At 39.1% G+C, this 144,179-nt stretch overlaps 3 protein-coding genes and 2 long non-coding RNA genes across 18 annotated transcripts; 4 read left to right on the forward strand and 1 right to left on the reverse strand.

Moving 5' to 3' along the window:
- Positions 1-732: 732 nt before the first annotated feature.
- On the forward strand, positions 733-7,592 carry LOC116325584 (akt interacting protein). Of its 7 annotated transcripts, none has more exons than XM_031746527.2 (10): positions 733-870; positions 1,557-1,681; positions 3,208-3,419; positions 3,609-3,673; positions 3,782-3,882; positions 4,082-4,170; positions 5,415-5,513; positions 5,773-5,880; positions 6,014-6,074; positions 6,188-7,592. In XM_031746527.2, exons 2-10 carry the CDS (start codon positions 1,634-1,636, stop codon positions 6,293-6,295), a joined length of 891 nt encoding a protein of 296 aa, XP_031602387.1. In that variant the 5' UTR covers positions 733-870; positions 1,557-1,633; the 3' UTR covers positions 6,296-7,592. The 7 variants fall into 7 exon arrangements, with proteins under 7 accessions (XP_031602387.1, XP_031602389.1, XP_039468616.1 ...); XM_031746529.2 differs by having other exon boundaries at positions 1,560-1,681; XM_039612682.1 differs by having other exon boundaries at positions 1,560-1,681; positions 3,211-3,419.
- Positions 7,593-8,151: 559 nt separating this feature from the next.
- Positions 8,152-79,669, forward strand: chd9 (chromodomain helicase DNA binding protein 9). Of its 5 annotated transcripts, none has more exons than XM_031746439.2 (39): positions 8,152-8,257; positions 11,390-13,037; positions 35,941-36,353; positions 47,304-47,409; positions 49,326-49,472; positions 50,610-50,678; positions 50,889-50,944; positions 51,523-51,640; positions 52,009-52,095; positions 52,335-52,472; positions 54,358-54,479; positions 56,697-56,940; positions 58,603-58,779; positions 58,891-59,034; positions 60,443-60,698; positions 60,975-61,185; positions 62,190-62,385; positions 62,710-62,892; positions 63,826-64,011; positions 64,217-64,327; positions 64,471-64,670; positions 64,983-65,182; positions 65,290-65,449; positions 68,037-68,126; positions 69,004-69,107; positions 69,424-69,541; positions 69,678-69,735; positions 69,965-70,013; positions 70,164-70,413; positions 70,842-71,047; positions 71,478-72,350; positions 72,481-72,650; positions 72,789-73,019; positions 73,953-74,127; positions 74,720-74,868; positions 75,086-75,316; positions 75,541-75,690; positions 75,834-75,938; positions 76,294-79,669. In XM_031746439.2, exons 2-39 carry the CDS (start codon positions 11,499-11,501, stop codon positions 77,293-77,295), a joined length of 9,024 nt encoding a protein of 3,007 aa, XP_031602299.2. In that variant the 5' UTR covers positions 8,152-8,257; positions 11,390-11,498; the 3' UTR covers positions 77,296-79,669. The 5 variants fall into 5 exon arrangements, with proteins under 5 accessions (XP_031602299.2, XP_031602300.2, XP_039468633.1 ...); XM_031746440.2 differs by having other exon boundaries at positions 72,789-72,968; XM_039612699.1 differs by lacking the exons at positions 8,152-8,257; positions 11,390-13,037 and adding an exon at positions 19,363-19,459.
- Positions 79,627-80,822, reverse strand: LOC120440369. The gene is made up of 2 exons (XR_005613195.1): positions 80,739-80,822; positions 79,627-80,257 (listed from the first exon to the last, which is right to left on the reverse strand). It is a non-coding gene; the product is annotated as an uncharacterized LOC120440369 (long non-coding RNA).
- LOC116325518 (retinoblastoma-like protein 2) lies at positions 80,772-90,859 on the forward strand. 4 transcript variants are annotated; one of them, XM_031746434.2, is made up of 15 exons: positions 80,772-81,053; positions 81,639-81,831; positions 84,296-84,423; positions 84,880-84,986; positions 85,157-85,260; positions 85,447-85,584; positions 85,679-85,843; positions 85,983-86,040; positions 86,141-86,250; positions 86,330-86,506; positions 87,622-87,693; positions 87,993-88,044; positions 88,518-88,678; positions 88,790-88,954; positions 89,145-90,859. In XM_031746434.2, the coding sequence occupies exons 3-15, from the start codon at positions 84,350-84,352 to the stop codon at positions 89,343-89,345; spliced, it is 1,584 nt and encodes a 527-aa protein (XP_031602294.1). In that variant the 5' UTR covers positions 80,772-81,053; positions 81,639-81,831; positions 84,296-84,349; the 3' UTR covers positions 89,346-90,859. The 4 variants fall into 4 exon arrangements, with proteins under 4 accessions (XP_031602294.1, XP_031602298.1, XP_039468655.1 ...); XM_039612709.1 differs by lacking the exon at positions 80,772-81,053 and adding an exon at positions 83,475-83,614 and having other exon boundaries at positions 81,693-81,831; XM_031746438.2 differs by lacking the exon at positions 84,296-84,423.
- Positions 90,860-92,506: 1,647 nt separating this feature from the next.
- LOC120439837 lies at positions 92,507-93,305 on the forward strand. Its single transcript, XR_005612815.1, has 2 exons — positions 92,507-92,838; positions 93,119-93,305. It is a non-coding gene; the product is annotated as an uncharacterized LOC120439837 (long non-coding RNA).
- Positions 93,306-144,179: the final 50,874 nt, after the last annotated feature.

Consider the following 144,179-nt stretch of genomic DNA (forward strand, 5'->3'; position numbering starts at 1 on the left):
TATACAACGCTTACCAAAAATGATGAGAAGACGGGTTGGAAAACAAATGTTTTCATCCACTGAGTTATTCACAAAATAAATTACAATGTCTCTATTATAAAAAAAGATGCCTGCTTTACATGCCTTTTCTAAATGAAACGTTTTGCAATCCTGAATATATATATATATATATATATATATATATATATATATATATATATATATATATATATATATATATATATATATATATATATATATATATATATATATATATATATATATATATATATATATATTTTTTTTTTTTTTTTTTTTTTTTTACTTAGAGTACAGAAATTAAATTAATCATCCACATTATAGACAGTGGTTTTTAAGATGTATTCGCAAATGTTTAAATTAAACTTATTTCATTTTCTTCACATTGCAGTATTTGTCTGAAATTCATCATGTCTTTTTCCAGTTCAAGTCAACATAAATAGAAGACTGTAATATTTGTGCTGGTGGAATTGCTCTCTTTTGGGGTTTTCCGGATCTCATTATTTTCTATATTTTTTTTTTAGATTTATTAAATAGATTTATTTGTCGATTTATTTTTTATTATTATTATTTCAAACACCCAAGCCCCCTTGAATTCGAGGGCTTTGTGTTAAAGGGCACGTTGTCTATCACGTGACGAAGTCACCAGCAAATCACCTGCTGAGATGTGTTTCCTTATGAACCAATAAGGACGCGTTGTACAGCAGCAAAAACGCCCTTCATTTGTTAGATTGATCTCCGGTTTCTGTATGTTTGTCAAATTATTTAGCTAACCTACCTACGTTAGCCAGCTAGCTGGAATGGTAACCAAAGGAATGGTGAGCAGCTGTGCACTTTCCTTCGAAAATTAAGGTGGGCCATGCCTTAACATTTATTAATATTTAAAGGGACGTTTATACAGTTCAAGCAAATACGGTGAGTTTAATTAATAAGGTCTCTTAAGTGCAAGATCCACAGTTAAAAAGACTGGTTTTGTTAGCAGCGTCAAATGTAACCTTAAACCTAAAGCTGATGTTAGGTAAGTCAAGTAAAACAAATGAGACGGTGTAAGTCTGGTAAAATCGTAACTCACCGTATGCTTTGAAAGCTTATATTGCCAAAATTCCAGCTGTCAACTAGAAATATGTTACGTTCAGCTGCCTCACCCTGGTCCATAACATTTGCTAACGTAGCACTGTAATCTCAGATTGTGGTGAATGACACGATAGCTCATGCTTGTACCAGAAATGACGAGACTTTAACAATACATTTGATTAAAATCAGAACATTAGTTTCAAATTTGTTACGGCTCTGACAAACAACGTTAGACACACACGCTTTAAAACGTCTTCAATGAAACAGCTAGGTTAGCACGAAGCTAAGCTAGCCGAACCAACCCGTCCTAGTGTTAACTTTGTGGTTGCAAGTAGCTATGCTAGCTAAATTTGCATGGGATGCTTGATGATTATTATTGTTGTGTTGTTTTTTTGTTTTGTTTTTTTGAGATACGTGTTTAGGTTGTGTGTGTTTTGGTTTGACCTCAACTGTTTCCACCACAGCAGCGAATGGCCCGGAGACTACTTGTCGTGGGACCTTCATAAAAAGAGGGACATCAGTCTGAACCTCTGAATGAGTGATGAACTTAAACCCCTTCTGGAGCATGTCTGCCAATACAAGTCGTAAGGTAAACGTTGTGGATTTGTTTGTTTGTTTGTTTGTTTGTTTTTAAAGCTGCAATCATTGCCATTCCCATTCGGTATTTTTTTGTGGAAAAAATGGCAAACTTGATATTGATACAACACTTTAGTGTCCAGAAGCTCGCCTTAGGTGCCTTTCAGATATGTACAAGCCTGTGGAAATGAAAGTCATAAGCTTTGCAAAGCAGAGCGATTTTTGATGTCTTAACAGTGCAGTAAGTTTTTTTTTTTCTTTTCTTTTTTTTACCTTCATATGACACGGCAACGTTAATCACCTTTATTCTTAAAATCTTAACATATAAAATGTTTTGACTGCCTATTAAACCTGGAGCATTGTAGAGCTTACTATGGGTTACAAAGGTTGTATTTCTGCTGATCCTACAAGAATATGAGATTGCACTTCCTAAGATTTAAAATATTTGAGATAACTTTTGTCAATTTGCATGAGACTGAGTACTGAGTTAAAGGTTTAGGTTTTCTCCAAAGAAACAAAATATTTAGTTTAACAAAAACAAAAAAACAAAATCTGTACTTGTCTGCCAAATCTTGATTTCGATAGTCCTAAAAATTTAACATTGAGGGGACAAAAATCAAACTGAGAAAATGTATAGCTTTGTCTTTTCTCAGCCTTGATTCCCGCACCTGTTCCCACTTGGATTCATATTTTTAATCTTGTTAACAAATCTTGTTAAACTGGAAAACTTTCATACTCGACCTAAGGGTGTGGTTTTTCCACTTATTTTGGGGGAAATATGCTTATATTGTGTGAAGTTTAACTATAACCATATGATTTAAAGCTACATTATAACAAAGTCTCCACTCTTTCTGTGTTGTGGTGTTTGGTGAAGTTTGCTACTGCTTGACTAAATTTCCACTAGCACCCACCTAAATCCCGTTCCACCACTGGTGGGGAGGGGATTTAGGATGGACGAAAACAGTGTGAGTGACCTTGTTTGTCTCATTGAAGGTACATTTTAACACATTCTACAGGCAAGGTTTTTTTTGCTTGTTTTTTAGTGATTACGCAGCCTAAATCTGGTGTATTAGCAATATTTATTGCAAGCATTCCTGCCATATTTGTGCTGATTAACATCACTGTTTGTTATGGCTTCCTGATGTATCCTGCCATTCAAAACAGCATTCTTCTGTTTTGTGTTCAGAGTGCACTGTGACACTTTACCGCAACTCCTCGTATCATCCTTGCGTCATCAGTAAGATGGAGTTACAGCTAGGCATGAAAACACTTGCTCTTGTCTAGACATGGCTCCCCGACGAGCTGCAAACCAGATGGGCAGTGTAACCTGAGAGGTCACTCACAGCACATGGTCACTACCTTGTGCCACTGGATTACTCCTTAGGTCTACCGCTTGAGCATTTATATACACTATCTAAATTCGACTCAGGGGTTTCCTTCTGATTTTTTTTTTTTTTTTTTTTTTACCCCCCTCCCACATAGCATGGGCTTTAATGTTTCATGTGTTGAGATCCCTGTCATGTTTTCAATCCTGAACAGCAGAGATCTGACAACGAGGAACAAAGCGGGCATGGGGAGCAGAGGGCCAGTCCAGCCCGGATGCCCTTTGGCAGAAAGCAGCTTCCACCGATTCCTAAGAATGCAGCCCCTATTACCAAGCCTTCACCACTGGGTACTCCAATCCAGTCTGCCAATGGCACGCACGCCTCTTACGGCCCTTTTTACTTGGAGTACTCTCTGCTGGCTGAGTTGTACGTATTGGTCCAGTGTCAGAATTTAAATTTCAGTTTGTTGTTAATTTCTTGGCATGCTCCAATATGCTGGTAGTCCTTGTTTTTAAAATACCCACTGTATACATTTTGTATTAAACTAGTTTCACAGTATCACTTAAATTGTTTTTATTTGGTTTTCCTTCTTCTGATTTTTCTTGTGACCTGCAGCACATTAGTGATAAAGCAGAAGCTCCCTGGAATTTATGTCCAGCCATCCCACAAGTCTGCACTAAGTAAGGATTCCACTTTTAAAAGTTCATGCAATTAGTCACTTTTTATATATCAGGGGAAAGGAAAAAAAAGTGATAAGTGATTCTAAAATGGCATCTCTCACTGTCTAGTGTGGTTTGGTGTCATATTCATCAGACATGGCTTGTACCAGGATGGTGTCTTCAAGTTCACTGTGTATATTCCAGACAATTATCCAGATGGGGAGTGTCCCGTAAGTATTAAAAAAATGTTCTTGTTTGATATTTTGCCCCCTTACCAAAAAGTGAGATTGTATGATTTAGCTAAAAAGAGTAAACATTGGAAAATGCAAGATGTATGTCATTATAAATAAGAAGTAGCAGCATAAATGATGTATACATAAACTGTCATAAAATATGGTTCAAAAAAATGGTGCAAACAATTTGTTTCAGAAATTAGTATTTGACATACCAGTCTTCCATCCACTTGTTGACCCTGTGTCTGGAGAGCTTGATGTCAGAAGAGCTTTTACCAAATGGAGGTAGGTTTACCATTTTTCTGCTTATGTACTTTGCTTTCTTAGTTTTCTCAAATTATATTTTGCAGTAGAAGAAATTGGGGGCGGGGGTTGGAAAAACTTGAGCAACTAAATGAATCACCAAGCTCAGTGTGGGCTGCTGCTGTAGCCCATAGGCTTCAAGGTTCAACAGAGGTGCTCTTTTGCATACCTTGGTTGTAATAAGTGCTTATTTGGGTAACTGTTACTTTTCTATCATCTGGAAGGAAACTGGCCGCCTCTGGCTTCTGGTGCCTACAAGGCATTTTCAGCCAGAGAACTGCCACTTGATGATATTTTCTATTTTCAGACCGTGTTTTAAACCCAGTAGATCAGCATTTTCTTAAATACTCAGACTAGTTTGTCTGGTGCCCACACCCATGCTACCACCCAGTCATTCAAAGTCATTTAAATCACTTTTCCTTCCCATTCTTATGTTTGGTTTGAAATTCAGCACGTCACCAGGTTTACATACCTGACTGATTTACTGTCATGTGATTGTCTGAGATATTTGCAGTAACATACAGTTGAACAGGTGTAAAATATGAGAGAGAGAGAGAGAGAGAGAGAGAGAGAGAGAGAGAGAGAGAGAGAGAGAGAGAGAGAGAGAGAGAGAGAGAGAGAGAGAGAGAGAGAGAGAGAGAGAGAGAGAGAGAGAGAGAGAGATGCACCAGGAAACATGATTCTGAAAAGTAACACAAATCCAAAAACTGTATGCCATGACTAGCTGTGCTTCTGGACGTGATCAAAAACTGAACTACGCACAAGGCAGTAAAAACAAGTTTATTATGCTATTCAGCAAGGACTGACAATGGCATGGACTGTAGTACAAATTTTGCATTTAAAGACATCTTGGCACTCTTCCATGATGCAGGTGTATCTAACAGCTCTGTTTGTTAACTCTTGGATGAGGAAAACTCATCTGTTCCTGAAGCAGAGTTAACTTACAAATTACCTGCTTGCTAGCAAGTTTTCTTCAACAAACTTAGTATTTCTCTCTGCTGCACCGGAATCATCTTGGTGACACCAACTAATTCATAAAGTAATATTATATGGGCTTTACGCTGCAATATGAAGCACCTTGGGGCGACAGTAATTTTTTATTTTTTCGCTCTCTATAAACGATATGTAACTGAATTTAAAATAAATCAAACATTTACTGACTTCATCCACGTGTGTGTGTGTGTGTGTGTGTGTGTGTGTGTGTGTGTGTGTGTGTGTGTGTGTAGACGGAATCACAACCACATCTGGCAAGTCCTGATGTATGCACGTACAGTTTTTTACAAGATTAACACCACAGATCCACTCAACCCAGAGGCTGCTGTACTGTGAGTTTAACATTCTTGGTTTTTGCCTTTTTTTTTTTTTTTTTTTTTTTTTTTTTTCCTTAATGGAACTTGTTGTGTGTGTATATTTTATTTTTCTTCTGAAAATGTTAAAAAAAATCTTGTTAGTCATTTATAGAAAAACATAGTTAAAATCTCGACTAAGAAACTGGTCTTTTAGCGCTCGGTGCAAAGTGATGTTTCTGGCTAAATAAGTTTGACATTGGCTTTTTTTTTTTTTTTTTTTTTTTTTTTTTTCCAGCTATGAGAAAGATGTGCAGTTGTTCAAAAGCAAAGTGGTAGATAGTGTGAAACTATGCAACAGTCATCTTTTTGATCAGCCGAAGATCGATGATCCCTACGCAATAAGGTTCGTCAACTGTCCATTTCACATTCTAGTGCTGACCACAGTAAGGAAAAAAGTGTGTGTGTTTGTTGAAACTCTAAAGGGGGGAAAAAAATTATCTTGTGTTCAATTCTCCACTTTGATCCATTGGTTTCAGTTTTTCCCCATGGAACCCAGCTGTACATGAAGAAGCAAAAGAGAGGATGTTCACATACAAGGTAAGTTTTGCTAAATTAAAACTTTGCACTTTCAAAGCAGGAGAGAGTTTAATCTGTATGTTTTCTCAGGTGATTCTTGTTATGCAGCTTTTAATTTGTTATTGTTGCCCTAGAGACGACCTGAGGATCACCACAAGGTATCTCAGGCATCGGGGTTGTCTTGGGTAAAGCCTGGCTCGACACAGCCCTTCAGCAAAGAAGACAATCCTCCCCAGAGCTGAACCTGCAATGTCAAGATAGTGGCCACTAGAGGGAGTCAGAAGCATCAGATTCCATGCCACAGGCTTGCATCAGCCATCTGTGTGAAAGTGGAACCTTGGTAGTTGGCAACTTTATATCAGCTCTTCACATTTATTGCTTGGCTTTAAAAGCTTTTGTAGGCCTCTCCTCAAAGAGTTTTAGAAAAAGGAAACCAAGTTTGTATCATATTTAAATCAACAATGACAAATGGATGTGTCAACATCCTTTAGGGTAAGATGCAATCAAAGTGCATTCTCATTTTGGTTTTCTTATCCATTCACATATTTAGTTACGTTATGACATACAGCTGCAAAAGGCTGTGGAAGATGTGAGCAAAATTATTTTCATTCTTATTGTAAGTACAGTGGATTGCATGATCAATACCACTTGTTCAATTTGGCTCAGGACTGTTTATTTGTAAGACTCGGAATGTTTAATCACAGCTGTGTCGGTGAAAAAACCCTGTCACATCCTCCTCTATTACCAAGTTAGGTTGACATTTGCTTTATATTTGTCTTATTGGACAATGAGTTATTTTTTATTTCCACTGTGTAAACGGTTGTCTTACTTTGCTCCTAATATTTATGTAAAGCAGAGTTGGCAAATATGGTTTTAAATAAGATTCTAAGTAAGTAAGCTTATGTATTTTGCCAGATTTGAAATCATTTTGAATGTTTTATATATATATATATATATATATATATATATATCTCATTGGTTATTAAAGGTTTGATGTGTAAATAATGGATTCTATGCTGAGGTTTAAGAGACATCTGCATTGGTGCTCTGTAAGAGAATGTCTTTTTTTTTTTTTTTTTTGTAGATAATTGTAAATTACTCCCAAATAAATGACGTTACTCTAGAATTACAGAAGTCTGGAAGACAAACACCTTTTATTTTGATAAGGTTTAGTTATTTAGGACACTCTGAACAGCAAAATATGATGGTAATAAACTGGGTTGCTTCATATTCTCTAGATTCAGGCCAGTGTCAGTTCAAACTTGAAGTCTTCAAGCAGAGGGATTTGGCTTGATTGCTGTATTTGCAAATACTGTTGGAAAATAGATTTAAAATCAGTAGAAATTCCATAAAGAAATGAGCACAGCAGGTATGGTGGCCAAACTTGTTTGAGCTGCTGTAAGAGGGAAAGTTGTAACAAACTGTAATTGATGCCATTTGGCTCTTCAGAAGTTCAGATGTGTTGATGTGTGGAACCATTTCTTCTTGACTGCTTAGACTGGTTTTCTTTGAAATCAATAAAAGGATTTTTAAAAGCTATGTTTTGTTTATGTATTTATTCAAATGTGTGTTTGTTCTGAACTAATGAAAACCTAATTACAAGAAACGTATTTCAAACGTAATTACTCAATACAGTTGCTGATACAAAGTAGCAATTTCTGTTACACTAGAAATGATTATATCAAAGAAAACTACGTTCAAATTTGAAGTTACTTTTTTTTTAGCGAAGTATTTCCCTCTGGCAACAGATGGCGTTATGTACCCACAGCTGAAACCATCTCCGGCTCTTGTCACGTTCGCACTGAGGACAGACTAGGGTACATGTGCGAATATAAAACCTCTCCGGATTGGCTCCGGTTTAGACGCGGCCATCTTATGCACTCTGTCAACACAGCAACTTTACAAACGATTACATGATTTAATCAGCAACGCCCTGGCGCCACCGTCCTCAAAGTAGTCACAGTTGGTGAACCGGTTTTTAATTTAACATGGAAATGAGTGATTTTGGCAAATTGTCAGCGGTCCAATCACAGAGGGAGTTACTAATATGCAAATGCGGCGTTATCACAGTCACGTCAGCAGCAGCAGCAGAGCCGCTGTGCCGTGGTCGCCAGCAGGAGTACAACTAACAACACAGTAACAACTTCGCTAATACCACTCTGTCTTCATTGGCGTCTGGAGCTGCGCTTTGTGGTTCTTTTCAGGTAAGAAACTGCGCTAATTTCGTTGACTTTTCTGAGACGCGTTTGGACTTGTGGGCTTCTGTTTCATACAGTCAAGTAGCTGTCAAATTTCGGACAGTGAGTCAATGAGGGTCGCCTCAGCTGTCTGATGACACACCGCCTAGCTGACTGTGTATCTTCCCTCTAGAAGCAAGGGTGTTCAGGAGCGAAAAACTTGTTTGTTTTCTTTGAATTCGCATCGAAAGCAGCAAATATCATCGTACTTTTTCAGAGTTTGACGCCTACATGTAAATGCGCGTGTCTCCAAAGTAGTCCTAGGTGGGTTCTTCTTGGTCATGGTGGTCCTGAACTGACAGCGACCAGCCGGGCTCAAAGCAGCATGGCACTTGAATGTGGACGCCGATGTAGTTAACAGTGCCAATACTTCGACAGGTTATTTGAAATGAAAACGAAAGTCAGGTCAGGCGAGGATAAACTAGTTGGTTGTTATCACGGTCACAATCATTGACGACCTCTGCATCCATCTCCGGCCCCCTCCCCCCTCCTCCTCCCTATCTTCTTCTGTGAGCAGCGTCACGACACCTTTTGAATCCTTAGGTTATACGGTTCGAGTGCATGTGCGCACCTCGACAAACAGTTTTATATCTAAAACTCAAATGTTCCACGTGCGTTCATTTTCTTTCCGTTCGGCGAGCAGTTGCGCTTAAAGTAGCGCAACACATTGCCGCCTCGTCGGCTTATCAAACACCGCGCTCGCAGAGGCTGAAGCCATTTCTGAGGGAAGATGAAGAGGATGATATTAACTCAAAAGGTGAGCTCGGTGTCTTACTTAAACATGGTCGCTTAAGGGCTTTGAAAACACCACAGATGTATCGCCGTGTCGCCAACTGAGATACGGGACCACTTTACCAATAAAAACCTTGGAAGTTTCCTAAAAGTGGACTGAAATGCGTTCGTATACGCGCTTAGCGTTTGCTTCAACTTTCAGTTAAATTAATAGTTCCAATTTTGTTAGTTTTACACGGACATCTGTCCCAGAATTCAGGAGCAGTTTATAAACACAGTTCATGTTGATATTAGGCATGAGTTGCACGTGCCTGGATGGTGCTCACAACGTCACAATTATGAAGGAAACAGCTGGAAAGCATCAGAGGGGACTGGTCTATGCCTCGGGGCCAGATGGGTGGCGTTTGAAGGTTAGCAGTTGCTTGGCTTAGCTATAGGGAACCTACATATAGATAGGGATCTACAGAAACTTAAAACTGACATGTAATTACATGGCAGTCACATGATTTCCCAATAAACATAATGATCACTAGAGAAAACACTGGAGAGGATCTTAAGCTTGAAGAACAGCCTAATGTGAAAACAGGAATTGCTTCATGCCTGTGTGAATTGACTTTTGCAGGGACCTGGTGGTTAGTGGGGAGAGTGGTAATGTGCATGACAATGAGTCTTAAAAGGAAATGTAGTGATAGTACAGTAAAGTAGATTTCCTTTCTCTGTATGTTTAATTTAAGATTTAAATATTGCTTTCGAAATGTAAAGCAATGGTATGAGGTGGTGAGAATGTTATGAATTGTTTGTTAATATATGAGATTACACATTACTCAGGTTTGATGTTAGTAACATTATAAAGTCACTATGAAACTCGTAATGTAGCTAGTGGAATTGTTTAGCTTGTCCTCTGTCTTCAGTAGATTTCTAGTAGGAACAGCAATTGTATTCATCATAACAATTAAAATTTTCTCTCTATCTTTGTGTGAATTTTCCCCAGGTACATTGTTTGCTGTCACAGCCTGAACATGTTGGTTAGGTCAAGTGGCATCTCTAGAACCGGATGTGAACATAGTTATTTGTTTAGTTATGTGTCAACCCAAGGGTTGACAAGCAGCTTACCCATGTACCCCACATGTTGCCCTTGTCAGTTGGGATAGCTTTAAACCCTTAGAACAGTTAAGAGGGTTTATATGAATAATGGAAACTTAAACCAGGGAACCAATGGTAATTCTGAGAGTTCATGTAGACATTTCTGTTGCTATGGGCCAAGCAGGCCACCTATGCTGGTTCACTTGCATACAGAGAAGTTGGCTGTTAGAATCACTTAGTCAAAATGATTTTTTAGGTGGGCTTTTCTTATAGCCATCACAAAACTGCAGCAGCAGCTGGGTAACTGCCAGTTAAACAAGAAAAATCAAACTTAAGACTTTCTATCTTTTAGTTTATCAGCTTGTGCATATTGCTCTGTTGTTGTTGTTTTTTTGTATAACATTATCCATATTAGACTGGTGTCTCTGATAACAAATCACACATTCAGTAGTTGAGAGCACCATAGTTTTTTTTTATGCTGGTAAAATGTTATGTTAAACCATTTACTAGCATGGCTATTATTTTAAATATATGCCATGATAATCAAAGAAGAAGATGCCAGACAAAAATATGGGACAAATGTCTGTGTTCATTTGTGTGCCTGTGTGCATGTTAAGTCAGCATAATGACTGACCTCGGTAGGCTGCTGTCATCTTCCGCTGGTCTGTGGTTGCAGAACACGCACATGCGCGTGCTTAAAGGGCCTCCTCTGCCTCTGTCCTTAGCTGTTGAAATTCTATCAGCTGTCTGCACCTCCCACACATTCTGCAGTAGCAGGGCAGGCAGCTTCATTGGTTGTGGAGGTAGGGGGTTGAGGCGCATTTGTGCGTATGAGTGTATTTGAAAAGGGTGGGGGTACAGGAAGAGGCACCTGCTGGTGGCTGGCGGTTGGTTTGCACCAGCTGCTTTGCTGCACACATGAAAGGCAATGCTGACAGATAACTGACAGTACCAAGTTTCTCCACAACCATGACATAGCCTTCACTTGGATAAGAGCTTTTATATGTCAGATTGATAGAGTCATGCAGTTTTACTGCTCTCAAAGAATACATCATTGATGAGGAAATGGATGACAAAGTTCAATATGGTGGACAAAAATATACTTGATAAGCTGTTGTGTCATCTTTTAACTGGAAATTATTTGTGCGTGTGTTTAAAGGTTGATTATGCTAATAAGTAACTTTTTTTTTACCAAATGAAACCTGATGTAGGCCATAGATTACCAGCTGAAACTTTATCATCTGATATAAGTATTATAATTCATATTTTTTCTCTCCATTTTAGGGCAGAAAAACTATATAGTCGGCATGCTGTAGCTCTACAGAGAGGCATTTGGGGACCAGTTTGGATCCATTGGTGTTCCAGAGGTTCCAGTCATCCTCCAGCCTCCACCATGGACTTCTTTAATGACCCCAGCCTCTTTGGTGGAGGTTTGGAAGGGCTGGATGACGATGGCTTCGCTTCAGCACCATCACTCGTGGATGAGCTAAATCTTACTGCTGACTTTGAACCGCTCCAAGTGGAGCCTCTTGGCCCTGGGAAGCATCAAGACATGATGCCACCAGCTTCTACCCAACAAGCTATGCCTAGTTACAGCCAGTCAATGGGTCATTACATTGACATTAAGGCCAATGTGGCTCAGGCATTTTCTGGTTCTCAGGGCATAAGTGAGGGCATGATTACAGAGCAACATGGCTCATACCATAATGCTCCCATGAGTCAAGTTCCTCAATCCAATGGGCTCTTCTGTAACAGTGGCAGTCCGATGTGGGGTAACCAAGACCAGAATGGGAACATGTACCAGGCCTTACCTCAACAGCAGCTTTGTCATCAACAGCAACAACTACAAAGCCAGCAACTTCATGGCAGACATCAAACACAGCACCATCCCTGTTATCAGCAAGAGGAGCAGCAGCACAGAATGCGACAGCAGCAGCTGCAACAACAGCAAAGTCATCAGCAACAGCTGTTAAACCAGCACCAACAAATTAACACACAGACTGTGTCCCTGCAGCAGCAGCATCACAATTTCCCGTTTCACCAGGGAGGCCAGTCCAGCAGCCAACAGCAAATTCACCACACTCAGCAGCAGGTTCAGCGCCAACTAACTGTGAGAGAGCAGCAGTTCCACTCAAGAGCTCTTCCAAATAAGCATTATTTGGAAAGTCCGAATGCTTCTATGACTGCAACTTGCTTGCAAACACAGCCACAGCAAGGTAACTACCAGTTGGTCAGGGAATGTCAAGCTTTCCCTGGAACAGGACTGGAAGAATCTAACCTGTCCTTTCCCATGCATTCATCATCTATGGTTCATTCCCTGCCCACATGCTCTGTCAGTTCTGCCAGAGCTTATCAACCGACTCAGTACCCTACTTATCCTGGGGAGCCAGAATTACCCAGTCTCAATGAGCAATCTTTGTCCTCAGCCTCGGTGTCTAGGCCCAGCAACACCACTGCACCACTCACTTCTACAATACCTGAACTTACAGGGACACCATGCCAGTTTTCATCCACTGCACATTTGAGTCAGCAGCACACTAGGACCCCAATTAGCCAGGCAGAGGAATGTCCTTTCCGTGCTATACGTTGCTCCGGAGAAACCCAGGGAAACTGCAAGTCATCTGAGATGTTTGGTGAATCTATGCGATCCTACCCCAACATTACCACCCACCTGCCTTCTGAGCAGCCTCAGAGTTGCAGGGTTATCAACACTAATGGATACCAAGCCTTGGGAGACAGCCTTTTACCATCAGCAGCTCATGATGAAGACTTGGATGGCCTGGAGCCTCCCGACCTCCTGCCTGACCTACTGCCCCAGCTTGAGCATGCTTTTAAGCAAGAGGACAAATCTAACTGTGGCTGGACTGATACTACTCAGGAGATGGGAATTGAGTACAGGAAACCATCACCCATTGAGTACAGTGAAGATAAGGTAACACATTTCATCCTTTTTGTTCCTAAAGCATTTGTTTAAAGGCACTGCACTGATCTTTATATATAACCACACACCTCATACTTAACATCCATTTCTAAGTTGCAGTCAATGACAAGAATGAAAATGAATAAGCTGAATGAAATGAAACAGTGATGTGTTGCTATTTTAAATATTTTTTTTCTTTAATAATGGAGAAATATTTTCTTCTTTGCATATTATGGCACAAAATTCGGCCACTCATATAATGCTTAGCTATCTCAGGTAGAACATGTGCTTGCCTAGTAGAAAACCTGCAATCAACAGTGGAAAGGGGAAGGTGTATCTTGGGCAGTCTGAAAGCTATCTGAAAATGATAATGGTCAGCCCAACCTGGCCTGTCTGTCTGGCCAGTGCACTGACAGCAGCTCAGGCCTGATTAGGCTAAGAGTGGCAGGAGAGTCTTCAGGACTTAGCTGTAAGCATACTTAGGGCTATATCAAGATGTGGGTCAGGGCAAGCCAGAAGCACTTGCATACTGCCTCGCTGGAGTGTGGGGGAGGTTGCACGCTGTTGTGGTAGCTGCCACAGTTTCTGTGTGTGTCTGTGCGTGAGTGCGTGTGCACGTGTGAGAGAGTGAGCGGTAGGAAAAGAGCACGGTGAAGGAGAGTGGTTAGCACTTCAGAGCGGGGGAGGGGGTTTGAGAGATGGAGAGGGCAGCAGCTCATGGAAAAAGGAGAGCTTAGGAAAGAAAGGGAGGGAAAGAGACAGAGAGGAAGAGCATGACAGAGAAAAGAGAAGCGGAGGGGGAGGTTGGGTGAATGCATTAGCTGGCTGTAACAGGCTTCAGGCGGTTCCTGGACCTCAGATGGCTTGTAACTTAGCAGCATCCATGCACTACCATCACCCATGAGTGACACATGACCACCAGCTGAAGCCACAGACCTTTCATCATGCTCTGCATACTTTATGTGCATATGTAGATAGAAACACATTTTTGTGTTCTCTTTTGAGAACATTTGTGTTAGATTTCAGAATTTTTGTTACTAAAACAATGAAAATTATTTTTTTGAAGGCACACTTTATATGTAGGCATAAAAGCACTTGTGTTTCCCATGGCCCTCTACTGACAAAACATCTCATAACCACTAACCGTACAGAAGTGTTGTTTGGCAGTATTGTACCAACCTCACCTTTGTCTGTATCTGCACTTACCCTAGTGTAGTAAACACTTATATTACTACAATTTTACAGTATGTGTTTGAGTGACTCATTTAAATCTCTGTAAACAGGGACCTTTTACTAGCAGCAGGTCCATTATGTCTCCCCACTTTTAAAAGCAAATATATGCCCCAGAGCCAAAACACAACTTGTGTTTTCAGTAGCTCATCTATACCCCAGCATTCAGCAGGTGATAACAAAACTGGTGCTGCGCCTAAACCAGAGCTCATCCACACAGGCCATTTGCTCATCTGCAAAGGTCCTTGATTGAAATGGGGCCATGAACCACAGCCATATGAACAAGCCTCTCCCTGTCTGTGTCAACATCCAGCCCTGTGTTGATGCTTACAGGCTGACTGTGCTATTCATGTGCACTGATGTGTGAAGAGCCTGCTGATAGTGTGTTTGCTGAACAGGCAAGGCATCAGGGGATAGCGGCCCACTCTTCACTCCCCCATAGTGAATGTGGCTAATTAGGATTTCCAATGTTTGTAATGGTCAGCTACAGATGTAATGACTCGCCAGGGTTAAGATTTAAGACTTATCACAGGTTTCAATATTCTGAACTTTTACATAATTAAATATTTAGAAAATTTCAATGTTCTGTTGAAATAAATTTTAAATCAAACAAGAGACCTTGCAGTGGAACCAAATCAAATATCATGTCTGTCAGCATACTAATATTAAATCAGTGAGATAGTTTTTGTTATCCTCTTTCGCTTAGTGGAAGGGCAGCCCATCCCAGCTGTCATAGGGTGAGAGGCTGGGTACACCCTACCTAGTTGCAATTTCTGCATTATTAAATAAGCAAAGGTTGAACCACACCCATTTTGGTTTTTGCTACATACCTGTTAAGTTTCTGAACTTGGTTTTGCACGACTGTGGCACTGTAGTGTTGACAAAATTCAGTCCTCAAACATAAACGGTTGCCAGATGTACTCAAGACAACATTGGAATAGTTCCTGCTATTCCAAAAGCAATAGTACCACATTTTGTCACAGTGATAGACTCACAATGTAAAAGTTATACCACAGCAGTATTTCAGCTGCTACTAGATATGTGTAGAACTCTTGCTTTATTTCCATGAATCAATTTGGCAACATGTATTCAGTGCTAGTGGGCTGATTCTGATGATTCTCATTTCTTTGGTCATTTGGTAATTATTTAACTTAAAAGTACCTTTCTTCTGGTCATTTCATCTCTACACTAAGTTGTAAATTTGAGTAAATAATCAATTAGATCATACTACATTATTATTTACTTTTTTAGGCGTGGGAAAATTCTGAGGGTTCATTTCTAATTCTCAGCGTCTTGATCCAGTAGTAAAAACAATAATGAAACTAGAGCTAGTGATGACTGGGGATTTTACAGTACTAGAAATGTAGTAGTTGGTACCAATACCAATAGAACTAAATGATTCACAATGCCAAATTCAGTTGTACTTAAACACAAAGTTCTTTGTTTGCTTGGGGGTGGCTGGAGCCTATCTCAGCTATCATAGGGCGAGAGGCAGAGTACACCCTGGTTAGGTTGTACACAGAAAAACAGAGAACCATTTACAGTCATAGTCAGACCTATGGGCAATTTAGATTTACCAATTAACTTAACCCAACTAATTGCATGTCTTTGGACTGTGGGAGGAACCCTGAGAAAACCCACACAAGCACAGGGGAGAACATGCAAACTGTGTGGTCCTTTATGCTGTGAGGCAGCAGTGCTAACCACCACCTTACTGTGCTGTTCTGGCCTACTAATGTTAGTTATATTATGTTAGCATAGGCATTTAATTTTAGCCATTGAGAAATATTTTAGTATATGGAGTAAAGCTGATTTCAGAATATCAGTCTCAGCTGTCTTAAACAAAATAGTAACAAGCATTTCAGGATAACATTAGAAAGGTAATACTGTGGATGTCGTTACTGTGAATTGAAACTTTGAGGAAATCTGGAGGCTTGTCTTCACTAAATTGGAAGTATTTCGTCCCTTTGTTCAAAAACTGCAATAGCATCATTTGGATATTGGCTTTTGTGAATCAATTAAATCAATGCCTTGGTCTACCAACTCAACCCACCCTACTCTAAACACAAAGTGCTTCTATAGCTGAATCTTCCGTTCTCATCAGTGAGTCAGAACAGAGCTATTGTGACCGCTACACTAGTCACTATTTTTCATATGTTGTGCCATTTCTAGTTTTGCCTTTGCTTCCTTCTTCTTCAACAGGTAAGGCTAGACTAGAATACTTGTAGCCATGTGCCTCCCCCTGCAGTTCTAGAAGAGTAGCCACCTCAGTCAGTACACTGCTTACAATGCCAAAGAAAAACAAGTACCATCACGTTTTCAGAATTTTGATATTAAATTGTGTTGTAAGCAACGGTCTTCTGACATCCCTAGTGCTGTCAGGAAATTGTATTAAGTAATACAAAGAGAAGACTGCAATGAATACTCATTTTATATTCATCCACCATAGAGTCACACTGGCCACTGAAATTTGAATTGATTTGATAAAGGCATGTTTGAAATAATGACATTTATCCAGTGTCATAGGCTGTTGAATGTTTGGTGTCTATGTTGGCAGTGTACCCAGTAAAGCAAAATAAAAGTCTGCTAAATACACACACATATCACTTTGTTTATTTTTTGCAAGTCATACTATTGACTTAGGCTTTTTCGCAGGAAAGACTTAAGGGTTTGGCAATCCTTTAGAGCTACAAACTGAAAATTAATTGTTGGTTATATAGGTGGTGCAATGGTGCATGTCATCTCACAGCAAGAAGGTCCTGGGTTTGAATTCACTGTGGCCTTTTCAACCCCGAGGACATGCTCTTGTTTTTGTTTTGTTTTTTTCTTCTAACTTTATTCATCACTGCACAAAGAAACAGGGCAGCTGTGTCCTCAGAATTTTGAGATTCTAGTTGTCAAGGACAGATGATTTTAAAATCTCAACATTGATATCTCCTTAGATATTTAAGTTATATGATTATCTTTTTTTCCCTTTCTTCTTTTTTTAAGAATATCAATATGTTGTCTAGCCCTGTTTTTAAACCAGCTATCGACTAAACTAGCTAGCAAGCTCAGCTAGAGCTTGTTAGCTAGATAGCCACCTTTACTTGAAAATGCTTCATTGTGTGTGTTGGTCAGCCAAGGCTTATACTACAAAACAAGTTCAGCCTACCCAGGATATCTTTCCATTATCTGGCTTCATTTCACTTAACATCAGCGGTTAGGCTATGTGGTCATACGAAGGTGGTTATCAACTTGAAAAATCAACCTAAGGTTTCCAAATACAACTACAAACACGTTCACATGAAAGGTGTAGAGTTGGCAGCATATGACCAGTCACAAACAAGGACAGCTCTACATTATAGGTTTATATTAGCAGAGCGGCCAATTTTATAAAGGAAGATATGATGATTCTGTGATATTAGAAAAATATTAAGAGGGTAAATATATATAATACAGGCTGCAAGCAGCATATTTGATGCAGACATAGGAGTAAATGTGTGTAATAGGTAATGTTAGTATTAAAAGCACTATGTGAATATGTGAACTTCGTGTGCTTTAGATAGTAAAACTGAAAAATACCTAGTAATTTTAAAAAAAATCTAGCGTATTTAAAATCAGAAAGAAAACTAGAGAAAACATTTAGACTTGGGCATCCACTTCTGGGAAGATTGGCAAATTCCTTAAATATGAATTTTTTATGTTTCTGTAGTGGTTAATCCACCAGTATGTGTGCAAGCTCTTTTATCAAAATGCTATTTATCAAAATGAAATTTTTTAATACATATTGTTGCTATCCCTGAATTTTAAAATTGACTGTTTTATATAAAAGCAGGAAAAAGTAAAGCACAGTATTTTTTTTATTAAGATGCCAAATTACTGTTATTCACTTGCATTCCCAAAAAGAAAAAATAGTTTTAGTGGTTGAATGTTTTACTTGCCTACCTTCTGACGTCTCAGAGCAGTGCTGGCTTAAATTTGGGTAGAAAAACGAAAATTCATACATTCAATACTGAATCTATTGCCTTTTGGTGTTAAGGACCCATTTCCATTCAAAACCAAAATATTTCTGGGCACTCAGCTCACTGACAGTCCATAAGGCCGATATGACATTACATTGCATAGTTTGGTCTTACACATTTGATTGGGACTGGCAATTTGATGCTGCAAGTTTATAAAAAAAAGAAATAAGAAAAAAATACTTTTGCCATTAAGCCTCTCTTTCTTATGGAGTCATGTTTTTACCCTGTGATGTTATTTCAGCTTCAGTTCATTTTATTCCGTTGTGGCAAATATAAGGCCCTATTTGTCATTGTTTTGGCACCTGGATGTGTGGAGTGCTAGCTTTGTTGTGTTAATGAATGGCTTTGTCATTTTTTTTTGGCATGCTACTACACTCTACTGTTTGTAATTTTCATAACACTAGAGGCCACGGCTTTCATGCTGAATAGAAAAGAGAAGTGAGACTGATGGACACTGATGGCCTGGGTGGCTGTAGTCATTTGGGGGCCCCCCAGCAGCGATACTGAGCAGGTGCCTCCCCGCTGGCTTTCTATATCGTTGGTGTATTGCTGCTTTCCCCTCTCTGCCCAGCCTTTTCCTCTGAGTTGTATTTCCAGTCATCAACTTTGAATATGCGTGCATGCTTGTAAAAAGGATTGCTGTTTCTGTGACAGGCTAGCTTGAGTACTTCCTGACCTCTCTGGGGTTTATGTAACTTCTAGCCATCCAGACTGGGCAAGCAATGCCATAATCAGTACTGAAACATGACACCATGCGTCACCCCATTTGTCACCCCACAACCCACATGTGCCACACACACACGCTTGTACTTGGAGAAACCCCTTGCCCACATGGTGATAGCTTGTCTTATTCACACACTTTCCACTTTCTCTAATAACCTCCTCCAGTGTGACACGCAGAGCTTTGTATGTGTGCATTTCTTCTTCTGTCTTTCATTTTCTGTCTTGCTTGCTCACTCTACGAAGCATTCTGTCTGGTTCATCCGCTCTGATTGTCCTGTCTGTTTGGAGGCCTGCCAGATAAGGGCGGGGGATAACTGAGGGTCAGAGGTAGACAGGAAGTCAGGCGGCCTTTGCTGTGAGCGGAAGGGGAGGGTTCAGTGGGGGAGGAGCTGAGAACTGAGAGGGAGGAGGGAGTTGTACTTGGATTGAGTGTGTCAGGAGCATGTGGGAACGCTGCCAGCCTCAACTGCACAGTAGGTCTGAATTTAAAGTATGCCCTTTTATGCTGCTTTTCTTTCCTTTCTACTCTCTTTTGCCTCCTTCTCCAGGGATTAAATGGCTTTGAATATTTTGGGGGGTGATGGGTGGGTGAGTGTTTGCCCAGCGGTCAAAATGTGGAGGGTTTTTTTTGTGTGTGTATGTGACTGGAATGTCTTTTTGGTTGTGACGCAACCTTCTTGAACTCACGCTAACCTTTGACTGGCAGAAAGGGCGGTTGGACTACCACAGTGTCTCTGAGTATGAAAAGATTCAGTTCAAGGGGGACAGCTTGAAAATCACTTGTAAATTACTTCAGTGTAGGGTGCAACAGATGAAATAAGAAAAGACGCAGAGGTGTAATGACCCCTTTGTCCTTGTGTTTACACCTAATACAATGAGTGAGAAAATTGAGAGGATAAAAGCAAACCCTTAATATGACTAAAAACTTAAAGAAAGTTATCTAAAGTGAATAAGACTGGAATAAGTGCACAAGTCTGTCATTGTGTTCCAGTCTGTGGTTTTTGCACCACAGCTTGACTTTGACAAACTAAATGTCAATTGTATTGTCCCGAGAGACGGCAGTTGGCTTAGTGCTTAGTGATTTGTAACTTCAGCAAACAGGTTTGTGTCAGTAGGAAGTCATTAAATAGTTGCCATGGATGCAGACGTTGTAAGTGGAGACTTTTATTGTGTGTTATGCTTGTGTGTGTTTTTTTTGTTTTTCATTTTTTTAACAACATTTGACTTACTCAGTTGACTGTTTACCTTTGCAGAAGAGGGTTGACTGTTGAAACCGGTATGTCATTAATCAATCATTGCTCTCCGTTTAGTGAGTCAGGCTACAGTGTTGTCAGACAGGATTTGCAAAGGTTAAAAAAAAAATGACAAGAGTATTTCAGTCACCTCAATTTTGGGCCTTTAATGTGAAAATCTGACTTTTATTTGTGTCTTTTTGGGTATAAATTTTTGTTTTATTGACCATGCTGTAGCAAACCTACAAAATGTAACCCACATGGAGCCAGGGCTTTTCTTGCATATGACAAAAAATGTTGGTCACCATCAAAGAGGTGCTGGCCTTCCAAAGGAAAATGAGCAGTACTGTGATAAACATATCTGAAACCCATTAAAAAAACAGAAAACAAAACAAAAAACGGCCATTAAAATTTCATTTCATCAAGCTTCAATTTAATTTTTGTTTTTTAAATGGCCAGAAACAACAGGAAAATGTTAAGTAAGTTACCCCACACTTAACCATATTAGCCATGTGCCAGTCAAGTATTTGAACCAAATATTGATCTGATACTGATTAAAAAACTGGATCGTCTATTGGTGACAATGATACAATCCATCAGTTCAGTCCAATCCAACAGCTGCTATTTGTATGTTTGCAGATGTTTCTTTTGTTTTTGTTTTTTTGTTTGTTTTTTTTTAACTTAAACTGTAGTCAAAGCAAACGTTTTAGGTTTTAGTAATTGACATCCTGTAGCACTGTTTTCTGCCCATTTCCTAGCCCTGGACCTGTACAGGTCCTGAATGGAGGTAACATCAGTACCAATGATCCTCTCTGCAGACATGATTGTCCTTTCCAGTTTAGTCCTGTCCTGCTTTGTGGCTGAGCTGAACCAGACAGTGATTGACATGCATAGGACAGATTGAATGATGATAGTGTAGAAGATGACCAGCAGCTTCAGTGGCAAGTTGAACTTCCTGAGTTGCTGCAGGAAGTACAACTTCTGCTGGGCCGTCTTCCAGACAGAGTCTATATGTGAGGACCACTTCAGATTGCGTGGATCCACTTCCTGTCTGTATGCGGACACATCATATTTCTGGATCAGACCAATGGCAGTGGTGTCCTTGACGAACTATAGGAGTTTCACACATGGTTCTCCTGAGGTGCACTCATTTGTTTAGAGAGAAAAGAGCAGCGGGGAGAGAACACATCCCTGGATGAGGCTGGTGCTAATGGTCTGGTGATCCACTGACAGGTGGTGGTGGGCACAGTAAGCTAGGTGAACTTCCAGTCCAATGTCCTTCTGGTGCCTTAACACAAGTCTTTCAATGGACTTCACGGCCACAGACGTTAGCAGGACAGGCCTGTAGTCATTTAATCCTCTGGTGGACTTTTTTGGCACCAGAATTTTTCTTGGGCCTGTTTTAACAAATGCAAACAGTTATGTGGACAATGCTATATCGCTATATAAAGTGCGGCTCATACTTAGCTGCAACACCCCAAGGCCCATTTTAAGTTACCACAAGGTCCAGTGATTCTTTGTTGTACTGTGAAAGCCACTGAAAATAATGGGTTTGAGAGAGCAGCACCTGCTGTTTGTGTGATGCATAACTATGTAGAGTTGGGACCAAGCAGAGTTGTAGTCTTGCATGCTCTCTGCAGTTTCTCTCCTCCTGTTAGCCCCCCAAAACCCCATTCCCTTAGAGACAAAGAAAACAGAAAACCCCAACAATTGTATGACCCCCTTAAAGCAATCACTTTGGAGAGAATGGGAAGGGAAAAACTCCCTTTTAACAGCAAGAAACCTCCGGCAGAACTAGATTTAGGCAGGGACGACCATCTGCTGTGGCTGGTTGGGATGAGGGGAGGAAGACAAGACGAAGACACGCTGTGAAAGAGAGCCAGAGATTAATAATAATCAATGATTAAATACAGAGGGTGTATAAATACATAGTGAGTGAAAAAGGTGATTGAAAAAGAAACAGTGAATCATGTGTAGTCCCCAGTAGCCTAGACCTACTGCAGCGTAACTAAGGGAGGATTCAGAGTAATCTGATCCAACTGTATCAAAAAGGAACGTTTTAAGCCTAATCTTAAAAGTAGAGTAGTTGTCTCTCTCTCCTGAATCCAAACTGGGGGCTGGTTTCACAGAAGAGGGGTCTGGAAGCTGAAGCTGTACCTCCCACTTTACTTTCAAGTACATTAGGAAAGTAAGTCTGCAGTCTTAGAGCGAGGTAAGGGGGTTATGCTGTACTGTAGTGTCTATAGCCCAGTTTGATTTCAACCAGGTCACACCAGTAAGATTAATACATATATTGTATGTTAAAAAATACATTAGGAAAACATTAAACTCAACCATAATAAAGCTGAAATCAGAAGTATAATTGAAGACTTGCTTAAACTTGCTCCCTTTTAAAAACTGCTAAATTATTTTTTGTTATTTAAATGTGGAACAGTTGTAGAAGAAATGCAAATAGCATAAAATAACTTACGAGTTTTTCACACACCATAAATCTGCATTACAATTTCAAGATCATAGTGGAAAAGAATAAAAACTTAAAATATAGTACAAATACTGTTGATATGATTCATACAACTTGTTTCGTTGCCATTGAATAAGAGCATGGATGCTACCAGTATATTTAGTCAAGTAATTTACCTAACTATAGTTTTAATATATTTATACTTAATTTTAGTTTTTTTTATTTATTTTTAGTTTGTGATTTAAAAAAAAAAATCTAAATAGTCTTAAAATTACAAATTTTATCAAAAATAACTATTGTTTCTTGTACTTTGTTCAGTAATGCATCAGGAAAAAAACCTGAAGAGCCTCAGTTCAGATTTTGTGGCCAAACATTTCATAATGTTGTTCTCTACTGATGAAAATTTGACAGTCTGTTTGAAATTGAATAACTGTCTATGAAATGAAGTGTGTGTTAAACCCTGCATTCCTGTGTTTATTTTGGGGTTCAGCTGTAACATCATCAGCAGGGAAGCTCCTTCTTCTCTGGCCATAACTCGTCCCTGCCACTAGACAGTTAGACATTTATGGTTAACATCTGTCTGTCTTTGACTTAAGGTGATTTCATACTAGTACAAAAGATGGACAAATTTCTCAATTTAAGTAAAGCCAGGAATATAGTCCCCACAAGGGACTAGTGATATGTGTGACTAGTTGACTAGCTGATGAAAGGTTCTATTGCTATGTGGCACCAGAAATGCTAGTTGGTTAAACTAATCATATATTGTTAATTTCACTTCAGTTAGTTTTAAGTTTTATAAGAAAAGATCATTAGGGTGGATTGAACACGATTCATGATTGAATTAAGCTGTTTGGCAACTAGAGTTCAATGGTCCATCGCAGCTGTACAGATTCCTAGTGATGACTTAGGCAAGACCCCCTGGAGTCTAGATGCTGGTGGTGGTGATGAAGACGGAGGCTTGGATAAAGCTATTAGTAATGTGAGAGAGGCGGAGATGAGGGGGAGGTGGTTTACACGAAGGAAACCTGTAAATTTTTATATCTTACTGTATATCTTACTGTAAATCTACTGTCATTTAATGGTCGGGCATTGCACAGCTATAAGCATTTCACCTAAAGTACACAAAGTGGTGGCCGATTGGCTTGAAGATGGTGGGCCGAAAGATGATTGGTCTAGACCAGTGATGTCAGCAATGAGCTTGACAGCTTGGGAAAGTGGAAGTAATGAAAAGCACTGTCTAGCTTCCAAACACCTGGGTAGCACACAGATGCATCTTCCTTATTGAACTTACACATAAGATTCATTTCTAAGATGTAACACACCCACCTACCACTAATGGGCTAGTAAGGGGTAAAGTAAGGCAGATGACTGCTGTAGTTTGACCAAAAAAAATGATTGAGTAAATTGGCACGTAGCAACTCGACAGGAGCAGTGTGTAACCACATTTGTTTGGATACAGTTTCCCCTCCTTTTTCATTGTTCTCAATTTGAGTGTATTTTTTCTTTCATGTTTAATTGACTAGTAAATTAGTCAACAGGGAACCCCTGATGAGGTGTGAATTGCGTTATGCTTCAGTTGGCTTGTGGGTGACGACCCGATCTTCTTGTTAGACCTCACCATGCTCTTTTACCTTCTTTACCTTTAGCTCAGATTGCATATTAGTTTGAAAAAAACAACAACAACTCAGTTTTATGTTGCAGCTTATGAGACATGTCATAAAAATGATCTATAATTTGGATTTGACTGTTAAAATGTCATTATCTTAATATAAAGTTAAGATGCAACTAAGGTAATTCTTTTCCTTTTTTTTCATTTTTGCGGGGAAAACGCTTTCGCTCTGCACTCTCGGTCTCTTCGTTTCATAGATATCTACCATGCACACAGGAGAAGGTAGAAATCAAAGCTGGGGGAAAAAAAGTCCTCACTTCATCAAATCCTGAAGGCTGTAGGTTAACTACACACCCGCACTGTGCTTCTTGTGCATGAATGTACGTGGTTGCCTCTCTGTGTGTTCCTCCTTACGCAGGCACTGGCCCTGCTCTGCCTTTGCACTGCTTCAATAATGAAGGAGCTGTAAAGGTCTGGCAGTAAGCCCTTTGCTGAGTTCTCTTCCACCTCATCCCTCCCATCCTCCCTCCCTCTCCTTCTGTCTCTGTCTGGCTCCCTCTCTCTCTCCCACTCTCTCTCTCTCTCTCTTGCATCCTAAGGGACCTCCTCTCGGCTCCACTCTTCAGTTTGCACCGATGTTCCCATTAATGAATGGCATCATCCGGCTTGCTTGTTTTGCACAGTTCAGTTCCACTTCACTGCCTGGTGTCTGACCTGCTGTGCCATCTCTGATTCAGAGAGCACCACATCATTACTCAGAACAACCACAGCACACACTAACACAAAAAACCTCTAGAAGGGCACTTTCGAAGCACATCCTCCACCGAGGCAAATGTCCTGTTTCACAATTTTTAAGAAAGCAATTCAGATTGGTAGCCATATTAAATGGTGTCTGCCTTAGTGGAGTCTTCAAGCATGAAGTCCTATGAAATTTGACTTAAGAATGAGCACATAGCCCTGAGAATGGACCATGGACTACATATAAAGGACAGACAGACTGATTCCTTTAACATGCATTCTTTCTCATGACCAGGTAACTCATCTGGATGTCCATTTGTAGAAGTAGAAGTTTAGAAATGAGAATGGAAACCACCCTACTGCTCAGTTGATCTATGATTGTTATGATGTTTATTACTTTATCATTTCAGTTGATAGCGAAAAAGTACAGTAAAGCAGGGTATCCTTTAGAGTGGGCCTACATTGTGATTGACAAGTCTCCACTGTATGAATATGGTAGGGTTGGGCAATCTTTTGAATCGGTCTTATTGCCCTCCTGTGAGATTGCCAGTAAGTGAAACCACTTGTGCTGGGACAAGTCAGGCAAAGGTAGCACTGTCCAGTCTCCATGTTTGTGTACTGTGTGGCTCAAACACACAGCAAAGCTATCCAACTAGCTCGACTGTTAGTGAAATAAAGAGACACAATTGGATTTATTTTCTAATTCCAGCCTGACATGTAAGGCTATACCAGCAGGAGAGATTTGTGCATATACGGTGTTGAATGAACATGACGAGCCTACCGTAATTAGCGGGCATACATTTGTGGATATCACCTACAAAGTTAAAACTGTTAAGTCACTGAATTTGCTGCTGCTTCTTTTTTTTTCTTTATGCTTAAAGTTCTAACTTGTTCTGTTCATTCTGTTGCTATGAGTATTAAATAGCTTGTCTGTCTCTCCTCCCCTCTTCAAAAGGCACCACACTTTGGAGTCTTTCATTTGCAAACACGCCCAGTGAGATAGGGGGGAAATAAGTTGAGGAAAGAGCATCTCTGCAAACAGACTATACATTAAGCTTTAATTTAAATCAAGATAACAGATAGAGAGGTCCTCCTGCATTCTCTGGTTTTGTTCTGATGATGAATCAATGTCATGGCTACAGACGTTTTTAAAGAGTGCAGAGCTCAGGATTCATCAGAGTTGAAAGGAAAAACAGTGTTGATTGGCCAGCTGTGGTGATCAGTGATGGGGTTACCACCAATAAGAGTTATGAGTTTACCTTGAAAAATGCAAACTCAGTCATCCCTAATGATTTTTCCCCTTGTTAGTAGGTTTTTTTTCCACATTAAAATGAAATAAAGAGGCTGATGTGGATCGGAAAATACAGCAGGGAGGCAATGTTGGGCAGCATAAGCCTTTACTCACATTTGAGACTAACACTAGACCCTCTACAGAAATATATTTAGGAGCATGTGAATCAAAAATATTACAATACAAGTAGCTCAAATAGCTCTTTTGTTTCAACATAAAAACTGATTTTGTAGGGAATAGATGAGTTTCCAAACTCTCCCTACACTTAAACTGTGATGTATAAATAGGGGGTGGCAAGACTGAGAAAGTTCATATAAATTATGATCCACCGTCCCTCTGTTTCTTAGTCAGTTCCACTTCTTGCTTGAAAAGTCCAGTTTCAAAGCAAAAAGGTGGCAATAGTCAAAACTGACCCTTCATGACAGGACTTCACTACCTGGTGTTGTCACAATTACTTTGTGTTTTATATTCTGTCTATGATAGGGTCCTTTCCTCTGTTTGAAAGTGATATACAACTAGATAGCACTTCCACAAAGATAAGACCGAGTGTGTGGGGGTGTTTATGTGTGAGAAGACATTATACACAGATTTGTTTTGAATGTCAAGAATAAAGTATACTAAATATATTAACCACTACTCAGAAGTGAGGCTCCTCAGTTGCACTGCTGGTATTTAAAGTGTGTTTGTCAGCTACTAATTGTGAGAGTTGTCCCTCTCTGGATGGATGGTCTCTTGCTTTCATTTTGACTCCTACTCATTCGTGCATGCAAGCAGTGCTAGTCCTTGAAATATCATCTTAAATCTCACTGAGTGTCTGCCCTCTGAGCTGACACTTAAAGATGCAAGAGGGGCAAATGCCCTACTTAGAATTGCTCTCTCTCTTCTCAGTCATTGGCCCTGGTTATCAAAGAGCCCAGACTAGACCATACTATGTATTCTGACCAACTCCCAACCCCACGTCATGGCTGTTAATTTTTTAAAAGTTTTATTTTTTGTGGAATCACTGGGAAAATGAGCATCATAAGTAAAGCAAACACAACACAGAGGCCTGAGTTTATTTTCCTCAGTATATTAATTAACAAAATACGATTTTAAATCTAGTCATCAGCATAATGAAAGACATTATTGCTATTCACATGGCTTTAGTTCAATTAGTAACTTTAGAAACACTGCTGAGGGGCAGACAGTGCTTCAGTTTTATTTGGTTAAGTGGGTAGTAAGTCAAAGAGAGAAACAGTTTCAAATATTTACCCATTTGTGATAGTACTTCAGGAGTTAAAAACAATGCTGTTTAATGTAAAATCACTATCATGATGTTGTGGGTTGTTGCATATTTCCTCTTTTTTTTCTCTTTTGCTTTATTAGTGGAATTTAGACAAAGGGCTGACATTTACTCTGCACTCATACTTGGATGTGAATCACATAAGGTGGCTGTAGACATCTTTTCTCTATACCTTGCATTCCTGCTTTGTCTCCTCACAGTCACCCCCTAGTGTTTAATACTGACATAGCTAGATGATTACGTCCAGCATACCATACCTATATCCCATCTGCACCCAAAAGGCTTTTTGTTGGAATTAGGAATGTCTGTCAGCGCTGAACTTGTTTAAATAAAGGAAGAAGTCAAATAGTGCATTACACAAACACAAGCATATAGGCTTTCTTTATGAAAGCCTGTTGGATCTGTTGTTGTACTTCTAAGGAGTGCAGCATGATTACATTTATAAAGCCTGTCCTTCAATTTGCTGGGCCTGTTAGTTAACTGTATCCAGTACACTTAGTGTTGTATTTGTACTGAAATAACTGTGATGTAAAGATCATGCAGTCTGTTGGAGAATGTTTGTTAAAGGATGGAGAAAAGAAAACGGGGTATTGTATTTGTTTGTTTTTTTCCTTTTCGGCTTTGAGATCCTGGTTTACTCGCACGTTATCTATAATTATCTTCACAGATGCATACATGTGCACACACAATGCATAGTGTGCTGGCAGTGTTGTTGGGTTTATTGAATGGTTAACCCGGTGGATGCAGCATTATAATTATCTGTATTATACGAAACGTTTTGAACTAACAGTAAGATGAAAGTGGCCTGAACAATTCCCATGTGACCAGTAGTTATTTCTAGCTGCAGCATCACCTTTTTAAAAACACCTACATTACGAGTAATTTGATGGTTTAACACCTTTCACACTTGCAGAAGACAGAGAAAAACTATGTCTAATTTAAAGTTTATTAAAAATATACAAAGCTGGCTTCTTCCTGGTTTAAATGTTTAGGGGGTGACTCGGAATATAAGAACAACTGGAGTTCAGGCAGCGAATTGAGCAAGGTCTCTCAATTTCCCTCTTAAATTTCACCATATGAAAAAGAAAAATCCATTTTGATCTTAAGTATATTAAACCCAGCTTAGAAAGTCCTTGTGAAAAAAAGCAGTTTTGGTGTTTGTTTTTTTCTTTTGAAGAAAGCCAAAACCTCTTTCATGGGTATCAATGTTTTGTTTTTGTTTTTTTTAAAGTTTAAATATTTGCAAAACAATTTCTGTTATTCTCTTTGATAAACTAGAACACCTGTTTGGAAGGTGAATGAATAACCTGCCCACCTCCTTTCAAAACTTACAGCCTGGCTGACATTAAACAGTCATGGTCATCCAGAATTTTTCCAGACTGAGGTGTAGGTAAGAACACAAATGACAGGTTCAGCTCAAACAGTCATCAAGTGGTCTTTACTCTGTGAGCTCCCTAGTTAAAAAGTCCATGTCATGTTTCATTGTGCCCATGTGATTGTAGTGCATTGGCAGTGTGTTAGCTGTCTATGGGCAGCTACAAACTGTCAATCTACCTGTAGAGAGCATAAATCATCAGACAGGGGCAGTATCAAAAGTATGTGGTAAAACCGGTCTGTGGGCTACTCTTGCTTGTGCTATTGTTGGTCCATCAGCCAGCCACGGAGAAAAGCAAAGTTATAAACATACAAAGAGCTGAAATGAAAGTGTTTAAAGCAACAAAATGAGTCCACTGCAACAAGGTTTCTACTTTCATACTTTTATTTTTTAAACTTTGGAGTTTTATGGGGGGGTTTGTGCTTTTTTCATTCTAGTTAAATGCCACTATCACTCCCTTACTTGTTCTGTTAAATGCAATGCATGTCATCCATATCCAGCAATGAGCAGTTGAGATTTTGGAGGGCTGCACAAGTGTATGTTTGCATTGTTTGAAAACCCTTAGGCTCTCCATAAACAAATAGATACACAAATGGACAAATCACAGGACCATACGTTTAGCACAAGAAGGCAGGTAACTATTTGGTGAATTCACTACAGGTGACTTTTATGTGTTCATTCACTTGCAACCTCTACCCAGGCAGCAACTAAACCAAGAATATTCAATATAACAAATACAACTTAAGTGGACTATCTACTTCTGTGCTACAGGTTCAGAAATGAAAATAGTAGATAGATATAATAGAATATTGTGAATTGATTCTCATTAAATTTTGAAAGCTGGCTTTGTTTTCCAAGAAATACATAAATCATTATATTGTTGAGACTTTATTTTTTTGGCTAAAAAGAAAAATAGTTAAACAGGACGCCATCCATTTTCATCATAGCATGTCTAATTCAGAATCATGGCAAGGATAGATTGGATCTAGCATTGGTCACTGAAGACAAAACGAAATCACACAGTTGAGTCTCCGCTACAGAATAGCTGTCCTTGATTTTGTGTGTATTTTATGGCTTGAGAACACAACAGTGAACTTATTCACCAGTGAAAACATCATTATATGAAACAAGTACTGTTCAAATTTAATTCTTAAGTAACATTTAAAAATGTGAACTGTGTGCACTGTCTATTCCAGTGCAGCCTTTTTTTCATCCCGCACAGTGTTGTCACTGACACTTGGTGTCATTGCATTTGAGCTGGATAAGGAATTAATTTCTGGGATATGAGAGTAACAGCTGGCTTTTGGCTCTGGAGCCTCGTGGGTGCTAGCCATCTTGTCATTTACAGCCAGTGCATTGCTAGCTCTGAGCTCTCCATTTTCTTAATGGTGAGTTGGTGGAGACTCTCATGGTGGTTCAGGCAAGAAATGAGAGCAGTGGCGCACTAATACAGACCCTTTGATGAGGAAGTAATGGAGTGTTCAGAGACAGACACCTGTGCCTCTGCAGCCACGCTGCTTCTCTATGCGCACACACATTTTTTTTTTTTTTTCCACCCGCTTCCTTTTACCAGCTCTGCTACTCCCCTCCCCTTCTCTACTTCCCTCCCCTCTTCCTTTCCCCTCCCTCATCTGTCCTAAAAGGAAGCCACTCCCCTTGTACAGAGCTGCCAGGCTTGTTTGCATATTAACTGTCTAGTTGCCAAGGAGCTGTGGCTTCATGCCATGTGACCGTTGAAGCATGTGTATGTTGTGGACTGCTATACTCTTTTCCCCTTCATTTTTGAAAATCTTGTCCGGGTAGAAAAAACATTTACCATGCAGCAAAAATGTTTCATTAAAAGCAACATAGTTATTGAATCTTGTTTTAAATGAGGCATTATTCAGACTCTCTAGAGGCTTGAACCAGGTTATTTTATTCTTCAAATACTTGATGTTTTTTTTTTTCCTGGAGATAAACCATTGTGGGATGTACAAAATTGCATACTTGTGTAAACCTGTGGCAGTTAAAGTAATGAATGACACAGGTTTTTTTATGTTTTCACTGTTGCAGTTTAATGAGGACTGTGAGGAGACTGTATCTTTATTTATTTATTTTTAAGTTTGTCTAGGGCGGATTGAATATATGACTTTGCAATATATGACTGTGGACTCATTACAATGTGAGTGTGAGTGAGTGTGTGTTGTCGAGTCATCCTTGGGGACTGTAGCCTGGTGGACATTATCTGACAATAGATTTGTTGAGCTTGGAGAAAATGCTGTTGCTCTGCTCGCAGCAAGCATGTGGTCTGCTTTAAAGTCCAAACTCCAAGGCCTGGCTTGGCAGGTTGATACAATGCCCGCTGCTGCAAACATTTAGAAAGGACTATTGCTGTGCACACATGGCTATGATCTCTGTAGAAAAGACAATATAAAGCTTTAAGTGCAAACCAGAGGGAGATGGTGTGAGAATTTCTAGAGCCACTGCTATACCAACACCCCCATTTACACATACAGATTTTGAATAAGGCTGTTAGAATATGTATACAACATGGAGTGTAAAGCCATATTGTGTTGTAACCTCAACACACTACCCCACACATTTCACACCATAAACTCACAACACATGTGAGGAGAATCGGCATTTAATAATATAATAAGTGATATATATATATTTTTAAAAAGTAACACTATATCGGATGTGTTCCTGCCTGAAAGTCTGCCTCCTTGCTTCCTAGGATGATGTCTTACTCTGTGTTTTATTTACTAATGTCTTCACAACAGCCATGCTGCTTGTGTCACCCTGACCGGTCAGATGGCATATGTTTCAAAAACTGTTCGTGTTTTGAATTGTGGTAATCATTCATCCCGTGAATGCAACCATTTAGTCCTTTAGTTTCTTGGTGTCTTAGATTTGGCCATTAGAATAACTTTTTTTTTTTTTTAGAAACGGCATGGAAAGTGTATCCCTCCTTGAACTGAACTGGACAGACAACAAACTCTGTTGTGTGCAGCTGCATTTGAAATTGACTTTGTGTTGTGTGGGAAGGATATTGGTTTACCTTGTTTTGCACAGTAAACACAGACTAAAAACAGCTGATGGCGTCCGTCAGTAGCTCAGGCCTAACCCAGTCGTTGGGGGGTATTGTACCTGGCGTCAAGCCAGCCTGTGTCTAAATAATTCCCAATACCATGTGCCAGGCTGTGCACATGGCCCCTACATCGTGCTGTCAGGAGTTCCCTGAAAGGCCTTCTTGCTCAAAGAGTTTGTGGTTCACAGGAAGAGCTCCATGTCTTGGACACATCCCAGCTTCCATTCTTGGTCACCCCTCCCTCAAGACTCGTAGCAGGGTGACCTGGCCTTGACCCGGTAAAAGTGCTTGAATTCACCGCTGGAGACAGTGTAGGCTGTGTGTGCCAGATTTAATTAGGAAGTTGAAAGTCTGTTATACTCTGCTCATTTCTTAGTCTGTTTGTATGAGAAATATATTTTTAGCCTTTGGAAATTTGTTTTTCTGTTTGTTCTTCTCTTGGAATCTGCTGTTCTATTTATAAATCACCATATCACTATCAGTAACCAATATGAGGAAGTGAAAAGCTACGATGTTGACAATCTGTGGCGTGGGAGAAATCCAGTACTTTGGGGGTTAAGTTGTGAAAGTTAATGTAATAACTGCTAGCACCATCTGCTGGCCTACTTCCTTACAAAGAGCGAGAGAGAGAGAGAGTGAGCAAGAGTGAGCAAGAGAGAGAGAGAGAGGGAGAGAAAAACGAGTCTGGGTTTTAACGACATCTCTAATATTCATGCTGATGCATTTTGCTGCTTTGTGCTTTCATTTTCCGCCGCTCTGCCTGCCAGAGTCTCGAGCTCGCCACACACGCCCGAGCCAAGGAGAGGGGAGGGCAGCGAGGGAGAACGAGGAAAAAGATAAGTGGGGGAAAAAGGAGGAAAAAACAATCAGCCAAACAAGCGAGCAAGATAACACAAAAAAGGCTTTTGTGTGTAATAAAAGGAGTAACCTACCTTATCCCAGCTGGTGAAGAAGACGAGGAGAGGCACAAAAAGAGAAACAGCTAAGCGGGAAGAGCAAGAAAGAACAAGAAACAAGAGGGTGAAGGCTCAGAGAGGCACTGAGAGCACTCACGAAAGGCAGGCAAAAAGAGGAATCAATGAGAGGGGAGGAGAGAGGAAGGCAACTCTGACACACGCACAGAGAGAGAGTGAGTGAGGGAGACTTGGGTGAAGCCGGACGACAGTAAAGCAGCACACAGCAGCAGAATGAGAGCTTCCTGGACTGCCACGCACCTCCTCTACCGCCAACAGCGCTGCTCCCCCATCACCCTGTGAAGAGACAGGCGAGGGTGAGAGAGAGAGAGCGAGTGGGAGAGAGAGAGAGAGTGAGCTCCCATGCGCTCCTCTTGAGCCCTGCCTGCTGGGGGAGGAGGAGACGAACAGATCCGGCGCTCTTGCACTGCCCGAGGAGAAGAGCTGACCGGGAAGGAGGAGGGGAGGCAAACGAGGAGAGAGGGAGGGGAGGGGGGGACACACGGCTCAAGGAAGAGTGAGAGAAAAACGAAAAGGAGAGAGTGAGTGTGTTTGTAACAGAAAGTGTGAGTGAGCAACGGAGAGAGAAGAAACCCGGCGAAAGGGCAAGGCTTTTGTTAGCCGGTTGGAGAGGGGGAGGAAAGAGGAAGGGAAAAAAAACACCATGTCTACAGTGAAGAGGCCAAGAGGAAGGGTAAGTGAGCTGTGCTGAGAGCTGGGAGGGAGGAGGGACAAGGGGAGGAGGAGGGGCCGGCAGGAACTGAACAACCTCCTCTGCTACTGGCTCATGCTGCACTGCCGCCATCTTGAACTCATTGCTGCTTTTTTCCCCTTTCCCTCTATATTCATTTGCTTTGCTGTGCTGGACCTTAGCATGGTTTACTGGATGTACAGTATTTTCCCCATCCCCACTGTCTGATCATACATCACTTTTCATTCTCAGTTGAATTCTGCTGCCCTGTTCTGTAGTTTATGTACAGTGTATGATGTGTGTGTGTGTGTGTGTGCGCGTGCGTGTATTTGTGCCCTCTATGAGTTGAGCCTGTCAGTCACCAGAGACCTCACTACATGTGGAAATGAGAGGGTGGGAGCGAGGGAAAGGTGTCCGGCCCAAATGGAGCTTACTCTACCTTTTCATTAGCTGTAATAGTCCCTGCCGTTTTCATGGGACTGCGTGCTGCTAGAGAGATTGAAATCACTGCAGTGCTGGCAGGCTGTAATTTCAGTTATTTATAGATGTATTACACAGCTGCAGTGCTCTCACTTTTGGTGCATTTTATCTTTTCTCTCTCTCTCCCTTGCGCTCCCTCTCTGATAGAAACCTGTTTTCATATTTAGTCTTCCTCTTTCCTACCTCTTTCATGTGCGTTCATGTTCTTCCGCTCTTAAACATTACTTTCTACTCCTCCCTCTGTCTCTCTCTCTTTTTTTTCTTTCTTTTCACCAATAACTTAAATGAGAACATTCCAGCATGATCTGGTAAATTTCCTCCTAATAGCCTCAGCGGCGTGGCACACATGAAAATCATAATGCAGCTTTTGTGTGTATGTGTGTGGTTTTTTTTTTTTCTCCCCACTTCTTCCAAATGAATTGCTAGTTATTCAGTTCCCTCCCCCACTTTGTCAGTGAGGTTCAAGCTAATTCTCTTTATTTAGCTAGCAGTGTGGAAAAAAAAGCAACCAGCCGCGCCTGGGCCATGTAGGCATACGCAACACATTTTTAGATTAGGTCATCCATTTATGGGTTCCCTCTCTGCTGGGCTTAAAGCCCACCACAGGGTGCTTGTGTAGTCATAACCGCAGTCACGCCATCTATTATGCACATATTATCATGTATCAGGCAGGCTAGATTATTTATGTCTGCGAGGCTCACTGTGACCTGCTACATTGAACCCGTGTTTAACCCTCCGTTTGAAAAGCTTACTTGAGCCAAAAGAATTTAATTTGACTTTTGATGTCACATGGTTTCAGAGTTCAGACAGAGGGTCTTCTGCCCTTGATCTAAATGAATTCTTGGAGGAAACATTGGCCTTTCATCAAGCTCAGTGTCTACTAGTAGAGTGGAGTTAAAGTGAGCATCATGCAGAGCATGGCAGGTCCACCCTCCACCCCCAGCTTTCGAGATGGGGACAGCAACAAGCTCTGCTGCCTGAGTGCTTCACACAGCCTTTAGAAGGTTCTGTTTTTCTGAATGAGTGATATTTTCATCCGTCACACGGATGCACCCTAGTATGTTGCGAATTCATAGAAGGCTGGATTTTAACATTTAGTTTCTTCCTTGTTTTAGACCTTGTTTCATATTTATTAGATTCAGCTGCTTATTGTACAGTAAAATGGCATCGCACTGTGCTTCCACAATATTCTATGAAGGAAACAATAATTCGATTGTGTTAGCTGAGCTGTGTGACTATAGTGGACCCACATGCTGAATGCAGCTATAAATACAAGTAGTGGTATTAATGGCTTTGTATTTTAAATAAATACTTATGGTGTTACAAAACAGGAAGATGTTTTGAACAATATATTTTATTTATATTAAAAAAAAAAAATGTTTGTTACCAAACCTAGTGACAACACACCTATATAAGTAGAAATACATAACCTGTAAATGGCTGCAGGCTGTATCAGTACTTCCACATTGTACCTCATTGGCTTTGTAATCTGTTATATGCATTATGTAAATTCAGGCTGATGTTTTGGGGGGGGGGTTTTCTTCCTGTTTTGTATTTTTTATTTATTTTTTGTGAGTCAGTGTTTTGAAGCTAGTATTTTTACATTTATTTTGTTGTTAAGCTTTTTCTTTTTAAAGATCTTTGCATCACTAGATTTTTCTAAGGTGCAGCTTTTTGTTTCGAAAGCTAGATGACATCGCTGCTGTTTATGAAACGCCTTTTACAGTACCATACCATACTCACTATGTTTCTGTTTATTTTTCTCTTTCACCATAGCCTCGAAAGAACGCTAATGGTCCCGGAAGCCAGATACGGGTCCTCAGTCCCCCAATGAAGAGCAGCTCATCTTCGTCATCATCCTCTTCATCTTCCTCTTCATCTTCATCCAGCTCCTCATCAGAGAAGAGGGTTCCACGGAGGACACATCAACAGATGGAGTCAACTCCACAGGACAAGCAGGAGAAGGCCAATAGGATAATATCAGAGGCTATTGCAAAGGCTCGGCAAAGAGGGGAGAAAAACATCCCAAGGGTTATGAGCCCAGAGAGCTTCCCCAGCTCTTCTTCGCAGTACAAAGCCCACCGTGATCATGAGCACAAAGGAAATGGGAAGGCACGGTCCAAGGAGAAGGCCTGCAGGAAAGCTTGTATTGTACCCTCGTCCAAGCCCAAGCAGAAGGCCAAGATCGGGTATGTAGTCACAATCGTTAATGCTCATCTATAAACCGCTGCAGTGCGCTGTTGCTTTGGCAAAAAATAATCCACTAAGCATTGCTTTGATCTCATTTCTTTTAACTCAACTCATGCTTAAGTAACAGCGGCATTTCATGAGTCCGTATGAGCAAGTAACATGTGCCACTGATTAACTATCTGTCATTATACTTAATACACAAAAGACAAAGAAATCGTAGCTTCAGCATTTCAGAATTAAAAATTTTTCCTAAAACACTTTAGGATTTTTAAATAATTGTATAGCAATGTTAACATTATTGATCACTGTTTTGTCACTACTGGAAAATGGTTTAACACATAGCTTGCGTTCAGTAAAAGTCAAGTTTATGTTGAGACTCTTCACTTCATCCACATCCACTTTTCTAATAGTTCCCACTGAAGCTTAGGAATTTAAACGGATGGTTTAGAGTTTGAAACTATTACATATTTACAATGACTGTTCTAAATGTGTGATTCAAGAGCCAGTTTAAAAAGAGCAATGTTCAATAGGGGAAAAAAACAACATTTTTTTCAAGTGCCCAAGTCACAGCTCGGTAAGTTCAATCTTGAATTAATGTTACCATACATGTACTTTGTCTTTTTCTGACCTGTCTTCTTCGTAATTGCTTTAATAAAGCAGCAGCGTATGACTGATTTTAGCTTCTTTTGTATCGGTTGATTTTTATTGGTACATTTTTACATTTATTTTCTGCCTGTGGTTGCCAAGATGGAAGCTCAAAGTTCAACAGACTTTACTGCATGCCATAACAATAAACCAGGCTCAGTCATCAGCATAGACATGGGAGGAGCGCACAAAGACTGCATTTACATGCAGGACAGTGCTGCTTAGTATGTTTTGGTGAGTAGTGCTGATGTAAAGATACCTTAATCTGCCTCCCATCCCCCCGTTTTTAACTGCTATAAGCAGTATGTAGCTCTAAGCCACACCCAGCGCAGCCTGTTAAGATATCAGCTGGTGCAGATGTGAATGCAGAGGCAGGGAACTGAAGGAATGGGGGAATGTTTAAATATATCACATTGTACAGCTAGAAAAAAAATCGCTATTACTTTTAAAGCAGCACCCACATTTGAGACCTAGCGTGAGAGTAGCTGGAAATGGTCAAACTGAATATCTGGCTGGTTGCAGCCTTGATTAATAATTAGATGAGGTATGCTGAGGGAGAAAAGCTGTAGCACATAATGGATTTCACATGTCCTGTGTGAGATAATGACAAAGTTTTGGAAGTGCTAATGTTTGGGAGAACAGTAAGATGATGGAGGCATCAGTCATTGTGATACAGTCTGCCTACACTTTAGTTAGAGGTAGGTGTCTGTTGGTGTTCACATTAAGTCATGTCTCAGCTCCATAATGAGCTCCATGAGGTTTGTGGATGTGATTGAATTTTTGAACAAGCTCAGGTGTGATCTTTAAATGAAAGCGTTGTTTGAACTTGTTATTTATCTTTGACTTTTAAGATCAGGAAGCTTCACTCATATCGGTTAGAGAGTGCACACCCAGATCTTTTACTCTTCTAACCACCTTGCATCCGTTGAGACACAGTTCTTAAAACCATCTGTATGTAATCAAATGCAATCTAAGAGTTGTTGGCCTTAAAGGACAGCTAACAATGTGTTTGCAGTCTGTCATTTAAATGTCTCACAGATAGCAGGCATTGTTGTTATAAGCTAATGAGCTAAGTAGCCCAAGCAACCATACCTGGGGTAAATATTGTTTTAAAAAACAAAAAAACAGTCAGACCAAAATAGTTCAGTGATATGGACCACATTTTATAGCACCCATTTCTTCATGCATTCCAGCCATTTTGAAAAATGAAATGTATTCAGGTCAGATGATGGACCGGTCATCTGACTAGAAGGACCATACTGTTTTCTTTAGAGAGAAATTTATAAAGTGCACAACATTTCAAATTAGTTTGACTGCTTTGCTTTAGATTTTGCTAAATCAATACCAGTTTTAGTTTCTGAACACATCAACATATGTTCATTCTGGGGCTTGTATTAACATTACTGTGCTTTATTTAATGAACTGCATATTTTGTGATTTAAGCTAAATTAAAATTGCTCTTAAATATGTTAAGCTGTTAAAATGCAAAAGACTTTGGTGCGAAAACGGCAGTGACGTATAGCTGTCTGTATATGACAAGAGGTTTGTAGGAGTGTGTGAATGTTTCCTCTGAGGTGTGAAGATTCATAGCTAAGAAAATCTTGAGGCTAATGGAGCCTTTACTTTGGTAATTAGCAAATAAAGAACAGACAAATTGGAGCGGATCTTTTTCAAGAGCTGCACTTAATGATGCTGCTTGAAGACTCAAAAACCAAAATAACTGTGACTCTTGATAGCCATGTTGATATAAACAAAGACACTTACAGGAATAGAATGTGCATTCACCTAAATCCAGCAAGTCCAGTTTCACTGAGACAGGCAGGTGTAGACCTTGAATCACGAAGTCAAAACATGATCCGCCACAGTCTCACGGCACTCTAATCATAAACATAAAAACTAAAACCTATTGTCCTGAGCACTGGATGGCCTGATTTTGTCATAAATGCCATTTTCAACACCCACTTTTTGACTTAACTTTTTTCTAAACAGTAAATGAAGTAAATGCATTATTGCAAATGCACAGGGAGTGAATACTTGTTGATGAAAGAAAGAAAGGAGAAAACTTTCCAGCCTAACAGAACAAACATACCAGCTATAAAACACTGAACTGACTGGCACTGTTGTAACAGTTACAGTGTTTAGTTTCATTTTTGTATTGTACATTTTGACTATGGACTTGTAGAACTACTTCATAGGGCCTATCCATAATAGTGTTCTTGCAGTAAGGCTATGAATGGCTGTATTTCTGACTGTGCCTTGGCCTCTTGCTCTTATGTGGCATACCTGTGATGATCTTCTTGTCATTCAACTACTTGGGTAGTTACAGCTGAATTGAAGTCTAGTTACCCATATCATAGATGAAATGGATTTTAGGTTGACTCTTGGTCTGGCAATAAAAGTCCAATTCTACACACATTTGCATACATTCAAGAGTACACAATTAATTATAGATAGGTTGTATAATGCATAGTCTGTTTACTAGTTCTTTCTTTTTTTGTGAAGAAGATTCACAGTTTCTATTTTTACTCCACACAGATGCAGTTGGAATATGTTTATATATGTACCGTGAGGGGTAGATCTGTTGCACTTGTGATGAAGACTGCGGTGATTGAGACTATAACATGAAGCTTCTTTTCTATATTCATAGTGGAGAGAGTCCTGTTTATATGCATGCACCACCAAGGATCTCCACATAAAATATTAATGTATACCGACTGCAGAGGTACTAACCTTCCGCTAAAGTCATTAATTCAGGCTCTGCTCTGTTGAGGGTGTGCGCTTGGCTGTGTTCAGAAAGCTGGAGGTTGTGTGTATTTGGTGCTGTTTGAGTATGTGCTCACTCTTCCATCGCATCGTCTGACTGTTCTTTAAGCAGGGAATTGGATCTCACGATAAGGCCATTACCCTAATTGTCGGTATACTTAAGGCTCTGTTTCTCTGAGACCACTATACTGTCATCACTACCTATGTTTCTCGGAGAATCAATTCTGTTTAATGCCTAATAAGTGTCCTCTGGATTACTCGGATAGTTTGCTCACCAGATGCTTGGAAAGCAAATTGGGGGTCATATGATCATATGGAAAATCTGCCTGTCTGATGAGAATAAATAAATTAATGCAGCCGATTAAAATATGGATGCAGCAGCCGCTGTGACAGGTGGACATGACAGATATCCAAGAAAAATCAAACCGGAGAAAAAATGTTACATATTTGTTATCTTTGTCTTGGCTAATATGCTTCAGTATCAAATGACTCTACTTATCTGGGGATTTGTAATGAAACTATAGCCCAACAAGAATTTTCCAGCACTGAAGTCCTAACTGATGTCCTACTTTGGCAAAACAAGATGTGGTACATTAAAATCAGCTATTGGGGAATTATAGAGACTAATTTGCAACTTGGTTTATAACAGTCTTAATAATTAAATTGACTTTAATCACTATGACTGCTGAACATTTATCAAAGCTTAAACATAGACCATTAGATCCCATAGTATTTAGGCAAATCAGACACATGATCATGGAAGCTCTTATGCTTTGCTGCTATAAGGTGCGATAACCCTGGGGAATCATTTCAACTGTTAGTACTACAGGTGTTTATCTTGAATCTTCACATTCACTCGTTTATGGTGTTTTTTGTTTTTGTTTTAATCAAAAGGGCCTTATTTAAGCACATATTTGTGCCTCAAAGATATATCATACCATAATATCATAAGTAAAATTGCTTGTGGTATGCTTTGGAAATGACAGATCGATCCATAGTAAAACAGATTAGTGAGTTAATCCATCATTGAAAAATAGTTCATTTTTAAGTATAAAAGCTTTACTTGCTTTCAGTGTGACATGATGGACTGACACTAAAAGATGTTGTGGACAGGATGCCTTTTTCAGGGTCACCATAGGACCTGCATATCCTGTTTTTAATATTGTGTAAATACACCTAATCTTAATAAACAGGACTAAGGCACTGATAGATTTTTTTTTTCACTTTCCAGCAAGAATTTTATGAATTTAAATATTAACCAACATTATCTACTCTAAGGAGAGGGGGTGGTTATTTTACTGGATAGGCTTGACCGATCACGGCTCTCTGTAGGCTGGAATGTGCTTTTCTGTGCAGCCTACCTGCTGAAAAATACCCTCAAATAATTATCAGATGAAAGCAGTGTGCTGCTCTTTTTGTTCCACCCTCCCCCTCCTCTTTACATTTTTTTTCCTAATATAAATTTGGTTCAATCAGCATGCTCAAAGCTGTGCATCCAATGCTTCCTGTGAGCAGGCATGTTATAAATATGCTGATACTACAAAGCAGCAGGGTAGTAGGAAAATATCAAACAAAATGGTGCTTGTGAGATCAATTACATGATAGAAAATGGAGGTTTAAGTCTAGTGTATGTGCTGCAGCGTATAGCTGTTCATATTTCAATGCTTGCCTGCTAGCTGTCTAATCTCTTCTCCCTCACTTTTTTCATTAGGGAAAGCTAAAGCTGTTTTTTTTGTAATTGTTTTCCTAGTTAATCCCTTGCAGGGTGCATTTTTGTGCGTGTTCACATGTGCAGGCATGTGATATATAAACATTCTGGGGGTCTGTGCATGTCTTAATGCAAACTCAGATGTTTTTATGTGTGTGTGTGTGTGTGTGTGTGTCTGTGTGAAAGAGAGAGAGGCTACTACCCGTTTTTAATTTAAAAAAAAAAAAAAATTATGTTTGCTGTATAAAGCAGAAATCCCATGAGGCCATGTGCTCTGCGCTGATATAGTATTTGTGTTTTAGAGGGTGCTTGATAGAGCTGCTGCTGCTACTGTTTCCAGTTGTTTGCTATGTGGTACTGAGATTATAGCCTTCCATTCATAAGAAGGGGGATTTCCTGAGAACGACCTGCACTGCTGTATCAATAAGCCCCTCAGGATAAGAAACGCACACAAACACGCAGCATACTTAACGGCATTTTTGAGTATAATTCGTTCACTCAAAATCATAATTTTCTGAGGTAGGCTATCTAATAGTTGAATACTGTTCCTCTGACATGCTGAAATGCCTCATTGCTGTTTTGGCTGGCAAAGCACCATCAGATCTTGATTCTATTAAAAATCAAACCCTCACTCATACACTCTCACTGGCGGCATGCCAAGTAGGACAGGACAACACTGGGGGACAAGGGATGGGGTTATTTGGCACAATGGGGGAAAAGCAGCCAAGAAGATTATTACTCTCAGGAAAAAGCTTGTGATAGCCTATCATCAGTGATACAGAGTAATGTCAGATGAGGGGCAACTGTAGTCAAATTAAAGATGTAAGATTGTGTCTTGAAGATGGCCTTGTAAAATGTAGAATCTTTATCAGGAACAAACATTTCCACCCAGCAACTCTGGATGGAAATGCACCATAAAGGACAAATATAGGAAACAAAAATGAGTAGAAGTGGTGTCCTCTGCAACCACAGAGGTTATCACATGTCAAGAAACATGACATGGTTGCCAAAGTTTTGAAGTCACCTTCTGATATCAGTTAGTTTTAATGGACAAGCTATTCATTGAATAATGTTTCAGAGGGTTGGTCTGAAGGTCATTTGTTTTGCTCAAGATTGGAAAACATCAGTGAGAACAAATTTAATAATTTGAAATGGTTTTGACCCAATTGATAAAATTCAGTATGGGAATTGCATCAATATAGGGTTGACTGTTGGTATTATAAGGTAATTATTTGTTTAACACTTGCCACAGAGACTTTCTGTGTTTCCAGAATCCATGTCCCAAGTTTGGTCTTGGTAGATCTAAGAGTTGCGGACAGTTTTTTCTTGTGTTCACTTTCTCATAAATTTGGCATTTTTCTTCAATATAAAAAATGCTCTTTTTACAGCTGTCTCCTTGCCTGGTCAGGCTGTTAGGCATTTTGAATACTTAGGAGAATGGATAGAATTTTTGTAATTCAGTGGTTTTCATGCTGATGTTTTCAAGTTCTTTGCATCAGGGAGAACTAACTGCCACCCAGAAGAGTCTGCTTTTGTACCACTTTTTGTCAGTAAGGGGTTGACTTCAAAGTCTGAGTTTATTCCCTGTCATTTGAGTTACCATATTTCAGCTTGTGGGAAGGCTATCCAGTCAAAGGGAGAATGTACATTAGTACTGATGTTAGTAAATCTTTGGGTGGTCCTGTGTATCAGCCACATAAGAGTTGGAACAGGATGTTACTATCACTAAGATGTGGGTTTTGTTTTTTGTGTGTGCAAGTGTAGAATCTATTTTTCATTACAATGGCAATTAGGGCAGGGCGATATGGCCAAAAATATTTATCACGATATATATTTGAAAATTTGCGATAACGATATAACTGACGATATAATTGATGTGAGACAAAATACAACTCCACAACTTTACTAGCGCAAAAAAACACCATCCATTTATTTTCACTTAAACAAGCAGCTGTTTTTTTATGTGCATTAAAGCTATATAAAAACTTAACAGTGCAAATGCAAATTCCTTGCTGAAAGTTTAACCAAAAGGCATTTCCAGTAGAAATGGGCTGACATATCCTGAGCATAACCATGTATAATATCCACTTAAGTTAAAAAGAGTTGCTTTGCAACATTAAACTGCAGTGTGCCAAATAAAAAAGTCAAATACATATTTTTCGGACCATAAGGTGCACGGGATTATAAGGCACATTAAGCGAAACAAAGCAGTCAGATAAATCAAACTTTATTCAACTCATTCTTCTTGCTTCCTCCATTTCTGTACCATTGATTCATTAATGCTGTATTCTATCACAGCTTCTCTATTCCCATGTTGTTGCAGTATGTTAATGACTAACCTTCTATTGTAGATGGATTATCTCAGTTGTTCTCCTGACTAAAGTTTGGTCCGTTTACAGCATCCTGCTATGCGATTGCATTTGTCTCTAACCATCAGGAAACTTCACGTTAACTTTTATTGAGTGGAAAAGTGTTAGCGTTCATCCTCCAGCTTCACTGTTTATGTTATGCTAACATAGCTGTGTCGCTAGCGATCACGTAGCACATCATTATATACCAGCTAGCCCAACTTCAGTAACCTTACAAACGTCACTGCTGTGTAGCTTCCTGTCTTCATTTATGTTGGAAGTGATAGCAGAGCTGTACGTTTGAATTTTTTTCAGAAATCTCTCAGTCAGAACATGCTATATCATGCTTAGGTAACTAGCGAAACTAGCGAGCTAACTTCCGCTAGCTTCCTGCTAACTTCTAACTCCGTTAAATGTAATAAATTCTGTTTTCATGGGTGCCTGGATCTTAAACTTCATAGTTACACCTGGTAAAGCAGCAATGCTGATCATTTTATTAAAGATGAAAGAATTTAGACCGTTTTTAACTCTTAGTGATGCTGCAGTGTTTGTTTGACTTTGGGACCTGAAGGGAGGGAGTTTAGGACCCAGATTCCTCCCAGATTTACGAGCACCTTAGTCCGACAAATACGGCAATAACGACGGCCACTTGAATGTTCTACAAAAAAAATGTGCTTTGTTGTGTATCTGACGGACAAACACCAAACCAGTTCCACATCACTGAAGTGGCACCATTTTTACAAACCAATTCTGGTTCATCTGTTTCACTCAACAATCGGCCATGTGCGTATGAAAACAAAGGCATTGCGCATGCGCTTTTGACCCATATTCTATCGCGATATTTCATTTTCCTATCATTGCCTAACATTATACCGGTATTACCGTGAACTGTATAATATGGCCCAGCCCTAATGGCAATGGCATCTATGTAAATCACGTGACTCTCGTAAATGACATGCACACATGCAACAGAGGTTGATACAAATGTACCACACCGGCATCCGTATTTTCTGTCTTCACTGTCTGGCTCACTGTCCTCGAGTATCTTGCTTCACAGTTCAAGTTTTCCCATATGGGGGTCAGAGAGATGCTTTAGCCCTGTTATGTGCTGTTAGTTGCCGAGCTGCTAAATGGTGATGTGACACTGCTGTTCAGCAAGACCCATATCACAGCCAGCTTTTATTTAGTCAACGATAAACATTGTGTTCAGTCCCATTTAGCTACTTTATTATTATCATTATTATCAGTATTGTTTTTGTGTTGTTTCGTTTTGGTTTTTGTCTTCTTTTCTTGGCGTCAGAGCTGGCAACTTTCTTTTTTCTTCCACTGTGTCACTCTGACTTGGCATATATTTTAGCCATTTGTAGTGTCAGTAACCATGTACTGGTGTTGTTTTCACAGGAAGTGATGTCATGAGGAAGATTTAACACCCACATAGTCAAATACACTCCCAAGGGCATGTTGCATGGCAGCCATAAAGTGTCATTGTCAAGAGGATTTGTGAAATGTAATATCATCCAGAGAGGGGTGGGGGGGGGACAGGGACGCCAGCTGAGGGGACAGGTCTTCAGCGTAGTGCTGCTGGAAGTCTGTTGTTTTCTACCTTACACAGTCAGATATTATAATGGGTATGAGTGTTTGGATCACCTGAAATGTATCTAGTCTATCCGACCACTAATTCTATGTTGCTTCAAGTATTTTTCCATGTAGATAAGCTTCAGATGATTAATTTTTTTGACTTGAAAAGTGAAATGCGTGAAAAAGTGTCAAAAATATGTTTTTGAGGAATTTTATTTTGTTTGTTTTTACTTGATTTTTAACTATGAAAAAAATTGTAAGTTTGCATAAATATCATTATAACCCAAATATATACGAAGATAAGGCTTTTAAAGAAGTCTTAAGGTTAGACAGGGTTTGGATATATTTGTTGCCCAGTAGTATAGAAAATGCAGTTGGTTTGTTGTGCTGTGGTTATCCCTCGGTCAAATTAACATGTTGCTGGAATAAGAATAAAAAAGGGAATCCCTCAGTCATACCCATTTGTGATTGGATATAAAATATCTTGGAGGAGTAAGGGGGATAAAATGATAAATCGGAAACAACAAAATTAGTGGCTTTAAATGTTAAAGTTGCTATCTTGACAGTTTGTTTCTTTGCTGTCCTAGTTGCACATATTTTTCCTCTCACACTCTTAACACGTTCGAAAGCTCATAGGGAAGAAGATATATATTTCCTATCAATATCACACCAAGCCAAAGATTTACCACTTGTGGCTAGCAAGAGATTATGCATATGGAGAAGTGCAGGATGGGAAGTGTCTGCATATGTGGTTAGAGAATATATGGAGAAAGGTCACAGAAATGATATGTGACTGAAAGAGAGGAGAGGGGATTAGAATATGAAATGCTGGCAAAAAATTAAAAGCTTGCATATAGTCATTCTGCAGTTTAGTGATATTTGCTGAGATGCTGAAGATATCTGGAGCTCTGGTACTATAAATGTATATTAGACCAAGGTAAGAGTTTCATCACCCACAAACTAGGAATGGTATTTTAAAGAGGAAAAAAATATTTACCAAATTAGGATTGAATGACGTTGGTGTGAATCTTCCATTTAAGGAGGAGCTTTAGCAAAGCACCGAATTCCTCTCTGTATAAACTGAGGCAGCTTCCATTGTGAGCATGTTAATACGTGCAGCCATTCTCTACAATCGTTCCTCTGCTGTTGTTATATGTATGTTGGAGTTTTACATTTAACTGCATTTATTCCTTTTGGAATACACTGCAGCAAATGCTTTTCTTTTTCAATGTATATGTGTGCAAGGGGCTATGCATGCGTTCTCTAGTTTTGGTTGTCTTTCCATCCTTCTCTTAGAAGCCATTAATGATAGCCTTTTTGTTAGAAGTAGTTCCTTATCCACCCACTTAAAAGCTGTTAAAATGTCTCACTGTAGATTTAGTTCAAAATAACCCTGTTTCTTCTGAAATAAATGTCAATTCTTTTGAGGTGTTTTTGCTTTCTGTGATGAGCTCTTAAAAATGCATTCACTTTGCATTAATATACTCCATAAAGTTTATGCAAGTGCATCTTTACATGAAGAATTGTCAAAAACAATGAACAAGCCAAATTGCCCATGCAGCATATTTATACTTACGCGATAAACAGATTGTAGAATGTTTAGCAGGACTTCATACACTTGAACAAGTTTATTGGGCAGATATTTTTTTTATCATTTCACATTTAAGAACTCTAGACATGGACACATTTGTGATATAATCAAGATATTTAACAATGTTTTGAAAATAAATGTAGATTAATTTCACCGTGTAGAATCAAGCACGAAAAGGCAGAAAACACTGATCAGAAGCCTCTGGATTGTACCATTAGGGCATTTGTCCAGCTAAAATATGCCTAAAGCGGAGTAAAAATGTTGTACTTGGTACATGTTTTTCATTGTTATCATGGGGTCTTTTTCTCTCCCTTAGGAAAATTGTCATCAAGATTGGAAAGAAGAAAAGGCGAAAGCCCGAGTCTTCAGAGGAGTCGGATGATGACCCTCCCCCTCAACACACTTTGAAGGATGATGACTCTGTGAGTTCCAGTATAAAGTATACACAAACTTATGCAGACATGAATACACAGTACAAGCCAACAAGGAACAGGGGCTCTAATGAGACTGGGAGAAATTGGTGCATTTCATTGCCGTTTATCAAACCAAAGTATGAACCTTATACTATGAGACAACACTAGAATTTTAGGTTGGAATTTGGCTATATTTGACTGTGTTATTTCCCCACTTTATTCAGATGTGGTGCAGGTGTTATTGAGAGCAGACGAGAAATACGAGACTCTTTTTCTGCTAGCTTTCTGATAAAACTTAAGTGGTGTCCTCGGCCTGGCTGTTCACACTGCTGCTGAGCATTGTAGAAGACTTAACAGCTTTAGTCTGATCCTGGAAGGCTCCACTCTCTGGTTCATATGGAGGTCATACAGTGGGTGGCTATCTCAAGTACACATTCTCATCTGTGTTGATGATTGAGAAAACTGACAGCAGAGGTTTTTATCTAGGTCAGAGCATCAATGATAGAATAGCAAATTGAAGTAGGTGTCACCTGAGTTTACCCTTTAGCATTTAAAACACACTTCTGGGCTGTGTGGAGCTTTTCTCACTAGTAGGTTCTGACAGATATCCAAAAGGTTATGAGTGACATAAGTGAATGACTGGGGACGACACCCCACTAACTACAGTGTGTTGTATGATATAATTACGCCCGCTAAGTGGCACCCCAGGACTTAATTAAAATAGTCGGTTGATGACTCATTTATGATGATCTTGTGGAAGAGGTTGACGTAGCTTGGCCGCCAGCTGGAACAGGAGCATGATCTCCTCAGGGGCTCGCTCCTATTGTTGTGGCATGCGGCAGGTTTGAGTCTCCAGCTTCTGGTCAGTTTGGGTTTATGAATGTGAGGGTATATTTCCACGGGAATACTGTGCTGCACACCTAATTAACTGTGGCTCAGTGGCATTTATTCCTAATTAACTACATATTATCATTAGGAGGGGCTCGTGTATTGATGCAGGATGCAGCAGCCCACGCATATGATAATTATAAAGGCTTGACAGGAAGGACTAGAAAGAAGCTGGGTTTTAGAGCACTTTTTTCTAATTGTAAGGATATTTTTCTGGACTTTGACTTGGTTTTAGTAACGTAAGGTCAGTAATAGGTTATGTTGGGCAATGGCCTGCACAATGGAAAAATCTATATTGTCATTTTGAATACTGAAATTTATAAATGTTAAGTGCTTTTGCCATTCATGTTTTCAACCAGCAAGAAGAAGCATAACATCTGTGATCATAGAATATTGAAGAAAATATATTTGACAATAGACCTGATTATTAGCCTAATGTTTTTCTAATCTTATTCTCAATTCTAATAATAAAATGTTGGAAGTACTGGCAGGGATTTATATGAGTAAAAGCATGCTCATTAGTCACAACTTTAAAACAGTTTGTAGATGTTGTTGCTGTCAGTTTAAATCACACTAAGTGTAAATGCATGTGTCATTTGTCTTAACTAAGCAGTGGGACACTCTGAGCCGTGATAATAAGTCAATCATGAACCTGATCACAGAGCGTGTTTTTTTTCTTTGTGTGTTTTCTTTAGCTAAGTTTATTACCTTGCTTTGGCGACCTATGTGAAGTAGTTACATTGTTGCTTTTGTTAAAAAATAACACCGGTTTGTAACAGGCACACTAGTTAAGAATGAAATGAGTCCATGCTCAAGATTCTGTTAGCAACATCTGCTCAGTCTTGATCAAATCTTCAGTCTTAGAGCCATATGGGAAATTTTCATGCGAAGCAGTCATTAATTACCAATTTTATTTTGCAGTTTCAAAATTGATTAATGAAGTAGTTGAGATTACTTTGTTTTCTCTTTTGTGTAAATGTGCTTCTTACTCCTTTGTTTGGCTTATATTTTATTTAATTTATTTATTTATTTTTTAGAAGAGGCGGTCTAATCGACAGGTGAAGAGAAAGAAGTATGCTGAAGAGCTGGAGACCAGGTTGTCAGATGATGAAGTCAAGGTTATTGTCAAAACCAAGAAAACCAATACTGCAGCATCCAGGGAACCCGCTGTTCAGCTATTTGTAGTAAGTAACTCTGTGGGAAACACGTTTAATTTCAGTTCTTTCAGTTATAACATAAATGGGAAAATACAGCTTCTGTGTATTAACTTGAATCAGTGAATCTTGCATTTTTAGTCATGTGAAAAAGATACAGTACACCCTATGATTGACTAGCTTGTAGAACCATCTTTAGCAGCAATAACTTGAAGTAACTTATTTTGTGTATGGTTTTATCAGGTTTGTGGGAATTTGTTTATGCACAGCTATCTTAAGGTCCCGCCACAGTATTTGAATTGGGTTAAAGTCTGTACTGAGCAACTGCAACAACTTGGTTCTTTTCTTTTCCAGTTACTCTATTGTAAAGTTGCTGGTGTGTTTGGGATCATGGTCCAATGACCCATTTTAGACCAAGATTTTAACTGTCGGGCAGATGGTCTAACATTTGGCTCTAGAATACTTTGGTATACAGTGGAGTTTGTTGGGACTGCATGGTGCCCATGTCCTGTGGCCTTAACCATGTCAACCATGGTGCTTTGTTCTACGACCAAACCTCTCCACTTTGGTCTTGTCTCTCTTTTTCACATGTATTAAGAGTTTTGACTTGAAAAGAAATAGAATTGTTTGTGAAATCATGCACATAAACATTGTTGGGAAGATCTTATTTTTGTACCATAAAAGAACACAAACACACTCAGTAAAAAACAAAGCAAAACAAAAAACAATAGGACTGCTTGCTCTGCTGAATAGCCTGTTCTTTTCAACATCACACTGTGACGTTCAAACCAGGACCCCTGCAGTAAGGCTTTAAAAAAGAAGAAGGATAATATTCAGTCCTTTTTTTTTTTTTCTTTTTTTTTTTTAAACGATTTAGATGCAACATCAGAGAAGTTAGAAAGGGCCACAAAAACATTTTAAGTCTTTAAAATAAAATTAGTTGTCCTCTAATTTCTGTTGTCTAAACCTGCTCTTTTCAGTTCTGGGATATTTTTATGTAATGCAGAGTCACAAATTTGACAAAGGGATTCATGATGTGTAAAGCGTAAGAGAGCATCTGGTGTTTGTTTTTGTTATTGTATTATGAAGACATTTATGCAACTTAATGCTCTGGGGTGACTGTTATGAATTTATCAGTTGACATTAACTATATCATGTCCTCTGTAGGAGAATCCCAGTGAAGAGGATGCTGCTGTTGTTGACAAAATCATGTCTTCTCGTATTGCTAAGAAGGAGGTAAATATTTAATTTGTTGTTTTGCTTTATTTTTTTAACCATTGCACGGTTGTAATAAAAGCTTCTCTTGCAAATTTTTAGTTTGATAGATTTTTGGGACTACGTATTGAGTTGTATTGTTTTATTATGTTTTTTGTCCCTTATTAAAGCACTAAAACTAAATGAAAGCATTGCTTCTGATTATTATGTTTTTCCCTTCTTTTTCTTTAGGTCTCTCCAGGAGTGGTCATTGAGGTGGAAGAGTTTTTTGTAAAATACAAAAACTAGTAAGTTATTCATGTTTAGTTTCTGGGTGGTTAGTGGCATACATGTTTTTGTCTATAGATATATCTATAGAGACACAGCTAACATGAAAGCTAGAGGATGTAATTAAGAACTCTGACTATTCAAACATTAATACATTGCAGGCATGCATGGGACAACTTTCAGTATTGTCATGTCCTCAATGTTATGATTGCTGTTTTTTCTGTTAATAAATAAGAATACAAATTCTAGTGTATTCACACACCAAATTATCAGTTTTAATGTTTTGGAAATTAAGATTTAAGTGTCATACTCAGCCTCCCAGAATTTTTTTTTTTTGTGTGTGTGTGGCAGATAATCTGTCATCAGCCAGATCACATCCATCATTTCACAGCCAAATGATAACGAGGATGGAAATATGAATGTGAAAACACTTTAATATTTCTAAACAAATATGACTGAGAACAGCATGCCAGTAGATACTGTGACCACATCTGCAATCTGTGATCACACCTGCTGGCCTCAGCAGTTCCCCCAGATGCTGTTTAGGTGATTGCACGAGTCCCTTACCTTACTGATCTTGTGTGTGTGTGTGTGTCAGCTCCTACCTACACTGTGAGTGGGCCACAGAACAGCAGCTGGAGAAGGACAAGAGGATTCAGCAGAAGATCAAACGCTTCAAGATGAAACAGGCACAGAGGGCACTCTTCTTTGCAGATGTAAGGATGTGCGACTGGTTTGTGTCTGGGGACGTACTGCATTACCTCAGTGTCGACACAAATGTTTGGCTTTTATTTTTATTTTATTTTTTTGGGGGGGGGGGTCTTTTTGTTGAGGACATTTCTATAAGTGAATGTGGGTGTCTCCACAATTTGGTGTGTCTTTTAGGATGCAACTGCACGTTCAGTACTCTGTTTTTGTGGGGACCAACACATCTGCGTGCATATATTTGAGTCTCTTTACTCACTCCTCATTTGATACAATATAATGTTTATCTCAGTTTCCAGATGGTGAGTGGGCACTTTGGTTTATTCCCTTTATTTAATCTTTTTCATTTCCTTTTGTGTTTTCCTTCTGTCTCGCTCAGATGGAAGAGGACCCATTTAACCCTGACTACGTAGAAGTAGATAGAGTGCTGGAGGTGTCATATTGCGAGGACAAAGATACAAGAGAGGTAAGCGAATCCTTTTTCATTTCATCACATATGTGAGTTCTGTATTTGTCTAAGTTCCTGAACGGTTTTCATGGTTTTGTTCCTTTCAAAAGATTCTCCACTCTAGCAATGTCTTTGTATCTCAGAAATGCCCAAGGCCATCCTAATGGGCTTCCTCGCAGCCTTTGTTAATATTGTAAAAGCAAAGCTTGGCCTCACTCTAGTCTTTTTCAGTGCTAATTCTCCTCTGCTTGTTACAGGAAGTGGTGTACTACCTGGTGAAGTGGTGCTCTCTGCCTTATGAAGACAGCACCTGGGAGCTGAAGGACGATGTAGATCAGAGCAAGATTGAGGAGTTTGAGCAGCTGCAGGCAGCCAAGCCAGACTCACGCAGGGTGGTAAGTTGTGCCTGCCAGCCTTCTTCAGCTATCACTGTATTTCCATGTTTCTTTATCACTCTTATACGTGTGTGTGCGTGCGTGTGCGTGCGTGTGCGTGTGTGTGTGTGTGTGTGTGTGTGTGTGTGTGTGTACACACGTATTACAGTGATCTAAATAAGACAACACTCACACAGGGGTGTGAGCAAGCTTGAAAGACAAACACTTGCTGTCAATCACTTCAACATCAGTGAATGATGTTTTTATTGGAAATGTAAAACTAGGAAAACATTTTCTATTGAAGATTCGCAAGATGTACTGAACAGACTGAAGTCAAAATTGGGAGGAAAGAAATGGACTAATCTTCAAAGAAAACAATGTTTTTTGTTTTTGTTTTTTATCATACTCTATAGTTCCCCCTTTACTGAGCAACAAACAGTTGTATTTATAACCAGACTACACAGAGATCAGTCATGTAACTTGTACTATGAATACTGACAGTTTTTGTTTCAGGTTATCTTTCATCTTTTATTTCCCTGTCCACTACAATAGTTCACACTTTGCATACCTGTGGTTGTAACAGTAGGTCAGTTTTTACAACACCTCTGTGTATATATCAGATACATTGACATAGGGCTGTTCGATATAACGATATATATCGGATGACGATAGAAAAACGTCTATCGTTTCATTTTACGCTATCGTTTGTTTCGTGGTGTCGCAAAATAAACTGTTTACGGCAATATTTTTTCATTATTTTGATGGTCACTGTAGTGGCTATATTAATTTCCTAAAGTTCTCTCTTTCTCTTATATTTAATATAACCACACTACAGACGGACAAGCGCTTGTTTTTATGCGTTGTCGTTAGCAACAACGATGGTAAAACCACCTCGTGTCCGCTTGTTTATTTTCCACATAAACCTTTCACAATAAAGCTCAAGATCCTGTTGAGACTTTTCAAAATAAACTGAATCACGTGAAAGATGCAGAGTATTTACGGATGAGAAGCAAAAAAGAGCCATCAGGTGCTAAAAAATAAACCTTAGACTCAAACGTTAGAACAGGCTTTTCCCCGCAGCACGCTGTGTAATAAATACTCACAAAGAAAACGGCGGCCATTACAACCTATGTCTAAAAATGTATCATTTCATGCATCAATTAAAACACTCGACTCCAGGTACGCGACGCCCAGCTGGAAACACTTCACGCAAGTCGAGCTGCCCGACATTCACAGAATTTACAGAAAATGTTACATTTTTGTGATTTATATCGTTATCGGACGATAGATGTCTTAATATCGGGATATGAGATTTTGGTCATATCGCACAGCCCTACATTGACATACTCTTTATGCGTGCAATGTTACCATATAGGTTTGCAGATGCAGCAAGGTTGGCTTGCTGGAGATTTTGTTTTTATATTGCATGCATCTCACACTGCTGGATTTCCTTATTTTTTTTATATATATTCTAAACCATTGTCATTCTCCAGTTTGCTTAAATAACCAACATTTTGCTTATGACCACTGATGCTAGCTCCACATCCAATTTACTATTGTATAAGTTACAGATCCTTTAGCCTATCTCAGCTATAGTACACCCTGGATGGGGTGCCAGTCAATTGTACGGTCATAATGCTAACATTATGTGTAAGAAATTAGAATAGAATAGAATAGAATAATCCTTTAATTGTCCCACAAGGGGAAATTTGGTTGTAACAGCAGCCAAAAAGACACATATACAAACAAACAGTACACAGGACACAGAACAGAAACATACACAATTTTTCTTACATATTTACATTAAGGACAAATTGTGTCATGCATTTGTAATATTTACATTCTACTGAAAAGTGTTCATCAAAAATGTAAAGTTAACTTCCAATCTGCCATGTATGTCACTTAGGAGCGTCCTCCTGCCAATCTGTGGAAGAAGAGGGAACAATCGAGGCAATACAGGAATGGCAACAGCCTCAGGGACTACCAGCTAGAAGGAGTCAACTGGCTTCTTTTCAACTGGTACAACAGGTTAGTTTTAAGCACTGTGAGTATGCATACCTGTAAAAAATCTGCAGCTAATGTGAAAAACCCAAAGAGCTTTTAACTAGTATCACAGTACAGAAATGATGCCATCATGTAGTTTTTGTAGTTGTCAGCTGGATATCCATGATGTTAATTTCCCACTCAGCCACACCCCAGAGATGCTCTATTGGGTTGCAATATCGCAACCCAATAGAGAACTTGGAGAGCATTTCATTCCATTGAAGTCATTGCTATGTTAAAGAAACCTGTTTGATAAGATTTGACATGATTTAACAAGATCCAAGAGAAGCCAGCATGAGCGAAATATGCTCTCTTTTCCAAGTCCCTGTTAGTATTCTTGCTGCAGCATTTTGGATCAGCTGAAGGCTTTTCAATGAGTTTTAGGAGGGCCTACTAATAATGAATTACAATAGTCCAGTCTAGAAGTAAGAAATGCATGAACTAGTTTTTCAGTATCACTCTGAAACAGGGTATTTCCAATTTTAGAGAGATTGCACAAATAAAATAAAGTACTCCTACGTATTGTTTGTTGTGCACATTAAATGGCATATCCTGGTCAAAAATGGCTCCAGGATTCTTCACAGTGTTACTGGAGGCCAAGGTAATGCCATCCAGAGTAAGGATCTGGTTAGATACCACGTTTCTAAGATTTTAGGGCGAGTAGAATAACCTCAGTTTTATTTGAATTTAGAAGTAGAAAATTTGAAAATCATCCAGGTCTAACTAATTGGTGTGTGTTATCTTGTTTAATGGATAATGTTGGGTATTACCTGCAAAGCAATGAAAATGTATGCTATGATACATGATATTGCCTAAGGGAAGCATATATAATGTAAACAGAATTGGCCCTAGCACGTAACCCTGTGGAACGCCATAATTAACCTATGGTGTTTGAGGAGGACTCTCCATTTACATGAACGAATTGGAGTCTATTTGATAGGTATGATTCAAACCAACAACAGTCAACTGTATGAAACGTTGCACAGAACCCCCCGCCCGACTCCCACCCCACCCCACACACACACACTTCTTTTTAATTTAAGTGAAATCAAATTTAATTATAGAACCATTGTTTTATAAAAATAAAGGCACATAATTTCATACACATCACAAATTGCAGTGGTTATGTAATGTGCCCTAATTTCATAAAGGTAATAATATTTTGTTTTTTATACTTCAGAGATGTGCTTATCCAATTCTGTGATCTCTTTAGGGGATATAATATGTAGTCTTGCTAATCTGTTTAGTGTTGTACAAAGAGGTTTGTTTGTTGTTTTCTTTGCTTTATTTGTATCAGTGCAAATTGGATTAATAACAGAAAGTTCCATCAGTTCAGGATACTGTAGTATATTTGATTTATTTTATATATATTTTGTGTTTCAAGAAGAGTCTTTTGGGTGTATTGGGATTGCGGATTATAAATAATGAATGATTTATCTTGCTTTGAATCCTGCATGTGTGGGACCATCTTGTGTTTTTCTGTATTCACATTATTTGCTTAGGCCTGTGAGGGTAGTCAAATTTCCTGTCAAGGTGCATACTGCTGCGACATTTGCTTTTCTTCGCCTACAATCTCAAAAGATGTGTTGCACAGTACATCTGCTGAACACAGTGTCAGTGCGCTTGCATTAACCCTGGGAATTGGTTTTGTTATGTGTGAGCATGCAGGAGTTTGTGTATGCCTACGCAGAGAGATTCATCAAAAGTAGAGAGCTGCTTAAGAGGCCAGTGGGAATATCTGCACGTTGCAATTAGCATCAAGACATAATACCCCCACCCACTGGACAGCTGAATAAATGGTTAGCTGGAGTACACCACGCAGCAGAGGCAGTTGCATTTACCATTGTGTGTTGTATGATATCTTGGGACTGTTATTACTGCTGATTATCTTGTTTTCACTGTTTTTTGTTTGGTTTTTTGTTTGTTTTTTAGTGTCACCGGAGTTCTGCATTTTCCTTTCGCTTTCTTGCTCTTCCTCTTTTCACCTATTCCCCTGGCCGTCTGTACATATTTTGTATATCGTTAGAAGAGAAGAATTTCTCATAATATACACCACTCTGTGTTTGTGATAAAATTACATACAGTACTTGGATTCAAAACATTTGTACCCCCCCACACCTACTTTAGTTTTTGTACAAAGCAGGGAATTTATTTTCTCCTTCTTTCTTTTTGTCCTAAATCCACTGTGTTTTCTTTTCTAAGACGGAACTGCATCCTGGCAGATGAGATGGGCCTAGGGAAAACAATACAGTCCATCACTTTCCTAGAAGAAATCCATCGCGTTGGAATCAAAGGGCCCTTTCTCATAATTGCCCCACTCTCCACCATCGCCAATTGGGAGCGGGAGTTCCGTACCTGGACCCACCTCAATGTCATCGTTTACCACGGAAGCATGGTCAGCAGGCAGATGCTCCAGCAGTATGAGATGTATTTCAGGGATGCACAGGTAAATGAATATATCAAGCGCAGAAAATTTAAAATTTTAAAATGAGATTCAACACAAGAATTCACAATTGTTGCTCTTGAGTACAGTAGTTCTTATTTTACAAGTACCAGTGTTATTCTGTCACACAATAAAGAGAATAATATAGGAAGGAGCCCTTTAAGAAGCTGAAATGTGTTATGTATTACTTTAAAAAGAAAAAAACTGCATCCGTTCATATAGTTTTGGCCAATGTATAGTAGGCACCGTAGTGTGTTTGTCAAACACCACGCTGGCTGTTTTTGGCAAGCAGAACTCAATTCTGCTGTGCTTACCTTTTAGGAGTGAAAGGCTATGATTCACTTTGATTAAAGTAATCACAGTGCTTTTTAAAATACAGCAGCACTGTGTCAGTAACATGAAATCCTACGAGTGGTGTAATGATATGTTTCAAAGCACGAGGCCTTCTTATAACAATAGGAGTCGGATATTGAAAAGCCAGGAAAACCGTGATTATATGTGCAACACAAACGCCAGATACCCTTTACAGTCCTATAGCTAGTGCAGCAACCTCATTTAACACCATGTTTTTCAAGGAAAACTCCTCTGCCGTAAGACAGGAACAAGCAACACTTCAAGCACAGTGGATTTCTGTGCTTGGTGCAAGTTGTTTGTAAGGTTTGTGTCAATGCTGTGTTTAGAATTGCTTGAAAAGGTATCACTTTGTAGCTGTATTGATTTTTGTCAGCCTGTATAAAATATAAATCTATAAACAGCTTGGGTTTGCTCACACTGGGAGAGATAGCGTTTCAACAAATATCTGGTTTATAATACTAAGATATGCATATAGCAAGAATCCAAATGGGGCCCGTGCCTGACAATATGTAGGCTGCTAGGTAGTTAGTGAGCCTTGAACAGAAGCTTTATGTGGTTGGCAGGCCATGTGATGTGTCACAGCAGGCAGTTAGGACCTTTTAGTATTCTGACGAACCGTAGGAGGAATCTAAGGCGAGAGGAGAACAGAGTGGAGCCGCCACCAGCCTGTCTCCCAGGCAGCCTGTGATGTCATAGCAGCCCCCACGGGGAGATCTCTGTCATCGCTGCTCAGGCATATCAGAGTGACTGACTCCTCAACAGCAGCCTGTTGGCTGGCTGGCTGGCTGTGGGAGGGGGTTACTGGATAACTGAGTATCCCTTGAGGACTGTTGTCAAGGCAATGGATACAAATGGAGGGGCGGGGGAAAGCAAAGCTTCCCCAGACAGACAAACAAATAAACAAATAATAAATACTCACTGGCAGGTGCTTGTGTACTGGATATGCTGTAGATAGCCTCCTAACCATAAAGTATGTTTTTCGATGTTTGAGAAGTCTAAATAAAGGAAACCCTGTGTTTGCTGTCAACAGCTAAAAAGGTTGCAAATATGTAGGTTTCTAATGTCAACACAGAAAAGGGCAAGCTGTGTCAGAAGAACTATGTACCTTTCATATGCATCTGTGTATAGCACTTTTTCCAGTACATTTTTCCAGATTCAGTACTTGTGTTATCGGAAAACAAAATTGTTTTAATCACAAAACACACTGAGCATACTTTAGCTGATAAAATGTGATATTTTAACTAAGCAAATGCAGTGCCTCCACTTTTGAAACGGATGAAATATGTACACTTCTCCCCTTTTTGTCTTCAGGGTCGTATCATACGTGGTGCCTACAGGTTTCAGGCTGTTATTACCACATTTGAGATGATTCTTGGAGGCTGTCCCGAACTCAATGCCATAGAGTGGCGCTGCGTTATTATTGATGAGGCCCATCGTCTCAAGAACAAGAACTGCAAGCTGCTAGAGGGATTCAAGCTCATGAACCTGGTAGATAAATCATGAGCTTAGAGGAAAATTATTACACATTGTCCAAATTTTATTCAGAAATACCAATTGAAACAATTTTCACTTCACATTTAAACTCTTGTCCTCTTCAAGGAACACAAGGTCCTGCTGACAGGTACTCCTCTCCAGAATACAGTGGAAGAGCTCTTCAGCCTGCTTCACTTTCTGGAACCGGCACGCTTCCCTTCTGAAAACACCTTCATGCAGGAGTTTGGAGACCTTAAGACTGAAGAGCAGGTGAGCTTAGATATGTGCACATTCTGTCTCAAAGGTTTTATTCTCAATATTCTCCATGACACAAATACACCTTAGAGAAAAACTGCATAAATGTGTGTTGTGTTGTTGAGCTTTTATGGCTCTATACGGGACCTTAATATTTGCAGAATCTAAAAGAGATCTTTGTTTTCAGGGTTGGTAATTTTTTTATGAATGGGCAGCCAAATTTCAAACACACCGCTCATCAGATGTGAAGATACTGTTGGTACAGACGGAACCCTTGAACTGGGGCCTATTCTAACTAGGGCACAGTCATAAAATACACATATCCAACACATGTTGAATAATAACAACTGATAACAGATATTAGATTGCTCAGTGCTGAACTATGTGACAGTTTCGCATTTTCTGCTACATACTGCTGTTTGGCATTTCATTTTTAGTCAGTGTTACTAAAGAGGTGTTCAATGGAAGGCTGTTAAAAACATCTCAATGTCAGGAGTGTGGAAGTTGAAAAATTTGGAGCAGCCAGCGTTCAACACATGGAACTAAATTTAGAAATGTGTAATCCTTTTCATAGTAAAAGCTGCTGGTGCTGTTAGGAGACTTATTTTCTCCACACAGCATAACTGATATTAGATGAAGTCCTGCACAGGGTGTGTAATAAAAAAAAAAAAAAAAGCTTGTAAAGCTGGTCCAGTCCTTGGAGTGTAATAGTATCTACGCAGTGATGCTGCACTACAGCACAAATTCATGATTTGTGAGATGTAGGTCTTCATAAGATGAAGAAATTACTAGATATACATATGAGATGGCCTAGATTATATCTCTTTGGCAAGCTACAATAATAATGATAATATAAGGAAGGTGACTCTGTAATATAAAATACTGTGCTTGGGTCAGCTTTACTCTTCAGCGACTTCTGCTTTAAGAGCGAAATTGTATGTGTTACTATGGTTGCGCTTAACACCAAAATGATGGAAATAGTTTCCCCACTGTGACATTTCTTAACAGTAGCTGGAAATGAAAATAATTTTACAGTCAACTGCTGAGCTAACACCGAGTTACACTTCTAGCCGGTGATTATTTACATAATGTATGTTATCTACTTTTAGTGGTTCTTTGCATCACCCACTATACTTGTGAAATACACATTTCCATGTGTAATGATACGTGTCTGTCTATGATATGGAACAGAAATTGAATTTCTTCATTTTTTTTGCTGCTCTGCAATTTTTTAAATACACTTATTAAATGCAATGAATTTCAATTTGGAAATGGAAATTTGATGACTTGGATAATACTGTTCGTTATAACCCAATACAGCTACAGTTGTATCCTTTTAAAACATACAATTTTTAGCCCCCAAACAAGTGCAGCGTAGAAGCAGCTGCCAAAGGTGAGTTCAAACTGTTTCTGTGACCCACAGGTGCAAAAGCTTCAGGGTATCCTGAAGCCTATGATGCTGCGTCGTTTGAAGGAAGATGTGGAGAAGAAGTTGGCTCCGAAAGAGGAAACCATCATTGAAGTTGAGCTCACCAACATTCAGAAGAAGTACTACCGTGCCATCCTAGAGAAGAATTTTTCTTTCCTGGCTAAAGGAGCTGGCCAGGCAAATATGCCCAACCTGGTCAACACTATGATGGAGCTAAGAAAGTGTTGCAACCACCCCTACCTAATCAAAGGTAGGACAGTGCTGAAAGCTTGAATAAAGAAGTTCTGTAACAACTGCAAAGTAACAACTTTTGTTCTCACCTTCTAGAGCTAACAGCCAAATTTAGCAAATTTAAATTCTTACTTTTATCTGCTTTTTTTATGGTACACAAGTACCATATTGTTCTTGTTTCTCATATAATTATGCTCTTATATATCAGTCATTGAACTGAAATCTGGCTTTAAATAAAATAATCAACTTTGACAATACTGCTTCACTTAATGCGTCCATGTCTTTGCTATGACAGGAGCAGAGGAAAAGATCCTAGAAGACTTCAGGGAAGTGCACAGCCCTACTGCCCTAGACTTTCACCTGCAGGCTATGGTGCAGTCTGCTGGGAAGCTCGTCCTCATTGACAAATTGCTGCCTAAAATGAAGGCAGGAGGGCACAAGGTGCTCATCTTCTCCCAAATGGTGCGCTGTCTGGACATCTTGGAAGACTACCTCATTCAGAGAAGGTAACAGGATGTAACTAGACAAACTATAATCCTGCAGTTCAAATGTGATATCACCCTTACTCACTGACCTTTGACCTGGTTCTATCAAGGAAGCACCATATCTGCTGTACACAACCAAACAAGTTTTTAGTTGTACACTTAGTAGTAGTTTTAAATGTTCCTTTCAACCTGCATTGTTTAAATTTCTAATTTCCGTTATGTTCAAAGAGATGTCAAATTATCACACCAAACTGCCAGTCACTTTACGTGACAGCCTGCTATTTTAATCTTCTCTTTAGCACTTTTAACTTGATAATGTCTCAGTTCCATCACAGGGTTTTAGGTTTAAATTTCAGAGTGTGATACACGGAACTATTTCAATCAATATACATGAATTTTTTTTCCCTCTTTCATCAAAGATATAAAGCTAATGTGTACAAACTAAGGTACGGCTAAAGCCCTTCACTGTCCTGTTCTAGCTCTTCCTTTCTCTTTCTCTTCTTTCTTTCTACTGGCTGCCCACCAGAAGCTAGAACAAACCTGAAGCTATTGTAAACATGTGAGGTGCTGTGCAACACAGACCTCAGACAGGGTTCAGCAGTAGGTTACAAAAGCCCTCAGGGCTCCATCACATTAGACAAGTGGGAGATTCTGAGGTTTCTCTTGAGTGGAAGTGGATAACCCCAGGAAGAGCAAGGGGTAGGATTGTAGGAGGGGATGATTGTGGACACGAGGATGAAAGAGCATACTCACCTCTTGTAGAAATAGTTTTATATTTCTCGGGTTAAGAAAAAGGGAATACAAAACAAGAACACTTGATAGTGTGCAGACCATAAGTACTGTGGTCTTGTTTTGAGTATGGATAAATTAAATGGCTGTTAAAGAATAACGGCCACATTTTAAACATACTGAGGTGTTTGATTAGATAAGCACTGTACCTGGATCCCATGTACAAGAACTCAGAATAAACGATTTAAAAAGGTATTGTACAAACATTCATCATGTTTATTTCATTTATGTTGCAGGTATCTGTACGAGCGTATTGATGGACGGGTTCGTGGAAATCTGCGACAGGCGGCCATCGACCGCTTCAGTAAGCCTGACTCAGATCGCTTTGTTTTCCTTCTGTGCACAAGAGCTGGTGGGCTGGGAATCAACCTCACAGCAGCAGACACCTGCATCATCTTCGACTCTGACTGGAACCCACAAAACGACCTGCAGGTAGGACTCAGCAGTGGGTTCAGTGAAATGCTGTAGATTTTGTTTTATTGCTGTTTTGAGAAAGTGGCATACTAAAAGTTATCTGAGATCTGCTCATGCAATTGATAGGCAGCAAAACTAGCCACCATGGGAAGTGCTTTACACTGTGTCCAGTCAAAAGTACATGTTGTGAATGCTCAGTCATTCCACAAACAACTTACATGTTGTTTGTTGAATCTCATTTTAATGAGTCATTTAAGAAGAGCTGTCTATCAAATCATTGTGTAGATATTAAAACAAATTATGTGGTCGGTGCAGTTTCCTCAGTTTTTGTATACTTTACAGGCCCAGGCTCGCTGCCATCGCATCGGTCAGAACAAGGCAGTGAAGGTGTACCGTTTGATCACCAGGAACTCATATGAGCGAGAAATGTTTGATCGCGCCAGCCTCAAGTTGGGTTTGGATAAAGCAGTGTTGCAGAGCATGAGTGGCCGAGATAACAGCCTGGGAGGAGGCACTGGCGGAGGGGTAAGTTTGAGAATTGTCCATACGGTCTGGAATAGAAACGAGTAGTTAAATCTTGAAATCTTGTAAATTAGAAACCATCTTGCAACAGAATTACACGAGCCCCAGCGCCAATGACTAATGCCTCATATGGGGAGATGCAAATAAATTATAATAAAATGTTTTTCGTTTTGTTTTTTTAATCGAAGTGTTCTGTTTATTGTTAACGAACAGTACACTGTCCGCTCTCTTCTCCAGCTTTGCCATCTTAAACTCTAAAAAGCTGGATATGAAACAAGTTAATGATTTCCTGAAAATTATTCCATTTATAAAAGACAAGAGATGAATGCTGCGTTTCTTTCAGCTGCCATTCCAGTAACATAAAAGTTGACATACATACCCGGGATACTGAATTACATTAGGAGGACACTGTAGCAAATGGGAAATGACACTAAGCCAATTTTTTTCTTGTCAAGCCAACAAAAAAATAAAAACTAAAACGTGAAGGTCACTCTTAAAATTTCCACTTGAAGTGTAACCGATCCTATTAGAGTCTAATCTGTTTGTGAGGGAGTGTGTCAACACTGTGAGGTGTGTAGGTGGATGCTTAGCTGCAGTTTGTGTCCCCTGGGAGTTATATGAACTGTAAGGAGGATGTATTAGCAGTTTTCTACATCTGGTCTGACTGAACATATCTGCATACTAAACAAATGCTGGGGTTGGATATATAGCTGCTAATTTTGTGATTTTAATAATTCGCTCTGTCTGTGTGCCTGCATTTAGTGAGCTATTTCTGCCAACTGGGGATTTGATCAACTCATGCATTATGTAGTGCCATTCCTCCTGTGGTTCCATTTCACACCTGAAGTCTATTTTGTAATCTGTGAACTATTATCATGTAATTATAACTGTGTTATAGTTTCATGACTTTAATGTGAATTTTCCTTTACCTTACAGGCTGTGCAGCAGCAGCTGTCCAAAAAGGAGATTGAAGATCTGTTGCGACGTGGGGCCTACGGGGCAATCATGGATGAGGAGGATGAAGGGGCCAAATTCTGTGAGGAGGACATTGACCAGATCCTGCAGCGCAGGACAAAGACCATTACCATTGAGTCTGAGGGGCGAGGATCCACTTTTGCCAAGGTAAAAAACAAGAAATCTGATAAATAGAACTTGTTAAGTACAAATGATTTAACATCAGCTTTATCACCTTTTGTGCACATGAGAGTGTGGAGATTGCATATCACTGGCTTTTTAAAATGTTCAACCTGTGCCAATTCCTGACTCAGGCATACGGGGAAAAACAAATATGATTATGACTTAATGTGATTCTGATGTCTGCTTTCAGGCCAGTTTTGTAGCATCTGGAAACCGTACAGACATCTCCCTGGATGACCCTAATTTCTGGGACAAGTGGGCCAAAAAGGCTGACATTGATATGGATATGGTCAACGGCAGAGTGAGTACCAGACTAAAATGGATACAATATCCACAGAAATGGATAATTGGAATGTGACATACACAGGACATCTATCTGAGATACATTCCTTTTTAACTGCATAACAGACATAAAGTCCATGAATTTTTTTTCCCCATCTACAGAACAGCCTGGTCATTGACACTCCTCGTGTCAGAAAGCAGACAAGGCCCTTTAGTGCCACCAAGGATGAGCTAGCAGAGCTTTCAGAGGGCGAGAGTGACGGTGATGAGACCAAACCTAAGCTCAGACGAAACTACGATCGCCTGAACAGCTATGGCCGCACAGAGTGCTTCAGAGTAGAGAAGAACTTGCTTGTATATGGGTAAGATAAATTTAATAGGTTTAACCTAATACTAACTATTAAATAACATAGCTGGTATTTGGAAGGACTCACCTGAATTTTTGTCAACAAAGAGGCTACTGACAAATTAGTAATAGATTGAATTAAACATCCTATTATCTCCACTTGAATTTGTCCATTCACATACAAACAAACAAGACCATCAGGATTATAAATTACAGCAATATACATTTTTTACTTTAACACTAAAAAAAGTCATCCAAACTGTATATAGAGTCTGCTTCTATACTCAAATGATTATTCCTAAGTGTGGCATTCCCATTCTGTTTCCAGATGGGGTCGTTGGAAGGATATCCTCAACCATGGCCGTTTTAAGAAGCAGTTGACTGAGTGGGATGTGGAGTCCATCTGCAGGGCCTTGTTGGCCTACTGCCTGGTCCATTATCGTGGAGATGACAAAATCAAAAGCTTCATGTGGGACCTCATCGCCCCTACTGAGGATGGACGCACAAAGGAGTTGCAGAATCACCTAGGTGAGTCTCAGCAATTCAAGCCGACATTTACTGACTTTATTACAATCAGTAAGTAGTAAGAATTAATTTGAACCACAACACTTTTTTTTTTTTAATTTTTTTACTAGGCTTGTCTGCCCCAGTTCCTCGGGGGCGAAAGGGTAAAAAGATGAAGACCCAGTCTAGTTCTTTTGACATCCACAAGGCTGAGTGGCTCAGGAAGCACAACCCTGAGCATATGCTTCAGGACGATGGCTATAAGAAGCACCTGAAACACCACTGCAACAAGTAAGTATTCACTTATGGCTCTTTTCATCCAGTATGATTTTCATCAATTAAGACAAATAATGTTCCAAATGACCAAAATATAGAGGTTCTATAATGCTATTTCAAAAGCATTATAAGATAAAAGAGAGTATGCATTTAACTGGCTTATAGTGGAGATGGGGACTAATTGTCTATTGCTGTGTTGTTCAGTCTCCTGTGCGTGAGAAAGAGGTGTGTGAGTGCTGATGTAAACCTTTAAGCTATTATAGAAACTGGCAGGTGGTGATTATTCTCTTTTAACAAAGATGATCTCGATTTATTTTTTGTGTAATGAAGCCTAAGTGTATGAAAATACAGTTTGCGCATGGCTCAAATTTTAACCGCGGCACCTTCGAGCCACAATAATTAGGAAGCACTAAAACATGTATTGGAGCTGACAGTCCACTGATTGATTAACAGACTTCACGTTGAGACTAGCTGATAAGAATCTTCATGAGACTTCAGCCCATCTAATGGCTGTCATAGATCTCTCTTATTTACAGAGGGGGGAACAGCGCTATAAAACAGAGAGCTTGTGTCCATTGGGCTTTGGATGCAGAGCACTGAAGCTTCCATAGAAAGTTCTCCATTGTTTCCTTTTCCAGTATTGCTGAATCCAGGGATTGTCTGATATGTGACACGCCGGGCAATTGGGGACATGCAGCTAGCAGGGTTTGCTGACTTGTGCGTTTTCCCTCTGAGGACCTGGAATGTGACTGGTGGGGTGGGGGTGTGCACTGGCTTCTTAACAGACCCACAAATGTAGGACACAGCTCTTGCACAGCAATGGATGCTATAGGAAGAAGGGGTGAATTACTATAGACTGTTTCCTAAAAGACTTGAAAAGTTTAAAGCATCAACAGGTTATGAAACTGGGTCATAGTTGGTGATAACGATATGAACGTCTTGGACCTTACTGAATAAAATGCAGTAGATTTTTCTTTTTCTTTTTTTTTACTGCATACTGGAGAATATAATTATAAAAATATACTTATACTATGCAGGTTTAAGAAGGCATTTTATGGTCAGTGCGTGTTTTGAATGAGAATATTTTCTATGATGAAGAATCTCTCTGTTACGCTGATGGTGTTTTCTATGTACAGCCCATGAGAGATTTTTTGCATGCCACTCATGTCAGACATACTTGGGTTATTTGTTTTTGAAAGACTGTGTTTGACTGTGCTGAGATCCTCTGCAGCCTCTCTGAGTGAACCACATCTCTCACACACAAACACAAATGCAACTAACAGAGGCTTGGAAAAGGGGTGATGAAGGGTTGTGCTGACAGGCAGAGGAAGCAGCAGCTGCTCCTGGGCGGGTCCAGTCACACAGGAATATGGAGGGTGGAGGACGGAGGGAGGAGGACGTTCAGCTCTAATTTACCAGAGCCACAAGCCCAGGCCGGTCAACACAGACATCCATCACTCCTACAGACGGACAGACTCCGGAGCCCTCCGGTTGTTCATGGTCCTGTCAGTAAATGAAAGAAGGATTTTGGGCTCATTTATAACAATATTTAGCCTAGTTATACCAGAAGAAAGATGGAATGCCTGACATGATATATTTGTGAGTAGCAGCCCACAGTTTTTTCAGTGCTCTTGATAGAAAAGCTGTGCTGAAAAGAAGCCTTGGCAGGAGAAGCAATGGATCCATATGATGATGTATGAATATAGTGGTATAAGTGATGAGAAAAAGTGGTCACAAATACAAGGAAGCAGACTAGCCTGCCAACAATGGTACTAACAGAGATGTGACCTAAAAAATCATTTTAGGATTTTTCCAAATTTATTCATTTATTTATTTATTTTTGTCCTTGAAACCTTAGAGCCAGAATTGGCCAACAGGCATCATGATGTATTCTTACAGAATGACTAGACCATAGGTCTTCATCACCAAGAAAATCTCAAGGCTTGCTAAACGCTACAGCTCTGGTACACGAGCACATCGGTTCCCACCACTTCACTGTGTCTGTGCTCAAAGCCTGCTGCCTGTAATGTGCGATCATGCATCACAGAGCTAATGTCTCCCCTGTGAGTCAGCCTCCTCTCTACCTTGTCAGCCTCGACTTCCCAGCCTTCATCTACTGCCAGTACAACCACATGACAACTGGAGAGAGACGCTTGTCTGTTCATTCAGTCCTCAGAGCCGAGCTGTGGATGTGCTCATGACTCCCTTGTGACGTCTATACAATAATGTCACTTTAAGTGATACAATAATTCATAGTTAATTGATCAGGGTTGGCGCATATGCCGGTCTCTTCAGAAGAGTTGTGTAGTGTCTCCTGCTCTGTCAAAGGCCTGTACAGTGGAGTATTTATAGCTGTACTTTGCTCTTAGTACACATAAAGATGAGAGATTATAGGCATAAATTGATGAATGTGACTAAATGTATAAGTGAAAATGAAACGAGTATACAGTAATGTGTAGTTTGACCACACATTTAATTGCATTCTGCCCAACAAATTGGTGAGTCTGAGTGCGTATGTCTGTGTATTGTGCATTATTTCTGCTTGCTCAGCAGGGCTGAGTGGTCAGGGCTTTGTTCTGACCAGTGGGTTTTCTCTGTGCAGGGTGCTGCTCAGGGTCAGAATGCTCTACTACCTGAAACAAGAGGTGATAGGAAGCCAGGCCCAGAAGGTGCTAGATGGTGTGGACTCCAGGTGAGCTTGACTTTTACCTAGTCTGATGTCAACTTGGGTTCCTTGCACTGACAATTAAAACCATTTATCGCTAAGACAAGTTTTTCCTGCAACTATTATTGCTTTTGTCTCCTTTAAAATTTAATTTGGCAAACACTATACACTTCCTAGGACATAACTCATCTGTTTATACTTAGCAGTAGACAGCTTTTAAACCTCTATGCGGCGTTTTTATAATTGTACAGTAGTCCCAATCTACAGAAAAGACCAATGGATTACGCAGCCTTAATACAACAGTAAAAGCCTTGATAGAGATGTTAAATGACAACTCTGGTTGAAGGGTTAAAGGCGTTGCCACGGACGTCTCTCCTGGAGTGGTGTCATTAGCCTATGGTATCAACCTGTTGAGGGAACAAATGATCAGCCACATTCATTAGAAGGTTGCAGAGCTCCACCTGCTGGTGAAAGACGGGACTTATTTATTTTCTGCTCAAGAACAAAATGGTTCAACTACTGTGCTTTTGCATCTTTGACGCGGTCGGATTTAACACTAAATTCACTATAGCAACCTTATTTGTATTTAAGGTATAATGCCACATTATCATCTTTTCAAAAACATGTCAACTGTCATGAACATGAAATTACTATTTACATTTTACAAATAGCTTTGTATGGATTCACAATAAAAAAATGTTTGTATTGAAGCGAATAGATGTAGAAGATGTAACATTTTTTTGTCTTTTTTAAGTTGTTTAATCAAATCCAGCTGCTTTTTAAAAATACATCAGGAAGTATCTTTTGAAAAACGGTCGCAGCTATCAGCAAGTATAATGAAATGTATAAACATCACTCCCCATAATACCTGTCTAAAGCTGTGCGTCTTCCTTGTCCTCTACAGTGAAGTAAAGATCTGGGTTCCAGAGCCTGACAATTCAGAGCTTCCAACCCTGTGGTGGGATGCAATCTCTGACAAGTGTCTTCTGCTGGGTGTCTTTAAGCATGGTAACACAGTTTTTCTACTAATGTGACTTGTTTGGGTTTTTTTTTTTTTTTTAACTTAAGTACAAAAAATGTAATTCTATATTTTAAGTTCCAACTAAAAGTTAGCTTTTAAGTTAAGCTTTTTCCGTGGTGACAGTGGGAGGTTTACTGAAAAGGAAAAGTCAGTATCTGGTATTTAAAGTAACATGTCGTCAGTGGAAACCTGCTAAAATATTTTTGGTGGGTGGGAATGAACCAGCTTGTCTACTTCATATCTGTTTCCATGCATTATCCTTAACTAATTTTGGTGTTTACTTATCCTCCTGTGCTTTCCCAGGTTATGAGAAGTACAACACTATTCGTGGAGACCCTACCCTGTGTTTCCTAGAGCGTGTGGGAAAACCAGATGAGAAGGCCATCGCTGCTGAACAGAGAAACAATGATTTCATGGATGGGTGAGTACACGACACCGTCCTGAACTGGAAAAATACTTTGTCTTTTACTTTAATTTGATTAGGCTGGTCCAGATATCTTTTAATCTATCATCTGCAAAAAAAAACAACAAGACACAAACTTTCTCTATGTGGATAGGGATGTGGATGATCCAGAATACAAGCCTGCTCCAGCACTGTTAAAGGACGACATGGAGGTAAGGTCGCAAGACTCAAAGGTGAATGTTGCTATTTGATATTTATCCCCTCAAATTTTATTCTGTTCATGTGGATGTAGCGTTTTTCTGTTCAGCTGAACAGAATTAACTTTTTAGGATTTCCTTACCTGGATGATTGAGCATGCATCAAGATATTTGATACTTAATTTGACTTGTTGGGGTTTTCAGTTCTCCAGTATTCTTCTAAACATAAACTCTTCTCATTCAGGACGACGCCTCTTCTCCTGGAGACTTGGTTATCACTGACAGTGCTGGAGGTAAGTATTAGATGCTTGTAATTCACAGCAAATTATCATGATTAGAAGCACAGGCCTCCCACAGGCAGGAGAAATCTAAAGATTTCAAGTGGTAAATTTAATAAAAATATTAGAAATAATGCCACTCTTTTTGCTGTTTATTTAATTCAGATCCTGTTCCAGTGACAGAAAGTGAAAGTGCCTACTGGCCCTCCCCCTCAGTGCTGACAGCCAGGCTGAGACGTCTGATAACAGCTTCTCAGCGCTACACCAAGAGCCGCCAGATCCTACACATCCACCAGACTCAGTCTCAGTCCTCCCAGCAGACTATGGTGCTGTCTGCTCCACTTTGCCCGCTACCCCCCACACTCAACGACACCCTCAACCCCAAGATGGCTGCTAAGATTGAACGGCAACAAAGGTCAGAACACAGATTATATCAGTGATGGCTGAAAAAGAAGCAATTCAAAATTCATATGCTTTTGTAAAAGCGGAATATTATGTGTTGGGGGGTGGGCAGTGTGGGAACCTATTACCTAGTCAGCTGACTTAGCCTCCCAGAGCAACAGCCAATCTTCTAGGACTTCAAGTGAGCCAATGGATATTCAGGCCAAGATTTTCAGTTTTAAAAATGGTAAAAATAGTAAATACAAATCAAGATTGTTAACGATAGCCATCAGTTATCTGATGCACTTTTGGAAATGCCATTCTTAGTAACACAGTTTCAAACATGACTGGTCAATAGCATGCCAACCACAGACATCAGAAATCATTTTTTTTGTTTGTTTTTTTTAAGAAAGAGCGTATGTTTAATTAATATAATTTAAATTTATTTTCCACTTTCAACAGATGGACCAGACGAGAAGAGGCTGACTTTTATCGTGTTGTCTCCACTTTTGGTGTCGTTTTTGACCCAAACCTCGGGCGGTTTGATTGGACCAAGTTCAGGGCTATGGCTCGGCTGCACAAGAAGACTGATGAGAGCCTGCAGAAATACCTTTGTGCTTTTACTGCCATGTGCCGACGTGTGTGCCGCCTGCCACCTAAAGAAGGAGGTCAGATGCTCATTTTCTTATTTGCAGACATGTATGCAGATCACAATGTCATATATTATGGTCCAATCACACCTATATCCGAAGGGAAGATCCTTCAGATTACTTTCAACAGTTAGTGTCTCTAAGCCATTTGATCTCATCAAGAAAATCCATTTAGTTGGATAACTTAACGTGAAAACAGTGCTTCATGTAGTATGTGGCTCACTCAATCCTGACTCAATCCTGACTCCAAGGTTTTGTTTTGGAGGAAGGTCTGTAACACCTTATTAAACAAGCTGGCTCAGCAGTTCTGAGGTAGACTACTGATAAGGTTAATCATTTGTGGAAAGATAAACACTGTGACATTGAAGCTCTAGACAAAAACAAGTCTGGGAGTTTCCTGTTGAGAATTATTTTTTTTCTCAAACCTGCTTGTTCGTTTTTGTTCCAGACTCTGCAGTGGACCCGTCTCTAAACATCCAGCCCATTACAGAAGAGCGAGCATCTCGTACCCTGTACAGAATAGAGCTGCTTCGGCAGGTGAGAGAACAAGTCCTTCGACATCAATTACTGTACGAGCGTCTGCCACTGTGTCAGATGAGCTCTGACTTACCTGTTTGGTGGGAGGCTGGTACTCATGACCGTGACCTGCTAATTGGTGCTGCAAAGCATGGTGTAAGTCGCACTGATTACCACATTCTGAGAGACCCTGAACTCAGCTTCATGGCTGCCCAACGCAACTACAGCCAAACAAAAGCTGCACAGCAGCAGTCACGTACATCCACACCGCTCTTACACCCTCAGTACCAAGCTACCACCTCAGCGTTGACAGGCTCTCCACTGCCTCCACCCACTCAAAGAGACACAGACCTATGTGGGGTCACGCCCAAAGTGGAACCAATTTCAGAGAGTGAGGAGAGCAAGGAAAGACAGGGAGCGAGTTGGACCCCGACTCAAGCACCAGCTACTCCCACAGGTCTGGAAGAGAAGCCTGTTTCAGTAACCAGGGACAATGAACGGCAGATGGTGGCAGCACGAACGAAACCCCTCACACCCAACTCCTCAGAGAGGAAACCGAAGAAGACCAAGAGGAGTCGCAGGGAAGCCAGGCATGGCTCAGAGTCCGACTCAGATGGCTCCTCCTCAAGTTCGTCGTCACGCTCTTCTTCCTCTTCATCGTCATCCTCATCTTCCTCATCACATTCAGGGTCCAGCTCCTCCTCCTCTTCTTCATCTTGCTCTTCTGGCTCTTCGTCATCATCATCCTCCTCCTCATCTTCTTCTGATGACAGTGAAAGTGAGGGAGAGGAAGGGAAAAAGAAGGGTGAGTACTTTCTTATGTAAATTCCAGAAAACTTAAAGCAAGTAATGTTTTGTTAGGATTGCTGACAGTGAGCTTGTCTAGGTTCAAATAAATGCATCTTCTCTGTTGCATTCTTTGTGGATTTTCTCAGTCCCCACTGCTACAAGTGTAAAGGGATTTGATGAGGACAGTGTGGCATCTCTGAGCACAACGCAGGATGAAACACAAGACACCCATGTAGCTGAGAATGGCATCTCAAACAACTCTTCACACCCGTTCCAGGGTGGAGGGTACATGCTGGCTGCATCGTACTGGCCAAAGGTGATTAACTATGTATATGTGCAGTTTGCATAATTTGCTGATGATGTAATGCTGAAAACACATTAATATGTCCACTTACAGTATGGTCAGGTGCTGTTGGGAAATCAGACTAAAATTCTGTGGCTCTTGCTTTTTAAGGATCGCGTGATTATTAACCGCCTGGATAGCATTTGCCAGGCAGTGCTTAAAGGCAAATGGCCGGGAACACGTCGGGTCTATGAGCCTGGAGGCGCTGTGGCCTCCTTCTACACCACCAAGCTGCTGGACAACGCCAACAGCATGTGCGAGGACCCCTCTGCTTCACCACAGGGGTCAAAGGTGACCAAGCATGTTGCAGAAAACAAGGAGTTCTCAGTAAAACTCAACGATGTATGTTGATTTCTCCCTTCCTCCCCTCCTCCCTCCGCTTCGCCCTAATCCTAGGACCCTACCACTTCCTGCTGCCATGACCGGTGTTAGTTGCCGTGTTCAGCATGTTTCTCTGGTTTTCTTCCTGCTTTCCTTTGGGTATGATTAGTGGTTTTGACTGCCTGGCAGGAGGAGAGATTAATTTAATAGCAGCCTTCCTCTCTTTTCCCACACACTCAATTTGAATTGGGCTCTCGGGCTGTGATTACATGAGCACAAATCAGTCAGTCATGAGAATATAATAAGGTTCAGTCTGAAGCCTCTCTAGACTGAAGGGGGTCTTGCTAATAATCAGATTGAAATGGAGACCTCTGCTGTGGGTGTTCTCTGATATGCTTCTAAGCAATGTGGCCATTAACATGGCAGGCTTCAGATTTGCTTGTATTCATCTTTCCTTTTATGCCGGTTTTTGATGGGGATCATTTTCCAAATTTATGGTTTTTACAATCACAGATCATTAAACACCAGAAGCTTGTTACCTTCAATATTAAGATATTATATGCTGACAGCAGCTATTGCTTTGGCATGGCTTTCAACTCCAGTCTGAAAAAGCTTTACCCACTGCCTCGCTAAGCACTACCCACTGTGTGTCCATGTGTCCCAGTATTACTAACCAGAAAATATCTGAACAATATTTGTTTTTATTTTGTGAGAAACCTTTTACAAGATGAATTAACAAAGATCTCAAGTCAGCATTTCCACTAAGAGAGAGCAATGAGAACAACACAGTCCTAGTCATCCTTAAATCATGAGACATAAAGAATGTGATCATTCAGGAAAGTCTCAGACAGACTCAACAAATAAAGTCTAAAGCTTTTCTTTGTTTATAATCTGTACATTTGCCTGACAGTCATTTTCCTAGACTTGTCTTACGTTGTTATGTCTGTATAACAGGAGGGAGGTCTGAAGTTGACCTTCCAGAAACAGGGTCTACCTCTGAAGAGGCCCCTGGAGTCCGAGGAAGGTCCCCAGGCCCAGCAGCAGTACCTGGCTCGGCTTCATGAGCTCCAGAGTGCCTCAGACACCGGACTTGCTGACATCACCAAACCTCAGTGCAGCTTCCAGACGGGTGTGTTTCTTTAAAAATAATCTTCCTCAACAGATTTGGCTTATGAATACGCAAATCTCTAGGCAACAGGAAAGACTTTAGGCAGCAGAAGTTTTCTGTTTGTAGTCCAAGTAGTGTTGACCATTCATATTTGAGTAGGCTTTAGTTGTGTGCAGTTAAACAGTCGGTGTTATCCAAAAAGGGAAGGCATTGCACTATAGAAATCTATTGCCTGATGATGTGTGCTGTCTAAAATATATCTGCATGCAAATAGAGCAAAGATCTGAGCACCTGTTCGTGCACAGTGTGCTGAAATGGACAATGCTGTTTTTCTTTAGCACCACAAGATGGTAGCAAAGGATCTTTTTAAATGACAAAGAAAAACAGTCTGGACTGTTGCATTGGCTTTGTGTACTCAATAGACATTTTCTAGTCATTAAATATCTTAATTCTGTAAGAAAATCATCTGGTCTGTTCATAACATTCTTAAATGTAAGAAAAAGTCAAAGTTCTGACACCAAAATATGAATGTGGCTCCAATTTAAGAAAAGATTTACAGTTAGCCCTTTTTCTGACACCGTAGTTCACTGCTAACAGGCTGTTTCTCCTCCAGTTCCTCCAGGTCTTACTGGTCAGATGAGGCCAAATGGAGTAATAGATGGCCAGCCAGTGGTTAAAAGGAGGAGAGGGAGGAGGAAGAACGTTGAGGGAATGGACCTGCTCTTCATGAATAGGAGTAAAGTCCCAACAGTTCCCGATCAGGTAAGCAGTTGTTTTGTTAGTTGGGCATACTTCTTAGTAACTGTGTTATGCTAGAAATAAATTAAAAAACAAAACAAAAAAAACAATCACAAATGACAGTTACCTGATTTTTAGAACCAATTATATTTGTTAGAAGTGGTCTTCTGATTTGTTATTTTTTTAAAGTGGCTGTTCTGCAAGGTATACAGTATATAATGACGTGCTCATATGCTTTCAGGTACCTCCAGGGTGGGGGGGTATTGGCCAGGTGGGCATGCCTCCAGCCCCTGCATCAAGCTACAGTCAAAACTCCAGTCAGGTCCCTGCAGACACTGAGAGCAGGGTCCCGGTTATCAACCTGAAAGATGGCACCCGGCTGGCTGGGGATGATGCTCCCAGGAGGAAAGAACTGGAGCAGTGGCTAAAAGAAAACCCTGGCTTTGTGGCAGACACAGGAGCTTTTATCTGTGTAAGTCTTTACTTTTTTGCTCCAAGGGCTTCAAATTCTTCTTGTCTGTGGAAAAGAGACAATTTCTGATTGATTAAAATAATAGATATTCAGAAACATCTATTTTATTTAGTACATATTCAATTAAAAAACAGAGGAACCAATAACAAGGAACCAGTATGAGCAGAAAACTTCTTGTAGTTAGACATTCTATGTAACTAACTGTCGTTTCATTTCATGTTTAGGGGGTAAATAAGATGCAAATGCAGTTCCACTTCCAGGATGGTCGGCCAAAGCAGAAAAGGCACCGCTGTAGAAACCCCAACAAGATTGATGTCAACAGCTTGACGGGAGAAGAAAGGGTCCAGATCATCAACAGGAGAAACGCACGCAAGGTGTGTTGGTGGTGTTTTTTAAGTCATAAGCAGCCATACAAATACAAAGATGGCTTTTAATTTGTTAATTATCATTTTGACAGTGTGTACGTTATAACAGTGATGTGCACTTGGGTTTATGTTGTCTGTATTCTTTCTTGAAGATTGGTGGAGCCTTTGCTCCTCCGCTGAAGGACCTATGCCGATTCCTTCAGGAAAACCCAGAGTACGGAGTCCCGCCTGAATGGGCCGATGTTGTTAAACAGTCGGTAAGTTACAGAGTAACACTTCCCTCAGATATTATAAAATGTATACCTTATAAAATTTAAACAGGCATAAGTTCTACTGTCATGAAGATTTTAACCTGTTTCTGATCATTTTAAAGACGGCAGTTTGGTGCCATCGAAATGTTTTTAAATTCACCCCATTCATGTTATTGAGGGCAGATAATAGTAAAACTGGCCCAACTAACTTTAATGCGTATGTTCAAATATGTGCTGCTCTCCTTCTCTTAGGACAACATTAGTTTTATTTCAGTGAGCCTAATTAAGTAACAGTGAACTGTTGTCACAGACTATTTGCTTATATTGGGAAACCCGACTAACATCATTCCATCTTTTCCAGGGTTACCTCCCAGAGAGCATGTTTGACAGGATCCTGACTGGACCCATTGTTCCCGAGGAGGTAAGTCGGCGTGGACGACGACCTAAGAATCCTTTGGCCAAGGCGGCGGCAGCTGCAGCTGCAGCGGCAGGAGCACCACCTAACCCGGCAGCCTCGGCACTGGGTTTGAACCCACTGCTGGCAAACGGCCTCCTCTCTGGAATGGACCTCACGAGTCTGCAGGCCTTCCAGCAAAACCTCCAGAATTTACAGTCCCTGCAGCTCACTGCAGGCCTGATGGGGCTGCCGTCTGATGCTAGCAACCTGGCTGCAAGTAACTTGGCTGCCATGTTTCCCATGATGCTGTCTGGTATGGCTGGACTGCCAAACCTCCTTAGCATGGGCAGCTTGCTTGGGAAGCCTGCTCAGGAAGCTGCAGGAGGCTCTGAAGAGAAAACAAAGGGAATAACCAGCGGTGGAACAGGAGAGCCATCTGCCTCTAAAGCCCCCTCTCACACCTCAGACACCAAAGGAGAAAGGACAGAGGGCTCAAACACGACTCCTTCCTCCACTTCCAGCTCTGCTTCCTCTTCCTCCGCCACACAAAGTGCTTCAGCTGCCTCTGCAGCCTCCAGTCAGCCACTGTCTCTTAACCCCTTGTTACTCTCCAGTATGCTTTACCCAGGGATGCTTCTCACTCCAGGCCTTAACCTTCCTGTGTCCACCACACAGCCACAGAGCTCAAACAGTGACCCCACCCTTCCAACTGGTCCTCCTCTACCTTCAGTTTCCCAGTCATCACATAAGGAGACAGAGCAGCCAGAGGGAGACAAGGATGGAGAGGAGGAAGACGAGCCTTTGGATGAGGGTGAGGGGGAGGAGGAGGAGGAGGAGGAAGAGGATGAATCCATAGAACAAAAGGATAACAGTGGTCCTGAAGGTTCAGGGAAAGCAGAGTCTTCTTCAGAGTCTGGGAGCTCTTCCTCATCCTCAGACGATTCAGACTCCAGTGATGAGGACTGATCCTACAAATATATAAATATAAATTTATTTATGTATTGCCTAGAAATGTATACATATATTCACATATATATATGGATTTTCCAGCACTTCTGTTGTGATTTCTTTACATGTAAATACAAGAACTAACTACAATGTTCTGTAATAAAGACTACAAAAACCTTAAAAAAAGAAATAAAAAAATAGGAAAAACTGACCTAAAGAAACTGAAATAAAATGTCAATGTTTGTTCACAAGGTACAGTCTTGTTTTGAGACATTTTGCATGTCAGACTTTAGTAGATTTCTGAACTCTGAACTTGTACCATGCAATTATTGCAACAAAAAAGGCATTATTGTAATTATGTCAGGATTAATTTTATTAAAAGAAGTAAAACTACATCAACACGCTCTTTGAGCTGTACTATTAATATATTTTGATTGTCAGGGGTGTGGGGAATGACACTTGACAAACACTTTGGGTTCTCTTGTAAATAGTCAGTACTTTTACAGGTTCGTTGACACTTATGCTTTGCAGATCATACGTTGGATATGTCAGCAATAACTTGGGCAGCTAATGAATGTCACTGAAGCTGTAGATTCTCTGTCTGCCATGTTCCACCCGAGTGCACAACTCTCACAGCCTCACAAACCTGTCACATACCTTCATATCATCTTGAAGAGGTTATTTATCACTTCTCCTTGTCCAGTTAGGAAATGATTCCTTCCTTAGTAAGGACTTGGAAAAATGGTAAAAGTATTATTTTTCCAGACATACACAATCTTAAATCTGTCTTTCAAAAAAAAAAAGAAGTTGAACATAATTCATTTCTCTACTGTCTGACTTTACATTTTAATTTTCACCATCACCTTACAAACATGCCACAGCATGTTCAAGGCGCACTTTAGCCACCAACAGTAGGCATTCACATTCACCTGCACATCTCTTAATTATAACTAAAAGCTCCTTGAGCTGCGGTAACAGAGAAAAACCTTCTACTGTGTGCCAAAAAACTGCCCTTTGACCCTTGGCGGTCTTGACGGAGTTGTTTGGTCTTTGTAGTGTTGATGGATATTATTTCTACAACCCCGGTGTATTTGACTGAATCTTACCTCAACTTTGCTAAATGGATTGGCTTCACTGTGCAAATGTACATGTGCATGGGTGTGTGTGATCTGTCAATGTACACAATGTTCTCATCTCTGCTGGAATGTGTGTCAGAGGCCTTTTTTAATTTTATTTTAAATGAAACCTTCCTGTGTGTTTTGCTTCCTGAGCTGCTCCTCTCGCCGCATCCATAACTCACCAGGCTGTATGTTAGGTGGTGGTGTGGGGGCTGACAGGCTATGAGACGTAAACACCACATTGCTGTTGTTTTTTTTGTTGTTTTGGTTTTTTAATACCGTCAAACATTTCTCTTTGGAAATTTGGAGGATTCAAGTCCTTGATGATACGCATTGCGTTCCTACAAGGCCCATGGGGCACAAGCACAAGATAGTTCAGTTCCTGGCTAAGATTGTAGTATCACTGTCATTGTCTAAGTATTACATTTTACGCAGTGCCACACGGGTTAGCTTCAGGAAGGGCTCAATAATAGCTTTTGTTGCTGGGAGTTTTTAGCGCTGTCTTGATTTATTTCACTTCACCCTCAACTCTGTTTTCTGACGAACAGAGCTTCAGATAGATGTAGAAGTGCCCTTATCCTGTACCTCACTCTCTTTCATTCAGCCGCTCACATCTATGCTCACTATTCATGCTTGTGTGCTTTGCTCAGCATCCGTGCACATGTCCATTTTAAACCTGTAACCAGGATATACACACAAACACTGGAGTTCACTCGAACCGAAGTACCTTTTTGTAAGTCTCTCTTAGCACAACAGTGCTTGCTCTAGGACTGCTGTTACACAGTGGACTGTTAGATACACAAATTATTTCCGAGGTGAGGTTTCTGTTTGGGCTGAGGGTGACAGCCCACTGAAATAACTGTTTAGTTCTTAAGTGTAGCTGTAGCATTTTTCTCCAGTGGGTTCAGACATGAACAAAGACTGAAGACATGCCTGATTTCTAATGTTGCTTTAATGTGGTTTTCTTGTATGCCTGTTATATATAGACCTCGTCTTGGGTTTGCTTGCAATGCAATTGCATTTTTTTTTTTATTATTATTACTAACAGTACGGTATTTTTCTATGTCTGAGCAATGAACTTAAACATGCCACTGTCATTTTGTATATCTGCACCTCTACGCTCTTTAAACTTGTAGTGCCCTTATGCAAACACCCAGCCACTGCTACATCTGCTGTAGGTGACTGACTGATGACTTTTGCTACTTTTTGTTGCCCCGCAGCGATGGATTGATGACTGTGCTAATCCTCGTTAAGAGATAAATGTAGACACAAGATGGGACTTCTCGCTTTCATTGCTTTCCTTCCTTTTTTTTCTTCTTTTTGTAAAGGTTATATTGTATACAGACTTTGAAAGCACTGCTTGCTGCTAAAGAGGCTGTGCTGAATCTGCATTAAACACAGACACAAGAAAACAATGACCAATATGCAAGAGGAACGACAAAACACACTACTGCTGTACAGGGAGGTTTTCATACATGTAATCACTGAGATGACAAAACTACCATCGTGGGGTTTGTATTTTTATTTCAAGCTTGATAGTATCCTAAATGTCACCCTGGTCAGTTTGTGTCTTTTTCTTTCTTTTTTTTTTTTCTTTCTTTCTCATTGAACAGTTGATATATTTGCAAGTTGTGGTCTGTGTAGTCAAAATAATTCTTAATGTAGTGCAGGAAAACACGTCTTAAAAGTCATTTGTAATTTATTGGATTACTTTCTATGAAGTTCTATAGAGGAAATTGAGGTTTAATTATTTTTATTAAACATATTCTTCTGACTATCAATTAAGTGTGCCTTTTACTTTGTCCCAGGGACTTTTTGAAGAATTCAGTTATATCAAGGAGTTGACCGCTTTGTCTTGAATCCTTTAAAAAAAAATTGTACATGTATATATCAGATTTTGTTCAGCATCACATTACATGCAAAAACACACGTATATATATTATAATACTAATAATAATGTAATTTAATATATATTTGTGTAGCCTCAACATTAGTTTAGTTACACACATACTGCAACAGGGCACTAGCTCACAGTAACAGACACAATGATAAAACTGTTAAGCCGTAGAGCAAAGACACAACAGGTAAGTATATCTGACTGAGTAGTAGGAAAACAGTTTTGTTAACACTGTAGATGAGGCCTGATAATTTATTTCACTCTGAGTATTTTCTTAAAAAAACCCAATTACATATTTGCTTGTGAATTTTTTTTTAAAACAACATTCAGTTCACAGCTAATTTAATGGATCCATTTGCACATAAACACTGCATAAATGTTAGTAGATACAGAATTCTAGTGTCCATATTGTTCCAGCAATGTTGGAAATGAACAAAACTACATACCAAACTCTTGCAGCAGAGGGCCTTTCTTCACTGCAAGTCCTTCCCTTCTCCTCAGGGTGGTGCTCAGTGACCTGTTTAACCGCTTCTACTGCTGTTTGGCACTTATCTTAGCAACCAGACCAGATGACAAGTTGAGGCTTGTCTATGGTGAGAGGCCAATGGGCTGAACTTCCTCAGCCTGCAGAGCAGCAGGTTGGCTGCACTGAATCATGCTGCATTGCTCTGCTGCTACTAGACAAACACACAGGAGAGATTTTGAAGAGCAGAAGTCTGTCAGTTTAACCTAACACCACCCCAGAAGAGCCACTGACACTGGTGAGTGACTTTGATCCTGGTTTATGAGTTTTGTTTTCTTGAGCCACATTGAAAGTTCCACAGAGATAATAAACTGCAGGAGAAGTCAGCTGACTATTTGGAGTAAAATGCAACAGTTACACGATCTGCTTCAGTGTTCCTAAAAGCTGCAGAATAAAATAATCCTCTGCACACATTAACCATTTATATAGCTATTTTTCAGCAGGCTTTAATGCACTGAATAACAAATTCTGATTATAAACCAAGATAAAGGCGATGTTTAAATTCTCTTTAAGGGACTAGCACATGTTAGAAAGTGAAAGTAGGCCTATTTTCACGTAACATGAGTTGCATGTAAGTTGACTTGAGTGGAGTCCAGTCCAGAGGAAACAGGAAATGGGTGTGATTTAGATATTGTGCCAGCTTTTAGCAAAATTAAAACAGCAAACAAACATGCAGAAAACACATCTGTGGTGTTTTTAAATCGACACCGTGCTGCCAGGATCTTCCTGCTGAAGATAACAAGATAGGGTGTGATTCATATTTATGAGAAGCTGCATGCATATTGATGCTTCCAACTTCCTGTTTGTCTCTTCTGAGATGCAGCAGCTGGAAGTCAGTCAGAATGAGACACAACTTGATGTTTTAAGATGCCATTGGACTGATATCAGCATTTGGAGTAAAAGTCGGAGAGCATGATGAGAGTTTTTCTTGCCATTTAACCTCGCCATCTTTGTGAAATCAGTTTCCTCCACGTGGAAAACGCATCAGACAGCCGCTGCTTCAACCAACACGAACAGTAAGTTGTGAGCAAATCTGGAACACAGAGAATCAAAAGGCATCCATTCAGCTGCAATGATCACAAAAGTATACAGAAATGTCCTTATGTTGGAGATTAAGCAAAAGGTCAGAATTAAACTAATTCTGGTTCTGATTTTGTCTTGTTAGTGGGGGGAAAAGTATAGCCACATGAAGGGAAATATTAGGAAATCATAATAGTAATGTTGAGTGTGACATGCTCTACTCTGAAAACCTTATGGCACATTTTTGAGCAAAGCTGCTTCTTCTCCACCTACAGTGCCATCTGCAGTCATTGTAGACTGACTCAGCACAGGCAGTAATAAACAGCACATGTGAGAATGGTTAGAGGAACAGAGTCTCGTTCAGGCTGGTGGTAAGACACAAAGAGAATGTAAAAAGAAGAGGGGACTTTACCGCCAGGGGACGGAGTATTCAATTCTCAGCAGATCTGCAGAATTATTAAATTTGAAACACACTTTTTAGAGATTGACAGTCAATATTATCCACCATTATTATTCACGTGAGCCCAATACGGTTTAGTATTTAACTTATTATTTCCTCATGAGTCTTCTCTGGCATCCAAGATATTCTGTTGTTGCACGACTTGCCAAATTGACAGTTGCCCTGCACAGGGAAACAAGTCTGAGATGTTTTTCTTGGGTTTTCAGTATGTGAGGTGCACAGAAACAAAAGTGACTATTCACAGCTGCCTGCTCAGAGCAGGAAGTACAGATGAGTCACTAAAGGCAAATGAACAGAGGGGAAAGTGGTGCTGTCAACAAGACCACCAGGCCATCTAATGCATCCATAACAAGAAAGGCAGCAGCAAATATAAAACTCCAGGTGTAAGACAATAGTTTGATGTTTCTGTAAATAAGCTGGCTTTTACATCCATACGTCCCCCAGCGGGTCCCTGAGGTTATGTGACCAGGACCTGTTGGATGTGCACCATAAAGGAGACAGAGCTTTTGCAACAGTGGTCCCCGGACTCCAGAACTCGTCTTTTTAGACTTCGTGTTTCACTTTAATATGCTTAAATATTAAGCTAGAACTTAGCGTGGCTAAGTAATCCTGTGTCCAGCATTAACAAAACTATACCTGCCAGAAATAAAACAATTAAAGCACATTACTAACAATCCCTAATTCCCAGGTTTCTGACTGCTCTAAATGCTTGGTTTCAAGCAGTTTTTAAAGCGGGATCTATAGAGAAGCCCCGCCCACCTCCTGGTCAAACCTTGTGCTTGTGAGGGGCAGCTAATCTGAACAACAGTGGGTGAAGGGGAAGGGAAACTAAACTGAGGCCTTCAGGACAATCTGTTTTGGGCACCCTTCCCAGTTAAATCCATCACCAGTCAGTATTAACTATATATTCTCCATGCTTGACCATTTGTCCACTATAACAGGCTTAAAAGTGTGGTTTTATTTTTTTGAGACACAATTGTTGCAGTCCATTAACAAACAGCTAGCTTTATAGCAGTGCAGCTGTAAGTGGAGTGGTACTTATTTAGTACTTTTCTACTAATTTGAGCATTCAAAACACTTTCTACTAAAAGTCTAATTCATCCAGTCACACAAAATCATACAGTGATTTTATCTGTAAGCACTTTTACCTAACATTCTCACACACTCACACTCCAACAGATGAAACTTGGGATTCAGTGTCTTTCCCAAGGAAACTTCGACACATGACCAGGAGGAGCCGGACATCCCTACCTGGACCTTCCAATTAGTAGCGGACCCACTCTACCACCTGAGCCACAGCCCTGTTCAGTTGCTCTTAGGTTAGTCGTTGTCAAATGGTTGCGTCTATTTTTCGAGTTATTTGCCTACAGTGAGGGGTTTTTAACCTATGCAAACATGCTCCTCTAAAATAGCAAGTAGCGCAACTGGATGTAGGTTGATCGCTGATTGGTTGACAAGCCAACTAGAACAGAGTGGGGTGAAAGTAGAGTGCACTGGGAACAGTAAAAGTGCCAAAATTCATCAAAGCACAAAAATACAGAATTAAAGCAGACAGTGATCTGCAGTGGACGCTTTTTATTATTTCTAACACTTGGTTTTCCTTCACTACTTTGTATGTTATAACATCGTGACTTGCACAGACCAACAACAGCGCAAGCAAGAGTAGCACACAGACTGATTGTACCACAAATGTTGGACACTGCCTCCCTGTGGCAAAACACACTCACTGCAGCTCGCTGTGGTCTGCCAGCACACTGTCCAATAGAGAACCACGTCTAGCCATTTAGAATGAAAATGATTAAATCAGTAGTTGACACTGATGACGCTGCAGTTGTCTGGGGTGTGATAAGCTGCTGCTTAGTCTGCCTATGCCTCAGGTCCCACTGACAGTGAATGCACCAAGTCCTCGTATAAGCTAAATTATAATTTCACTTATGAATCATGCAAAGTTACCTTTAGTTTGTAAACAAAAATGTGTATTTTTTTCACTCCATGTTTAGGTGTCCATTTGATTCCTTCTCTGACTCTCATCCTGTGTGAGTGAGGAGGTCACCATGGCAACTGTGCCACAGGGGATTGTGGGAAAGCCAAGGTTTGGCCCTAGTGACTGTCTGATCGCAATGTTGAGGTTAGCCCTGCAGTTACAAAGCATTACTGACTCACACAGTGTTTATCTGTGTAGGCTGTGTACGTCAACCTGATACTGATACTCGCGGTACTAATAGCTGCAATAAAGCGCAACACGCCTCAGATCTTTCATCAGCCTGCCGCACACGCTGTACAAATGTGGCTAGATCAATTTAACAGCTACATAGTGTAGTTAACATCTGGTGTTTTGCTAAAAGGCACTGAGGGTGTGGTCCAGATCAATAATGTGTAAACACACAGAGCTGATAAAGTTTCTGTACTGGGAATTCTTTAGTATAGTTTCTACTGTTGTAAGCAAGAGCTTTAAAAAGCACACGTTCATTTACATTTTAGAACTGACACCTCCACTTTATGCCAATGGCAGAATATTGTTTAATTACATTTTCCATTTTCCTTTTGTCCTGCTCAAATTTCTGCGACGATGCCTTGGATTCAGGGCTTGCTCCAGAGATTCGACTGAGGCGATTCAAACAAGACTGAAATGCATGCTGCAAATGTTTCTACAGCATTACAGGGACGCCGAGGGAAATGAGAATACCAAAGGTATAGTGATGATTTTACAGTGGAATGTGGCCTCCAGCGTATATCTGGTTGATAGCCGAAATTCTTATGATTAGAGAGCAGGCTGTCTTTTGATAGCAGGTGTGAAATTCTGGAATAAAGCCTGTGTTGTTAATACGTGCCAAAAATAATCTATCTAATAATGTTCACAGAGTTGGCAGCAAAGTGCTGCTACGAGGCAGGGGTTTGGTATCACAGAATCTTGGAGAACCTGATCAGTCAAGAGAGGAAAAGGCTGGGCTTCAGTGACATCTCAGTAAGTGCACGCCATCTGGTGGCCAAAGATGGAACTGAGCTTTGACCATATAAACTGAGCAGTCACAGATAAATGTCTCACGGCACCTGTGATCTCATAACTTATATATTTTATTTATTTTGAGTCATCTTTAAAGTAAAGCAGCTGGTGCTTGTAATGCATGTAAAACAGGTGTGTTTGATACAGGGCATCTTGGAGCATGATCTTTTCCAGCGCTGTCTGGTGGCCTGTTGCTTGGAGATCGCCGTAACCTCAAACAGCTTACCATGTGACTTCCCACTGCTCCTTCAGATCCTCAAACTGGCACCATACCACTTTTGGAAGGTATTTTTTTGCTATATACTGTACACTTAGTGATACAGTAACATTTAGTATGTGATTTGAATGCTCTCTCTTTTGTTTTTCTGTGTTCTCACAGGTGATTGAGCCTGTTTGGCGGGTCGGGTCAGGCTTGCCTCACTATGTGGTCACACACCTCATCCAAGTGGAAGAAAAGGTTTTGGAGAACTTGGCCTGGACCAGCGACTCACCACTGTGGGATGAAATCACACCCAACGAGGGCCATATGCCCACCTGCCAACAGGTTTGCAATAACACAAATACTCTTTGCCTGACATCATAAATGATCAATCTTTGGAAATTTTATAACATATCCAAAGCAATTAAATTTTTCTTTGAACAGTTCGGGTTTTAATGAGAGTTTTGCCTTGTGTCAAATGTAGGTAATGCATCCAAATAGGCTCGAAGGTCCAATGCAAACGGATCCAGGTGTGCCGAGAGGTATTAACACAGTGCATTAAAGACTCATTCTAAATAAAATCACTCCCTGCAAACTGTTTACACTATTATTATAGATTGAGTGGTAAACTGTTTTTGCCAGTGGATGTCAGTTTGGGGATGAACCACTCAGCCAGGACAGAGCAGAAGCGTTCCCCATCAGCTATAAACAGACAAGAGAAAAGCAGCTCCCTCCATCTGTTTGCTCGGAAGGTCAGTTCTATATCATGTGTCCAGTTACCATCGTTGTTATATGACATGTTTAGTGTGGTCATGTCTGTCTTTATCTCAGGTTTACAGCTTGATGGCCAAGCGTCTGAGGGAGCTGTGTTCCACGCTGGAAATATCTGATGAGCTGCGATTAAAGATCTGGACCTGCTTTGAGTATTCCTTGGTCCACTGCTCTTGTCTAATGGTAGACCGTCACCTGGACCAACTGCTCATGTGTGCTATCTACATCATAGCTAAGGTGGGTTTTAATAGTATCTTTATAATATCTGAAGTGTCTCTGTTGTCTAGAGGCCATTATTAGTGAAAGAGATGGTTAAAGAGGACTAAGAAGTTTTTCAAAGACTTATCCAGTTGAGCAGTTTACACTTATTCTTACAACATGACATGTTGTCTTAGTCTTAGTAAGAGTTTTACACCTATTTTAAGCACCTCGAGGTAACTGCTGTTGTGATGTGGTGCTATTTAAATAAAATAACATTGAATCGAATTAACCTACATGAATATTTACACCACCCAAGTGAAAATTCAATTATCAAACAAGGAGGAATAGTATAGTAATGTCAGATTTCGATGTGATATGTGTTACAAATTACAGTTATTTGTTATTTAGTAACACAATCTCACACACAGTGAGATTCGTTTTGAAGAAACTAAATCTACTATATCGAAAGGATTCAGACAAAAAGTGACCACACCATCAGAAGTTTAATACATCAACTTTGTTTGCTGAGTGAAAGAAAAGCAACTTCAGCACAGGCACAGAATCAGCTAAAATAATGCAAGACAATGCAACTGGAAAATGCAGTTAGCAAAGAAGGTTTCCAAGTGGTTGTCTCAGAGAAGATGAATAATAGACTTTAAACAATTCTTAGGGAGTGGGGAATACATTTAAATGTTCAGGGTGGGCTAAGATATACCAGCATTTTGCAGATGATGACTAATGCAGTACCAGCAAGATGTAGGTGGAGAAAACAGCAAACAGAGAGACGGTGCAGTAAATCAAAGCCACAGTAAATCAGAATGGCCAGACTTCTTAGACCTCTGATGCTGGACACCTGCCCCAAATTGACTCCACCCTGACCAAGGAGAAGTAAAACCTTCAGGGAGGTTTACAGATTTACAGTTTTATGGAAAAGAACTACTTGGTGTTTAAATAAATTTAAAGACTGTTGTGAGGGCACTTGACAGCTCAAAAAGCCTTTTTAAAAATGTTCTGAATTTTTATCGATTTTCACTGACATGAAATTAAAGGAAAACTGTATTTGTAATCCTAAAAGAATCGATGTTGGAAATGCATGGACTTCATTGGAAAACACATACTCAGCAGTTAAGTGGTGGCATTTGCCTTTACAGATTACCAAGATGGAGATACCCTTCAAACAGATAATGAAATTCTACAAGTCACAGCCACGTGCCAACAAAAGTGTAAGTTTCTTTATTTTTGGTTTTTATTTTTTGCTGTCTTTAGTACACAGCTGTGAATTAACAAAATATAGCGATACAGGTTGAAACGTGTATCAGTTCCAAGATTCCATCAGTTTTAGCAACATTCTGTTTTGTGTTGATCATCAAATGTTTTAATGTTAACAGGTACATTTTTTAAACGACCGTGACAATATCATTATACCTGCTTTACATGAGTATTTCAGTCTTGCAAGGAGGTTAGCAGGTTGACAGCAGCAACTCAAAGCACTTGTTTCAGCGTTTACCGTTTCTATCTGCAGGTCTGCAAAAACGTGCTGATTTCAGAAAAAATGGAGGAAAATTCTGCCATCAGTAAGAAAGCCTTTAAATAAAAAAGTCATACATTTTACACTATTTTAAAAACATATTTACAAAATAGCCTTGTAATTACAGTAATGTACATAATGCGTCCCGATAAGTATTGAAAAGGGGACTACACATTGCCCTCACTGCCATCGTAGCTTTATATGTGTAATGCATGCTCACATGCTTGCAATCCACTGTGGGTGAAGAAATGCACATGTACTGTTAGCTGGCTATGTGGTTCGGAAACAGTGGCACTGGTGGTGGTAGAGCTGAAGAAAACGAATGCAGCATGTGTTGTGTTAGATCCAAATAAAGTACTATACAGAGGTAGAACTCAAAGCAATGCCTCATTGCACAAGAAAAATGACACCCATCAAGTTACCAAATGATTCACTTACAACATTTTACCTGCATTATATCCATTATCCAAGAGTAGTTCCACAGTGATAAGTGACTTTTTATTATATTGTTGATTATAGATAATGGAAAGCACAGCAGCACTATCCTAACCCCCAACACACCATCAACACATTATCCAAGACCTGGGCAGGAGGAGCGGGGCAATCTCATCCATTTTTACAACCAGGTCTACACGACAAAGATGCAGCATTTTGCCAAACAGTTTGCTCAAACCTCATTAGTAAGTGAACATTTTTTCTTTTTTCTGAGCTGATGTCACAAAACTAAGAACTCAGTAAAAATGGGAAATGTTTATTTTCCATGTAACGCTTACACTTCATTTCTTGTCCAGCGAGACACCCCTCCTTTGTCTCCATACCCTCGACAGTGGAAAGCATCTCCTCGCTGTTATCAACTGTCGAACAGCCCGTCCATCTACATTTCACCATACAACACAGAAACCCCTTCCCCTCACAGAACTGGGCTCTGCTACTACTTCAACTCAAGTCCCCCAGAGGTCTGTGGATATAATGTTTTCTTTTTCACATGATCGTCTTAAAAAATGTAGGGGTACAATGTTGGGGTACAATCTAGGCTGAAGATACTGAATACATTCTACATTCCTGTTTTGGAAATCATTTAGTGGATAAAAATGGTTGACTTTGCTCGCACACAATAGAATATTATTTTCTTCCTTCTTTTCACAGCTTCTGCGTGAGATCAACAACATGATCAAAACGGGCAGGTCGCCAAACATGCGATGCTATGCGGTATCACTGGATACAGATGAGGAAGGAGACGGATCCTCAGCCAAAAGGCTTCGTTTGGATGGTCAGTCAGCCTGGCAGAGACGACTAAGGAATGTGTTCAATGATCGCATTACAAGAACGAATCAGGACCAGGTCTAGCTTACTCCAGCTAACATGCCCAACCCCCAATCCGATGGAAGTAAAGCACACATTTGCTTTTTCTCAAATTCTCTGTCAGCTCAAAGTACTAAATTTCCATTGCTTGGCTCTTTTGTTTGGAACCATTTTTTCTCATTGGTATCATTTTTTCTGATACCATAAGTCATGGTGTCAGTTATTAGACTCTCTAAGAAGAGTCTAATAACTGACACCATATTTGAAGGCCCTGTGTGATTAACTTGAGGATGCACTCATTTGTTCTCATTAGACTGATCTGTTTTTTATGTTTGACTTACTCTTGGAATTTTGAGGTCTGTGAATAAGCCACTTTATCCCCAGCACAATAATAGAAGACTGGTCATCCTGGGTTGCTGCCTGATGGAAGTGTCCTTCATGATATTGTATGAATTTAAAGAAAGACAAGGCTGCAAAGTGCCCAGTGAGTTTTTCTTAGATAAAAAAAGGACTTAGACAGGTCTTTAGCAACTAAAAGGCACATTAGTTAGTGTTTGTCTGCGTCCACAGGAATTAATATTTACAGTAATATGAAAACATAAATGTATCCACAAATGCATCCAATAGAAATTTGGGTGAAAATTGTTTTTTTTCTGCACAAATTTAACAATTCTGTTATCTTAGTTTCACGACTCTGTATAATTGTGTATGTGACAAATAAAGGTTGTTTGTTTTGTTTGTTGTTTATTGTTGTTGTTTGTTGTTATCATGGCTGAACAACTCTGTGTTAGATGTGCCTTAGTAGCCTTGGTCTTTGCCTTTATGTTAACTGTAAAACTTGACCTGTTATGCAGGTCAAGTTTTTGCACTGTCTACAACACAAAGAGTTAACCGCAGATCCTCTGATGAAAGTTTGGGGTCTTTGGAGACTTGCATAATTTGCTGAGGCAACCCGTTATGGAAAATTTGGCAGCTATTTAGCTACAAGATTTTTTTTTTTTAGATGATTTGCAGAATTATTGATTTTAAATTAACAGGGGAACACCAAACCCTGAATGCCGGAGGTTAAAATAAGACTTATTACTCTCTAAGAAGAGACTAATAACTGACACCATACAGTATTTGAAGGCCCTTTGTGATTAATTTGAGGATGTACTCATTTGTTCTCACTAGACTGATCTGTTTTTTATGTTTGACTTACTCTTGGACTTTTGAGTGTACATACTAACATTAACCTCTGTCTATGACCTGCATGAATACTGAAGTTTGAAGTGATTTCATTCTGACTGCATATTGGTGATACTAGGGGTTTGATGCATACCACTCTAAAGTAATTTAAAGTTGTTTTTACATTCAACTTATCGCAAAACTATTGAGGATAAACTAAAGTAAGACTTTTTCAAAAAAAATAAATGAAAAGTGCTGTTACAGTAGCAGAAACTTGCACTGGTCAACATAAATGTAGAAGCTAAAACAAATTCAGTCTCAATAAATCTTTAAAAATCCTCTCAGCAGTTTCAGCCACCGTTTATTACAGACTGAGTATCACAGCTGATTCAACAGGACATCAATCAAAAACTGCACGGTGATTTTATTAAAGCTCTTTTCCAAACAGAAAAGTGTTTTGCTTTGAGATTTATTGCGCAGAATGATACATGTGTCAGTTGACAGAAGTTGGCTTCATTATCATCTGCTGATGCAACAAAGTTTCTCTAAATCTAAGTTTAACAATAAGGAGGTATTACCGAGCTTTTGAAGACACGTGACCTCTAACCACAAGATTTTAGCTTGATGATAATTAATAATGTGGGATCAAGTGAACCACCCAGCAAACAACCCATCATGAAAGGGGAAAATGAGCAGTCCTCAGCTGATTGTGAATGGTTGGAGGTTAGTGGCAGTCGCTGGGAAAATGATTGCTAATATCCCAGTCATGCAGGCCTACAGATTAGTCAGTGACATCCTGTCAACTACCTGTTGCTACGAAAAATGTCTATTTCCCAACCAGTTCAGTGCAGCGCTTTCTTTGCAACCAATTTCACCCAGTGAGGGCCAGAAACCTCCAGAAAACACTGCCAACCAGTGCAACATCATGTAAAAAACTAGGGTTTGGCAATGGAACAGATACCTTTCTATTTCTATGTAATTTTTAAAATTTCAGTTCAGCTGCAGTTCTATTTGTGGTGATTTTTTTTGTATGAATTTTGTCGTTTTATTTTGCTAATTTTGCTAATTTAATCTACCTCCTTGAAAAATTTAATTGGTGACTAATTTGTGCTATTCCTGAATAGCACCACAATATACTGCTTCCTTCTTTTTTGTTATGTTGTGTTACATCAAGGGTTAACCTGCGATTTCAAAGGTGGGGTAACCCTCAGGTGTAGCACTTCAGTGACGGAATAACTTAGAAATACGTCACGTAAGAATTCCTATTGTTAGCTCCAGTAGATTTTACTTTGTGTCCAGAATATGACCCGTTTGCTTACTGGTCTTTGTGGATTTAGGCAGTTGAATTCAGCAAGATATAAGCAAACCCCTAGACACTATAAAGCTAGTATAAAAGGTCAAATTCAGTGAATGAATCTAAACAGCATCATCCCCTTAAATTTAATTGGACGTCGGACAGCCTTGACACTCTTAACTTCACAGTGACCATGCACACCACAGCCTGCTCTGCATCATCCAGCATATCGCAATACTGTAAACTTTACAACAATACAAATTAACCACTTTAACATGTATATTAAACCCATTTTCAAAGATTTTGAAAGACGCTTCACAAAAAGATAATTCAGAAACATGTCATGTATGGATCCGATATCTAAATTAAAAAAATATATTTTTTTACTGTAACTTTTGTGATCGCAAGTTGTTGACTTTTACACCTGTTTTTTCTGCTCTATAAAGTTTGATGTAAATTGGATTTTGTGAAATGACGATGGATAAAACTCACTCCTCCAAGGGAATCAAAACACAAATGTTTCCACTGTGGAAAAGTCAGTAACCATAGCTACTCTGTGATTGACACACAGCCCGCTTCAGTGTTTATCAGTAACCATGTTTTGGCATGCTTCAGAGTTAATTCTCAACCACTGTCGCTTAGGGAAGTATTTGCAAAAAGGCAATGTGATACAACAGACAAAGGACCGTAAAATAAAACCAATAGGCCGTCAAGTTAACAAAGTTAACACAACAGGAAGTCATATAGTTGCCATGGAGAACAAATGCACCTGAGCCCACAACACACAAGTTTTAAGGAGACGACCAGTGTTTTGACACTTCATACTCCTGTGGACAACCATCAGCTGAACGACACGCTGCACACTCTCAAATTTCAAAAAATCATGGGCTGCAACACAAGTAGGGGGGCCACAGTGGTTGACCCTTCTGAAAAGCCAGAGGACAGGCCGAAAACTGCCACGTCCACCAAGCAGGCGCCTGCAGAGGAAACGAATGGAACAACAGAAAAAGAAAAAGACGAAAAAACGAAGAGTTCCAGCTGAGCGCCACCTTTACACCGTACCTAACTCTTCTTCTTGTAAGACCATTTTTTCCTTAAATGTTACTCATAATCTGCCTTTAAGATTTTTAGTTATTACCTGACTACATCCTTTCATTCTCATTTTAGTTCTATCAATGAACAAGGATACAGTATCTCTCTGTAAAGTAAGCAATTTATGACCATTGCACAGGGGTCACTTTGATACAATCACCTCTGTAACTTGACCGCCGTGTCTTTCTGAAGCAGTTTGACGTGACAAATGGGCTGCGTGGTGACTGAGAAGGGTTCTGTGGTGTCTGTGTTGCTGTGTGTACAGATTGGCCTGTCCAAGGGTGAAGGAGGACCTGTCAGCAGGATGAGGCGACGCTGCACTACTGTCCATCATTGTCTGTCATCTGGGCCAGGCACACATAATCAAATACGCACACTTCTGAAGAAATCTGACTCCTATTGTCAAAGTCTAGAAACTATTTTGTGATAAATATATTGTTTGGAGTATTACATTGTGTTGTCTTGTACCTCTGTTGCTTTTATGTTCTGTTTTAGGCGTCGTTTCCTGCGGCGTACCTTGCTTTGTTTTCATCATTTATTTTCATTCTCTTCTCCTCCCCCTCTTTACTTGCACTCACACACCTCTGGTCAGAGCTGATAGTTACAACACTCTCTTTTAAATGCTTCCAATACTGCTGCAGGCTAAAGCAGCAACTCTTTAAGACAGTCAACCTATGTCTTAGCTCTGTGTACCTTGGAGCTCTCAGCTAGATGGGATGCTCTGCATATGAGTCTGCTGCTACCGGTGTTCATTTGGACAGTCTTTATACAACAAATAACAAACTGCTGCCAAGAGCTGGATTGAGAAGAGCTTCCAGAACTTTATGTTCCTTGCCACCAGGGGGCATAGAGAAAGGGGAAACAGTTCCCTTTGCCGCCACCAGGGAGCAGGAGCGATCTTCCCCTGCTGCTGTGAGACGTCTGAGGCTGGTTCCATTTGCTGAAGACATTTAATCTGAAATATAGGTTGTAAGTTTATTACCAGTGAATGGAGCTGGAATGGAATAGCCATTTTACAAAGCCATATCAAAAATACCCATCTCAGAGGCAGTGGGAAATTACATGAAAATATTACCATTATACAAATGGAAAGTGTGATTGAATAATGTGCCGGAGAAGATAAATGAAAAGCACTTTGTTGGAAAACGTGGTACTAAATAGGTTTTTAATTTCAGTAGTGGGATAAAAGAAGCGCATTTTTACCCCATTTCACTGCCAATTGATTAGTAGCTCCACACCTGCAGATAAAGAGGGGGCCTTATCGTCTCATTATCAGTTAATTAATATGCATGCACACATGCCAATTATCTTTCCTCTGCCATTTAGCAGAAATGAGACATTGATGTTTTAATGGTGCCGGAATGGATAACTCCTCTGTTGCTTTAAAGACAAGGCAGGCACATTGATTGACATAGCTGGGAAATGTTAAGAGAGACAATTGAATTAAGAGCAACCTGAAACGCTTGATTATTATATTAATACTTCTCAGCAGCCGAGCCATTTGCTGTTGCTTTCCAGGGGCTGTGAGATCAAGCAGAGTTTTTGATTAACTCTCTTGTGAAAGATACAAAGAGGGCAAAGCTTATGGTGCAGTCTATGTATATATATCTACCAATGAGAATCCATTATGGAAATATTTTATTTGAAGGACATGCAGAATAGCAAGCCATTACATTTTTCCACTGTGCCATGACTATAAAAAAGCTCAAGGCCACACCAAGTGAAGCAAACCCAAGATGAAAGTTATATTAATCATTACTCGGTTTAGTATACTATGTGCACTGAATTTATGTTCATGAGTCACAGGCCAGTGTTATGTGCTGGAGAAATAGGCAATATTATGGAAGGAAGCACTATTGACATTTTTCATTTCTGCATAAATGCTTGTGGTTGCACACTGTGCCCAAGGCTGTTAGCTTTTTTAATCAGTGCTCTTTAAGCTCAATGCCACAATGCTAGAATGTTGGAGGTATTGCGATCAGAAAAAATAGAGCTAGAGAGACTGCAAAGTCTTTCAGTTAAATCCAAATCTAGGATCTGTGATTTCTACACACATAAAACATCACAGAGGACAAACTCATGCCACTGGAGGCAGCTGCTCACACAACTGTGCCAAACGAGAGGGCGAAAAAATGAGAAGGGCAAGTTAAAAAAAAAGTCTTTGGTTTGTAAGCGCCTTACTCAGTAATAGACCATTTATATGATATGTATAATACCCTGCCACAAATATTCACAAGTAGTGGTGTTATTTTCAGCCAGCCTCTCTTTAAAGATGTGTTCTTCACAGGGTATCTTTTGTGAATATATGATCAGAGGCACGACAGCCCTGGTCTTTAATCTTACACTGGCCTTGAAGAATGTCACTGATTCCAACCAGCCTGCACCCTCCTCCTCCTCCTACACCCCCACAACTGCAGGCTACAGAGACCATCCTATTCACAGTGTGGTGCAAGAACATGTTTCTGGTTGTTTAGAGGTCTATGGCTTTTTTTATTTTGTGTTTTCAAAAAAAAGAGAAAAAAACATTCTTAAGAACTTGTCACAACCATCTGATCCCAGAGGCCTTTGGAGTGCTGCTTCGTAAACAGCTGATTGTATAAAAATAGCTAAGACGTTCTCAATGAGCAACCCACTTTGACTTCATATCAGAAATATAACATGTTTTTGGTTTAATCTGTATTTGAAGAAGAAATGAAGACCCCCAAAACTGGTACATTTGGCGTACACAAAAAAAACAAAACAATTTTTCTCCAAGTATAATAAAGCTAAAAGTCTTCGGCTCTGACATCTATCTCTTCATCTGTCCCAAATCGCTTCACTTGATAATGCCCACAGAAACAAGTGTGACGAGAAAAAGCCGCAACCATGAATTGTAAAAGTTTGGGAACTCAAACTAAAGTTGGGAAAATAATGCCAACATAGCTTTTGAATCAATTAACTCTATTTCAAGGCAGTAAACTTTGCATGAATTTATAGATTTGGGATGTCACAGTGCCTCATTATGTGATACCAGACATAAACAAGGATGTTTAAATCAGGAATCTTAAAGAAGTGCTTTTGTTGTTTGTTTGTTTGTTTTTTTACTGTGGTTGAATCTTTGGTTCAGATAAATGTAAAAATATCTAAACTTTCGCCAGGTAGTGCATATTATCATATCAAAGCACAAGTCCTCTGAGGTTCTTTAGCCAATATATCACTGTGTTGGTTATATCAAACTATGACATCTCTTACAGATGAGGCTAATATTACTATTACACTTCCACTTAAATACAAAAAAACAAAAACTATTTTCTCTCAAATATGTTTAAACTAGTAAAGGTGACTCATAAACTATTCTCCAAAGCTCTTATAAAGGAGAAAAATTTAACACTGGAGTTCAATTTTGGGGAAGATGGCTTCCTAACTCATTTGATGTTCGCTGATGATAGTTCAATATTCACAGACACGGACACCCCTTTTGGAATCACAGTGAACTCATGCATACTCATACAGGCTAAAGTCCAATTCAATTCTATTCTATTCAGTTTTATTTATGCAGTGCCAAATCACAACAACCATCATCTCAAGGCTCAGGTTCACAAATTCAAGTACTTGGGATCACGGGCTGATACCATTCAAGCTCCTGTGGTGCAACAGAAGCTTCAAAAGTCGGCGTCAAAGACAATGTGGAGAAACCACATTGAGGAAGATATCAAAAATTGACGATTGACCATCAAGGAAGCTTGCGCCATAGCCACCGATTGCAGGAAGTAGAAGCAAATCATAAATGAGGTCCTGAGCCCATTGGCTCTAAAGGACAAAAGAGGAAGAAGAGTTGTTGAGAAACATAATGTGGTTTTAAACCCAGATGTTTGGTAGCAAACCCCTATTCTATTGGTTTTCAAACATTTTGTGGCAAATTCACACCAAAGTGCAAGTCAATATTTCAAGGTACATAAATGCACACAAAATCACATGTATGTCATCTGACACTCCAGAGTTGCTGGTGCTTGTCTAGATGATGCAAAAGTGGGCCCTCAAACATGCCATTGTCTGACAATACAAACATTATCACACCTGCAAATTTTGATTCCTGTAACAGCTCCATTTGATTATAACTTGCTTCCATCACCTTATATTTTTTAAAAGCATTTTTTTTTTGTTGCTTTTTAATGGGGAAATGAGTATATTTGAAGAGCTGACACATTAAAATAACAGTTCATTTACAACATTTTCTGCAGTTGTTTTTTAAAATACTAAGATATGGTCGTCTCAAATTCCATGGCACCCTTCTGCTCAGTCAAGAGCAAACTATTCAGGAACAAAGTGGAACTAAATTGGAATCTCACAACAAGTAGATTCAGAAAAGTCCAACATTTCCTTCTCATTCATTTTTGTTTTCTTTTCGCTGCAGGTTTTGGGTCCTGCAAGAGCAACTATACTTTGAGTTTGGGATCTCTCCTCTGTCTTCTTTCATTAAATCTACTTTATGTGACAAATGGTGCAAAACCTGGTAAATTATTATGTCATGATCTTAGAGGTCAGTCTTTATCCATTTTGCAATTTTTCTTTCATAGGAATTAAGAGGAGCCAGGTGCTGTTAATCACATGCACCTAATTAACTGATCATCAGCAAGTGTGGCCATCTCTATATCAGACGTTTTGGCAGTTTGCAGGTCTGGAGCAGTCAGGAGTGTTTTAACACAATGCCAAGGAGGACAGACATCAGTAATGATCTTTAAAAAGCAACTGTTGCTCGCCACCAATCTGGGAAGTGTTGTAAGGCCATTTCCAAACAATTTAAAGTCCATTATTTTACTGTGCGAAAGATTATTCATGAGCGGAAACCATTCAAGACAGCCAATCTTCCCAAGAGTGGACTTCCCAGTGAATTTAACCCAAGGTTGCAATGGTCAAAGAAACTACAAAAACCTAGCATGCTGGTATGTTAAATATCACAGTTAATGATAGTATAATTAGAAAAAGACTGAACAAGTATGGCCTGTTTTGAATGGTTGCCAGGAGAGAAAAAAAAGAAAATGATGCATCTGAACAAAACTTAAGACCTTTAAAACAACAGCCTCTGGACAGACGAGACCAAAGTGGAAATATTTGGTGAAAACCAAACATACAATATCAACACCAAAGCCTTCATAGTAACTCTCAAGCACAGTGGTGGAGAGGGTAATGATTTGAGCTTATTTTGCTGCAATGACTGCAAGGACCTGGGCACCTTGCAGTCATTGAGTCGACCATGAACTCTTCTGTACACCAGAGCACTGTAGAGTCAAATGTCAGGCCATCTGTCCAACAGCTAAAGATTGGTCAACTTTGGGTCATGCAACAGGACAGAGATTCCAAGCACAGGAGCAAATCTACAACAGAATGACTAAATGCTGTATTTGACCTCAACAGAGCTGTGCCCAAATGAATCCCTGCAAACCTCAATGAAATTCACCCACAACGGTGTAAGAAATTGATAAATTTATACAGAAAGCATTAACTTCAAGTTAACGCTGCTAAAGGTTGTTCTACAAGCCACTGAATCATTGTGTGCACTTTTACCGGGACTGTTTGCAGTTCTGTGAAATGTCTATTTGGGAACCATTTTTCTCCTATTCCTGCTGCTCTATGTTCTTCTTTCTCTTGTCAATGGAAACTGTGCATAATACCACCAAGCAGCATCCATGGTACTAGACTTTAGAATGCACATATCATTTAGCACTTCCAAATGCTGTCGATAATATTGTCCAGATCTTATTAGAAGCTGTTTATGGTAAGAATTCAGCTATTTCTGTGGCTTCTTCCTTTTATTCTACTGCAAATCAGAGTCATGTTGGTATTCCCCAGGGTACTTTCAGTTTGAAAATATGAGCTTTAAGGGTTTCTAACACGCTTTATCACATCTAAATATCCTAAAAAATGTGTAGAAAGAAATTTCAAGGTCCAAGATTTTTATACAGAATTTACATGATTATAAATATTACACATAAATTATATTCCATATTTTGTGACACTTGATAATTGTAATTGTACAGCTTTTTATGTAGTGCATTGCATTCTCTTGAAACTTGACAGTAAACAGTAACATATTTAAAAAAGGTTTTTTTCTTATTTCTTCTTATGGCTTCATAAATATAAATGATTGATGAAATATATATCTGAAATTTCCTTAACCTGTGGAAAATATAACCTGAGGAAAGCATTTCACAACATATTCACTCACTGTTTCCAAAATAAATCACTAAAAGTCAACGGTGAACAAATACAGGGACTGAAATATCTTACCATTAAGTTTTTTGTCAAATGTCATACCAATGAAAAGTCTGTAGGACACTGCAAATAGATTATGAATGACTGGGAAACCCTATAAAGTCTTGAAGGCAAATAAGATTTAGCTGAAGATAAAGGTCAAGGTGCTGGGGGAAAGATATAGGGAGGCATGTGAACAAGGATGACTTGATTATCCTGGAAAGGAGCACAAAGAGACATGTCCTTTTGCAACAGGGTTAGAAAGTAAATACCAGCTTCTAATAACAGAAGCGTACCAGCTATAATTCTGGAAATTTATATAAGCAAAAAGAGCACGTTTATATAATACACCATCTTGTTATTTTTTGAAATAATGTCTAATGTACTTCTTGATTCTTCTGGGCATTAAGAAGATAACCAAAGGCTATTAAGAAATAGTTTAGAGTGTTTCCTTAAGAACTTTATTTTGAGTATATTCTATTTCAGTGTTTTACCATCAATTAATTTTCAAATTTTAAATACATTTTTGAATCGTCAGTCTATTTGGTAAGTTATTTTGCGCCTGATGGGATTCAAAGCAAGAAGGAAGTGGCCGGGGGACAGGACAAGTCATTAATGTATCTCACTGTAGTAGAATACAATAGCTTAGCGGCAGCTGAAAGCCTTCTGTATGGTTGTGTGCGAGTATGGCTCTGTGGACGCATGCATGGTCTGTTCACGTAGCATAACTCCTTTCAAAGAAAATGGTGAAAAATAGGAAATTGTACTCTAAATGTCATTCATTCAGCTCTGATGTCAGGGTGACCTTCAGCAGAATCAGCTCTTCCTATTGTGACTGTGGACAAGTGAGCTCTCTGAAATATCAAATTTGATAAGAAAAAGTGTGTAAAAGCAAACATGTGTCACTATATAGGCTTTGTGAGTTGTCTAAACAGATTTTAATACCACTGGTGATTATTCTGTACATGTTTTTGCTTTGTGTTGTTCATGAAGGTAAATATTAACCGCGTACTATATTGATTCTGTTTCATTTTTATGGGTTGGATGTTTTAGCTTAAACAGAAAGAGTTTATAATCAAAGCACTAAAAAGTAAACTGCAAAGATGGTAGCGGGGCCTGCAGAAGCTCAGATAACAAGGCCAGTTTACTTTAACTGCTTTCCAACTGACTTTCCTTTCTTAACAAACCAAGGTCATGCTGAAGATGCTGTTAGCCACCCTCAATCACTGAGAGAAATAAAAGACAAGACTGTACTCATCCAGGAACCCAAAAGGATCTACAGTAATAAATGACATTAATAATGTCATGGTATTTGGTTTTTTTTAATGTGTTTCTTTTTCCAGACTGGATTGATTGTACAACATACATCTTCAGCGACTTCAATGAAACAAGAATTGGGTGCAGTTTGAATTTATTTGGAATTTTCTCTAATCCACACAGGATCAAAAGTTTAGATTTAGGCTCAAATAAACACATATACTCACTAAATCTTTTAATAACTGGTGCCAAAGGCTCTGCAACATCTTTTAGCTTCACGAGGCCAAAATCGTTTAACTACAACTGGTCATTCCTCTTAGTCAGTATAAGACAAATTTGTCTGAAGACCACCTGCAGGGAAAGTGGGGAACCTGTTTTTTAAAAAAATATTCTATGCTTGTATATTTCAGCCCATATGAATCATTTTGATCCTGTGTGAATTAGCAGAATTCAAAATAAATTCATACTTGTGCACCCAATTCTTGTTTCTTTGAAGTCATTAAAGATGTATGCTGGACAGTCATTCCACATTTTAAAGAAATTATTGAAAGCCCCAAGTTACCATTATATTTATCCCCATGATGAGTCTATATATGAAGCCAGCAGATATATTCCCATCACTTTGTTCTAAAAAAATATAGACTTAGCAATTAAGATCATGATTTGGATCAAAAATGTAAAAGTTCGGATTAATGGTATCAAATGTATTAAAATTGAAAACAACAAGTGGCTACATGTAAAAGGTTGGGAGTGAGCCCATGAGCCACTGCATCAAGAAACACCAACGGACACCTTGTTTGTATCTCTGAATCCATCAGCTTTAAGATAAGATAAGATGACCTTTATTAGTCCCACAGGTGGGAAATTTGTTTTGTTACAGCAAAAGTGCAAAGTTATGTAGCAGAATTTAGAAAACACTGGAATGCAATAAAATACAATAAAATAAAATAAAATACTATATACAATAGAATAAAAGAGAATAGAATAATATATACAATAGAATAAAATAGAAATACAAATACTATATACAACTGAGTAGGAAATAGCAGTATTTGATGGGTTGGTTAAGAAAATGTAAACCATACTTCATTTCCCATTAGCATATGCTTTTACATACAAGATGCTTATTTACAAAGCTGAATTCTAAAGGAAGCTGACCACAAATATCTGTGAAAAAAACAAACAGATATCACAGCCAATATATTCATCCAACAGCCCAACCGCTATAGAGTCCAATCTTTAACTACAGACCCCCACTCACAGGCTCTCATGTTCATTATCATCTACTGACATGTCTGTGGGGTATACATGACTTCTAACAGAATAGGTCTTGTTCTAACGTTGCAACTGACTTCCAAGCATCACAAAAGGGGAGAAAAGGAATGGGGATACTTGAGAAATCCTACATATTTAATGTATGCCATACATCAAAAGGAAAATAAAGCAAAAACGACTGAATGTTTGTATTTGTCTGTTTGGCTTGTGTTTTTGGCTTGTCACACTTATGTGTGTTCAACATTTAACATCACTGGAAACAAATCCATTAGGACAAGAAAGGCTTATTATCTCAATAATTTTCCCCGACAGTTTGCTGGAGCCTTTGTGTTCACCATGACAACAGGCCTAATACCCCTGAACATTACTAAACCATCTGTAGAAGGGCTGCTTTATGCACATCAAATAACAGTAATAGTCTGCTAATGGCATTATTGCCCGCTGTGTCATCATGCCACAGTCCTGCATGCCTCAAGGGAAAAGAGAAAAATCTGTTCCATTGTTCCAAAGCTGAAACTCTCATGGTAAAAATATTAAGATAATTCTCTTATTTGTTTTCCTCGCTGTGTTTCTACATTTGTTTGTTTGAATTTGATCATTGCAAGAACAGCCAAATAAAAAAGAAAAAAAAAAGAAAAAGGTTATTTTGAATGGATGCCATTTAGTCAGCATGTTTGTTTGTCTTCAGATCGTTAATAACAAGCTATCCCCTCTCCGTGATTGGGTCATGAGGAATGCAACCTCATCTGTGGGAAAAATAATTAGGACAAACGTCCAGAGCATAATGAGAACCCCTTCTCTCTCCCTCAGAAACAAAACTACACAAAGACGGTCATGATAGATCAAAGTCCTGGTTAAATAATCTTATTGCAATGCTAAATAAAACTTGCTTGCTTGTAAAAAGAGGCTGCAATTAAATAAGACAAGTGAAAAGAATGGCAGGTTTCAGACTGCGGCTGATTACAAGTTTCACATAATAAAAAGCTACAAGCAAACAAACATGGTATTAGTGTCTAAATGTAAATACTAGCAGCAAAGATTCTCATAAAATACAAATCTAGGGTCAATGAGAGGGAGCGCATTTATATTTCATTATGTGGAAAAGAAAAAGAATACTTTGAATTCACAATGGGCTTCTAGGTAGCTACCTCCATTATTGCACTGCAAATATACTTACTAGAGTATAATCAGATATGTGGCTGCTGTTGTTTTTCAAACATCGTCATTATGTCACATAATTACTGCCTGCATTGTGTCTCCTACAGGCAGATTTAAGTTATTGTTCATATGTAAATAAATTAGATTGCTGAACAATTTGCATTGCGTGTAAACACAGGTAAAGGTTTCTGTTGAAACAAATAATCCACACACACACACACACACTGGCAAGTTTGATGGTGCCTGCTTTCAACTTGCATTTCGATGTTACGATGAGATGTATATCTCTGCCTTTTTTGCATACAAGCCAAATGCATCCTAATGGTCATTTGGAAGCAACGTTAGTCTTTTAATTAGCTGGAAAGCCTTTAGCAAAACTACTCTCATCCTTTACCATCGTTTCCATCTCAACATGAGAGTGGGGAAGCTCGGGAGGTTGTAGTTAATAGTGTAATTGCCAAGGTCCTCAAAGCTATCCTCTGTAAGTCGCACTGATAGGCTACGTGCTCGAAATGTGCGCGTATGAGTGTGTGTATTTAAGTGGTCTGTTTGCAAGTGCATCTGTTTTTGTATGTTGTAGATAACATGATCATTGCTCCCAATATAGAACTACAATGTAACACAAACAAGAAACTGTCAGGTTTGGGGTAGTGACTGATGATGTGTAATTATTTTAATGATCAGTTTAATGATTTAATCAGGCGTTTGTAGAGTTGGCAAGCAGTTGTGTGTGAGAAACAACTGCTTACTGAGTTCTCTTCATTTCTGGATGTCCATTAATTGTTCACCCCAGTGACTGCTAAACTTTTGTATATATGAATCCATATATCTGTGTGTGCAGAAAGCTCTAATATGTGTGTGGGGGGGTGTTTGTGTGTGTATGTAGCATCTGTTCATTGTTCACTGTGTGATGCAGTGTGTGTTGGCACTCAGGTGCAGCTGCTCTTGTCTCCTGTTGCTGTGATCTCTGAGCTGAGAGGCATTATTAGCAGCCTGCAGCTCTCGTAGCCTTTTCCACCCTAATTACATACCCATCATTAAAATGCTAATTCATGCTGTTAAAGGGGCAATTAAAAGGGTAATTAAAAAGGCTTTGTTCCACCAGTCTACCTGCATGAACAGCCTGACCATTGCTGGTTCTCTTTTGATCTTTACCATTTCCATAATGCTTGAGGCCTAATCCCCTTATCCAGGTTCAACTGGGTGTCATTGGCTACTAGTGGAGGCAACTTTAAAGGCTAAATAGTTACAATGGACTCACTCAAAAAAATGGAAAAAAAAATTAATAGAGTTACTATAATTAAAATGGTCTGTATGAAGATCTTATACAACTGGAAATACAAGAAATAATAGTGAAAAACTAAATACTAAATCTGTGTTGGAAAGTAAATACACTGATTTTACACATTTTATTAATTAAGCTTAGGGAGATCAAACTGGTCAGGTGCTGAATTCCATACTGCAGAAGTGGGATGTTGGAGCTGGGAGTGATGTCACTTGTGAGTTGAGCGTGTTTTTGTTATAAAGTCAGAAAAACAAAAAAAAACTGGATTTGTTTTGCTCCTTAGGAGGTGGAGCCATTCATGCATCACTACCAATGCAGCTCAATGCTTGTTTTCTTGCACTTTAAAACACTGCTGCAACAGATTCATACACATTCATACACATGAATCTGTTGGTCAGTGGAGCAAATCACAAATACAGAAAAGTAGCAGTGCAGTTTTACTAATCTTTGTGCATGCTGGTGCCCTCTTGAACTGTTAAGTCAGGGTTTGTGGGGCTGCTACAACTTTCCGATTTGAAAGTCTGACTTGAACGGGTGTTCCAGGTGAAAATTCTCTGAACTCTTGACTTCAAATGGAACACACAGAGATACTGTAGAGTGCATCAAGCTGCAGGCTACAGCATCCTTTGATTTTGTTCTAAGCATCCAATGTTTATCCTTTTTTTTCAATTACATTTTGCTTTCCCTTTCATTTTTTACCATTTTTATTCTCATGCAGTATGAATAAACATTTTACTAAACAGAACAACAGTAACAAATATACATGAAAAACCGCATGTATACAATTTCTTCTGCAGCATGATAATGACCAAAAACATACTGCTAGTCATTTTGTACTAGACAGTCAGAAGAACATGGAGTTCTCCGATAATGTGGTGATGATCTATAATCTGTTATCAACATTATCAAATCAGACTAAGTTTACATAAAGAGGCACAAGTATCTGAAACAGCCTCAATCAACAGAACAGTTCTCCTTTACTATGTTTATAAGAACCAGCCCACAATTTCCAGAGTCTGGAGAACCATATTTAACACAACATTATTTATGGGAGGTTGTAGTCATTTCTATAGAAAAGAAATCTCTTAATATCAGTGAATTTCTAACTGTAGCCCCTCCAATAATCAATGAACTCGCAAATTTGCGTCCACCAAAACTGTTTTACCATGTCAGCTTTTTGACTTCTATTTCTTTACTGTAAAGCAGGTGTTAGATGTTTACAACAATCTACCTGCCAGCTACTTTAAAAAAACGCACCGGTGAGATTTTTGTCCCTTGTTTACCGCTTTATACTGAATCAGTCCTGATTAAAAACAATTCATGCCATCATTTTTAAAAGCATCCCCAATTTACATTTATGGGCAAAAACATTTGCACACCAGTGTGTGTGCTGTATTCAAGTGCATTTGCTAACTAGTAGATTTTTAGTTCCTACTTTGAAAAAGCAACAAATCATTTCTGGAAAATGGACTTAACAATAAAGCTCTAATGACTCATCCAGGAAATCAGCCCTACCATCTGTATCATCCTGAGCCAGAAATATCTTATTCAGACTGAAACACATATTTTGAACAGGCTGTCTCTTTGTTAGGACAGAGTCAATCTCACTGTGGCACACAATGATGTAAATAATTACTGATGTTTTGCACATAATAAAATCAGATAATGTTAGCTTTTGTACCTGTTTATATGTGGTGTTCCTAAATTTTTCATGCAGGACACAATGGGAGCTGACGAATAAGTATTGCAGTGTTTATCTTTTATAAAGCAGCTCACTGCAGATATAGCTAGTGTTAATGAAAGTAAGCGCAGATGGAACCCTCTAAAAATGAGAAATGATGGATTCGCTCCAGCTTGCCGATGCTGCAGGCCCTGTTTGGTTTCAGGGCCGGTGAAGTGTCAGTGGTTTAATTTTATAGTGCGTAGTTTTCCCTGATTTCCCCCTGGAACGGAGCACTGCTGGAGAATGCGGAACATCTGCCTCCACTCAGAAAGAGATACATATAAAAACCATCATTCCTATCAGAGCTAGTTGCAGCCGAGTCAAGGAAGAGAGAGCCAAGCGCACATTAGAATAGCTGCTTTTTTCCCCTCCTGTTGGCTCCTGGGGACTGGCAGTCAGAAACCTATTAAATTATCCTGTGTTGTTACAGCATTTGTAGCATTTTAAATTTGAGCCCAAAGGCGATGCTGGCTTAAGGTACTCTATTGAACACTATGAACAAAATCTACAAACTCTATATGTTAAGGCTGTTATCTAACTTAAGATAAGATGGCTAAGCAGTACTATTATCAGACATCAGTGTCACACAGCATATCAAGTGGTGTCAATAATTGCTAAATTCATCCAAACTCTTTGGAATACAGTTTGGTTCATTTATTTTAGATAGCAGGTTATCCTCTTACATCCATTAAAGTAGTTCTAATAATAACATCAGGAATAAACTCAAATATGTCCAAGCTGAATTGTTCCATGCCTTATGTTTGTTGCAAATGAAATTCACAAATACAAAACAGCTGCATTAGTAAGAGACAACATTGCACAGGCGGCTTTTATAATCACGCAGAGTCTGACGAAATGCAATTTTTTAAAAGCACAATTCAAAATAAAATAACCATTTCCTTTTTTTGTATTGCATAAACAACTTTAATCATGTCTTTTTTGTTGTGGTTCAGCTTTATTGCATCATGACTGTACCTCTATTCTACCTCTATTCGCTATTTATCAAGTGCGTGGTTTTCATTGAGGGTATGTAGTTCTACTCCCGAGCAGAATTGAAGTCATTTAGTCTGTCATGACTGCTTTCATTTTTGGCAAATCAGACAGTGGAGCCTGCAAGTCATTAGATGAGAATGAAGCAATAGACTGTGAAATGTAATGTATACAGAGGGGGGAAAGCAAACAATGACCTTCACCAGGAAAACAGAATGAAAATGAAGGTTAGAATAGCTGTGAGGAACATCTTCTCTGGAGTAGCAAACACTTATCTATGCACAGGGAATGAGCACCAAAATATCAAGTATGTGCTTTGATTTTTTTAAACTTGTGTATAAGGCATACTATTTGTGAGAAAATAAACTTGTATCAGTTTGTTTTTATTCGCCCAATGAATAATGTTTGCAGATAGAAATGTTTCTTCTTTTTTTTCTGTGCTTGACACACACAACAGCAGCAGAGGTTTATAAAAGAGTCTGCTTTTGCCATTCTCCAATTTTCAGAGTTGGAGGTGTTCCTTCTGCAATGCTTTGCACCTTAACTTTTGTAGGCTACTTTTACAGTACAAGAAAAGACCACAGAGCACCTTTAAATATTAGCCAAGCAAATAAAACTAAGGGCATATGCAGCAGCAGTTATCAAATGAATGACAGATTAGAGGAAATGCCCAAGTTCTTATTGCCTCACTTGCACACTCAAATTATTATAGTGCATTCTAGCAATAGTAAGCATATCCATGTGCATATAACTGGGTGGTGTGAGTCTACATAGCTAACGTGTCAACTGATGAAACAGTTATGTTTTTATTGTCAGTACAGAGTTATTTAGATTTTTGCTTCTGTAGGTCAACAGGGTTGAAATAACCTATTAAGAAAGCAGAAAACATTTCTTGAACCAATGTGTTTATTTTTTCCAAGAACACAGCTGCTTCTGGGAAATGCTTATATAAATACAACTGTCTCATTCTGCCTTATCTTCTGGTTGCCTGTCAGTTTATGTTTGAGTAACCTTTATATATATATATATATATATATATATATTTATTGTTTGGATTGTTGCACAGCTAAACCTCCTGCCCGGCTGGTACTTAGACAAAGTGGAATCGTGGGATATTTGAGACAAGGTTGCCGTACTTGATGGTATGCCTTAGCAGCACCTTTCTTTTTTCTGGCTCGTCGTTCTAGACAAATGCAATTTGGACGTAACTAGTCCACACTTGGTAAAAACATAGGCTCTACTGGAGGTCCAGAGATGCATTTACAAATGTCAGATTGGTCATGGTGCATATTGGGAGAGGAAAAGACAAAACAAATAGACAGCTGGTTCCAATTATGGTTTTACTAGGCGCTGATGGGCCAGTAATTACAGGATTAGAGACGTGTAACTGCACACAGCTTTGGGTGCTGCTCTCCAAGTCTGGAGAGGCAGAGAGACTAGTGCAGGCTAAAGCCAGAGCAGCTCAAACAGTAATGTTTGCACATTACAGCAGCAAAAGCTCTGCGCGTCACACATTGTGTCCATTGGCCAGAGATCTGCTGAGGCTGCGGCTGTGTCATTTGTAGGGTTTCTCTTTGGGTTCACTCCACACTGAAAAAAACCCATCTCAAGTATTTCCCTTCATAGCCAAGAAGCTGTGGTAATATAAAGAACCACAGTAAGACAGACAACAAAGTAAGAATTAACCTATGAAGTCGTTTCTATAAAAGTGGAATCAAGGAATATACACAGCATAAACAATATCAATATTACACGTACACTACATCTAAATTCTGAATCTAGTATATGTTAGTGTACAAATTCTTGAGCCAACCCTCATTTCTTTATATTTTGGTAGGAAAATGGAAAACAGGTGCAGCGTTTTTTGGAACATGTGTGGACAGACATGGAAATGCAGTATATAAGGCATAAACAAAGAGTTTAAAAAGTTAACATTTGGTACGATCACCTTTATTTCTTAACACAGCCTGAACTCTTTTAGGCCAATTTCCTTGTAATTTCTTTAAGTAGTGTTCAGAAATAGCTCACCAGGCTTCTTGAAGGACATTCTAAAGCTCTTTTTTTGTTATCTTCCTTGGTGGGTCAAAATCTGTTGGCAGTTTTCTGTTTTCATATTATAATTTATAGTTCATGACTTCATAGAGCCTTCACCAGATTTTAGAAATGACTGTAGCACTTACTGTTGTACCTCTCTACTGACCTCCTTTGTACATATTGATGAAGATCTGAACCAAAAATCTCAAAACTGGATTCATCACTCCATTAGACATGTTGCCACTAATTTTTTGTCCAGTTTATGTGTAATTTGGCACATATAATACCTCAGCCTTTTCTAACTGTTTCTCTGGCTTCTTGACAGCAACCTTACACTGAGACCCTTCTGTGAGTATTGGGTCCGATGTACCGTTCATGTCCTGTGTCAGATCTTTGCTGGATTTTTTCTGTTTCTTAAGACGATGGCTTTCAGATACTATTCTATCCTACCCTTCTGCCACTTCCTTTGTTTTACACTTTTTATTGGGCATATTACACACCAGATATGTTAGATTTCAGACTAATAGTAGGTGCACAGCTAAACCTCCTGCCCGGCTGATAGTTAGAGAAAGTGGGATATTTGAGACAAGGTTGCTATACTTGATGGCATGCCTTAGCAGCACCTTCTTTTTTCTGGCTCATCGTTCTAGACAAATGCAATTTGGATATACAGTGGCTTGCAAAAGTATTCGGCCCCCTTGAACTTTTCCACATTTTGTCACATTACAGCCACAAACATGAATCAATTTTATTGGAATTCCACGTGAAAGACCAATACAAAGTGGTGCACACGTGAGAAGTGGAACGAAAATCATACATGATTCCAAACATTTTTTACAAATAAATAACTGAAAAGTGGGGTGTGCGTAATTATTCAGCCCCCCGAGTCAATACTTTGTAGAACCACCTTTTGCTGCAATTACAGCTGCCAGTCTTTTAGGGTATGTCTCTACCAGCTTTGCACATCTATAGACTGAAATTCTTGCCCATTCTTCTTTGCAAAACAGCTCCACATCTGCCCTGTGATGGCCTCAGAGGTTGTCTAAGAGAATATTGGGAGCAACAACACCATGAAGTCCAAAGAACACACCAGACAGGTCAGGGATAAAGTTATTGAGAAATTTAAAGCAGGCTTAGGCTACAAAAAGATTTCCCAAGCCTTGAACATCCCACGGAGCACTGTTCAAGCCATCATTCAGAAATGGAAGGAGTATGGCACAACTGTAAACCTACCAAGACAAGGCCGTCCACCTAAACTCACAGGCTGAACAAGGAGAGCGCTGATCAGAAATGCAGCCAAGAGGCCCATGGTGACTCTGGACGAGCTGCAGAGATCTACAGCTCAGGTGGGGAATCTGTCCATAGGACAACTATTAGTCGTGCACTGCACAAAGTTGGCCTTTATGGAAGAGTGGCAAGAAGAAAGCCATTGTTAACAGAAAACCATAAAAGTCCCATTTGCAGTTTGCCACAAGCCATGTGGGGACACAGCAAACATGTGGAAGAAGGTGCTCTGGTCAGATGAGACCAAAATGGAACTTTTGGCCAAAATGCAAAACGCTATGTGTGGCAGAAAACTAACACTGCACATCACTCTGAACACACCATCCCCACTGTCAAATATGGTGGTGGCAGCATCATGCTCTGGGGTGCTTCTCTTCAGCAGGGACAGGGAAGCTGGTCAGAGTTGATGGGAAGATGGATGGAGCCAAATACAGGGCAATCTTGGAAGAAAACCTCTTGGAGTCTGCAAAAGACTTGAGACTGGGGCGGAGGTTCAACTTCCAGCAGGACAACGACCCTGAACATAAAGCCAGGGCAACAATGGGATGGTTTAAAACAAAACATATCCATGTGTTAGAATGGCCCAGTCAAAGTCCAGATCTAAATCCAATCGAGAATCTGTGGCAAGATCTAAAAACTGCTGTTCACAAACGCTGTCCATCTAATCTGACTGAGCTGGAGCTGTTTTGCAAAGAAGAATGGGCAAGGATTTCAGTCTCTAGATGTGCAAAGCTGGTAGAGACTCACCCTAAAAGACTGGCAGCTGTAATTGCAGCAAAAGGTGGTTCTACAAAGTATTGACTCAGGGGGCTGAATAATTACGCACACCCCACTTTTCAGTTATTTATTTGTAAAAAATGTTTGGAATCATGTATGATTTTTGTTCCACTTCTCACGTGTACACCACTTTGTATTGGTCTTTCACGTGGAATTCCAATAAAATTGATTCATGTTTGTGGCTGTAATGTGACAAAATGTGGAAAAGTTCAAGGGGGCCGAATACTTTTGCAAGCCACTGTAACTAGTCCACACTTGGTAAAAACACAGGCTATACTGGAGGTCCAGAGATGCATTTACAAATGTCACATTGGTCATGGTGCATATTGGGAGAGGAAAAGACAAAACAAACAGACAGCTGGTTCCATATTACACACCAGATATGCTATATTTCAGGGTAATAGTAAGTGCAAAAATACTTTTTTATGTTTCTCAAATGGTGTTATGTGTCAGGTACAGGGACTGGACTTTTATTACTATTATTTGAGACCATTTTGAAAAGTTACAAGAACATTTGGCTCATTGGAAGCAAACTATTAAGAAATAAGGTGCCTCAAGACTTTTGCACCATATTGTAAATAGCCTATAAACAGCTTATATTGTTTGTCCTAACAGATAATCAAAAACTATTAACCTTCAAGTTGCACACTGCATCCTGTGGAGAGGTTGCAAGGAACTTCTCTTCATATAAAAATAATTGTCTTTGTGTTACTGAAACTATTAACTATAATGCAAATCTGTCATGAATTATGTTGCTGCACTCTAATTATTAAATTTTGTAAGTAAAACTCTTTGTAAGAGGTGGGGAAAGATCAAGGTCTGGTTTAAATGAATGGGAATAATCCACAGTGACTTGAGCTCCAGCTTGTTTATTTTCACAGTTTTTGCATGTTCTCAACAAAATGCTTCTGCTGACTAAACCAAACCACAAACAGAACTCTGGATGCCAGGTTTTGCTGGAAGAGTTATGTAATTTATGTAACTGCTATCCATCCCCACCACCTAATGTCATCTCTAATGCACTTTATAAACATGGCACCTTATTTTCTCCAAGTGTGTCCAGCACTCTGAGTGGGAAAACAGTTTGCCTTTAATTTGACTGACCAACAGGGTTGATCAGTGTAATCTATGACAAGCTGGTTATATAAGCCTTGTTATGTAACCAACCCATTACACATCATTAGATGCACTTAACTGTATTTGAAATATTTGGCTTTACAGCATCAATGGTCCTCCCAGCCAATCAAAAACAAGCAACTTTATTTGGCCATAGCACAGACTTATTCAAGGAGTTATTAATAGTTTTCAGGAATACAACTGCTGTTGTGAAAATACGCATCCTGTCAAAGTATAAGTGGCAGATTAGGTCACGGTTTGATCTGAAGCTGAAAAAAACACAATGTCTGAATGACATGCCTGCTGTATAATAAATCTAATAATATAATAAACATTTTTCTTGGGTGATTCTAACAGAAACACAACAGTCCTTTATGAAGGAAGCCGATTTCCATAACTTTCAGGAACTTTATATATTTATTCATTTATTCAATTCCTCTGTTTATTTTATTCAAAGTAATTAAGGCAAAGAAATGATTATTTTCAAATTCCATACATTTTTTTATTTACTTTTTTTCTAAGGCCTTTAATTATCAAAGGACTGCATGAGAGTTTAGTATTTTAAATAGCATCAACATCAGCAATGGCATCTTCTTCCTGCTCAGATATAATAGCTACTGTGTGAAACATAACACTTATACTAGGCAAAATGTAATTTTTTTAAGAACCATAAGATGCTTCCTTTAACATTTTAAGGTTGGAATAATACTCCTCAAGTCTTCCTGCTTTTTTAGCTCTCTTTATCATGGAAAGTACATGTTAGGATTATTTAGATGTTTGGATTTATAAATCACCATGTAAACAAAATGAAGATATGGCAATAGGGATGCCATTACAATACAGACAGTAGGAGCTTTAAACCTGACAGTTGAACCTGAAGGGCTTCCTTGAGGTCATAATGGGTAAGAAGCAAGGTGGTGGATAGGCCAGCCCCCTCGGTGTCTTAATAAATTTAAAGAGAAAGGTCTGAAATGTCTGTAGGACTTTTCTTAGGGGCTGAAGAGACTCTGGTCTATGGCAGCGGTGATATCTCTGGAGCTGTCAGACTCTGACCAGTGTCATATGGTAAAGTTAAAAATGGGAAATGTAGAATATAGACAGGGCAGTATGCCAACAATGAGTTCTTACTGATAAAGGTGTGTTGGTGTAATGACAATACCCATGACAGATTTACGACAATGGACACATCTGAAAATAGACTGAGGCAATCCTATCTAATGAACCATTATGATAACACATTATTTCAATCATTGCTCAAGCAAAAGGACAAACCACTTCATTCACTTAGCATCTGAATGATGAAAATTTGATGGTTTTCTATGCCTCATGTGATGTTCCTAATTATCTTCGAGTTTTCAATTTTTAATGGTATTAAAAAAGCAATCAGTATATCACTGTGTCTACACATATAATTCACCCTGTACAAATGTGCGTGCATATTTGTGTATTTATTTTGTAAAGTTATGTTTCTATCTACACTTGTGTTTGGTTATAATTATGGTATGTGCGCTTATGTGTACTCTGTAACCACTGCTTTTCAATCTGATGAACTGCAGACCTGAGCTGTTTTGCATCAAAGCTTCGACTCTGTATACAAACGACCACAAGTCCACCCATCAAATGCTATGTGTATACAACTGTGCATACATTTCAATGTGTATGACTGCACTTCTTCCAAATGTTAGACTGCATAGCTGTATAGCATCTTGCATTCCAGCAGCCAGTAAGCAGACAAGACAATAACAGTCAGGACGCAAACAGATCGCCAGCCTTCTCAAGGCCCCAGGGTCATCTGTGCGGCCAACGCAAATGTGCTCCACATTATCCTCTTGGATCGTTTCATGAACAGACCTGCCTTTTGCCCCAATTCGTTCTCCCTCCAAAGCGAACTTCTACAAAGCATATGTTAGATGTGACACATGGTTGTACAGACCCGTGTGTGCGCGACATGGATTTACACAAACAGCTATGCCCAAACCACTTTCAACAAACTCGCACAAACTCTCCTCTTCTTAACCAACTGGAAAACAAACATGCCTGCATGTTCAGTTCAGTTCAGTTCATTTTTATTTCAAACATATACATTCACCAACATTTCATGAAATCATTCCATGCAGTTGTTTGAAAAGGAGTAGGCTGAAGTATATACTTATTTAGCCCTACCCCCTCAGGTTTACATCCTCATCATCTAAATTTGAACAACAAAACGTTTACAGTGCCTTCAACTTAGAACATAATAACATCACAAAAAAATAAAATAAAAAAAAATTGTCATGTTCAACAAGAAAATCAAGAAAATAAACATCAGTTTGACTGCTGTCTTGGGTTAATTGCATTTTCTTCATTCTTATACTTATTTAAAATTTCTTTTTTGAGTTTTATTTTAAACTGGTTTATATCACTACTGACCTTTATTTCTTCTTTTAACTCATTCCAAAATTTAACTCCCGCTATTGAAATAGACATCCTTTTCAATGTTGTTCTTACTTTTTGTATGCAAACCTACAGAAAAACAGTGTACATTTTTTGAGCATGAGCTACACATACATTCATATTAACCAGACTTGCATTCTCCCATCTAAATCTCCAGTCAAAAAATCTGTTTCCACAGCAGCACGCATTGGCCCAGCCCCCATCCTCTGCAACAGCAACAATACCATAGCAACCAGCTGGATTACATCCAGCATAACATGTATTAGATTTGATGGAGTCAAAGTGCTGGCCACAATCTAATTAAAGCTAATGTGTTTATATTTGTGTTGTGTGCTGCTGATTGCAGTCTCGGTGGACAGGAGTAGGGCTAACGCTCACATGATGAGGCCAGTGTTTTGGCTGCTCAGGCGATCCCAGTAATTGAGGCAGCAGAGTTAGCTTGCTTTGATTGGTTGGCTTTTAGTTCTTGTGAAACAGATGCTATGTCCACCAGCGTTTTGATCCACAATTTGATGTGCATATGTTGGAGCTGACATAGAGTCAGTTACCGAGCGGTGGTGTGTCCACCAGGCGTGAATGTGGCATGACAGCCAGACTGGAGCCTCAGAGCAATTTCTCTATCTTTTGTCCACTTGTGATATAGTTGCGTTCTGGTTGGAATGTCTAGTCTGGCAATAAGAACACTGAAGAGCATGTAAAGTATCCATACTGTAATATTTAAAAGGACAAAGAGATTTACAACATAATATCAAAATTAATAATTCCAATAGTTTTTCAGGAATAATTAGACTTTTTTGCTTTCATATCAGTATTAAAAAGGTTAATTTTTCCAGTTTCAGGTCATCCTGCATGACTAGAACCTCAGAAACACACTGAGTGCCATCACTGAAAGCTGTTTTTGAAACAAAACACCAAAAATTGTGTCTAGAAGAGAAAAAAAAACAGCCCTACCTTGCAAATTCTATATGAATAAAAGAAAAATGATTTTTTCATACAGTCAGATTACAACATGTTATGTGTTATTTCACGTTTTTATAATCTACTCAGTACGAGATCATTGGGTCAATCTGTCCAAACTGCAAAACAGGAGATCAATACATCTCAGATGCCAGAAGCGCGATATTTTGACCATTACTGCCATTCAAGCAATTCTTTATATGGCAACCAAACTTAGCCCTATTAAGAGTTGATGAATTTTCCAACTCAAATCAAATCATAAGAATTGGGAAACTGATATATACAAAATATTCTTTAGTGCTTTATAGCCATAAATTAATGTACTACATCATTGATCTATTAATTAGTTTTTTTTCTCAGATTAAAGTTTATAACTCAAGTGCTTTGAAGCTTTTAAACAGGTGTGTATTTAAACTGTAAAAGAGTGTTTTTGTGTCAAGACGTTTGGATGCATTTCTAATCCAGCTCATATCTTACGAAAAAAGCACATCACCTGAGAAGCGTGTCATCTCTGCAGTGTAAACATGATAACTCAAGCTGTGACAGTGAGATTTTCATATCATGATGAAGCAGAGTCAATCTGCAGCAGAGTGCAGTATTGCACAGTCACACACTACTCTCAGCCTTATAAAATACAGAGTGCCTGACTATCGCGAGACAACCATCTTTCTTGCCCATCCGTCTGATTCACTTGTAAAACATAGCTATACTTTATAGGCTTGTTACTGCCACAGGGTTACTCTTTTATTTATTACCCTGTCCACAGTGAATGGATGTGTTTCTGTCTGTGATGTGCACCTCTTGAAGTGAGCCTGATTCCTGTGTTGCTTCTACCAGGCTTGGACAGGAATGTTAATGCTATCAGACAATCAGTCCCCTGCCTGTAGGTGAATAAAATGTGTGTGTGTGTGTGTGTGTGTGTGTGTGTGTGTGTGTGTGTGTGTGTGTGTGTGTGTGTGTGTGTGTGTGTATGTTTGTTTGCATCCATCCAAAAGAGATGCGATTAAGACATTAACTCTGGCATGTAAATTGCTCCCTTACGCATGTTTGACTACTATGCGATCACATTAAACAAAAAAAAAAGTAAAACAAGGAGCACAGGTTTATTTTTGAGCCAGATTTCAAATTCGATCTCTGCATATGTATGCTCAACTGTTTCACTGATTGAGCTGTCTGAATAGTACATCTTAGCTACACCCTTCCAGAGGGCTTTTGGGGGTGTGGGGAGGTGGGGTTGGGGCACTGCCTGTCATGTATGGTGACTTGATGCATCTTGGACCACTGAGCTTCAGTGCACTGAACTCTGAGATAAATGATAAAAGGGAGCTAATCTTCAATGGCATCCCATCGTAGCTCATTTCCATAGAAGGCTCTTTCATTGTAGCAGGATCAAATCTGAGCTGGCACAGAACAGTTGTTTCCATTTGATATGCCCCTCTGCCCACTGCACCATAATGGCTGCCTTGCAATAAGGATATACTTTTTGATTGCCAGTGAATATCCTGCAGCAATTCAACGCTTTTTCCTTCTGACGGTGTGTGCGTGTGGAGCCCATTCTCCTTCTGCAGCTGAGTTCATCTCGATTTGGACAGGGAGGCAGAGGATGGAGGGGAGAAGAAAAGAGAAGAGATTTTAGTGCACTCTCTGTTCTCTGCGATAATGAATGCTTTGTCAGGGAGAATCCATCAACGGTCACTGTGGGGGGAGGAAATGTCAGGGAAAGTTATGGTTTGTTGGCTTTTAACCCACGTGGCCCAGCCCTGCAAAGTAATTGAAGTACAGAAAATGTCATGTTGTTGCACTTCATCTATTTGTATAGCTGTCTCACAGGATAAATAGAAATATTGCTGTGGCAACACAACGAACAACAAGCGAAGTGTCTGTTTAGATCTGCAAAGTGTGGGTGGAAGGTTGATGTACCATACAATACACCACATCGCACAGCCCCAATGTTGCAAAAAGAGAATCTCTATCGATTCTTCTTCTATTTGTGGGGCTTTTTATGCTCTTGTGCCTCTTTCAGAAATAGCTTCTTCTCCTTTTGTCAATTTGATATTGTGGAGATCTGAGTGAAAAATCAGGGCTCGATGATTGCAGCCTTGTCGAAAGCAGTCGGCTATCTGTGTGATATGGACAGGAAAGGGATGAGTAGTTCACAAGGCATGAAAGGCGGAAATCTGTGTATGCTGTGCTCACACTCTCTCCCAGGTGTTCCTCTGTGACAAAGGAAAGACATGATGCTAAAACAGATAATCTTTTTGGAAGGGGGAGATGCAATTATTGGCTCCTCGCTCAATTTCAGAAAACAGTTCATGGCAGACATTTTATCTATAACAATGTTGCCTGTAAAATTTAACCCTATCTGACTGCACACTAATACAAAACATTTGATGGCAACAATATAAGGATGTGTTCATTAGGAATTAAACAAAATGTTCGGCATTACGTAGCGTGTCAGATCATCTAAAATCTAAAACAAAAGCAACCAGAGAAAACAAAAGTTTTGAATTATGTATGGATAAACTGCGGCTGTGGGAAAAAGTGTACACCCCCTTAGTTACTAAGTAGAAAAAAAACACCTGACAAACTGCACTGATAACAGGTTGCGGCTGAACCAGACATGATTACTGCCAGCTTTGTTTAATCACACTATCGCTTACAATGACCATTTTCACAGGCGTGAAGTTGACTAAAATGTCTCACCTGTAGCACATTATTCCAAAATCAACAAAAATACCAGAAGAAAAGAAAAAGTAGGCGATTGAAATACATTATCCTGGAATGTTACAAAGCAATTTGTACTCCACAGATTCCAAATCTGAATTTTTAGAATAAACCTTCCCTTATGGCTGACATATAATGTCATACCTCAGTATGGACTTGTTAGAAAAACGATACAGGCTTCATGCAAGTATTGCTGTTCCAATGAAACTGTACTAATTTCACTAAATCGCCTGCAAATATATAAACAAACTACATGGAATTTCCAGAACTGCACCCAAGGAAAAAAGGTCACTTCATTCATTGTGGCTGAATAATATGGATGTTCTTGTTCACAAAGTTTGAATTCATTTTTTTAAGGTTCTGCAAAAGTTCAAGCTGTTACTGTGTCTTTACTGTAGCCAGGCTCATTAGCTGGTGACCTTTAGTGTACTGGCCACCTCTGCAGCGATGTGGGGCCTATAGGGAGAAATACTGTCTTATCACTGCATGCACAGGGCCTATCATTGTTTTCTTAGGGCATTTACAGAGAACAAAACATTTGGATAGCTGTTAAAGCTAGGCATATCTAGACACTGCATGGCTGATTACAATAACTTTATCAGTCTGCACTCTATTGTGGTTGTAGAACTGATGTGCTGATAACATTACTTCAGTAAACACCAGACCTATGTCACATACAGGTAAATCATAAGGAAATGTTTCTTAACAAGAAAAGCTTTGATATCGTCAAGGTTAATGACAGATTTCAGCTTATCTCAACAAATACAGTGCCAGATGTAATGCTACTATAATCTTACTACTATATTTATGTATTTATGTCAGTATGTACAAATATATGTAATCTAGAGTGTAGCTCATGCCCACATAAAAACTGCATGTAGTGTGTGTTTTTGTTAAATAAATGTACACTGAACTTAAAATAGGGATATTTTGCTGATGTAGAAAGTGACTAGGAACTTGGACTATAAGAGGAAACCAGAAAGCTGGGAAAGCTCACTCTAGCTGTCCAACATATTTACTGCCCTTCCATTGTTATCAGATTGGTAGTCTTCAATCACTCATCTTGGGGTTAAGCAAACTTTGAGACCTGCTTGCTTTGTTTTCCCACCATTTTGCATGTCGCAGCTTGAAGTTACTGACCTTCTATGGTCTCTAGTCATGGCATCACCACTAGTTGCTTCCTATAACTGAGGAAAACACGTTTGTTTCTACGACATAAGTAAAGGAGACTGTCAGTTCATCTGTATTTGTGATGAACCAAAATAAGAACAGCAAGAAAAATGATCCCAAGCATAAAATTAAGTCAACCACTAAAGAATGTATAGCAGCTTAGTCAAAGTCCAGACCCGAATCCCACTGTAATGCTGAGAAGTGCAGTTCATGCCCACATAGCCTCAAACATGGCTGCAAGTAAGTATTTCTGCAAAGATGAGAGTGCCCAATTTTCGCCACAGTGAGGTTAGAGATGAAAACTAAGTTATACTTGAGTATTTGACTGTAGTTGCTGCTGCTAAAGATAACCCAGTAAGTTATTACTTTTCCACACTTTTCCATAATTTAGGTATTACCTGCAGTAATTAAAAACTTGCACGTTAATCTTGAAGAACTCTCGGTTATGAATATAGTATTTTATCTTATAAATCTGGTATTTAAAAAGTAGATTAAAAAGTGAAAGTATATTACCTACTGTAGTACACTTTAAAAAGTACCACTTTAATTTCTATCAATCAGCAACCAAGTGGACATATTATTTCAGAATAAATTTAAGAACTAATTTAATACTTCTGTGTCCTGGAAGCTTTGTCAGTTTAATTATAATGATCTTTATTTGAAGCCTTCCCAGTATAGTCATCTATGTCTAACTAAAAGCCTGTGAAAGATGGGGCGGATACATTGCAGCCAGTTCTAATTGAAAAGGGCCTGTCTGTGTTGTTCAGCGATCCATGGATGGAACCTGTCCTCCAGTTAGAGGTAGCTGGACTTGAATGACAGCTTCCACGTTAGTGAGAGCTGCACAACCTCAAACTGATCAGCCTTTTTAACTGTTGAAGCATGGCTCCTTGTGCAGACTGCCCTTCTTTCAGTCTGCCTCATTCCAGCTCTGAGGCCAGAAATAACTGTCAGTGTTGGCTCAACTAGGCCCCTGGAATCCAGGCTTTCTGTCCATCGCAGAGGGGCCAGCATTCTTTATGTGAGTAATGGGAGAATGTGTGAGGCTTTATCTCCCATCCATCCAGCATATTGTTTGACTATGGTGGCCCAACAATGTAAACGCTCTGAGTCAGAGTTCACCAGGGTCAGGAGTGGTATTTATTGACTCGGAGAAAAGAGGTCAGAAAACATGGGGGATTATTTTGCTGTGGCTTAAAACTGAGGGAAACTGAAACGGCCTGTCATAGACGTAGCATGTTCACGGCACTGAGCAGCTGATGTGTTTTGAGTCTGGCATTGTATGTTGAGCAGCACACAATGATTTGATTCAAATGTTATGATTGGAAGGATGGAAAAAAATCTGCAATCTTCAGTAATTGCTCCCTGGAATGAAATTGATTCACACCCAACCGAGCATGAAATAACATTGGCAGATGACACTGCTGTTACTCTGCCTGAAACACAACACGAATCTAATAGGAATAATCAGCACCTTCTTGCAGGGAACACACACACACTCATACTTTTAAGAGATTAGTTGATGCAAACATTCTACCAGGAAGGTTACTATATCATGAATTAATCCCATATATACATCAACATACAGAAAATGTGTTTGTCTGAAAAAGAAGTCACAGCTGCTAATATTATGAATTAGCGCTTATTGCTCTCACAGCTTCATATCCTTGATGGAGCATGGCAGATGCTTGAATATAGCAGTCTTCTTATGTTTACAAAGCAACTTTGCAAAAGAAATCCCACACAATATCCATTTTAGTAAAGAAAAAAAGTACTGCATTGTTAATGTTGCATCTTGTAAACAAGTAGAACAAAGAATGAATCAAAAGAGGCTTTCTTGTTTCCACTCTTGTAAGCTGTCTGTATTATCCCAGCAAAAATTCTCTAAAGTTTGCATCATACAGTAAATACTTATCCTGCCTTCATGCTTTCCATATGTTAAACTTGGCCCATGGTCTCTGTTGTTATGCAGACTGTGCAGTAGACAACATGATGGTTGTCTACTGCACAGTCTGTAGACAACCCTGTTGGAAAAACAACAGGTTTTACTAGGTGATGCTATTGCTACCGATGCTAGATATAATACAATTCTTTCTTTCTCTCTCTCTACACACATTGGTGTGCCACATTTAAACTGAATAGTGCACTAATAATTTGCTGGATAAAATAACAGTGATGCATCATGGGAAAAGCCAGTAAAAGACAAACACTGAAGAAAAAACAGCCAAGCAATGATATTTGTTTGTTGTCTTAACTTCACTCTTTTCAATATCTCTCAAAACTATGTATGAAAAATGTGGTTTATTAAACATTTTCTGATACATACACTGCAAATAAACAACACACTATTTTGCCTTAAATCCTCACCCAGGAAATGTCTCGGCTATGAGACACTGCAGCCACACAGGTCATTTAATGATTCTCCCATTTTTACCCTTTGCCAATAACAGATGCTGAATAATAACTGTTACGAATGTTTATCCATTTACATGATTGCAAAACCAAACTAATGCAAAAAACGGACATTGTTTAACATTTAAAATGGATAAAAAAAAAAGAAAAAGACAAATAAAATCTTCTTTTTTTTTTTTTTTTTTTTTTTTTACATTTTTTTGTTAACTGAAAAGTTTTGAAATTTTAGGAAACAAAAAGGGGACATTTTAGATTTTAGCCTGGTTTTCACATTTATTGGAAGGACATAAAGATGCATGTATTTATGTATGGATGAATATCAAGTTTTCTGAGATATTTTTTCCATTGCATGTATAAATTCTGCCAAGTTTGGCCCTTGGCAGTGGGTACCTACGCTGGTTGTGAAAACACTCCTTACACTGCTGCACAGCACTGTTAGCCGATAGCTCTCTGGAGGCTCAGAGCTGATCAGTAAACAGACTGACCTGATTCTGATGCCCTGCCTCCAGCTATTCAGCCCATAATCATTGAGCACAGAGCTCCTCTCATGAGCTGACAGCTAGTACATGCTCTTAGAATTTAGCTTGCCACTCCCTTACTATTTGTCCTGCATTCATCAGCTGCCTGAGTTATAGATATATATATATATAGTCAGTCGAAAACCTGTTTTAAAATTATTGTCATGTATTGTCTTTCAATCTATTAAATTCCATATCTGTTCAATAGGATTCAAGTCCAGACTTAACCAGTCACTCTTCTACTGACTTGGACTCACTTGTCCAGCGTACTGTCTTCCAGTCATCTACAGTCCAGCATTTGTGCTCCCTGTGAAATCTGAGGCATTTCTGGAGTTTGCAGACCTCAGTATTCTTCCCTTTAAGCCTCTGTCATCTGCTTATGATCAGTTTGGAGACCAGATCTAGAGGCATTTATATCTGCCTGAAGATTAGCAGTGGTCTTCCTTCTGTCTGTGGCACTTAAAATCTTCAGATGTCTGATATCTGCTTCGGTCAGATTTCGTTTTCTGCCCTTCCTCTGTGCATTTTGTAAATATTGACCACACTGTAAGAACACTTTATGTCTTGTCCTGTTTGTCTCAGACAATTCAGCATCACAAAGTGCTTTAATGCAGACTTTATTTTTAGTGAGTTTAAAGTGTTTTTAAATTTAGAAAAGGAGTCAGAAATTTTAAACTGAAGTCAAATTTTATACCCAAATTTGAGTCATCAATCAAATAATTGAGTAGTTCAACCACTAAAACTACTTCGTAATCAAAAATAATAATAATGCACTTTTCTACTTTTTCACCTTTTGTGTAATTAACTGATAACAACGATAGTTATATTTTAGCATTAAAATGTGTAGATTAAAGATACATGCATACACATATATAATACATGGATTTGGAACCTAAAGCAATAGTGAGTGAACTTAAAATTTAAGTGAACATGATTTAGCCATACTGAAAATAAGTGCCAACACACTACAAACCAAAAGCAAAAAGCAGTCTTCCTAAAGTCACTGCCTAACTACATGCCTGCATGTACAAAACTGTTTGTTTTACCACGCAGATTGAACTTTTCTCATATAGCCTTGATAACACTACATTAACAGAGCGATTCACAACAAAATTCAAATGTCTGGCACAACAGAAGGTCAAGAGCTTGTCACCCGAAGCAGACCATCATTTATGGTTTGGAAATACTTTGGATTCAGGGCAAATGTTAACCAGGGACAAATCATATGCAGAAAATGCTTCAGAGTTGCATCTATGCTAACTTATTCAACTGACAGAAAACACACCACAAACTAGAGTATGATTAATGCATGAAGACAAGGAAAAACAATAGAGAGGTTGCTAATGTAAATCATCCAACATCAACTCAGACGTCCATAAAAGTGAGCCTGTGCAGCTTGTTAATGGATCCGTCCAGCTCACAAAAATGCATTGAAATCACCAAAGCAATCACATTTGATTTGGTCAAAGATAAATAAATACAGTGGGTAATGAAGGCTTCAGGAAAATGGTCAACATACTGGATAAAAGATATGCTATCCCCTCTAAAACCAAGTACCAAGGAAATTTAGAGGGACATCACAGCTGTGAAATACTTAGGTACAAGTGTTATTTATATCCATGAAGCTCTAATGAATGGAGTGAAAGACTTTGTACTGTATTTTGCTCCTAGGAGAGGCACTTGTTTCCATTAAATAAACATATTTCTCTGTAAATATACTTTAATTAGGCATGAAAAACAATATAAAAGTGACAGGAGAGGAGTGCCTTGTTGATGTAATTTTAAGGTTTTTTTTTCTTTTTTTTGCTAAGAATTTAGAAGAATAAGGAGGACCAGTTATATTTAGATTTGTACATTAGCAGAGTAGCACAACATGAATTTGAAAGTGCCATTATGTTTACATGTCACTAAACTCAATGAATAATTCTGACAAATAATTGTGATCTCAATACTGATCAAAATAATTACAATAACCATTCATATTCCTTTTGAAATCTAAGCAAATAAAAGATGGCCAAATTGAAGGAAGTTTCTCAATATTCAGCCATGTTAGTATAATCTGTTTTGTTTATTGTTTCAAAATGGGAAAGTTAGAGAACAGGATTTAGAAGGTCGGGAACCCCAAAAGATTTGGGCTTGTTCTCAATAATTAGTAGGAAAGCAACAGCCAGGTGTTGCAAATTCCAATATATAAATAGCTCCTTAAAATGATGCTGACAAAACAGGCTATAGGTAGATAAAGCAATTTCAGGTGGCAAATTCCTTGGTTCATAAAATAATTAAAACATGGCAGTTATCAATAAGTTTAAGATCAAGCTGGTTTCTGTAAGTTGAGGTCTAAAGATATAAAAAATGATGGGATTCTTTGAGAAGAATTTAATGAAAAAAATCACCTCTCCAACTATTTCATGGGGTAGATTGATTATGCCACTGGTGTTGCAGCATTTCACTAATAGATGAAAGAACTGATTCAATTAAATTCTAGCAGACTGTAGAAAAACATACAAGATAATTGTCTTAAATCTGCCTGAAGATCCTCAATGGTCTACCTCAAGAGGCACAAGCTGAAAGCTTTGCCAGAGACCTCACAGTCTGTTCCTCACTGACTGTATTTACATTACCTTTTTCTGTAATGCAGTACTGTACAAAATTCTGTAATCTAATCAAAGTGTTATACAAGTTCTTCTTTAGGATAGAACAAAAATCAAAAATACAATTTTCCAGCACACTTGCTACATCAGCTGACTTCAGTTTTGGAGGAAGCAGAAAATCGCAGATAAAGACATTATTTTCATTTTTACTGCATGAAAGAGCACAGCCATGACAGTAAAGCATCTAAAAAGATAACATGTTAACACAAAGCTAATAGCAAAGACCTCCAGACTCCATGTTAAAGGAGAACATGCCAACCCAAGTCAAGCGGTCAAAGCTGAATAGGTAAGAAAAGCAGTGATGGGCAGTCAGGCTTAGCCTCAATTTCAACCTGCAGCAGTTAAGACAGTATTTCTCTGTGAAGTGCTCTTTGGGCTGCTTTTCAACTTTAAAGGTGGCTTTGTGTTAGCAATAGAAGTGATTAGATAGTCAAAGTAGCTAGTTTAGAGTATAGTCCATCGAGTTTAGAGTATATGATCTTCTTGGAATAACAGGGACCTACACCCAAATTGGCATAACTAGAGTTTTTCCCCATTATTTTCACTCTGCTGACAATGAGTGCAGAAATCAATTCATTGTTAATTAAAACAAAAGTTACATTTTTGGTGCACATGAGAGGCTTAAAGTCACACACTTCAGCAAGCAACCAATCCAAAGTGTTTACATGGCAATTTAACAAAGTCATTTTTTCAACAGACCTATTTAACTACCAGGTAAGTACAGCTTTAATATTTACTGAAAATGTAGCAGAGGCTAACACAGCTGGTGAAGGCAATAGATAAAAGAAGACAACTACCTAAAAATCTATAACCAAAAATGCACTCAAAGCCAGTGAGATTAATGATTTCATATTATCTTCATTACTTACTGTAGACTAACTTGGTTAATTTGCTCACAGTGAGATACACCATCTCTATAACCTTGTCAGAATAGACTCAGTCCCATAAATAGTCAGTACAGTTTCCATTGTCTGTCCTGGAAATTAGAGGGGGAGGGAATTAAAGAACAAGGTTAATTAAGACAGAACTTAAATCACAGCTGCTAATCACTGCAATGTACACTGAACCCAGTATCTACAGTCATTTTTATTGAGAGTTAGAAACAGAGATGAGGTTCCACAAAAACGTGCAGGAAACAATAAGTGAGAGGCTCATTAAACTGCTGACAGTACCTTAATTCTTCCTCTATACCTGGCAACACATAAATATAGTGAGGGAGACTTTTCCTGCTGAAACTTATTCTTTAGAGTGTAATTAGGGTCACAATGTGTGATGATTATGCATTAGCACTTGTGTTGAGCTGAGTGCATTGTAGACTGACAATAGTAAATTAGCACAATTAAGCAGATATCCCAATGTATATAATGGATTTGGCAAATATAAGTGTCCGTATACAGGAAAAGATTTCTATAACAAATTTAACATAAGGCAATGCTATTTTTGCAGGTATATTACAGCCAAGTATTTCCCCTACACACATTTTTGAATAAATATATTTGTGTCCTCTCTCATTGAAAATCAGAATGCATTACTTCAAAAGTTTAACATTCAGGTTTAAAGCATCACTGAGCCTGTATTCTCAGTGTACTTACAATGCAGGCTTTAAGTTTCAACATCACAATTTTGGTCATTGGCAAGTGCCGCTTCAGTGTTATTCACAAAATAACCTCTAAAATCCGTAACACTGTTGTGTTGTTACTGAATGCCGCTTATGCAACTATTACTTACTCTGAGGGTGTGTTTGTATAAGACACCTGGCTATCTCCAGGCTGAGTAAATTGTACCTCACCTCATCTGGATCTCATTGCTGCCATCAAGCAGAAAAGCCATCATGCAGGTGGGAAACGAGGAATGCTTAGAACAGAAGCCACAGCTTCGTTCTCCTCCGTTCTCAAGCCTGGCAGGGTAGGGCTGTACCAGCTGCTCGAGAAACCCCCAGTGTGGGAAAGTCTCTCCTCGGCTAATGGAAGACAAACACCTCGGAGAGTGGTGGAGATAGCATGAAAACGATTAAAGCGTGACCCAGATTCTGTTGTGTCTCTGGCCTTTCACTGCAGTTGACAAATACAGGAGGGGACCTTGTTAATGAAAACACTGACGAATCACTTGATGCTAATGAAGACAAACAACCTCATCCCAAGGTGCAGCTGGCATAAGCTTTGACATGATGGCACAAGGAAGGTGCCCATCAACAGAATCATTATATTAAAACTGAAACTGAGCAGCATTGATTTGCTACAAGAAAAAAAAAATGCAGCAATCATTGCGCTTGTTCAGGGCATAAGATGCATATTTGTGTTATGAATGTGACAGGAGGGCACAACTAGAAAACATTATTCAGTTCTCAGGCTACCGTGGACTTTTTGTGACATTTCACTAGTTGGCATTAGCTTTCCTCAAAAAAGAAAAAAAGCTTAATTATCTTATACTTTTACTGATATTGCAATTTCTTTAAAAGGCTTTCATGGCATTTCTATGTATTCATTAGTGTCAAGTCTTAAAATGGCACTGCTTCTAATAAAACACTCTAATTCATAGTCAATACAAGATCCATATTTCATTATGTGGCATAACCCATCTGCCACAATGTTATGTTGGCTGCATTTGACCCTATTTATGTCTCCAGTAATTACAGCTCGCTGTGTGCAGAGCTTTCTCCTTCATGACTTTTGTCTCTGTCAGTATCTATTTGTCTTTGGACAAATCTGTGGCAGGAAGATTTTTTTTTTCTCAAATACCTTGCTTTGACTTTGTTTCTTTTTTACCTGCTGAGATACCTGTGGTTCAACACTCCTAATTGACCTGTAGCTAAGTGCTAATGGACCAATAAGGCAGTGTTTGTTCCATTTTGCACATCCTTGTGCAACTTGCGTTTTCACTGTTGTGTGAGAAGAAAAGACAGAGGATATAAATATAAAACGAGCAAAAGCCCCTTGATGTTTGCCAGTGTTGTCACAGTGTGTGATGGGACTCTAGGGAGAAAAGCTTCCATCCCAGTGGGGAAGTCAACCCACGCCTTTAGTTGCAAACCTGCCCCTTTACTCTAGTGGGTTAACATCAGTGAAGGGCATGAATGATACATAGCTGATCAAGCTTTTGTTCTATGGACAGTTGAGTCCTTTGCCCTGCTATAGTCATCTAAACAATGTAGAATGCGGCATTAACATAGATAAGAAATTATTAACCCTCTATCTTCATACCATTTCTATGCATATATCACTCTGGGGACTTTCTTTTGAATACCCATCTCTTTAAAGATGTCAGTCCTTCCCCTTTGATTCATATCTGACCTCATATCTTTCTTCTCTATCTGACTTTTTTAGTCCAGTTTTTTATTATCTTAGCATGATCATGGGGAAACTATACACAAATTCCATGCAATTATAAAGTTCATTTTTTGAGAAGCCAGAGGGAACTTAATGTTTTTACAAAATAGTGTAAGCTAAATGTGTAAAATGTAGAGCTAAAGTGGATTAATCCATGGTATGTGCACATAGCAGTGCACTGGCTGATGAACCGTAGTCATGAGGGATTTATTTAGCAAATATCCAGCAAGAAAAAAAAAAAAAGAGGAGCCTATTCCACTGTGTTTCTACCAGCCCCTGATGCCATACGTGCTCGGAATGAACAATAGTGCATTTCCTCCAGCAACCAGTAGGGGGCACTGATATAATACAGGAGCCTGCCAATCTGTTATGCCTGGCTGGCCCACAGAGATGTTTGCAGTAATTTAGTTCCACTGCCAATATATAAATAGGAATTCTGCTGTTAGCACAAAAGAGCGGGGGGGAAAAACATACTGCCGAATGAATGTGAATTGCTCCCCTGCTCCCATTTCAACATCAAAGTAATCAAGGAAAACAAGCTTTTTTAATCGAAAGTATGCAATTAGAATAAAGCAGAACTGTCCTGGCTGTGCACACTGCCAGAATGAAGAGATTAAATGGGTAAGGAGAAAGGGGAAGCACAATCACTGCAGCAGCAGCTATCGGACTGCAGTCAGAACAGATAATGCAACACCTTTCATTTCTGTCCTATACTGTTACAACAAAGACTGACTCAATTCTGGAATCTTCAAGGGCGGAAGAAAACAGTGATTATTAGAGGCAGAACAAAGATCGCTTATAGGAAAAAGGACTAATAAAAACACATTTTCCTTTTCCCTTTAATACTGAAATACGTTAGATTTTGAATGTTCTAAATTTTCTATGCGATCTTCTTCACTGAGCTGCAGATTCTGATTTATCCCAATTAAATAGAAGAAAGAAAAAAACAAGGATGGATGTTACAAAGAGTTATCAAAGAGCCAAGTTAGGTACAAGTATTCATTTGTTACTGTAGAATAATGAATTGTGCAACCTTCCTCCCTACACGCATACTAGTACACAGATTCAACATGGCTATCCATAAGCATACCCCATGCTGTCCTGTCCTATGCAGTGTCAAAACAATGATAAACATTTGGTCGCTATAGGAGTGCTCTGGAAACCAGCCAAGCTGAATGGGCTTTTTTGTTTCACTGAACAATAGCACTGCTAAAAGTACTTAACAGCTGTGCTATGCTCTGGGTTCCCCATAGACCCAGAACAGCACATCATACTAAGAAGTGTTGCTTTGTGCAGTTGTTCATTTCTTTATCCTTCTGGGAACAGTATATATTGAAAATGCAGCATAGTGAATGAAAAAAAGGAACAACTATTTCCATTTTCTCTCAAGAATATCTGTGGGTAACTGAAATATTTCTTTTTTAAAAGATATTATGGTATTTTGGGGATGAAGTGCTTTTTTTTTCCTGTTATTGCCTTGATAGCTTTATTGAACTAGACTGGGATTTTTTTGTGTCTCTTTTCTACTAATTTTTCTACTCTGCACAACTCTGCTCACTCATCTTAAACCTTGCTTTCTTTGATCTTTCTTTTTCGCTCTTGTAAAAATGCTGCCAGCAGAAGCTATAATGTAACCAGATAACATCTTAAGATAGCATCTCACCCTGGATAGCTGAACACAGTAATTTCAGGTAGACCAGTCACTAAGGTGCACACTATGTACAGGTCAACTTCACTCTCTGCAGGATTGGACCGAACAGCTGTCATTTTAGATTGATTTCTCCCCGATTCCCAGTGTAATAAACACTTGGTTTGGTGATGTGAGTGTAATGAGGGTCTGTCACATGACTGACAAGTAATGTTCCTGCCGCTTCTTCTTTCTGATTTAGATGACCCCCTATGTGTCTCCATGTCCATCTTGTCCACATACAGGTCATTAATATAAACTGCCCCCATCAGTAATCAAACAGGCCAAATATTACAAAAGTATTACTACTTTCAAGGTGTTTTTTTTAACATCTTAGATTGATAACCTGAAAATTAGTCTGAGCAGTGTCTCTGAAGAGTACCCCTTTCTTTTTTTGAATTACATGCATTTTCATTCATTTATTCATCTTGTAGTTGCAAATTGTGAAACCCATATCATTTTGTCTTGGTAAATATAATACCTTAATTAGGTTAACGGTCTGTTTTTTGGCAATGTGTCTGTTTTGTTGCCTTTTCTTTGTGGCTGCATTTTGTATTTTCATCTCAGCAGGCACGTTATTTTATGCTGCGCTTACTGTCAATCACCTGACACCCACAGGAAGAAATGCAAGTCGCTGCCAGAAAATAATACCTCAAACAATAACAATAATAATACTTCAGCATGTCACCTTGCAAACTTGTCACATCCATGTCTTCTTATTTGGACTTTTTTTTTTTATTTTGTCAAGTGAGACAGCGGTCAATTTCCATTTTCACACAGTAATGGTTATCTTTTGAAATGACATAAGAAGGAATAAATGTGACATAAACTGCTGATTATTTTGCAAACTAGAAAACTGGATAAAGTTGTTGGCAAACAGGCTGTGGCTCTACATGACAACATTATTCTCTATTAACAATGTACAGCAGTATGTGGGTGTACAGCATTGCAAACCCTGTGGTTGCAACTTCACAATCTGTCACACAACTGCTCATATATCTTTAGTCCACTCATATATTGATATACACAAATATTACACAAATCCACGAGACACCTATCTGTATAGTCTGCCAGCCATCTGTCATGTCCAGTTGATTGGTCTAGTACTTCGTATATCGTTGGTAGCACATCTTTAAGCCCCCTTCCTCCCATCTTCTGTGCTAAAAGTCCTCCCACATACCTTCCCTTCATTTAGAGAGGACAAGCAACTACATTACTTAATTAATTGACTCGCTTAATTAGCTTTATAGCTTTGTATATTTAAAGCATTACGTCATTTAGCCAGCACATACAGCACAACTGAGCTTAAACAGCACCCATGAAATGTTTCTTTACCTTCCTTTGTTGTTTACTTCATAGAATGTAATTTCTGGGTCACACGTGGAAAAGTTTCTAAATATTGACTTCTACTCTATCGAGACTGGGCTCGCCTTTAATGTGTGATTGACAAGGACATTAATTATTTTGCTAGAATAGACTTTAGAAACTGGCAACACGCTGATAGAGCTGTAGTGCTGAGCGATGCAAAAGAGATATTTTGTTCCACTACATGCCAGACAAGAATCAAGAAATTGCTCATCACAACTGTGGTGGTCTGGGTGCTCCTGCCAGTGTAAAAGCAGGAATTCTGGATGCTTGGGGGAGAAGATATCAATTTAAATGGATGTGCTTTTCAATGTATTCCACTCCCCTTTTAATTTACCTGTTTATAACATAATTTATTAGTAAAATGTAGGGATGCCACCATAACTGGATATGTTATAACTTATAACCATAACTTATGGTTTCTTTCTTCACCACAACTCTGAAAATCCAGCTTTTTATTTTTTCAGTAGGTACCATAGCCAGTATACTGTATATACTAAGTGATACTACTTCCTACTAAACTCAGATTAGACTCATTTGCATTTTAGTCATTTGCACCAGCACCACTGCAGACTGGCACACAGCCCCTCCCCTTGCTAACAACTGAACACACAAACAGTAGCACAACAAACTTGGTGAAGCATATTAAAGACTGGCACCCCAGTCTTTATTAAGTAGAGGTTAGTAAATTTCCATTTCAACTACACTGAAGTATGAAACAGTTATCATGAACGTTAACCCCACAGGCACACATGTTAAGGTTAGCTGTTTAACTGTTCACAGTTACCTACATTAGCCATTTGTTAAGTAGCAGGTAGCAGCCACAACTGATACTAAAATAATAAGTGTTGTCAGTCCTACCTGTCTGTAATTGTAATGGACAGTGTTAATTTAACAAGGTAACTCAATTATTTATGCCTAAAAAGAATTATGTTTGTTCTCAAGTCCCAGATTGAAGCTGAGAAAAGTCTACCAGCACCTAGATAGAAACAGTGGTAGTCCTACCTACCAACTATATGACCCGCAATGAAAATATGGAGCCAAGTCGGCATGAGCACAGGGCTGTAGCTGAATATATTTGCATGGTCCAGTGTAGTTGTAATCTTTATTTTAAGGTTTCCCATTGGAGTTCATGATATGAGAGGCCCCCATTATAAAGGAGAACCTCTGTCAAATATTTCACCACACATTTTTGGCCATTTGTAAAACACCCACATTTATTTATTATTATCATTGATTTGTCTTTCTGGATGCAGATTTTCCATCTTTTTCATGTTATTGCACACAGATTTAACACCCTGACTTTTGTATCCCTGAAGACAATTTTTTGCCTGTCATGTTGCACATATACCTTTGCATCTGCATATGGAAATTAACATTAAATTAATAGTTTCTCATTTTTAGGAGAAAACATTTGTAGGTGGCACATTTGGAGCTTGGTGGTGGAGCAAATTATTTTGTTGCTCAAACCAGAGCACAACGTTTTACTCATATGCATGACAGTTTTATACTTTGGATTATCTTCATGTTATGTTTATGCAGTTTACCAGAACTTGTCTATTACATAATTTTTTTATTAATACTACTCCTTCAATAATACACAGTATTTGGTTTTCCTGTTTAATCCCATTATAGACTGAATGGCTCAGTGTACAGTGTAAACACGAATGGATTTATATTTGTGGAACAGCTATTAAAATTAAGTATGTCTGACATGGATGTTTGATAGACTGATGGAAGATCAAAGTGTAGTGTATTCAACAAAAGATTAAAAAATAATAAGATTAAGTTGGCAAGGGTTATTTTTTAAACTCAGCAGTATTTTAAAAAAAAAAAAATCAATAAAGTAAACCTATCTATGGACCAAATTCCTCATCCTTAAAATAACATTTCAAATGAAGCATTCTCTCAACAGACACTGCTGTGTGGGTTTTCCAGCCTCAACTTTCTTTATTGTATGCACCAATCGTCCCATTCACTCCCAGAGCAGGGAGACCTCATTAAGGCAGGTTAAGGCAACCCACTAATGGTTCCTCTCAGTGCTAATAACACGGGGTCACCTAATATTACACACTGCTTTCTTCCATTCATCCAGCTATTTATCATGTATTATTAACAGGATGGTATCATGAAATCACTGCTATAATCATAATAATGTTCTCATGGCCTAGGTTAAGACAGGTAACACTCAGTGTGTTAGCAGGTGACTTATTAGAGGCAGCAGAGTACGCACTCTCTCTCCACCGGATGAATATTTCACCACAAACCAAGTTACATGCAATAACAACACAGTGTCAAGCTGCGATGGGCTTTTCTGTATGTGTTTTGTGCAGCATGAATTGCACTGCATTTTGAATAACATGATGTTATTTTGTATGTAAATCAATTTCTTATATAGGGGACAATGTTTTCCCCCAACATTATTTAGTAAATGCAGAGATTAAATACGTGAATATTTTTGAATACCAGCAATATGAACAACAGTATGATCCACAAAATAGCTATACAATAAAGAGAATACATCTACAGAATTTTAAAAATGAGGTCTAAGTGCCTCCCAAGTCGGTTTAGTTCATACTTTATTTCAAAACATGTTCTACATTTGTTTAAATAAAACCAAGGTTCCTCTAAAATGAGTAGGTTTCAATGTTATTACTCTTTTGTTATCCAGATATTCAGAGGCCAAGGGCCAATACTCAGTAGCTTTTCAGCATCTGTTTAGAATATGAAGCATGCTGTTAAATCAAATGCAGACCCTTTCTAGACTTTGGAAATCTTGCCTCGGTCATTGTAATGGGCAACGTTGCATTACCAAGCAGGCAAGCTGATGTGATTTAGCATAATTTCAATAATGCCATTCATGGAAATGTGCAAGGGTGATGAAATTTTAATGGAGCTTGGGATAACACAACTGCTCCTCAATTACAATAGCTTCTCCAAGACTCTGAGGCTTCAGTCATAACATGGCTTATTTCATTACTGTACTATCAATGGTTTTATTTGACTTACTTAATTACTATGGATACCTCTACTGTTGCAGAGTAAGATAAATCTGAAAAGCCTCTCTTTCAGTTCCACAGTATTCTCTTGTTTGCCTTCTGTGATATCATGGGTATACATACATTGGTGACTGTGGAATCCAGAAATTATTTCGACCATTAACTGTTGCATGGATGAGTTTCATATTTAGCATATATCTGCTGTGTTGAAGTTGTTATTGAAATACCCGCAGGAATTACACTGGGCACTGGACTGAACTAAACTCTACGCACTCTAGTCAATAAAATAAAAATGACTGCAGCTGGTATCACACTATTGCACATTTGACATCTGCTCTATCCTTCTGCACTATTATTTTTCACACTGTCCATACACACCACCAGCCACTTCACTTATTTAGCTCGAAAAAAAAAAAAAATTCTAAGCCAATCTCATGACATCAACTCAATGCTTGTAGGCATATAGACAACCTGCTGAAGTTCAACCCGAGTTTCAACATGAGGAAGAAAGGTGATTTACGGGACTTTGATCATGCCATGGTTTGCAGGTGCCAGAAGAACCGGTCTGAGTGTTTTGGAAGCTGCTGATCTGCACACTGTTCTCTGGGCAAAAATGCCCTGTTGATGCCAAAGGGCAGAAGAGAATGGCCAGACTGCTTCAAGCTGACAGGAGGGCAACAGTAACTCAAATAACCATTTGTTACAAACATGGTATGCAGAGCATCTCTGAATGCACAACATGTCAAACCTTGAAGCAGATGGGCTACAGCAGCAGAAGACCACACTGGGTGCCACTCCTAAGAACAGAATATGAAACTGAGGCAACAATTTGCACAGACTCACCAAACAATAGAATAGAATAGAAGGTTGGAAAAACAGTGCCTGGTCTGACTTCTGAGTCTTCATTTCTGCTAAGACATTCTGATAGTAGGGTCAGAATCTGACATGAAAGCACGGATCCATCCTGCCTCATATAAATGGTTCAGGCTTTTGATGGGTGTGTAATGCTGTAGGTGATATTTTCTGGGCAAACTTTGCACCCCTTAGTTTTTTAACACCAAGCCAACAAGCCCATACTCTTTTGACCACAGCATGCCTATCTTATATACTTCCAGCAGAATAACAAACCACAAAGCTTAAATCACCTCACAGTGAACATGACAGTGACCTAACAATACAAACACTTGAACAGGACAATGAGTTCACTGTACTCAAATATCCTCCACAGTCAACAGATCTAAAAAAATGAAAACAAAAAAATGATCCCATTGTATATCCGAGTTGTCTACTTTCAAATTCAAAATTATGGGAAGACAACAAAGAATTACATATGATATCAATACCTTTCCTTTAAAATCTTGTGTCCCCTTAAAACTAGGAGTGTCATAAAAGTATTTGTTTGATTAGTTTTTGATTGGGGTTTACTGAGTCATGCATAATGGAGATCTTTGATCAATAAAATGTTGTCTGTGAGGCAACATAATACACAATCATTGCCTTTCTCTTTGTACTGACCTATTCCACTTAATAACATACTGACAAAGAAAAGAAATAATAAACATATCAACATAGTCTATGTAGTCTGTATTTTCCTATAATTGATTGGTTTGTTGATGGTGGTATTTTCAATTTTGCAGATGGTAAAATGGCAAATGGCCTGTATTTATATAGCGCTTTTCTAGTCCCTAAGGACCCCAAAGCGCTTTACATATCCAGTCATTCACCCATTCACACACACATTCACACACTGGTGATGGCAAGCTACGTTGTAGCCACAGCCACCCTGGGGCGCACTGACAGAAGCGAGGCTGCCGGACACTGGCGCCACCGGGCCCTCTGACCACCACCAGTAGGCAACGGGTGAAGTGTCTTGCCCAAGGACACAACGGCCGAGACTGTCCGAGCCGGGGCTCGAACCTGCAACCTTCCGATTACAAGGCAAACTCCCAACTCTTAAGCCACGATCGATATTGAAAAAAAAATCTTAAATGTATTTCGAGCAGATTTATTTCATGTGTTTATATTTGGAGCTGTCTGCAATTTTCTGAGTGTATCCAAATTGACTTTGTATTACATTGTTTGACACCTTCATCCCGTACCCTCTACATGTGCTACTGCAACTCATTTCTCTTTTATCTTGAAAGTCAGAATCATCCAAGAAAATATTTTCACACTACAAACCATCTAAACTATTGTTTGATCTGGACTGAGACCTCCTCTTTTTTCGGGCAAGGATGGGGTTTTCAGATTGTCATCTAAGAAAGGTTTGCAGCCCTGATTTCTCTTCAAAACAACCTGAAAGGTCTGAAACTGTGGAGTAAACAAGTTAGGTGTGAAAGCACCAAAAACCATGCATATGACAACATACAATTAGAGATGACCTGAAGAAAAATGGAGACAAAAGATACTCAGTGCACGTACCCAAATGGACACATATGATCACAAAACGTGTTCAACAACCATCAATCATCTTTTAAAAGATTTCAGATTACAGCTGAATTCCATCACAGAGTGCTTTCAACCAAGCAGTTTTATAGATGTAAAACATTTTCCAGCACTGAAGATTTATAACCACACAACAGAACAAGCTGGGCTGTAATTCCTATTCCGTCAAACTAGGGAAATCATTCAATGAAACTCTTTGCTTTCAAGACTTTGTTTTATGAAGGCAAAATGCAAATGATTACTCTAAAAGTGTGTGATTGAACTGGCATATTATATTCGGGTGGCTGATTCTCTACTCAGATGGCTTATTTCACTCCTCGGTGTTTGGTAAATAGTAGGTGGACTGATCCTTATATTGCACATTTTTTTGTCCAGCTGAGCACTCAAACCACTTTTTACTACAAATTACATTTGTCTATTCACACAACATTCCTATATCACTATTTTATTCCTTTTAACACTTTCTGTCACACATACACTATGATGGATGCATCAGAAACAATTAGGGGTTCAGCATTTTGCCCAGGGACACTATAACATAGGGACTGGAGGAGCTACGGAACGAACAACAGACCTTCCTATTGGTGGATGACCTACTCCACCTCCAAAGCCACAGCCACCCGCCAGTATGCATTTTTCTGCAGTTTAACGCCATTATCTGTTCAATTAGTGCACTGTCCCTCAATGCCTTATGTTTTCTGTTGGCCTCAATTTCTTAAAGATTATACAAATTTGACCTGTTTTCAGACAGCTTCCCATCCAGGAAGCAAAATGTTTGGTTTTATTTTTCACCTCAAATATATTATTCTCATGTTTCCCTTTCAAATCAACATCTACCTTCAGGATATGTCACTCTTCTCTCTCATTTTTGTTCTTTGTATACAGAGTCAGTCTGCTCTGAACTCAGTCATACTGGAAATGGCAATGCAAAACAAAGACAACAAGGACCATGTCTCCAGTTGCACTCCAGAGATATCAAATTATTCCTTCTTCTCTCCATTTTTTTTGCCTTTTGTGTATCATTGCTTTTTATTTTGACACAATATGTGAGACATGCAAACTCTAAAGGCAGCACCTAGGAGTTTTGTATGGGGAACACATCACTACCCAACACCACAGCCATGTATGGAGTGAATGTTTAAAAATGTATGAACCATGTGCATTATGTATAATAATGTTTTAAATATAAGATCTCCTTTGCTCCATTGAGACTTTTGTCTGTATAGTCCTGGTTTATCTGGACTGATTGATCTCAGTTGGATTTTGCATTAAAATACCTGTCGAAAAACAAGGGAAAGGGAGAGAGCAGAAAAATAATCCAAGCTTGATAAAATAAAGCAAATGTGCGATCACACAATAGCAGTGATGAGCACACAACCTCTGCTGACTATCTGTCACATCTACCAGATTATTGCTGATGAGTTTTCATACAACCGCTCCCTGTGGGTAAAAGAGATTTAAACTGTGATCACAACTATGCATCAATATATGCTGGAGACATCAAAACAACACCATTTGTTTATACTGCATAATTACAAGAGTTTCTACAAGACTTTAAAGCTCAAACAACTCTCCATTTATTTACTTTGGTTTTGCCTCGTGTAAGAAGCCAAACGTGTCTGCTTAAAAGGATATAGACAGTACTCAACTGATCTCTTTTCAAATGTCTGTAGGCGTGTGTACACATGAACAAACAATAATATATGAGTGTATGCTGTGTTTCTTCTGTTCCTAACAGGAATGGTTTTCTTCACAACAAAAGACAAATGAGTGAATACCTCTGTACATTGCTAGTATGAAGCTTCTTTTTCTTGATTTTAGTGAAAAAAACCACAGGTGATTAAAAAAAATCTTTATCACGTGTTTACTGCAAATGTCCGAGATGCTTTGAATTAAAATGTTACATTTTCCGAGGTCTTGAGGCAAAAACAAAAAGAATGGATATTTGGACCTACAATTAAATGACAAATTGCTTCATGTTTGCCATGTCTCATTTTCTTTAGTTTAATGAGACTTCATGTCTTAAGAACAAAATGCTTTGAAAAACCTGTTAATCTGTTCCATAATGGTTTTTCCGCATCTCCAGATCTGTTTTCATTACCTAAAGAAAGAAAAAGAAAAAGAACCCGGTTGTAGCATTAAAATACCGTAATTGTTAAACAGCCTCAGAACTAAACATCAATAGTCTTTGATGTTTAGGATCCACCTCATAAAAGTATTGGGAAAAATTTAATCAAAAGGTACTTATGAACAGTAGTGAAGCAATTACAGTCCCATAGTCCTTTTCAAAATGCTCAATTATGCCAGAGAGCAGCGCCTGAATTCTACATTGCCTCTTTCTAAGAGAAAGACGAAAACTAAGCAGATTTCCCTCCATCCACTGAAATATCACTTTATAAGGCACATTATTTACTACTTAAAAAACTGTTATATACTCAAACCAGTGCTGTCAGAAATCAGGTTAAACATCACCATCACTTGTACGCTCAAATTTCATTGCTGTCTGTTCATGCAACAATGTGTTTGCAGTTGCTGTCCCTTGCAAAATTCAAGTTTGCATGATTCACATGCCAGTGATAGCCATTCAAATCCATGTGGTCCTTATCCCAATGCTAATAGCAATCTACGCTACAATAACGTCATGGTCATTTGTGTTTTTCTCAACACAATACACACATCTGTTGTTAAAAGAGTCTATTCGCCTAATTCCCTCGGGTACGGTTACATGTACCTCAGTACACTGGCACATTTAGTCTCCAATTATTGTTTCTTTTTATGATCACTATTAACCCGCTATCTCTCGGGCTCTGGTTCATCCACGGTGCTGATTAGCTGTGGATGCTCACGTGCACTCATATAAAGCCAGAGGAGATGGAGCAGCTCTCTCTCCTCCCTAAGCACCAGCATTTCTCATCAGTAGCTTGTTACAGTTATGTTAGTTATGTTGGGAGTTACCAAAAGTCTTGTTTTTCAGTTTTACTTTCATGAGTTTACTTAATTACTAAGAAGCATGATCCACTGCATGGTTGGTCTTCTCCCTCTTTTGTTTGTTTTTGTCGGGCTTCCCCATATGCCTTATTTGTATTTAGTTTTATAAATAATTATTTCTCTATTATTAAAAACTGAATCAACTTTGTGGAATATTATGTGTTGGGTTCTTTTGGGGAACATAATAAATATAATGAGAGAAACATAATAACAAGAGAGGAGAGCACAAAATAGTTTCTACCTTATAATATGGAACATGACAGAAAAAGTATAGGTCGTCTAAAACTATTTAACACAAACACAAAAAATTATGTTGATTTCCATGAAAAATTTGTCAACATTTTTCACCATCTCAGCAACATATGCTGTACAGATAAAACATTCCTCTACCACCCAGCAGTCAGCTTGATACTATTAACCTAACATGGCTGGAGAGTAAAACTCCAGGTTAAATGCAGAGGCTGTACCATCTATCCTTGACACTGAACTAGTAGAGGGTGTCACTGTTGACAGCTCCCATACTACATGACAGAATGATGAGCCAGTGGTGCAGAGGTGAAAAACTGAGCACAGAGTGTGCTGTGTTACTATATGACCTCTGGGATGAAAATACTTCATCATAAAGAAAACAGTTTTTTCTTTCTATAGAGCTATATAGAAGCAACATGCTGAAAAGCATTTGAATCCAGATTAAACTGGTCAGTCAGTCAACCTGATATTTAATAAGAACTTGCACTTTCAATTGCAGCTCAGTAATAAAGTGGTAATAGTAGGGTAACAAAGCACAAACAAGAACGTCATAATGTGGTAATTTCGAAGCTATCACCACTCATTTACCAAAGTAATAACCAGTTAGTATCCAAGTAATAACATGGTAACAAGAGTGGTTACAGTTGAGCAATCTAATAGGATAATAAGGGCCCAGAAACTGGGGGTAATAATGTGGAAATAAAGACATCCCCATGAGGCAAAATCAATTAGTAATAGTAGTGTAATCCCTTGGTAACAATATGATAACCTGCTAGAAATAAGAAGTTATGGTCTGTGAGTTTGAATTTTCACATTTTTACACAGAGTTTAAGTTGTAATAACCTCATAATAATAATGTAATACTGGCTCATCTTTTAGCATATTTGGATAGTATTACTATATTATGATGCTTGAATTAAGCCTACCTTAGGTTCCTAGCATTCTCATTTGCTTACAATCAATCATGTAAATATTATGTTTAATGCAGCAGTCTTCTTTTCTTGTTTCTTGAAGACGTTTCACCTCTCATTCACAAGCCCCTAATGTAGTTTCACAGTAACAATGCAGTTTCACGCCCATCCTCGGGATATCCGGGTGTTTGCAACCAGCGGGCAATATCATAGGAGGGACATCAATCTTTTATACTGTCTCTAGACTGAATTGCATTAGTTCAGCTGCAACTAATAAGGTGGCCCCTGAATGCATTTAGTACTTATTAGGTTAGTCTAAGGCTACGTTCACACTGCAGGCGAAAGCGCATCAAATCCGATTTTTTTGACCCTATGCGACCCGTATCCGATCATGGTATGACAGTGTGAACGGCACAAATCCGATATTTTCAAATCCGATCTGGGTCACTTTCATATGTGGTACTGAATCCGATACATATCCGATGTTTTAGAAAGCGACTGCTGTTTGAACGGTCATGTCGCATTAAATCTGTCTTTTACGTCACTGACACAAGACGGACGCCAATTATCAGCGCCGGAGAAGCGCCCGAGAAGACATCGCGAACGCTTTCTGGCCATCCAGTGTAGATGTTAGTGAAACTGTTGGGAAGACAACGTGAACATTTTATTTGTACTGTATAATCTGCAGATTCGGACAGAAATCTGCAACTATCCTTTGAAGCACCGCTCCTCTCTAAAACAGCAATAAGGATAATTTTTAGGTTATTTACATTATTATGTAAATAACAAAATAACTTAAAGCAAAAATTGGGAAACGTAAAGTCCGAAGTCTTTATATTAAGGGCCATCAGTCAAACAATACTCTTTGGTCTGGGTCTAAACAGAGCGCGTTGTGTGTGACATCTTCTTTTGCGCATGCGGGCCGCTTTGAGCGTTCACACTAGAGCGTGTTTGCTGTCGGATTTTATTTCTAGTGTGAACAAGCAGACAAAAAAATCGGATTTGATCAAAAAATCGGAATTGAGCATTAAGACCTGCAGTGTGAACGTAGCCTAAGTAGGCTGTTTTAGTTAAAGTAGAGGTTTTCTACTAAGCACAGCAAGTTCCGCAATGTTGTAATCAGCAAATATTAGTGAGTGTCTGGTATTACCGTATTTTTCGGACCATAAGGCACACTTAAATGACTGTTTTGTTTTGCTTAATGCACCTTATAATGATAAGGCGCATTAAGCAAAACAAAACAGTCATTTAAGTCATACTTTACTCAACTCATTCTTCTTGCTTCCTCCACTTATGTACCATTGATTCATTAATTTGGAATTCTCTTGCAGCTGCTCCCATGTTGTTTTAGTATTTTAATGACTATCCTCGTATTGTGGATGGATTATCTCAGTTGTTCTCCTGACTGAAGTTTGGTCGGTTTACAGCATCCGGCCATGCGATTGCATTTGTCCCTAACCATCGGGAACCCTCGCGTTAACTTTTTTTGAGTGGAAAAAAGTTAGTGTTCATCCACCAGCTTCACGGTGTTTATGTTATGCTAACATAGCTGTGTCGCTAGCAATCACATAGCACATCATTATATACCAGCTAGTCCAACTTCCATAACCCTACAAAAGTCAGTGATGTTTAGTTTTCTGCCTTCATTTATGTTGGAAGTGATAGCAGAGCTTTCCGTTTTAATTTTTTCAGATATCCCTCAATCAGAACATGGTATATCATGTTTAGGTGGAGAGCTAACTTCCTGCTAACTTCTAACTACGTTAAATTTAATAAATTCTGATTTCATGAGTGCCTGGATGTTAAACTTAATTGTCACACCTGGTAAAGCAGCAACACTGACCATTTTATTAAAAATGAAAGAATTTAGACAGTTTTTAACTCTCAGTGATGCTGCAGTGTTTGTTTGACTTTGGGACCTGAAGCGGACAGAGTTTTGGACCCAGATTACTCTGAGAGGCTCCTGACTATGGTAGCCGACAATCCATCAAGTGGTGCAGCTTCGTAGCTTACCAAAGTCATACTAAAACATTTTTTGACAGATTTTTTAGCCCCGCGTACCACATAAAATCAGTTCAAGGTCAGTAAGCACAACCAGAATTCATACATAAGGCACACTGTCGATTTTTGAGAAAAAAAGGATTTTAAGTGTGCGAAAAATACGGTAGCAAGTATTTAAAATCAACACGCAAACACAACTAATTTTATATGGCATTGAGAAATATCTATAAGAAAAAAAAAAACTAATAAATCATAGCATTTGCTCACTACTCTTCATTGGAAAGAGAGGCTGTTTTCCGTCTTTTCATTACAAACCGCTACCTATCTCATAATTTTCATAAAAGACTTGACCTTTATGGAAACGGGCTTAAAACTGAACTTCAATTTTAACATATACATATTAATAGCATTCTTAAGGTCAAAAATGTTTAAGTCTTCAGCAGAAAAGCTGCTGTGAAGTTAAAATATAACTTTTAGGGCATTTGTTATTTCTGGAGGACAAGATTTTACGTAATAGAAATCAAAGGTTATAGAATATTATCCGTCCCTGAGATTAAATTTGAATATTAATTTGAATATTAAGATATTATTAACTATTTTATTTATAGTTTACACTATGTGATATTTTTAAGGTGAGTCATGTTTTAATAAAATGATGAGCATAATTAGCAACACACGCAGAAGAAGCTGTTATATCACTTGGCTCTGTGATTTACAATATGGCATCACAAATAATTATTACAACAATTAATAACAGAGACGCCTCTGACAACACAGAATGATTTAAGTCTAACTGACTGCTAAGTAGATTTCTCATATATAATTAGTGATTTCTTGGGCAGTCCCATCTTAATTTGTGAACATGAACAGGAAATTGCTTTCAAAGCCTCCAAAGCAAAGGAACCAGGCCTGAGTAATTAACATCATAAAGAGAAACAGAAGCTCAGGATTCAGTAATGTATCACTGAAGAGAATGTCAGTACACAAGTCAGTTTGTAATGGATACGAGGACGTTAAGTTGTATAATTTGTATACTGGTGTTGCTCTAACTGGTGTTAGAGTGATGCCTTTAATTTTCTCATACTGCTAAAAAAAAGGCTCCATTGCTCTTTGCCATATATTTTTTATGTCGCTAGAGCATACTGAAGGGATGAAACACTATTGGAGGTGAAGCTCAATTTCTAACATATTGCTTAGAAGACCATTTGCTCTCTCAAATATTTCAGACAATCCTCATGTTCTTATGTAAACATCTGCATTCATTATGTCTTATCTATTCTTTCTAGTGACCTTAATGAATGTTCCTGGGGACTTTGCATTGTGCACTGAACATGCACAATGAGTGTAGCTAACATTAGCA

This window comes from Oreochromis aureus, linkage group 1, assembly GCF_013358895.1.
Source record: "Oreochromis aureus strain Israel breed Guangdong linkage group 1, ZZ_aureus, whole genome shotgun sequence".
In the NCBI taxonomy this organism is placed as follows: domain Eukaryota; kingdom Metazoa; phylum Chordata; class Actinopteri; order Cichliformes; family Cichlidae; genus Oreochromis; species Oreochromis aureus.

What these genes read in the sequence shown, in the direction of transcription:
- LOC116325584 (XM_031746527.2), top strand. Translation starts at nt 1,634, where the DNA reads ATGAACTTAAACCCCTTCTGGAGCATGTCTGCCAATACAAGTCGTAAG. An exon ending in ATCCCACAAGTCTGCACTAA is followed by an intron (nt 3,674 to 3,781) that starts GTAAGGATTCCA and finishes CTCACTGTCTAG; the next exon opens with TGTGGTTTGGTGTCATATTC. An exon ending in AACCCAGAGGCTGCTGTACT is followed by an intron (nt 5,514 to 5,772) that starts GTGAGTTTAACA and finishes TTTTTTTTCCAG; the next exon opens with CTATGAGAAAGATGTGCAGT.
- LOC116325518 (XM_031746434.2), top strand. Translation starts at nt 84,350, where the DNA reads ATGGCAACTGTGCCACAGGGGATTGTGGGAAAGCCAAGGTTTGGCCCT. An exon ending in CACCATACCACTTTTGGAAG is followed by an intron (nt 85,585 to 85,678) that starts GTATTTTTTTGC and finishes GTGTTCTCACAG; the next exon opens with GTGATTGAGCCTGTTTGGCG. An exon ending in TCCATCTGTTTGCTCGGAAG is followed by an intron (nt 86,251 to 86,329) that starts GTCAGTTCTATA and finishes TCTTTATCTCAG; the next exon opens with GTTTACAGCTTGATGGCCAA.
- chd9 (XM_031746439.2), top strand. Translation starts at nt 11,499, where the DNA reads ATGGACTTCTTTAATGACCCCAGCCTCTTTGGTGGAGGTTTGGAAGGG. An exon ending in CCGCTGTTCAGCTATTTGTA is followed by an intron (nt 49,473 to 50,609) that starts GTAAGTAACTCT and finishes TGTCCTCTGTAG; the next exon opens with GAGAATCCCAGTGAAGAGGA. An exon ending in ACCTTAAGACTGAAGAGCAG is followed by an intron (nt 59,035 to 60,442) that starts GTGAGCTTAGAT and finishes TGTGACCCACAG; the next exon opens with GTGCAAAAGCTTCAGGGTAT.